Consider the following 144,179-nt stretch of genomic DNA (forward strand, 5'->3'; position numbering starts at 1 on the left):
TCTCATTTATGTAGAGATTAAACTTCAGTGTCATTCATTGATGTTAAAGTGCAGTTTTTCAAATGTTTGTTGCACATGCTCCCGACCAAACCAGTCCAGGTGGAAGACGATGTGAAGAGAAAGCTCCAGAGGATGAATATCACACAATTGTATCTTGTTTAATTATCTAATTCAATATTTTCTGTTTAATATCATTTAATTGTATTTAATGTTTAACTATATTAAACAGACAAAATATTGAATTAGATAATTAACCAAGATACATGTAAGTATGAAATTAAACAAAATTTTTAAAATACAAATATTAAAAATTACAGAAAAAATATTTTCGATAAATATACATTTAAAAAATACAATTAAACAAGAAGAATATTAAACATTTAAAAAATAAACCTTTAAAAAGACAAAACATTTAATTAAAAAATTAAATGTTTAATTAGAAAATTACATCTTAAAGCCAATAAAACTTAGAAATAGGAATTAAACAGAAAATACAATGAAGCATTTAAAAAGGAAATTAAACATTAAAAGGTGGTAAAACATTTAAAAAGAAAAACCTTAAAGAATCGAAAAATTAAATATTGGGAAAGAAAAAAAAATTCAAACAAGCCGATAAAACATTTGAAAAAACAAACATTAAAAAGACAAATCATTTCGAAATCAAATCAGACATTAGAAAAGAATAAAAGGTGAGAAAAGAGCAAAACTAAACATTTAAGAAGAATCAAACTAAAGACAAAACATTTGAAAAGACACCAGTTAGACTTTAGAAGATCAAATTAAACAGAAGAGACAATAAAACGATCAAAAAGAGCAAAAACTGATAAAGTTCTTAAAGCGTTTTCTAGTCTGAAATGAAAACATCAAGTTGTTTCTTCAAACATTTCCTCTTTCTATGTTCTTGGTTTGATTGTAGACACATTTACTAAGAACTCATTTCAGAAAACTGCTTTCCAGATAAAATCTACTAGTAGTTGAAGGCATCAATCAAACTAATGTTACCTTCTGATCTCCACAAACTTTACTGTTCAGTGAAGAGAATCAAAGTTTGTTCAGGATTTCTAAATAACCCACAGATGAAGGTCTGAGAAGAACTCAGATGGATGGTCTAAATGTGAAATCAAGACTCATGGTCACAAGTTTTAAGGCTTCTGTTAACCAGAAAGTTCAAACTAACAGAGAAGTACTGAGAAACTTTTAAAATTTCAGTCCTCAGACTGTCTAAAGGTTCAAACTAACAGAGAAGTACTGAGAATCTTTTAAGATTTCAGTCCTCTGACTGTCTGAAGGTTCAAACGAACAGAGAACTACTCAGGAACTTAGAAGATATCAGTCCTTGGACTGTCTGAAAGTTAAATCTAACAGAGAACTACTGTGGGACTTAGAAAATTTCAGCCCTCAGACTGTCTGAAAACTCAGGTCCAGAGGACTCGGGAGGTGTGGAGGCTTTGGAAAGTCTTGGAACTGAGGGTTCAACCCTCCAGCACAAAGGCCGAAGTCCAGCCTCCTGAGAAAAACGGTCGAGTCGAGACTCGAGTTAAAAAAAAAACTCGAAAACGACAAAAAATAGATGATAAATGCGCAAAAAAAGGAAGAATTAGTATCTGAGCAAGTAGCTCAGGAGGATAAGAAGAAGACTACCAACTGGAAGGTCGCAGGTTCAAGACCCACCACCGGCATTTTTCTTTCTTTGTCTTTGTCAGAATTTTGAGAAAATTTAAGAAGGGTCTGGTCTTGAACCAGCGACCTGCAGCTCCATAGGCAAATCCTTAACTCACTGAGCTACAGATCAGATGAAAAGAAATAAATTCGTCGTCCCTTTGACATCGTAGTTCGTGAAGTGACCACATGGGCAGAGCTAAGGCGGAGTCTGGGTGGAGTCAGGGCGGAGAGTAGGTGGGGAGGTGGGTGGCGGCCTCTCCCCTCTACTCCCCCACCTACCCCCACCGCCCACCACACCTTCCCCCACCCGACGAGTTCTTCGAGTCTCCACGAGTTCTTCGAGTCTCGACAGGTTTTCCCGAGTTTCTGGAGTTTCCACGAGGTCGGAGACAGAACAAGTTGTCATGAAGAGGTGTTGAAGTTGGTCAGGATGGAGTGACTTTTTACAGCGACTAGAAGGAAGACCACTAGAAGACCAGGTCTTTAACCACCATCCATAAAATCCATGGAGTCGCTCCAGAGAAATGAAGGGAGGTCAACTTTTATCAACCTCCATCCACATGTTCAACTTGATATCTTGGTACCTTGGGACCACAAACCTTTAGTATCACACTTTATTATCATTTATTAGGACTTTAATGGAATCCACCAGCAGATTTAGTTTTTGTTGAGAAACTTTATTCTTGTCGTCGTGGGACTGCAGTATTTAAAACTGTTCCTTCTATTTGACCTCATGTTTATTAGTTTTAGTGGAGAAAGTTTTAATTGTCAATTAGTCTCTTAAAAACTAAATAATAAATTGGATTAGTCAAGAGGTTTAAATTTCTTACTTTGCCATATTTTAAATATGACAAAAAAAATATAAAAATAAAGTCTTGAGACAATTTGACCTGTAACTGGCGCTATATAAATAAAATTGAATTAAAATTGTATGTATCTTGTGATGTTGGAGTAATTGAGCCATATATGTTAGAAAACACATTTTCTTTGTCCATTAATCTGTCGTTTTCTCCAGTAATTCATTTCTTGTTTTGGTTTATAAAATGTCAAGCTCAAATATATTCAGTTTACTGTCATAAAAACCAAAAAGACTTACATTCATGATGCAGGAATCAGACAGTTTTTCACTTTTTATCTTAGTTTAGTCAGAAAGATAGTTGACAATGTGTGAATTGTTGCAGCTTGTGAGCCGTAGAAGGTTTTATTCTTTGGGGCCAAGTGTCAGAAAACATTTAGAAACCAACATCAACAAAACACTCAACAAAGATTTGAACATCATTAAAGGGAAATCCAACTTTTGCATGACAATGTCTAATTAAAGGACATTCATTTCCAACGTAAATGTGTGATATTCATCCTCTGGAGCTTTCTCTTCACATCGTCTTCCACCTGGACTGGTTTGGTCGGGAGCATGTGCAACAAACAGTTGAAAAACTGCACTTTAACATCAATGAATGACACTGAAGTTTAATCTCTACATAAATGAGACTGAGTCTGGATGTGCTGCTCTGTCATTAACTCCTAAGTTTAGGGAAAGTTCAAACAAAAGAGGACAGTTCAGATAAGACTTGAGAATGAGCTTATTTTGAACAAACATCTCAGACTTTCTGAGCTTCAGCACCTATAGCAAGATATTTTAACAAGTAATTCAAGAGATCCAGAAGTTGGAGAGAGTTAGCTTCAGCTGAGCCAAAGAACATGTGGGACGCTAACCTAGCAAACATTTCAGACTTTTCTCTGTGAATTCTGAGAAATAATTTCCTATTTAACGACAGAGCTACACATCTTAACTCAGTCTCATTAAAACAGACTCTAATTCAGTGTCATCCCTCCATATGAAAGTGCAGTTACCCAAAATCTTTGTTGCATGAGCTCCAACAAAACCTGTCCAGGTAGAAGGCCACTTTGACAAACAGGAAGTGGACGATTCCAAGCAGATTGATAGAAGGGGGAACCGGACTGTACTAAGTGTGGTCGAGTATAGAGGGGTGTTTTGTGGGCTTTTAAGGCTGATAATGATTATTAGTGAGACATTTGGAGTAGATATTCATTTGCAGTAAATCAAAGTATTTAAAATCTTGGGAGTAAACTTAGAAGAACACAAACTCTAACAGGAAACTTTGTTGATACGTTTTTGTTTTGTTTACAGATGTTAAGTTAAAGGAATTTTATTCGTTACGTATAACCAATCAAATCACTCCAGAAGACAGAGCGACCACAGGTAGATAAAGGTTCAGAGCCAAAGTAGCACCATTTTTAAATGTATTTATTACTGTAAATCAGTAAAAAATAAAACACTGATAATCAGTAAATCAGTCAGCCCACAATTACTACAATTCTACAGTTGATGTCTCTTTCCTTTGACTTGTTATTTGTACAATATATGATGTATATTATGCCGTTTTTTCATCCCAAAGGCTATACTATGATGTTTTCTAAGAGACATACGATGCTACTCTGTTTGTTCTGGTCCTGGGCTGCTGCACTCCTCCTCTGTTGTTTTCTGGATTGTACTCAGCTGCATGCCTTCGTCCACCCGGCCTCCGTTGACTCGTCCCGCCTGCCGTCTCTGGAGCTGAAGCTGGATTGGAACAGACCAAAGTACAGTCCAATCACGATGCCAGCTGCCTCTCAAAAGGCTCCTTCATCTGGCAGGTGGCGGCACTTCTTCTGAGGGGAAGCTGAGCTGGCCCGGCAGAACTTTGGAGATGTGTTCCAGTGGTTGGTGGATGTCTGGGGAGATAGAGAGGGACCTTTGAATTGCTCAGAAAGGAAAACAGGAAACCCATTGGTAGTTTTAGTTTAGGGTGCTACTGCGGTGTGTTTTGGGGTTTTAAGAGGTGAACAGGAGGAGTTTTTTTTTGTATTGATTATCTTTTGCTTTATTCCTGGTTGGAATGCCCATCAATGTCAACATGAAGTTCACTTTTAGTTCTGTTTATTTATTTTTATTTTACTAACACCAATTTGCTTTTAACCCCCTCACATGTTGTGTTGTTGTAAACTTCCTCTTTCAAATAAATACTCGTCTAACCCTCTGAAAACCAGCGTTTGGACTGTTTTTGTGTTGCTCCTCACCTACTTCAGACAGCCGGGACAAAACAACGTTTTGTAGACCAAAGGCTATACTATGACGTTTTTAGAGCGACATGCTATACTATGACGTTTTTAGAGTGATCTTTCAGGATAAAAAGCTGCTTTTCCTTCACAGACTTTTCAGGAAATTATTCTCTCAGGTTTTCTCTGCTATTTATATTTTTGTTATCTGTGATTATTTCATTATTTCTTTATTGTAAAAATAAAGTTTGAGGCATAAAGGCTCATTTAGTTATTTTAATCCTGAAATCTTTGATGTAGCAGAACTAAACTTCCATTTTCCTTCTTGTACTTCTGATACTAGAACTATACGTATCTTCAACACGGATCATCTGCTTTTAATGAATCAGCAGCAACATCACAACAACAAATGAGACAATTTTCAACAAATTAATGAAACTGATGTCATTTAAAACTATCAGAGTCTGTTTTAGTGTCAAATTAAAGCTGATTACTGACAACTAGAACATTAACGTTACTGTTTTAATCACATTTAAGTTTCCTGAACATTACATTAATGTCAACCAGCCACAGTTTTATGAACTTCATGAACCACATTACAGGAACACAACACACTTCAGCTGTTTACATGAAACTCAAAACATTAGCTTGATGCTACGTTAGCTTTAACCAGGCTACGACTGAGCAGCTAGTTCGGTTAGCATCGCTAACATTAAAGCTAATATTTACTATGCTGACTTTCTCTGGTCAACACACACTGAAACAAACTCCACCAACATCTGGAGTGCATGGCACACATCTGACACTAAAGCTGCATATAAAGTGCATTACAAGCGGCACCGATACGAAAATAAACATTTACTTACCGAACTATTAGTCCTTTCAGTGTCTGCTGGTAGAATCAGCCGAAGGTAGAAAACTGGTTAAAACAAGCCAACGGGCAGGAAAACTGTCTGTGGAAAATGTTGTGCTGCCCCACCGATAAATAAACCAACAGTTATTATATCAGAATTAATCCAAAAGAGGAGAGCAGAGTCTCTGCTGTCTCCTCCATAGGACCTGTCAATCATTCCAGTCCGGACTGTCGATCAAGTAGTCCCGCCCCCTGGCTTCGCAAAACTTCAACGCACTATAAAAAAATAAATATTGATTTATTTTAAGATCCGCCACCTGATCTCTCATTTTGACCATGAAAACTCACGAAAAAAAATGTATGTACAGTCTATGCACCATACTGTTTGGCTCCACACTTGCTGATGACCACTTCCGGTCTCAGAAAATGAAAAAACGGACCTTTTTTCGTTTCTGTCTCTTACTGATTTTACTTTCTTGTTATTCTAAATATAAAATGAAAATCAAAGCATTTAAAAAAAAATCGTATATCCCTTTTTGATCATGAAAAGGAAAAACGCCTTGTATTTCAATTTTAATTTTTGTATTTTAAAAAGAAAATCAAATAACCACTCGTTTTTTGTTTTTCAATACCCGTTTCAGAACGGAAAATCCAATTACCAGATCCGTACACGGACCGTAAAGACTCAAATTTAAGAATTGTATTTAAAAATTACATTTCGACTACAAAGCATGAAAATGAATTCATTAGACAAACTGAATTTGAATCACATACCGTGTATTACTCAACTTTAGTAATTGTTCTTAAAAAATGAGCACGGAGTTGCAGTTAATTTCTCTTCCTAAATTCCATGAATGTGTCAAAAGTAGTGAATTTGAATTACAAGAACAGAATTTTAGTTCTGAAAAATTAACTGAAAACTGAATTCAATTTCAAATTATGGAATTTTCAATTTATTTAAAATTGTTCAAATTGAGCATTTCAATGTTAGTTTCTAGTGGCCATAGCCAAATCAAATATTCATACATGTACCTAATTGTCCCACCCCCCCAAAAACAATACAGAACTAGTGTAGCAGTGACAAAACAAACAAAAAACACTTTGATAAACAGAGACCTTTAAAATCTGAGCGTACCTGTATTTTCACCACTATATCGTTACCCTCTTTCAGTGCCGTTGGGAAATGCAATCACCTCATGTTCCACTGGTTTACAACCTAAATGGTTATTATAGAGCTTACTGCCAACATAATTCTTTGAAGCAGATGTATTCTCCATCCAATTTGTCCCTGAAACTTACCCCCCATGATCAGATAGTTCAGTTAAATAGTCTGTCTGCATTACAGATGGAAGTCTTCCTACAGTCTAGTGCAGGCAAGAGCTCACCTCAGAAGTCAGATCCATAATGTGCTTAATTAATTTTAAAGTCATACAAGACTGATGACATTTATGTGATAGTGTTCATACATTTTATTTAATAACAGAGTGATCAAAACAATAAAACCGAAGAAACAGACTTGAAACAGACAAGACTTTCAATAAATGGTTTGCTCTTCTGGGTGGGTTTTTGGGCCGGTTTCAGTGGTTCAGTCTCGCCATTCGCTCCTGATCCACAGCAGACTGCAAAGCCAGAACTGTGTCTGCGGACACACAGATTTTGGTTCTTAATGTCTAGTTGGACACTAATTTAAAATTCTGACAGAAAGATGTTTTTGGTTAACAATCAGGTCTTTCAAAAATGCAAACGCTCCATTATCTTGAAGGATGTCTTTAAACAGAAGCTGTGCATTACTCAACAACAATCTAAAAAGGTTAAATTAGATGAAGTATACTACTAAACCCTCAATTACAGTAGCGGTTTGTACAAACCCAGTAACTTCCGGGAATGATCCATCAGGTCAGGAAGCCCTGCCTCAATGTTGTACGAGATTTGGTCCATTGCATTTACAAGTTCACCGGCCCTCTTGAGAACAAATGTTTTGAAAAAGGTGTGAGAATTTATGAAACAACTTTTTAAAAATGGAATCAAGACTTTTATACAATACAAGAAAAGTTAAGAAAATTCTACCTTGAGCTCTGAATAAACTTTCTCCTCCAGTTCTGCCACCTGAGATATGGCATCATACACACTGGTATCCACAACAGATTCCTACACCACAAAAAAAGTGATAAACCAATACTTCAATAATTTCATACAGGATCTAATGTTCAGTAATTTTGATTGATGCTGTGCTTACCTCCTCTGACGAGCTATTTATTGGCTCTTGTGCCTTTGGGGCTCTGCTCCCTTTGGAATGGCCATTCAGCTCCTTCACTCTGCCAAACAGTGGAAAATATTTCAAGTTTTATTGTCACAGACAAAATATAAAAATAAAACGTCAGCATTTTACAGAAAGAGAAATCTAAATATTTGCCATCAAGTAAAAGCTTCATGTGTACCTGTCAGCATAACGTAGTGTGTTCATTGTATATTCACATGATGCCATGCCTGGAGACACCATGGCAATCTGTGGAAGGAGGAGGGAAAATTTGCACTCTTGCTTGCTTAGCGTGCATCAGCATCATCCACTATAATTCAATCAGATCACACTACACCATATGCCACACCGAGAAGCGTAAAATTTGGCGTTTTAACGTACCATGCAGGTCCTAGACTTCTCTCCAATGAAGGAATCCCTGAGGACTTTGGTCAAAGTGCTCATCCGGAAAGGAATGTGATCACTGTTCATTCCCAGTGAACGGATACACTCCTACAGGACATAAGAGTGGACACATGGGCATGTTTGGGGTGATTTCAACATCTTCACAGCTTAAAAAAAAAAAAAGACAATCTTTTCCGAGTTTCTAAATGTAATCCTAGGCTGCGAAACCAGATACATAAAGTCTGTGGCATGTATGGCAACCCATTTCATAGAGACAAGAACACCAAATCAAAAGGTCCAAATGGCATAAAAATGCATCACATATTCGTTTTTTTCAGTTGGAACACTGAGAAAAGTTTGATCACTGCATCCAAGTGCAAGCACAACTTTCAAAGCCACAAAAGATATTCAGTCGTATCTTTCAAAGTTTTCAACATTCATTGTCTCTAAACAGCGTATGACATGTAGTAGGCCCACTGCTGTTGAATGATTACCAAATTAGTACAAAAAGACCATGACCAAGATATGAAAACAAAACAGTCTCTTAATTGCTTTTTTTTTTTTTTTTTTTTTATAAAGTAGTACAGTCATATGCAATACTGAGCCAACACTTGTGAACTAAGGGTTTTTCAATAAAAAATGTTGATTTGTAATCATCCATTTTGGAATCTCAAATTCCGGACCAAAATTCTTCAAGTTTTAGACAACTTTATACCATTCAATCCCTGCAGATGCTGCATGTGCACATGGTTTGTTAAGTTTGATCATTCTCCTTTACAGATTCAATTTAGAGAGCCGAGACTACTTTGTCAGCGCGCTAGCCTTGATGCATGACAGATAGTGGACTATTTGCATCTTTGCAGCCACTGACAGTTATTTATCGATTGTCTGCATGCCTCCACATCAGCCATAGTCTACCTTCAGAGCAAGAAGGCTGCGGTTGATTTCGGCGGTCTCAACCAAAGTGCTGCGGTCATTGCTGCTGACATCCGTGCCGCGCTCATTGCCAGCCAAATCGACCAGCGAAAATTTGCCGTGTAGCGTGGATGCGCGGTCATTGCACCGTAGAACAATCTGGAGGATTGCATGGGAGCGAGAGGAGTTGGCATTTGCCGAGGTCTGACCTGATGTCCTGGAGAGACAGTAAAATAGTAAACAACAGAAAATATGACTCAGAAACAGTAAAAAGAAACTGAAGTAAGAAAATCTATCCGATTCCTAAATGTTCTAGTACACTGTATATCTTTATAACTGCTAACAGTTTTAAACATTAACATTATTTTGTTAAACAAGTAACACATGGTGTGTTGGAATAAAACCAAGAAAGTACTTAAGGATTTTAGTTTTGGGTTGCCTTGTTAAAATAATTGATGATCAATACATTTTAGTGCCCTTTGAGTCAGCACATTGTTCAGAGAGAGCAAATAAAACTCAAATGTTAAAGAGACATGTACAGTAAGATTGCAGCTCATAAGTACCTGCATGCGCTGCCCATCTCTATCATCTTGATGACATCTTCTGCCGTCGACACGTAGATCTCCTCCAGGCCTACCACCTGGACCTGCTGCCGGTCATCCTCCAAAACACGGAGCTTGGCTTTCTTATTCAGCAGGTCATATACCTTAATTTTAAAAAGTCTATTTTATTATTAAGATAACTTAAATTATCGGAGTATTCAGTCAAGTGTTTCCAAATGTATTCACAGAGAAAAATTCTTTCTTACCTTGCCATTGTAAATCTCAAAGAAGCTGACGTATGCAGACAGTTCCAGATGAGCATATCTCCGATGATTTAGGTAGGTGAAAACATCCTGGGCTAGAATGGAAAGACTCAGAAATTAATCTAAAAAGAAGCTGTCATGTAAAAGGCCAGTTTCAAAAAACAAATAAATTTTCTGTGGTTTAAAAGGCACAACAAGAGGTCTCAAATTTAAGCAAATATAAATTATGCACATAAACAAAAATTGCTTTTGATTGATTCCCACTTAGACATCTGGGGATGATTGTGGTTGTACCTGCTAAGGCATAGATGCCTTTAGCGCTGTTCTGCTGCCTCCCTGTGAAATCACCTCCCATTGTCTAGAAAGAAAGTACAAAAATAAATTCTACAATTTCAAAGATTGAGCTTCAAGACAATTCGGTCCTTACAGTGAGCAGATACTTACATGAGTCTTACCACTTCCAGTCTGGCCATAGGCAAAGCATGTGGCCATCCCACCTTCAAAAATGGACTGCACCAAAGGTTTGGCTGTGAACCTGAAGAAAAAAAACAATAAAAGAAGAATAGTAACATGTATGTAAAGTACACCTTCAGTTTCCAACTCTGAACTGAACAATATTCCAGAAATAATAATGAAAACTTTGCTATACAGATTATTAATGGCTTCAGGGAAATAAAACATTACAAGATGACTAATTGGGAGCTTTTAAGTTATATTCATGGGGTACTATGAGAGGAAAATCAGAGTAAGAAATCTAATCAAGCTTGTACACACTCTATGTTATGGAGAAAACCTACAACCAGACCCAATTTTATGCCTAATAAAACATGAAATGTGGAAATTACTTGTAAACCAGTTCATTGGTGGCAGTCTCATCAAAGGAGTAGTCAAAGTGGAAGACTTGGTTGTCCAAGTACTTGGTGAGGTCCACCTTGTGTTTGGGTTCATGGACCAGTAATGCACCTTTTCCAGGTATAGTCACCACATCGATCTCCTTCTTATTAACCTCTGGAATACACAAAAATGTCAAAGTCAGAGCAACGGTGAGTTGTATTTTCATGAATTACTCAGGTGATACTGTATAGTGCATGTATACAGCATTTTGAACGCACCTTGCTTGTTGAGTGGCCGCTTACGAACACACACACAAATCCTGTGAGGCTCAATCTGTAAAATTAGAAGATGTGCAAAAGAGGGAGTGAGCAACAAACTACACAACACAGCTTCAGACCTGGCACATGGTTCCCGAGTCTGAACTTACCAGGTCACTAGCTGACACAGGGGTTATTTCCAAGGTCTCTCTGAACTCCTGGATCATTTCATAGAACTTCTGGTTTGGTCGAGAAGCCTCTCCAAACTAAGGAAACAAAAACAATATAAATAAAATATGACAATTAACTTTTTTCTTGATTAAAAGAAGGGAAAGATAAAAACAGCACAATAGAAAAATAACCTTTCCCCTCTTGGTCTGCACATCGGGGGGCTTTACAAGACAAGACAGCCTTTTGTTGCCTTTGTTGTTTTCTTGGGGAGCCACAGATTTTCTTCGACCTGAAGTACAAATAAATAATGCACATCTCTTTATTCAATGGTTCAAAACATTAGATATTAATACACGCACCAATATGTAGAGCGCCTACAGTGTCTATAAGATACATCTTTAGATTGAAAAACCCAGTGGATTCATGTAATATATTGATGCAACTTTGGTTACTGACCTTTGTTTGCAGATGAAGGTACTCTCTCAGGTTCATCATTTTCTTTTATGCTGTCACGGACTATCGGCAACAATGGTGCCAGTTTAGAATCATTCTTTCTGCGCTGCTGATTAGGAATGGCTGAATATAAAAGGAGAATGCAGCGAGTTTGTAAAAATGACACATATTTCAAAAATACTAAACAAAGTAAGTAGTAGAAGGACTACATTACACAGGTAAAATGCCTAATAGTTGATATTATATTTCAAACATGTTATTGCAAGATTATTCCCAACCAGAGTTTGTGAGGACTAATGATGGGGGGAGATCAGGCTGGGCTGCCTCTGAGTTTGCCATCGTAGACTCTGTGCTTCGGACTGGCACTGAAACAGGGGCTGGGACCTGGAACAAGCACGTCTGCCGGGCCTGAGACCGAGTGGCAACTGAAAGTAAGACAAATTAAAATCAAACAGTTATAAACACGAGTGTCTGTGTTCTAAAGTGACTACTGTATGTATTGGTAACATTAATCTTTCTGATATTAAATGTGATTTAAACCTGGGTACAGCCACCGTACCAGGCTGTAGTCTGCCAGATCAGTGCCAAAAGACAAAACACACCTTTCAAGAGATCCCAAGTGGCAGAGCAGTGAATTGCAGTGATTAACACCAGCGTAGTAAAATTAAAACTCAAGCGCGGCAGGAAGTTAAATATTTGATTACGTTTGACTATAAAAATGAACCTGACAGAACGCTTCAGTCAGTTCCAAGAAAAAATAAAAGGAGCGCATTATCTGAGCAGGGTTCATTTTCTCTTAAATGAATAAACCATTCCAGTAAAAATGTGGTATCTAATTTACCAGTGATGACACTCAGCACTCCTTTTGTCTTTCCTTTCTCACAGTGGGAAATACCAACACCAAAATGCTGATTTGCAGCCCTGTGTCACGTCTATGCAGATAATGTCGTGAGTATAATTAGGTCCAAGCCTCGCAGGATTGTGGTGATTCGCACTTTCCCCCTGATCCCTTATAACAACCGGAGTGATCAGAAAATATGGCTTATTTGCTTCAGAGAGAAAAGAGAACATGCATGCCTTGCCGACCTGACTCTTCAGCCTTTGCGGCAGCTGTAGACGGAGTAGTGGCTTTTGGAGGGAAACAATATATTAGGAGACTATAATGAACATAGCAAACTCAAAGACCAGTAGTCCACTTTATGCACTTACACGAGATAGGGCCAGGAATTCTGGATGAACGCAGTCGCCCTTCATACTTCTACAGAAGAGGTAAACAGAAAGAATATGAGAAATAGCTTAATTGATCAGTCATGTAGGTGCTTTATGTGAAGCCAGGTGTGGTTGTGCGTAATGTTATGGCAGCGTCACTCTGCATACATCTACATTACTCAAAGGAAACTGGCCTAAAGCTTTAGGTTTCCTAATCCAAAGGATCAGCAAAAATACATGTTTTCATAATGTCTGATATATTACAGCTCAAAGTCTGTGCTGAATTCACAGGGTGGCAGGGTAATAATCTCTAACATTCACTTTAAATAAACATTCCTCTGCCTAATATTGAGAACATGAGTGAACCTGATTGTAAGGTGACTACACAAGGAAACAGGTCAGGTTAGTCTACTTATGACTGTGAGATTAAGTGAAAATGCTCCACCTGTTGACTAACAGCAAGGTGCCCCGTTTCCTTGTCAAGTGAAAATATCTTCTCTCACCTTGTCTGCAGCAGGTGTGGGCAGGCCAATAGCTGTGTTGGTGACAGCGTTTATATGGTCCAAGAGCTCTGGATTGAGTGTACATAACTCACTCACTTCAACCTAAAAACACAAACACACCCAAGGAAGAGGAGAAACGCAGCACTCTTAACTTAGATCAAATGGCTACTTCCTTGAAGCCTGTTTAATTGTACCGGATATTTCAAACGGTTGTCATAATGGACGTTAGTAGATGACTGGATTTTATTGTCACATATGTTACAAACGTCTTTTCTGTGTTTATGAACTTACTCACCTCCTTCCCTCGGCACATTTTCCTCTCATACCACTCCGCCATAACGGTGGACTTGACGGTATCAACGGATTTCACCGTGGCCAAATGCACACGACCTGGTTCACACACAAACAAATAGCAAAACAGAGTCAAGCTGACGACGAATCGTTAATATTTTCACAGTTGAGAAATAGAATAAAAAACAAAACGAACTCACCATCACTGCGACTTATCTGTACAGAAAGTCCAACAAGAAGTCTGGACAGGTTACTCTCCATTTTGTCACAACTGTACGGAAGAAATCCAAAAGCAACTCTAGCGGATTAAAAAGCTAACTCGCTAATTAGCAAATATGTTGATGTCGCTGTAAAGCTTTAGCCGCCGTTCGTCGATAAATTAACAAATATATAATCAAATTGCCATTGTACAGGTCTTTTTGTTTGTTTACTCCTCTATTCTGTCACTGACTGAAGGGAAAAATCAAACTTACCAACGTGCCAAACTCAACAGCGCCCAAGATTTGAACTGGCGTTATTTCCGAGTGTCTATGAATCTGATTCGTCCTCGTCTTATGATGCGGAGCGTTCTTCTTCTACGGCTATATTAGGAAAATCCAAATTGGGCTCATTCCGCCACCGCCTGAATTAGTTTGGAACAACAGTCAACTAACTGTCCAGCCCCTGAAAGCTCTGTAATGACCCATCAGAAATGATTTTCAAATGCCATTTTGTGACATTACGTTCTAGCATTACAATGCTGCATTTCAAATTAAGAAAACTCTCACTTCAACACACCACTCTGATCTTATCCTGACTAATATGCAGAATGCAAAAACACAACTGAGGTCATAGTAAAAAAAAAAAAAATAATGCAGGAATAAGAAATCACACCGGTCTCAGTATAGTTATTACACTTCCTACAATATATTTGATCATCTATGACAATGCAATTTCTCATGCTTATGATTCAGAAGAAATAGTAGTGACGAAAAGATTAGCTTACATGTAAATAATGTCCTTTTTTTGGTGGGAAAATTTACCTGTATGAAATATGTTGAGGTACACAGTTTTTAGATCAGAGGAGCTATACAAAAACATTATTAAAAATCCAAAAATAGACTGGAAATTTGCATGACAAATGTAAGATAACATTAAAAAGCATGTAACTTTCAATAGCAGTCCAGTTTTCATTTTTTAATGTTTTTTTTTTTCACTTGAAACAATACATTTTGTACACATAAATACAAATATTTCCTTTATTATTTAATAGATGCCTTTAATTTGATTCACTTAGTGAAGAGAAAAAGAAGTTTTGGCTCAGTCATGTTACATAGATTTGCTTCTTAAATAAGAGAAAATATGTCTAATTATTAATCTATCTAAAATTAAGACCAGATTTTCTCTTTCTGTTTTTGTTTTTTTTTTCATAATTTTTTCCAAACCCTGTGATAGACTGGTGACCTGTCCAGGGTGTCCCCTGCCTTCACCCTAAGTCAGCTGGGATAGACTCCAGCCAGCGGTGTATAAATAATGGATGGATAATGGATTTTTTTACAAAGTATGTTGAGTTTTTTTCTTTTCTTTTCTTTTTTTTGGTATATTTATTCAAAATTACACTGTTTGTGACACCCCTCTCGCTGCTGTTATCATGTCTCATGCCTCAAGTAGGCATCCAAACCATGGATGTGAAACGCCTGACTGTGATTTTAGTCAGCCAAAGGTTTCTGTCTGATTTATCAATGTCATGACACCACAGGCCACTTCCAGTATTGCATATTCGGATATGTCAATCTGTGGCTTCAGACTTCTGATCATACCAGATATTTATTCCCATTTTCCACTAAATGCTGATCTATTTAGCCTACTGCATGTCATCCATGTGACCACAGGATTCCTGTGTTTGTCCACATGCTCCGTCTCTTCCCACACCCACTGCAAACCCCCATGACATCAACAATCAGGGACAGCTGGAGAATGACCCATAATGCAGTTCAGGCTTGCCTTCAGCGTGGGAGGCTTCCCATTTTTCCTCTTTTCTTTATGCCCCCCAGCCTCCTCTCGACGTGCCCACACCCTCTCAGCCTCCAAACCTCCTAACTATACACAAGCTCAACTAATGTACACACATTCCCCGCAAGCAAACGCTGACACATGACAAATCAAAGGTCTAATAAACAGCTTGTGCTGAACAATTTTCCCCCCACCGCCAAAGGATGAAAAATAAACAAATCCCTGTCGGTTGGCCGTCCAGGCCATTTGGTAGGTCTGTCTGTCGATGACTGGGTGGCCCAGGGCTGCTTGGTGTGAGGCCTGGGATGGAGCCACAACTGTTTCCTGTGGGCAGCCCAACCCCCAGAACCTCTCCACAACTGGCTTAGTGGGTGGTATTCCCCTCCTCCTTCTTTTCCTCTCATCCCCCAAACTCCAACACCCTCCTCCCCTCTCTCCCTCAAACCCTCCTCCCCATTCAGTGTTCTCCATTCCAAGCACTCCTTGTCCCCCCTTTTCCTCCCCTGAGTCAGTCAGTCAGTCAGTCAGTCAGTCAGTCAGTCAGTCAGTCAGTCAGTCCATCTATTCTCACAGCATTAGTCCTGAGCTCAACACTTCCCCAGTTGACTTGAGCAGATTGAGTAAGCTACAAAAAATGTTAAACTTCTGTCTACTGCATTCAAAAAAGAAAAAAAAAAATCTTGCCTGTGTGTTTACTTGGTCCTGTCTGCGGGTTTTTTTTTTTTTTTTGTCTTGTATGACACATAATGACATTATTTAAAGTAACAGCACATAGGCACTCAGTATACTCCCATCATTTGCTTCAAGTTGTAAAATACTATCATGAGGAGTGACTTTTGCATTCAAAGCACTGGATTGTTGCAAATAACATATAAACACCAAGCTTTTCTCTGGTGTTATCAAATTTCTACCCTCACCCAGGTTTTTAGCATAGTTTATTCCACCTTTGTATATATTTTTGAAATCATATCCAATTGAATCTGGGAGTAAAAAATCAAACCTTCTGTTTTAAATTACAGACAACAAAGCGAAACATGAAATACAACGATAGCTTTATTGGTTTCAAGTCAATCGTTTAAGCGTTTCCATGTGTATATCTGTCTCAAATCTGAGCAGAGTTCTGGTGGTCTTTATCTCATCACAGACTCTTACATAAAGGCGAGGTCTATAAAAGAAAATATTGTTCGTGTTTTGAATATCAGTTAACATGCAAATTTATTAATTTGTGCTACATTCTTGTGTTTCATTCGATGGTGGGAGATAAGTAAATACTTTTACTCAGGCACTCTACTTAAGATCAGTTTTGACATACTAGTACTTGTTATATTGTTTCTCCATCACTGCATTTATCTGACAGCATTAGGTACTTTTAAGACAAACATTTTTTCACAGTGGATACAGTATCCAGCTTAAACCAGTGGTGGTTTCCAACTTTTAAATTGTGGCATGTTACAAAATGCAATATGTAGTCAGCGGTCCTATTTCAGATGTCTATAAGCTGTTAACAGCTCCGCCAAACGCTCATTTTACCCTCTATACTCACATGGTTTCATTTCAATAAATGTTCAAGTGAGCCAATATGTCACCAAAAATCAAAGATTAGAGAAAAAGTTCAAAAACTGAAAACAGACATCGTTCCTCTTTCATTACTCATTTCACAAGACTTTAAACTTATCTGCTGACCTTTTGTATAAAACTATTTTAAAAAGTGGTTCAGTGGCTGCTGACACTCCGATGCCTCAGTATGAATAATCTAATGATGTCTTATATCAGTCACAGGCAGCAAACTAGCACTTTTATTTTAATAGTCTACCTACATATTAATTCTGACATTTTTGTGCTTTTACTGATGTAGGATTTTTAATGCAAGACTTTTACTTGTATTGCAGTTTTTGTTTTTTGCTGTGTTGGAGCTTTTACTGAAGTAAAAGATCTGAATATTTCTTTCACCACTGGTTCCATTACTATATCATTCATACAGTAGTAGCAGCTGCTTTATACTTTGATAATTTATGTTGTTCAGAGTCTGCAGTCAAGACATGGAGATTTTGTATTTGACTTTGTAAACATATTGCATAGCCTTCCCACAATAACTCTCTCAGAACACTGATACCTTTGTCACATATGTTTGATCATATTGATTGAAGGACTCAAATATGGCTGAAAAATGCTTCACCAGATTGAAAAATGGCTTTTGTTTTAGTTCAAACCTTCTCATTTAAACATCCAGTAAGTCTCGATGGTCACCATACTGTGTGAAGACTGCAGTCAGTGAAAAGCAGCAGCATCGTGAGGTGCTGGTTTCTCATTCTGGATGGTTGGTAGCGGCGTTAGTTGATTTGAGGAAGGAGGGCGTCTTGTATCTGCTGGCCTTGAGTCTGTTTAACTGTTCCCCTTTTCCCATCTGTCCAAAAGCATATTTTCTCAGTGTAAAGAAAATTGGCAGAGGCCATAGCTCTGTTCCCCCTATACAGACTAAATAAACACACATGCATACAGTACGTGAGCTGAGCACACTTACAAACCACCCAGGAAGGCTGACAGACGAGGAGAGGAGCAGCGAGAGGAACAAAGAAGAGGAAAAGGAGAAAGTGAAGAGGAGTGTAGAACTGCTGGATCCTGGTTCTTTCTTTCTATGGTTTAAATGGGAGGAAATGTTTTGTAATCATTTGCCGAAACTGGAATTACTGAGCCAATTTTAGATCTTAAGAGTAGCATTTAGGGTCCCTTTTGACAAGGTGAAGCTAAAGTATGTCATTTTGGCTCAACTCCTAAATACACAGTAGACCTTTGGATTACAGCCTCATAATAATGCCGGAATGAAAAAAAATACAGTCTTCATTCAAGTTCTGTGAAGTTTTACCCAATGGTTTACATTTTTTATGAAAAAATTGATATCTCACCTCTGTAATATTATTCTATCTTCTCAGTCTGACCCAAATGTATGGAATCTGTGCTGCAATACATTATATGTCCAGCAGAGTGCAGTACAGCTGCAAACACATATTACAACATGCAGTCTGTTAAATCTGACTGTGGTCCTGCATGTAAGAGCAGTAACAAGACTCATGAGCCAATATTAGACCACGGCGTTTTCCCTTTCAAGTGCACTTTTCTATAGTGTAAGTCTGATTTATTGTTTCATAGCTGAACTTAGTGTGCCTCCGGTGCAGCTACAGCAGGGATTTCAAACTTCTCCAGCCAAGGAGCTAAAACTGAGCAAATACTGAGTGAGGCTGGAACATTCTCTCATTAAAGCATATTAGTATTCTTGGCATGTGGGGATCCACTGAAACATGCCAGTGACCCATTTTGGTTGCCGGCCCATCATTTTAGAAAGGCTGCCATATAGACTAAGCTCACTCTTCAACCACATCATTTCAAGCTTCAGAATATTTGAGTAAACAATTTACTCACCTTTGAGCTCTGCCCCACTGACGTGGCTCCGTGCCATCGACCACCTTAAGTTTTCCCAGCTGGCAAATTTATTTGTTTCTTCAACTATAATTTTGTTGATTAGTTTGGTCTCTGTAGTAAAGAGTTGGTCAAACTGGAACACACAGTTGCACTTCAGGAACAGCTTGTTTGTGCACAGGTTGGTCTTATCTATAGTGTCAAAACATCCCTCTACAGATCAGTTTAACTGGTTTCATATGATGAGACTGTTGAGACTGAGATGAACAGAATCATTATAGTGAGAATAGAGAACTGAGTTTTTGTTAGTAGTTTGTTTGTGCATACCAGGCTGGCTAATGTTACAGTCTCAAGTGGAAACGGCTCATTCAGTGAATCAAAATGTGTCATTTTAAGGGTGCTACGTGTAAGTTTTTTATTTTGAAAGTCCAGGTACAGGTAACTAGCTACCTTGTCCCATCCTGTCTTGTGTCTGTCTACCTGCCAGATCACTGTTGTGATGGTCCTTGATGTCATTTAGGTGACTCCTAATGCAGATGGATTCCAGCTCCACCATCTTGGACTGCAGCAGTGGTCCTGCTCTCCAGAAGATGCGCTGCAAGCTGGAGGGCCGCTCTAACCCTAACCTACAGCAGGAGAAGAACTGGTTCATGTGCTGCTACGGCAAGTTCACTGAGCCTGCAGAGCACAAGAAGGATGCCTTAAACTACTCCTGTGTTGAGACAGCTGACCGCTGTCCAAGATGGTGGAGGTGGAGTTGGAGCGTTTCCAGGGGATGGGAGAGGAAGTAGAATGACATCAGGGACCGCCATGGCAGCAACCTAGCCCACCATCATCCATAAGATGTGATGGGCTGGAGCTGGCTAGTGAGCAGCACCTGAATGTTCAAAATTAGTCAGACTCACCAGATGTCGACTGCTAGTGGCTACTACTGTCCTCCTCTGCTTCCACTTTCTGTGTCTTACCATTTTCAAAATCCCCTTTACTACCGGAAACAACGACCTCCAAGCAGCAACACACCCAACTGAAAATTTCGACTGCTTTGGAAATTTTATTCCCAGTTCTCACTACCCTGCGTGATAATGTTTCACCACAACAATTCAATCCATCACTATTTTTAGGGAACATCAAAGCCACATACTTCATTTAGCCCTACCCGTGAATACTGTGATTGTTTTAAAGAAATACAAAAAAGCCTGAGCATTTTCCACTACAGCAGAATGATAGGATGTTTCAGCAGAGCGTTCCATACGAAGAAATGGTCTGGCAAAACAAGACTAGTCCAAAATGGAAAAAAGAAATCAATGACCTCCAACCCTATGTTTCACATGTCTATGAATAATTACAGGTTGTGTCAAAACAAAATTTACTCTTTCATTTTAACAAGAACTTCTGCAAAAAAAGCGCCGAAGATGAGATAAAAGTCTGAAAAACGAATTGACATGTATGTAGTAGAACAGTGTTTTTCTTTGTTCCGATCCCATTAGTCATCCAACAAGTCCTCCGATTTATCCAGTGACACTGTGGCGCAGGCTGGAAACAACTTTTAAAAAAGTGGCCAACTGTAAATGTAGCTAAAACGAGCCCCACCTTCCCCAGATGGTCTTTGCTTCTACAAACACACATACATTTGTATGAATCTCAAAAAACATGAATGTGAGTTTGGTCACATGGATCAAGTGACTGTTCCTTGACTCACTGTAAAGATCACACTCAGGGCAGTCATTCAACAGTAGTGGTGACTTAATAGTTTGGCCTCAGACTGAACAATTAGTTCCTGAAAAGGACTTTAGTTGGATGAATAATGGCTGGTAAAGCTGTTGCCAAGTTCAAAACCTGCCATATGACCAACCCTCATGTGTGGCCTCATGTAAGTTGCATAAATCACACTGTGGATTACGTCAATGCATCACTCTTTGTGAGTTTTAATAAATATATTATCAGTCATTTTGTAATTGAACATGTTATTTTTAAAAATAATAGACAATAATCAGTTGCAATAGTCTCAGGGTGTGTGTCTGTGTAGGTGTGACTGTAGGACACTTTTAAGCTCCATTTAGGACATTATGGTCCTGCCAGGTGTAGTATTGGAATACCATTAGTGCCACTGGTTTACACCCACAGCCTCACACGTGTTCAGCTGCGGAGTGCAATTCATGGTTCCTCTGTTTCTCCATTTGGTCAGTAACTAGTCCACAGGGCCACTCTGTCACTCACAATTTCCCTGTTGGTCTTCATCAGTTTCCACTGTAAAATACAGAGAGCAGAGAAAGTTCTACCACACAGCAAAAAGTAAGAAAGCAACACAAGTTTTTCAGCTTCAAACATAATGTAAACCTGTCCAGTGAAACTTTAGTGACAAAATAAAGTACATCTGAGCAAAGTTTTATCTATGACTGTGAAATAAGCCCATAAACTCTATTCTTAAAATTCAATCAGTTTCTTTATACGGACTGTAAAGATTGAAATACAGCAGGCCTGCATACAAGCTCTTTAAGGGAACACCAATCGAAACCACAAACCATGAATAGTGCAGAAATGTGTCAGTGTGCTTTTGAAATTAATCCTTAAAACCCACCAGTGTTTCTTTTTTTCCCCTCTTTTATGGGGCTCACCAGAGAAGTCATATGTTTGCTTGTATAGTGCAGGGTGCAACATGTGGACCCCAAAGTTCTCAAAGAAAAACTACACCTACAACCAGAGTTTTATGGCCTTGTGCAAAACCACAATGAAGGGATGAACTGCATACATTTCCATCATATCAGTCATTTATTTTTGTGTTTCACTGAATCCCAAAAATCTTAAAAGAAAGAACCTTGCCAGTGCAGTGAGATAGTTGTAAAAATATTTCTATTACAAAGTAGCTTGTTTCAAGAAAAACTGTTGATTCACTTTCCTTTGTTCTTGTGCAGCAATTAGCCCAAATCTGTCGTACAGATGCTGACAATATAAAGATACTGACACTAAATTCTACAAAAGTTAAGAACAAGTTGGCTTGTACTGTACTCAGGATGAAGTACTGCACTGGGAGATTATATCACTTGTTTTAAGAAAAGAAAATATGTTGTGTTCAGCAAAATGCAGAAATTATGTAATGAATGAAGATTTTTTTTCCAGTTGTTGAAATGACTCTACATGCAATAATAATATCTTAATGCTTAGAGTCAGCTCTCCCTCAAAGGATGTGAACCTCTGACTCGCTTAACTTGGATTAATTTCACCTACACTGATGATTTATCAAGCAAATGGCTCGTTTCGGTTGCATATTTTCTGGCAAACCTGCATGAGGCTCATTATAACTAATGTCTTGCTCGTTAAGAAAAGCAGCTACAGACTTTGGTTTGAAGCAAATAGAAGACTATAGTTAGCATAAACAAGAAAGCTGTACTGACTTAGAAGCTCAAATTTTATTAAAAAAAAATTACAGAAATTAAAGAAACCACATCTCTGGCCACACTGTGAGTTCTGGCGTGTGGTTGAGAAACACCACAGCAAACTGTGGTTTGTCATCAAAGACATCCCCAACATTAAAAACAAAAACTAACTTTTCTCTTTTTTCAAGGTTATAATTTATACTTGCATTAACATCGTCAGAATTCGTCCTTGTGATCATTTAAGGATGTTTGATTTTCTTCAAAGGCCCTGAGCTGATGTATTTAACTCCTTCAGTACAATAATAAGCTGCCTACACTGTAGTGCTAGTTTTATTGCTGGTGCACCCCAAATGTGTTAATGTCATTGTTTGCTTTTTCCATTGCACAGACAATGATTTGGCAGACCCCGAGAGCAGCGATATTGAAAAACCATGCTCATGCATGGTGTCAATTATAGTTTATCCTCTGGTTTGCCTAACTTTGTGTAGAGTAAGGCTCTGGCTTATTGCTCCCCAGCCTGCCCCAGTCCTCCTCCTCCTCCTCTCCTCTTCACCACATGAAATGGCTGTCTGTGCCAGCCTAGCGCTGAGCCTTCATTAGCTTTTACTACCCCACTTGGATGTGTTTAGCTTTGCTCTCATTCGCTCCCTCTCTGTGTGTCTGACTGTGTGTGTGTGTCTCACCCTCTGTATGTGTCTGTGTCTGCATATGTTTAATTACCAAGCCCCGCCCTCCCTTTGGAGTACCCCTCAATGCCATGCCACCATATCATTACACTGTGGCTGCAATTTAAACTTCAGTCACACATACGCACACACCAGCATACCCTGGCTGGCCTGCAAATTGTAAAGAGGAGACAGTGGGGCACTGTAGAGAGCTGCTGTAGCTCCTTTATTCTGGAGTTCTCAAATGGAAACACACGTACGAAGAAAGCGATGCAGAGAAAGAAGGAATCCATGAAAAACACAACAAAAATTGCAACGCCGCAGAGTACTACAGCACAGCGCATCATGACTGATCCACAGCTACGTCTGGTGTTCAAACTGTTATTGTTTGAACCAAACAAACCACTTATAAACACAAGGCCTCTGCCTTACGAGGCTCATATTTAGGCCCTTCTGTAAACAGCAAAGCACAGAATGAATCAATTAAAAGGGCATTACGCTGGTTCCTGTTTATTTAAAACATGTTTACACTATATGGGCCCTCCCGCCTGTCTGCATGATTGCCTGGAACTTCGTATTCCTCCTCCTCCTCCTGCCACCCCTCGACAGGCCCGGTCACGGCCAAGGTATACCAAATATACACACACACACACACACACACACACACAATCACATAGGGCATAGATTACAAACACATTTGTTATGCTGAAGACCGTTTTCAGTAAATATTGATGTCGTTCTTCCTCTGTTTCTGTGAGAGATGATTAGAAGAACTCAGTCGGAGCAACAATCTGCTGCAGTGTGCAATCACAGTGCAGGGACACACACACACACACACACACACAAATATATATATATATATACATGCAACAGCAACTCTGAAAGGAGCATTCTGTTACAGAGAGCAGGCTCAGAATGGTGAGTAACTAAGTAATTGAGAGCATGAATAGGTTTGAGGATTTGTCAAAAGATATGATGGAAAAATTTTGATGAGCAATTTTTTTCTTGGCACAACAATTAAAACCACAAATGGCTTGATCACAGTAAAATAAGTTGAGGTAAAGTGAATGATTGAATGAGTTACTGCATTTATTAACATCTGTGGCACTGCAAACATGCATATTTTTGAATTACTGCTGCAATGTGAAATCATAGTATCCTTACTTTATTGCTACAGAAAAAGGTCCATCCACCATCTATTATCTATACACTGCTTAATTATCATTAGGGTCATGGGGGAACTGGAGTCTATCCCAGCTGACTTAGGGTGAAGGCAGAAGACACCCTGGACAGGTCACCAGTCTGTCACAGGACTACACATAGAGACAAACAATCACACTCACATTCACACCTACAGACAATTAAGAATCACCAATTAACCTCAGCATGTTTTTGGACTGTGGGAGGAAGCCAGAGTACCTGGAGAAAACCACACATGCTCAGGGAGAACATGCAAACTTCATGCAGAAAGATCCTGGGAAGGCCGGGACATGAACCGGGGATCTTCTAGCTGCAAGGTGAAAGCGCAAATGTTACAAAATAAAATGTTGCAAATGTTGAGAGTGAGCTCACTTAAAGGGTTTAATTCAAATTTATAAAAATGGGAAAAAAAAATAGAAATAACATAATTAAGGGATAGAAATTATTGGTTAGTCATCATTTATTAACTTTTTTTCTCTAAGTAATATGCAAGGTCAGTACCACTTGCAAATTTGTGCATTAGCTGTGGTGCTAAAGCTGGGAAGTTAGCTTAGCTTATCAGAAAGACTTGAAATGGGGAATCATCCAACAAAAACTCTTTAGCAGACACATCTCAGTTCATGTGCAGCGATGCTTCTCAAACGAAACATGCATACACCTTAAAAAAAAGTATATGGGAAGTATTTGCACTGTATTGTGGCAGCAAGAGACTTATTCTTTTAAGACAAAGCATCGCTGTGGAGGTGAAGAGAAACAATCCCAATTCCCCAGATTTGTGTGGTATGTCACCCTGAAGTCTGCTTTCTCACTGGCTTTACAGCTAATTCCCCCATTCTTCTCTGCTGCGCTTAGTGCAAAAGTAGAAACACATACACCACCCCCTGCTACACACAGACACACATGCCAGTGCATGTTTTGCGCGCGCACACACACACGTACACACACACACACACGTACACACACACACACACACACACACACACACACACACACACACACACACACACATGCTTTTCTTTACTAATCAGCCCTATTGAATTCCAGCAACAATAGGCGCTCATCCTCGGGCCACCCAAGCAGTGCATACACACACACACACACACACACACACACACACACACACACACACACACACACACACACACACACACACACACACACACACACACACACTCACGTACATGCACACCAACGCCAGCATCACCAGATCATGAGTTCAGTCTTTTGCTCCTTCATTGTGTTTTCTCTTCCTTCACTGAGCTCACCTTCACACACAGGTCAGGAGTTGGCACTGCAAGATCGTGTTATCTGGACTGTCATCTTCTATCTGGGCCCACACACTGCACTCACACACCGACGGGAGGGAAAAAGCTGCTTGACTCACCCTTAGATCTGCTGTCCTTGTTTCACTGAGACACACATGTAGGAGAGTTCTGGGTTCTTGCTGTCTGTGACTTTATGATGCTACGATGAGAAGGAACTGTGTAAATGTGTCTGTGAGTGATGATCTGTCGGGGGAAGATTCAAAATAATACAAAGTGTTTTGCAAAATAAGAAACTAATCAACTGATCTCATCCTGCAGCCAACAAAACTGCTTACAATTATAGTCAAACGGTGTAATTAATTCTATTTCTTGGCTGAAGCACTTTAGAAATCATTGATGGAGGAGAATGTGCAACACTAATAGAAACACATTTCTATGTTGGACATCAGGGTATCATGTCTGTGTGTAGTAATCATGTTTTGGGGGGTGGGGGGTGTCCCACCCCCCACCTCTCTATCTCTACCCCTCTATCTCTACCTCTCTACCTCTACCCCTCTACTTCTATCCCTCTATCTCTACCTCTCTACTTCTTCTGTCCCTCTCAACCCGCTCGGCCAGCAGGCAGATGGGTCCCCCCACATTAGAGCCGGGTTCTGCTCGAGGTTTTTTTCCCTGTTAAAAGGGTGTTTTCCTTGCCACTGTTGCCTTTTGGCTTGCTCTGGGGGTCAGGCATATGGGTTCTGTAAAGCGTCTCGAGACAATTTGACTGTAATTGGCGCTATATAAATAAAATTGAATTGAATTGAATTGAATTTATTGTCACTTAGTGTCAAAAGAAAGAGAGACAAAAGTCACACATAGAAACTGATTAAACAGTCCTTTTTACATGATTGTCAGAAGTCAGAATCTAAAGCAAAGCAGCTCTTTCCACATCTATTTCATGAGGCAGGTGTGTAAGAGAGGGACTCCCACACTCTATATTAGTTGCAAAAATATACATTTTAGAAATTCAAAAGTCTTACACATAAACTGATACTGAAACTAAAACTACTTTAATATGATGGCCAGGTGTCAGAATCTAAAATATAACCACACCTGAGGAGCTCCTTGTATTTCTCAGTACAAGGTGGATGCTTAATGAGAAGTTCTTTGAGCAAAGGTTGGTCTTCTTGCTCACTACAAACATCCTTTTAACTCATAACCATTAAAACCTGAATATCCCCTTCACAAAACAATCATAAAAGAACATACAGTTCAACGGGTCGACCCCATATAGATGTAGTCTATAATTTTGTTCTTATCTGATACACCTCTTTATACACTTCTGGTGAAAATAAATACCACCAGTTATGCTGTTGCGCCTCTTCCTCATCCAACTTTTGTATGAATACTTCTTTTAAAAGGTCAGAGATCAGTTGAGGTTAATGTTAAGGTCACAGTTAGGATTAGCTATGCAGTACTCGTGGTTACAGTTAGGGTCCAGGAAGTTAATCAGAGTCAACGTAAAGATGTGGTACAGGGACTTAATGTTCACAGCGACACATGTAAGTACGGGATTTTGAGCACATCTTGTATTTGTCTCACTGTGTCAACCTGCGATTCTTGATTGGCAAAGACATGCTCATTAGGTACATGTCCAGTTTGATCACAGCTGTGAGTATTAATACTACCAAATGCATGCTGGGATATCCTTCTGCCCTGCCATGACCCAGTACTAGGCATGGTTTTTGTCTTCTTATTCTCATTAAATACATACACGCACGCTCACTGAGCAAATCTGTTCTCATTAATGTAAAACTACGACCCTTTCTTACAGCTTTGGGTTGTATGCAAGATTAAATAGGTGAATTATATGTTTAGTTTGTACTACACATCCAGTTATGAACATTATGTTGTACGTTTTCTTGTTTGTGTGTGTGAGAGAGTGTGTATGCGGTTTGGTTTGGATGTGGATGTGCATGACAGCAACTTCAAAAGACTGAGGTATCAGATTCAGACATGGGCTGCTTTGCCTGGGCTGACAAACGAGGAGCTGTTGTGTGGGAAGCGAAGGAATTTACAGCATCTACCTTTCATCTACACAGGTGGGCCTGTGTGTGTCTGTGTACGCAAGGAGGTGCGTGTGTGTGTCTGTGTGTGTGTGTGTTGTGTTTGAGATTTTAAGAATGTGTGGTGCACATAAGCAGAGGAATGATATTTGTGTGTGCGTGTGCGTGCATGTGTGTGCGTGTGCGTGCATGTGTGTGTGTGTGTGTGTGTGTGTGTGTGTGTGTGTGTGTGCAGTGGCAGAGATTTAGACAGACGAGTCACAACAATGATTCAGGCAGCCAGTGATCCCAGACACTTTCCAGGTGGTTCAACGCTCCAGTTCAGTGATTTTTAATGTGAAGTCACTGGTGGTGAAGTGGAGACATTTTCCACAGAACTGTACAGTCAGGGAACATGGATGCGGATTAAAAAATATGCACTTTAATTAACTAACAGGTATGTGAAGTCATTAAAGTCTGTAGGGCAAAACATTTGAAGGGATTATATCTGAAACCAGACTTCTGTGTCTTTCAGTAAGGTGTCGGGTGACTGACAGGAAGCAGGGTGTAATGTAACACTTGCTCAATATGAAAACACTCACCTCAGGCACAATGAAATAACAATAACACAGAAGTGATTCTTTTCTGCATTGAGTTTTCTGTCTTAATTATGTTCTATCTGAAACATTAATGCGAATAAGCATCTCTCAGGTCTATAAACCAGACTCAGTCATAGGAGCAGCGGTGTGGATGGAAATATTAGGTTTATCCTGATAGTGAAGGTAAAGGAAATGCCACAGGGTCATTAAAGTGTTAGGAAGCATGAACTCACTTTTACAATCTGGCTTTTGTTTGCATCTACCTTGTATAGAAAGCTTACATTTTGGCCTGAGAGTAACAAAAAGTAAGGAAGCTTTCAACTTCTGGCAAACATGAGTGTGTAAAGCAAGATGTCATGGAAAATTTAAAATATTTTCACTTCAAGAGTTCAGTTCCAGGTATGGCTGGAAACTAATGAGCTATGCACCTTAAGTAATGAGTTACATGTGAGTTAAAGTTCCTTGTTCAATTTTTTATTTATTAGTGGATTCATTTAGAGAGTGCTGATTTCAGAAATAGCATTTGTTAATGTAAATATATCTTTAATTAAATGGAATTAGAGCAATCTCATGTACTGTATCTGATAGAAGTCTGATGACCATTAAAATACATATTTTTTTGCACAAATAATAAGTTTGAGAGACCCTAGGCCCCAAAGTTATTATTTGAATGATCTAATTTCACTGTTTCTGTCAGATTGAAGTCAAAAATGTGCTAAAATGATGGGCATACTGTCCTCAAGCTTTTTGTTTGCCGCCTCAACAATGTATCCTGATACTGAAGTAGGTTCATTTAAGGAGCACCTTCAGTCAGCAAACACTGTCAGTTTGTAAGTTAGCTCATCTGCACTTCTGATAACACAACCGACCCCTTTATCTCTTCACAGGGTCACAAAGCAAACACACACTTGAAAAGGCCGGCAGAGACCAGAGAGCCACTTTTTCATTCAATTTATTTTGTTAGTTAAATTTCTATAGCAGGTGAGGGAACATAACGGTCACACAAGGGTTTTTTCTTGAGCATAGTTTTCAGAAGTCACAGTGTTTTAGACATGGACAAGAACATTTTTTTCAAAAAAAATGACAATGAAGAATGAAGGGCCAAGAGGAAACTTAAACACAAGGTGTAACAGTGACACATTCCTACACACCTTCTCCTTCATGGTCCTCCAACTGCCCCCTTTGCTCCACACACACGCACGCACGCACGCACGCACGCACACGCACACACACACACACACACACACACACACACACACACACACACACACACACACACACACACACACACACACACACACACACACACACACAAAAAAGGCCTCTGGTCTAAAGTGTTGTCAACCCCTCCCTCCCACGATACCTCCCGAAATCCCAAAATGCAAACAAAACAAAACAATAAAACCAAAGCAAACTCAGCAACAAATAGATATATTTATATATAATATATATTTACTCTTTAAAAATAGAACTTCAGTCTAGATACTAACATCTGTACAAACTACAAAAATAAAATTTTAATATAAATAATTTATATGGCATGACATTAACATTTTTTTGAAATAAACTACAAACCAATGCAGGAGCTCCCCCCTCAAACCCCCTCCCCTATAAACTCCTCACCTAATATCTGACAACACCTCCTGTCTGTCTACGATCTGATCAAACTGTAAATGGTGCTTTGCTCGTTTCGCTTAATTATTCACAACTGCAGTAGCTACTCGACTCTTCTTTCGTATTTACAAAAAAAAACAAAAAACAAAGCTGCCACTTAAAAAATGACATGAAAAAAAAAACATCTGCAAGTTTTTCCCTGCAATTTAACCTGGCAGTGACGAGACCAATACTGAACAACAACAACTGAAATTTTGTAAAGCAATAGAATTTTTTTTAAAAATCCTAGGAAAGAAAGGAAAGTGTAATGTGACATTTATGAGGTTTGTAGTGACGAGAAGAGTGAGAAACTAGAAGGTGAGTCAGAGGAGGATGAAGCATTAAAAGGACTAAAACCATCATGTAATATTTGCACAGGGTAACAACAACATGAGCATGTTACAACCCGAAAGCAGCCAGCAAAGAAAAACAAAGGTGAAAATAATAAAATAAGATAAAATAAAATTAAAATCATTCCCTTTGCATTGGATTTTTAGAATTCCCTTTCAAAAAATAATACAGGAAGGTGAATAACACTTTTTGTCAAGCACAAAATGACAAAAGTAAACATCACCTACTGTAGAGCTTACAAAAACTGCAGTAAATAAGGATATCACAGCTCCTTCAAGTAGTTTAAAACTGGAGAGGACGCTGGGACACCCCAGCACAGATTTAACATGAAATATGAATAAGATGTGACCAAGCCAGCTTGATGATTGACTGATCAACCGATTTCAGATGACAAACATAGGCCTACTGCTGCCTCTCGACAAACATTCTGTGTCTGAAACAGATAAAAACATACACCAAAGCGACTAATACTGAGCTCTGAATGCTGTGATAACAAGGAAAGGGGACATATTGAAGGCACGGCGGTTACTACTGTTAACAAAACAGCATGTACTGTGTAATTCTCTGTTTTTCTTTACAATGCACACTGGCAGAGGATGCATATGCAACAGAGAGTGTGTCAGATACAGAGCATCTCACAGTGTAATACTGTGAAAGTTATTCATAAAAGAGGGGGACGAGGGGGGTACTGCATTTTTAAGGCAAATTGCTTAAAATTATTTTGAAGTGTAGCAGCAAAAAAAAAGGACATAATACAAATAGAACACTGACCATGTATGTTCAATAGCCTAATATCTTAATAACATCTCACTTTTTCGTGAAAACATATAGCACATTTCTTATTCTATACAATGTGGGGGAAAACAAAATCAACCATCCCACATGAAAATAATCTTTTACATCTGAACTTTTACACAAGAGTATACCCAAGTTATACAGTACTCTTTTAAATAGCTTCCCTCTTTTTTAGTATTAAAATATATACTCATAGATTTATATAATTCTTAAAACAAGTCTTTTTTTTTTTTTACTTAATATGTCCTTGAAGCAAATCCTCTCTTTTTGTGTGTGAAGTCTATGTACAGGTGAGAGTTCAAATCGTGATGCGGACATCACATCAAGGTCTTCTGGGAGGTAACCAGAGACTCGAAGTGAGAGGGCACAGCATGTGGAAGAGTCTAGCAATCTTTGGATGCCTGGATCCTCAGCCCACCTGCAGCAGACAGAAGAAACACAAGAATTAGAGGTTGGTAAAATGGAATTTAAATGGTGATCAAAAGTAGAAACTGTGCCAACATTCACTGTTATATCAGTGGTGTGAAGCGTTGCTCACCTTGTGTCTTGCTGAGCTGATACTCTGTCTGGCCCTGTGCTGCTTCCAAGTCCTGGAGCTCTAGAGAGTCTCTCTTACATGAAGAAAAGTTTGTTTTGTCACCACAAGTCCTCTTAGCAGCCTCGAAACAGTCCGACTCGCTGTCCGTGTCAAAACCTTCATGCATGTAACCTTGGTATGCCGCCCCTGGCAAGGTTGGATGTACAGCCACTGTCACGGAGGCTGTGGCTGTAACCATGGTAACGGGTCCCCCAGCAGAGCCTTGTTGTGTCGGCAGAGCACTGTTGCTATGGATATAGCTCGACCCTTTAGTCCTGTTGGGCTGCGGCCCTCTGCCGTTCTGCAGCCTGGGGCCGCTTTGACAAGTCCTCCCAGGAAAGTTAGCTCTGTCGCTGGGTAAGTGTTGTCCGGCCGGAGCCTGGAGTCTCTGGAGGCCCTTCTGTTGCTCCCGCTTGTTTCCATCCCAGCATGTAACCTGGGAGCTGAGATGTGACTGTGCATTGTGGGAAGATTCGTTTAATGGTTCAATCCTCCCACCGGGGGCTGTTGCGTTTTCTCTGAATGGCTTCACCACCTGCAACAAACAAATGTTGATCATTAACTTTGAGAAGAACACATGAATTTAAAGAACGCATGCAAGGTTACGGTGAGGTTATCTTATCTGTGTTGTCATGCAGCGTACCGTGAGTTTGGGGAAGCTCGGGTTCTTGCTTGCCTCTAGCAGTATGTGAGATGTTGCAGGTGGAACGCCGGTGTGTGATGCTAGATACGCATTCCGGTCACAGTACTTGTAATCCTCCTCCCCAGTCGCTGATGTGGTGGTCAGCTCAGAGTAATACTCCGAGTCCGACGATTCTGAAAAGGCTTGTTGGCGAGACGAGCGTGGGTTGTGGTGGCCTGTGTAGTAGCCGTGGTGGGTCATTGGTGGAGGCAGCGGGGGCTCTGGGGAAGGTGTCGGCAGGCAGCTAGCATTATCAACTGGGGTGACCTCAGCCGGAGGACCCATCATGGAGAGGAGGACGGGGAGGAGAACCAACCCATTCAGCACCCCCAAGACAGTCAGGATGGCGAGCACAGCGAAAAAATACCTGAGGAAGGGAGAGAAACAGGGTGTTAGTTTGGACATGAAGGGGAAAAAAAGACACATTTAGTCCTAGAAAGTACCATTTTCAGGTTAAAACTAGCTTGAAGCATCTAGTAGTGGCTGGTAATTGTTACCACAGTTTAAAAGCGTGAGATCAAGCAATCTCTGTTCTTACACTGAACAGGTCTGTCTCTTCCAGCCTCTTGCTTACATCAGCTGGATTACACACTCATAAATTGGAAGGTGCACATGCATGTGCTCACAGTCACAGTCACACAGAGCCACAATCCATTTCATCTTCTTTTCTTTTTCATATTAAGATTTATGGCGATTTGGCTAAAGTATGGATGGATTTCGAGTGTCAGAGTCGAAAACATTTAACATACATCTTCATTTTTGCATTTTGTCTGTTTTGTTCTTCTTTTAATCAGACAAAAAAAAAAACACATTAAAAAAATGGCTAAGCTCACACGGCCTGATGTTTTCTATGGACAAGAAGACAAATGCGCGTGCATGACTCCAAGCACACGCATAGTTGGCACATGAGGAAGGGAAGTAGCTCAGGGGAAGAAGTCAGGGAAAGCCCAGTGTTTGTGTATCAAAGACAGAGGAGGGGGGCAAAATCTGATTCCCCGCTCAGTCCAACTAAAACATGCTTTGATGCCTCTACTGCTGGTGCTATAAGACCTTCTCTCGCTCTGTTTTTCACTCACACAGTGTGCATATGTGTGCATATGTGTGTGTGTGTGTGTGTGTGTGTGTGTGTGTGTGTGTGTGTGTGTGTGTGTGTGCATCTCAGTGGAGCTCTGAGGAGGCCAGGGGTGGAGGCAGGCCACAAGAAAGAGCTCCCTAAGAAAATTAGAGAGGACTCCACTTAAACACTAACAGAAAGCAGAAAGAGAGACAGTGAGATGTTTAACCACCAGCCAGACTTAAAGAGGTAAAGGAAAAGGGGGAGGAAAAAAAATGATTGTTGGTATGAGGGAAAAAAGCCAACAAGGACGGGGATAATAGCTGCGGAGTGTTATGGAAACATGCTTCTTTCTAAATGGACTGCTACAATGATTATTACTGCTACTTCTCTTGACAAAGGTCACTTTTCAGGAAAAAGTTGGTGGTTTGCATGCTGGAGGTAGAATCTCAACCCCCCCACCGTCCCCTCACCCAGTCTGTCTGACATGTTTTCCCTTTTTCTCTCTAACCGCTGTCCTTGTTTTCTTCTTTTATCAGAAGCATAATGCATGTCAGCGTAACCAGTTTTGATAAAACACTTCAGGGAGATATTTTCTGTTTTTTGTTTCTCAAATCCGGGCCTGTCTTCCAACCACATGCAGATATTTCATCGACATCGAATTAAAGCTTGTTCAGATGCTGATGCTGAAATCCCAAATGGGTTACTGTTGTTTTTTTATCCACTTTTGAGCTCCCTCGCTTGTTTTACCTCGACTCAACTTCAGTACATGGTGAAAATAGAGGAGTGAGGCTGAAAGAACAAGAGTGAGATGTTGGTGGGACCTCCAACAGCGTTTCACTGTTAGGAATTCTGTTGTTTATATAAACTGTAATCTTTTCCATTCGTTGTCAGGCCCGGGGAGGCGTTGTGTGTATGTGTCTGTGAGAAAGAGGCCATAAGTGTTTACATGCATGTACATATGTGCCTCCGTGTGTGTGTGTGTGTGTGTGTGTGTGCATGCATGCATATGTGGTCTGACTACATGCACATGCAATACTACGAAAGTGTGTGTATGTGTGTGTGTGTGTGCGAGAGAGAGAAAGAGAGAGGTCTCTGAGCAGAGTTGAATTAGGCTTGCTGTTTATTCAGTGCATTACAAGGCCAGGAGATGTTTACAGCAGTATATTTATGCTACTCCCCAGCTAGCCAGCTTTGGCTTGCCCCATTCACCCGACCACAGCTACAGCTTCAGCTAAACAAGACCTCCAACAGAGATCAGATCGCTTTGTCTTGCTTTCTCACCCTATCCTTTGAAAGTTATCTCTCAAACGGCAATGTGGGAAGAGAAAAAAAAACAACATACCGACAACAACATGCTGAAAATTGCCTCCCTTAATGCTAATCTAATTTCGTATTCCCAAACTTTTCTACATATTTACACCTCTTTATCCATATAATCCAACACCATGGAGGATCCATTCACAATCCATCGATCTACCCACCCACAAGGAATATAATATGCAAGGAAACCACCCTCAGCATATGTCTCCTCCTCCTCCTCCCACTGGCTTCTGTCTCTGTTTCTGCAGAAAAACTGCTTTTTATGTCATGGAGGCCTGCTGCAGTCTCTGAGCTCAAGGTTGTGGTTTCGGGTTTGGGCAGAGACCACATTCGGCTGAAAAACATGGAGCTATTCGCCTTTTTTCCACTCTGACCATGAAACAGTGGTAGAAAACACACACACACACACACACATACACAATTCACACTCACACATGCAGACATACACCTACATTGAGGGGAATGAAATCTGTTGGTGGGCTGCAGACCATATGACTGGTTGACCAGTTCAAATTTAGCTCCAGTTTTTTATTACGGCATCCAACATGGAGGGAGAGAATGCCAAACGGATGATAGGAATTTTTACAGATTCCCGTGTGTGTGTGTGTGTGTGTGTGTGTGTGTGTGTGCATGTGCGCGTGCGTGTGTGTGTGTGTGTGTGTGTGTGAAAGAGACAGAGTGAAAGAGTGAGAGAGAGACACCACCCAGTGGGCAGCAGAACACTTCCATGTTTACAAGCAGCTGCTACACACCCTTGATGTTTTCCCCATTTGTTGCACTCTGAGGTTGTGGAGACGGATGTGTGTGTGTGTGTCGAGTGACAGAACCAGGTGCATATTTGTCACTGTTTGTGTGTGTGTGAGAGTGTGTGTACATAAATAGGGGTGTAAGATTTCCACCTGCATGCAGCACCGTGTCCCCCCCTCCCCAAACAAGACTCCCTCCAGCACCCAAGGGAGACTAGACAACTGGCTCCACAGACGCTATCAGTGTAAAACCACACTGCTGATTATCCTGAAGGTAACATATGAGTTGTCACTGTCACAGATGACAAGCCAGCACAACTTGTCAAACAGTCACACATGCACAGATAGCGTCTCACCTCATGATGAAGTCGAACTCCGACCCTGCCAGCATGAGAACACCCAGCAGTGTGGAGATGGCTCCGTCGACCACCGGGGCAAACATGTGCTCCAGTGCCACTGCCGAGCGATGGTTTCTGTTGCCAATTGCTGTCAGGAAGCCCTGCGGCGAAGGGGAAGGTGGGGAAGAGAAATGAGTTGGAAATCTTGCCGATCACACAGAACTTGTGCTTGCGGCGAGGCTTGGCAAGCGTCAGCATCCCTGCATTTGGTTTTGTTCAGGATTACTACACTACAATACAAGACGGTGCACTGTGCTAGAAAGCCGGTTTGCCAGCACCAACAAGGAAGCCAGAAGTTTCCTAGCAAGTCTTTAATCACAATTAATCATTTTCCATTTTAGAATTTAAGCCGCAGGAGTTTCTGCTGTGCACTGATTTTGAAACAACAAAACTTTTCCTTCCAAAAAAACATAATGCAATTAGTATTTCTTCCCCGAGTGATACAAATCTACATATATCAGAAGCATCAGGTTTCAAGTAAAGTAGGTGTTTAACTGCCGCTGCTCAGTCATCCTAACAGTTAATCCATATGGATGCTCGTGCTTTATGATGAGTCTGTTAACTTACCAGTGCGATGTGAACAGTAAACTCCACTCCGATGCCCACTGAGGCAATGAGGATGACCACAGGAATGGCACTGAGTTTGATGCCAATGAGGCCCATGATGCCAAACAGCTCCACAGTCATCATTGCCAGGATAAACACCTGAAAAGTACACATAAAAATTCCAGTCATTAATTGAGTAGTGATAAAATTACAGCATGTAAACAATGATAATGTCATTCCATAGTGGCTGACTTGAGCCCTTTTGCCTCTTCACCCCACATAATCTTTGACCCTGTGCTCAAGATCTCAAATTTCCCACCCTCAGGCTACTACCACCCCCTCGTCCCCTGTCTTCCTTCTTTCTCTTTCTCTTATTCCTTCCCAGAGGTGGGTAAAATGATTGACACCATGAAGAAATCAGTGTCGGCATTATATTGTATGTGTATTTGTCCGTTCAAAACTAATTATCTTGTTTTCCACAAGACAGGAGACATTTTAATACAAAAGCTAAGTAATTTGCTGTCTAACTTTACTAACGTCTTAATAGTAAATGTGTGGTGTGACTGTACACCGCATTACAAACGGCAACAACCAGTCTTAGAAAACAAGGAGGAGGCCAGTTCCTGGCCAGCAGAAGCTTTTGATCCCAGCAGGAGCTTTGAGCTGGGGCACGGTTAAATTGGAAATGATAAAAGCTGTTTTACTGCTCGACCACATACAGGCTAGGTGAAACCTTCACAGGCTGGCTGATGCTTGGAGACCATACATGCATGTAGCTGTGCCTCCCTGTCTGAGGAGATTGTGTTGTGTTGCTGTCTCAATCAGTGCTGCTAGGGACTGCCACTTAAATTAAACACATTCCATCTGAAACTGGCTCTGTTGTTGCGCTACAAGCCCCTGATGGGGATATGCGGATGTGTGTTTGTGTTCGGGGGCCTTTTAGGACCACCGGTCCCACCAGCTTGTGTGTGAAATGTTTTCCAACTGTTGAACACTGAGATTGTCTCCTTCTCTCTCCCTCACACGCACACACACATACATGCAAATGTCCCTGATGGATGGGTTGAGCAGGCCAAGGTCGCAACTGGGCAGATCTGTCCTGTCCCCCAGTCTCTGCCTCTGCTTGTGACAAAAGCAGCGAGGGAGTTGGAGGTAGAGGCTTCAGGAGGGCAAAGCCTTTCTTGCTCCTTTGCATTTCCTTTTCTAAGGCTGGCCGAGCCTACATTAGAATGACAAAGGTCCCAGTGTGTGTGTGTGTGTGTGTGTGTGTGTGTGTGTGTGTGTGTGGGGGGGGGGGGGGGGGGGGGGGGGGGGGGGGGTACGTGTGTGAGCATACTGGCCCTCCACAGAGAAAAAGGGGCCCCCTAGACAGCATTATTGAGCTACGCTGAGAAGGGTGAGAAGAAAGAGAGAAGACGAGAGGGAGAAAGGGGACTGATGATGTTGAGGTAGGATGAGGTGGAAACAGCAGGATAAAAAGAGGGGTGATAGGAAGGATGAGGAAGAGGACGACAAGATCGAGAGCTGATTGTGAACTTACAATGATGCCGGCGGTCCAGGGGTTGAGCAGGAGGATCGCACAAACCAGGAAGGTGCAGGCCAGCACCACACTGATGGCCAGCAGAAACCAGTGTCTGAGGCCAATGTACTGCTCCCAGAACAGGAAGGGGTATCCATTAGGGTAGTTGAACACGCCCTTGCGGCTAAACTCATCACAGATGGCCCGCACGCTCTCGATGGCTTCCACAAAGTCGCTGGCTTGGCGGAGGCCGTTCAGGTAGAAGGGAAACTGAGCAAACTCCAGAGGTTCTGCTGCTGGGACTGCAAGACAAGATGAGAGGGAGGTTAGCGGTAAGGTTTAAGACTAAATGATGTTGTGTATCTACTCTGGCCAAATGATAGGGACAAAATAAGGCACTTACTGCGCAGATTTTCCCCTGTCGTGTCATATTTGTCATGGATCCACTCCCTGGGGTGAGGGTAGAAGTTGGCCTGGGAGGCAGCGTAACCCAGAGGATCATTACTGACCCAGACTGTCAGGTAAATGTAAAACACCTCCGGGGGAATCAAACCTTCTGCATCCAACAGCCGGCGAGAAGTCAGCTATTGAAAAAGGATTTGAAATGTTCATTCACTGAATTTTTGTCCACAATGCCATACCACTGATGACATCTGTGTATCTGCTTTAGAGTAATTTCTCTTCCACTCGCAGGTCTTAAACATACCTGGCTGTAGTTGAAGGGCTCTTTCTTGGAGCCGGTCTGGATGAGGAGCTTGTACGCCAGAGCTCCGTCCTCTGTGCTGTTACGATAGCTGTCAGCTGTAATCCTGCCTGCCTGCCAGTCAGCATCAAAAGCCGCCTGAAGACCTGTGTGTGTGAGGTAAAACACACAAAGGGGAGGAAGGATTATTGTGGCTGTCATTCATAAATGCTCTGATTTCTATTATCGTAAATATAATTGCTTTCACACGTGTCGGCTGAAAATGTGAAAATTCAAGTTTCCTTTTTCTGTCTGTGTTTTCTTTTTTTCTCCTTTGCCAGCTGGCTCTGATTGACCTGTTAGCTATTACTTCCTCCTGAATGGGCCTCTGACACATTGTAGCCTAAGGACACACACGCATAAGTACACACACACACACACACACACACACACACAAACAGAGATAACCTACGACCCCAACCCATCTACCACCACCACGCCTGAGCCCAGGTGGATGGGGGTAAACATCGCGACTGAACTTTCCCTCACCCCTTTGCACATTCTCACCCTTCCTGAACCCTCTCCTTAGCAAAAAGCACACCTGAAAAAACTTGTCGCACCCTCTACCACATTCTGACATCATATCAAAAACCCTCACGGGGACAGACGATAAGTTATTAGCTGGCCTTCAAAAAACATAAAAGAATTCTTACCTCTGAGCCAGTCCTGGAAGTAGTGCAGCCACATGCGGGGCAGTTTGTTGTCACCGTCTCGGACCACATATTTAACAGAGTTGAAGGCGTTGTGCAGCTGAATCAGCAGCCTTTGAGAGCGGGCGTAATCAAATCCATCCATGGTTACCAGGTACATGTTGTAAAAGGAGAAATACTTAAACTGGGCGTCAATGAAGTCATACTCCTTGGTGTCACGTGGCACAATGTCAGTCAGGTAGAGGCCGTCGTGCACCATGGTGGTCCCATACAGGCTAAGACCCAGGAGGCCCAGGAAGAGGACGACCACGAGGGCTTTGCTCTTGGGCTTGAGGAGCAGAGGGGCGTATTTCTCCCTGGCGAAACTGGAGAGGTTCCAGTGCAGGAAAGGAAGCGGGACACACTTCTTCCCTGATTTGGAGTCGTCCACCTGGGCTAAGAGGTCCCGCGTGGAGCTGGAGGTAGGGGTGAAGAGCTGGGAGCCGTAGGGGTCCGGCACGGAAGTGGTGGTGGGGGACGGTGAGATGGCTGTAGGACAGAAATTCAAGCAAGAAATTAGTGTTTTGGAAACTTTAGTGAATGCTTACATGAAATAATAAAATGTTTTTTCTTACCTTGAGCCTGGGAGGTGGGGCAGAGGATGATGGAAGGAGGGCTGGTGGAGATCTGCGAAGTGGGCGGCAGGATGGTGACGATATGCTGCCCCGCTGCATCGCACTGCGTGAACGCCTGCACTGTGGTGGTGATCTGGGTGCTGGTGGTGATTGTCGACCCTGCAGCGTACTGGTGGGTGTGCGCCGTCCCTGTCGTTGGCGTGTGCGGCTGCTCTCCGGCATCCGACAGCTCGTGCGGAGACAGGTGGATGACGCGATCAGAGCAGGGGCTGTACAGGCAGCAGAGGACATCCAAACGCTTGTCCTCGCGCCGGTGGAGGTCCAAACTGAGGATGGCCGGGAAGATGAGCAGCACCATGGCAAAGTTGAACACAACCACAATGGCTGCCTGGGGGGAGGAAAAAAGGGGGAGGAAAGACAACGTGAGAAGAGACAAAGTACAGAACAGTATGTGAAGTTACTGACACTCCACCTTAGCTGGGGAGAGTCAGGATTTTAATTTTTTTTTAGTGTCTGAGACGACAGCCTAGTAAGTGGAGAAAAGCCTTACACTAAATCATCAGCCAGGAATACTAAGCGAGCCAGGAGGGGAGAGAGTGAAATGAAAGAAAAGAGTCACAGAAAGAAAGAACTGCTACAAAGAATGAGAGAAAGGAGCAGGGGGGGATATATATGTTGCGAGTCTGAGCAAAACCATCACCCTTCGCCAGCGCTGCCACCGCCTCCCCACTCACCCTGAAGCTGACATTCTAACTGGCTGTGGTTTCCAGCGTGTGTGCATCTGTGTGTGTATATTTGTGTGTGTGCTTGTGTGTTTCAGACCACCCACAGTTAGTCACAGATCAGAGAAAACCGCCTTGACGGGGCAGTGATATACTGATCCACTCCTCCCTCCCTCTCCCTGTCGTTCTCTCTCTCTGCCTTCCTCTCTCTGTCTGTTCATCACTCTCTTTACTCTGATTATTCCGCACTATACACGTGAAAATACACACATACACATAAACATATGCACTCACGCACACGCAGAGACTTGCACACACACAAAAAATGTTGGCCCTGTAGGTGCAGTGGCAATAAAACTAGGAACAAAGGCTTTCCTCTCGCTGAATAAATGTCACCTCTTTTAAGTTATCTCTTTCATTTTCAAAGGAGCCTCAGGCCTCACGGTGTGCGATTGTGTAGTTCTTGTTAATGTCTGTGCGCATGCGTGTCAGGGTGTGTAAGTGTGCAAAAACATACCTGCAATGAGAAAGCTCGCAAGGCAGGGATGGGTACAAGAGCGGCCATGAAGAATGCAATCATGTTGTTGACGGAAGTCAGAGCCACGCTGGTGCCGGTGCGACGCAAACAGTCTCCTGTCCGCTCCTTTATAAAGAAGAAGAAAAACAAGGATATAAGTGAGAAGAGAGGAGAGGAAAGGAGAGGAGAGGAAAGAAGAGGACAGGAGGCGTTCAAAGGTACCTTAAAGGGGATGTTAATTCCAGTTTCTGTGAAGGAGTGAGCCAACAGAAACATGTCATCCACACCAATCCCTAGTGCCAGGAAGGGAAGCACCTGGGGTGGGAAACACATCAATGGAGAAGGAAGGGTCAGAAGGAACATTTGAAGTTTGTGACATGAAAATCTGAGCTTTAAATCAAAGGAAGACCTTGCTTAAGGTCAAATCTGCTTGTAAAACTACGCTGTTTCATTTATCTTGTACCTGTGTGGTTGCGGCATTGAAGGAGAGACCAAGCAGGGAGCAGAGACCCAGTCCTGCTGCCACCGACAGGGCAACCAACAGCACCCCAGCGAGCCCCACAGCACCCTGGGACTTGGCACAGTCCCACCGTAGCATTGTCACACAGGCATAGGCCAGCTATAAAGCAGACATCCACATGTATTATTAGTGCAAAGACAAATATATAAAGAATTACCTTTTCTTAAACTTAATACTCATGATCAATCGAGTGGTTAATATACTCACCATGAGCAGGTAGCCCCCAGCCACCCTGATGACGCTGACATCAGAGAAGGATTTCATGATGTCATTGAGGGTGGTGGTAGAGAAAGCATGGATGGACTGACTGGAGTTAGATGGGATACTCTGGTGAACCACCTGAAGGATAAACATCAATCAATTGTCAAAGGAGGAAACTGAACGCACCAAAATATGTGTTCCTAACCACTTTACTCTGACCTAATTTACAAGTTAAGCTAAACCACCAATGATACTGAAAGCCTCTCCAATGGCCCCATATTTTAGGACCCTAAACTGGGGAAAAGGCCCCTGTCCCTTTGAAATGTGCATGTGTGTGAAAGTGAGTATGAACGTGTGAGTGTGTTTTTACATGTGGCAGCATGTGTGTGTGCGTGTGTAAGTATGACAACTGAGGAGTAATGAGCACAGATGCCAGAGGTTGTGAGGTCAGAGGTGAAGAGGATGGGATCACATGGCTCAGGAGGCGACTCCCCGCACTCCGTTCCATGAATGAATCAAAGCTCCCGAAAGCTATTTACCTGCGCGCATTAAGTCACCGCTCACTATCTCAAACAGATCTCGTCTCTTCTTTAATGTGTCAGCAGAAGGTCTCATGTCTCTGTCAGTTTACGTTAGAGTTTGTTGCCCCTCCTTCCCCCTTTTCCACATGTCCCTCACTTTCTTCCCTCGCTGCTTACCCTCACGGTGGTGGGTGTCAGCTATCACAGCAACAGCTTGTTCCTATAACTAGGGCTCTGACAGAGAGAGATGATTGGCCTGCCACACACACACGCACACACACACACACACACACACACACACACACACACACACACACACACACACACACACACACACACAAACACACACACACACACACACACACACACACGGTGCCCTGGTCTGCCCTGTGATTCACTTTACAAGGGAGCTGAAGACTGATGGAATTCAGACACTGCAGAGGAAGGCTCAGTGTGTGTGCATGTTTGCATGTGTGTGTACCAAAGCAGAACAAAGCTGCACAGGGACAAGAAAACGCCCCCCTATTTTTCTCACCCTCCTCCTACACCTACTCAATTACTAAAATAAAACTGTAAATCTGTCCCGCTTTCCTTGAATTGTGTGCATTTAAATGTACACGAAGCTTGCACATGTGTGTTCTCACCTCCACAAACTTCCTCTGCCAGGACTCAAGAATGGCGGTAGCTTTTTCTTCATTCCAGTTGATGTCATGGATTTCGTAGTCGTCTTTAAAGTGCTCGTACAGCTGCTTAGGACTCATCAACAGGAACATGGTTTGGAGAGCCTCCGCACTGGAAAACACACAAACAAGTCTAGGACATGTCAGAAATGTCAGGCTTCCCCCCTCTGCAAACATGGTTTACCTCAACTGCATCCATCTCCTAACTAGCACATTAAAAATCCCCCAGTCTGACTGTTTAGATGTTCTTGGTATCCCTAAACCTTTTCGGCGCATGCCTCTCTGTGAATGGCTAAAGGCAGGTGCTGTCTCTTCTAGGATTTGCCTGCCTGTCTGCCTGTCTGTCTGCCAATGTACACAACTAAAAGCAGGTGTTATCTAGTCTGTCTGCTGGTCTCCAGGCTGCGATCCCAGATGTCCACAGGTTTTCTTGGCACCGGCACAGCAAGCAGCAGTGCCGCTCAAAACGCGAAAGAAATGATCATAAATCACATGGAAGAGTAAGTGTGGCTCCTGCAGATGGGACCGGAATCCTCTTTCATTCAAGGCTCTGTTGGGCCTGTTTGGGTCTTGATCTGGGCTCTGACCCAACACTGTCACTCCATTTGTATTGGCCGCGCTTTTAAATCCAGTTGAAGTCAGTAGGAAAAAGCTAAACTCTGGAGATCACTTCAGAAAGAGGCTCAGGGCAGATTTAGATAAATTTGAGTGTTTCTCTCCTCCTTGTTCTTTCTTCTTCTTCTTTGGTGTCTTAAACAACAAATATGTAGCATGGTGGGGGCCTCTATGTGGCTGTCAATCATCTTTAATTGGCCTATCCCAGACTGGGGTCATGCAGGAAACTGATCCCTCTTGGTACGAGGCATTCCTAGCATGTGTCAGTGGAGTTATTAGGGGTTACACAGATTCAGCAGCGGACTGGCTGCCTGCTCGGCTGGTGGTGGTCCAACCACAACATTACAATTACATTCTCTAATCAAACAAAAGAAGACCTGTGACATAACGTGTAAAATCACCTGAAACTGCAACAGCTAATCTTTCTTTACGTGTCTTTAATACACACACACACCTCAGCAGAGCATCCTGGCTGTTCTTGACTCGCCCTCCCAGGATGAGTTCCTCTTGCCAGTGCATAAACTTCTGGCTGAAACCATGGCAACCACCCTGCAGACGCCCAGCGATGTCAGGACTCTGAATAGACGGAGGTAGACAGAAAAGCAGAAAATATGTCAGGTGTCTCTGCAGTAGAATGCTACTTTGGTTTTTGGTCCACTCCCTACTACTTGTTGTTTTATATAATGCCTAAAGTCGCATTATTTTGCGTAAGTTTACCTCTCCTTGTTCCTTGTTGGGTGCACTGAGAGGGCAGTCAGGGTCTGAGGGGTCGAGACATGGCCTGTTCATGTAGGCATGTCCCACCTAAGGAGTCACAATGTCACAAAAATCTTAGTATACTTAAAGCGGTATTTAGATAGATGAGTAGCTAATTGTTCATACAAGAATTTAAATCAGTTTGCATTTTTATGTCTCACCTGGGCTTTGTCCAGCATCTCCTTAAACCCTTCCAGGGAAGTGAACTGACTCAGCTCCTCCATCAGCTTGACTGGATCTAAATTCATCCACTGGATATCTGGCATACCCCTGGAGAGCAAACACATACCAAGAATGATCACCAACCTATTTGACAACAACTTCAGAACTTATAAGACGAATCTACCAGGCTACATGGCTTCACTCTCTTGCTAATCTTTACTTTTGAGCAGCAAAACTTTCTGCTCGGTTTTCTTTCTCGCTTCTTTGTTGTGCTGGGCTGCACAGGAGGCTAGCCGCAGATACAGGATAAAATAGCGTTTATTATCCTGTTTCACGCTGCCACAATGCCCAGGGAAAAGGCACGGTGGCTGCCTGCTCACTTTCATTCCTCAATGCCCTGCACTGAGTCATAACAATTACCTCTGCCTCCCAAACATCTTGATAAGGAGGAGAGGGAAGGGGAGAGGCTCAGGGATGGAAGGGGGAAAAAGGTGAGGGATGAGGTGAGAAGGAAGAGGGGAGAGCTCTCACACTATTTGTTGTGAGATGTACCCAGATTAAAAAAACCTATTTGTGGGCTTCACCTGCTTTGACGCTGTCCTTGTTTTTAGAATAAATTCATGATCTGCTCAAGTTTTCTCATGCTTTTTGCTTCTATATACTTGCTGGGGGGAATAACGTAGTTCTGAATTGCATTTATCGCCATACAAATCAATCGACTTTAATATATTTGATTGCTGCCACTTAAAACTAGACTAGTAGGTGCTGCGCATAAAGCTACAGCTAAAGTCACAGGTTCAGTTATTGAGAAAGAAATGCATCACCTATCTACAGAATGTAAAATTTTCTAAAATATATAGATTTTAGACATAAAGTTGTGATGCATCACTTCGTGGTTCAGTTTTGTGATGCAGGATGACAGACAGAAAGAAAAGGAAATAAAAGAATCCCAAAGTATCTCAGCTCCAGGCTCAATCTCCCTCCAATGGCTCATGAAGAGAGCTCCTCTCCTATTCCCACATACCAGGGTCCCTTTTGCTGCTGGCTGCAAAGACACTCCTTTATCAGCTAGTTTTTGCTTGACTGAACCAGGCCTGGGCCCTTTTGTTTTTTCATAGATTGCTGCTTTTTTGTTCCCCCAAGTTTTTTTTCTCACTCTCACTCACTCTTCCTCACTCCCTTTTCCCAATCGGCCTCTCTCCCCTCTTCCCCTTTCTCCCTCAGTATCAAACTTTTTTTTTAAACATTTAAAACATCGTGGAAGCAGAAGCTAACTAAAGTGACACTGCCATCAGTGACCACCACAAATTCTCTTTAATTCCACATGAAAAATGAGTAAAGGGCACTTAATAAATAACAACAGATGCTGAACACTTTGTGTGAATTACAGGAATGCTCGGAAGATGTATGAATCATCAAAGACCCCCTTCTCCCTCTGTGGCGCTTTGCTTTCCACACAAGCCAACTGGGAGATGCTACGGATGGGAAACTTGTGTTTGTTGCTGTATGTGCTGGCTTGTCATGCAACATACTGCTGTCAGCTACGACAGATACATAAACAAATAATTTATTTGCAAAGAAACATCTGCTATGATCTAAACTATCTTTTATAAACCAAGCACTCAATTGAAATATCACTTCTGACGACAAAAAAAGAGATCCCTTTCAGTGACTCAATTTCTCAAGAGAACTTTGTCTCCAAAAAAAAAGGAGAGGGGAAAAAAAAAAACCTTGAATCTGCAAATGCCCAAATACGCCCAGACTCCACTGTTAACTGTCTTGTAGCCTCTCTCTGTCCCTCTCGGGGGACTTGAGGCTTGAATACTGCCCATTTTATTTGTTGGACAACTTGGGAGCTGGGAGCCCGGGGCATTACCATGAGAATGCCGAGTGTTAGCCGTGAGCTGACAAAGCCGGCCCCCCTCCCTCCTCCGGGGCCCCTGCACTGATGGACACTCACTCGTAAACTGAAAGAATGCTTACCATTGTCTGACCCAAAGGGCTCCCCTGCCACCACCACCACCACCGCCACCGCCACCGCCGCCTCCCCGCCCTCCGTTCTACCAACCCACCACCCAGTTGCTGCTCCAGCCATCTCCTCTCTCTCCATCCCTCCCTCCCTCACTCGCTGCATCTCTCCCTAACCTTCTCTCTTTGAATTTCTCTGTCAGGACACCCCCCTCCAGTCCCTCTCTGGGCCCTAAAAGAACTCTATTACTGACCGCCGCTGTCAGTCACAGCACCCACTGACAGATTACTGAAAGCCCAACTGTATGTCTCCATCCAGCATGTGTTAAAAGTTATGGACTCCTCCAAAAGCTCTACTCAGATCAGATGGAAGCAATGACAGCATAGGGAAAGCCCGGCATTCGATGAACCGTTTTAATGTGCAAAAAAAAAATGTATGTTGGGTCAAATATTCCAAGACTTACGGTAAATAGGCAGAGCCTCCCTGGAGTTTGGCCCCTTCCCAAAAACAGTCCAATGGGGTGATTATCATACAGGGGAATAGCTTGTCAATCATCTGAGATTGGGGAAATAGAAAGGAGGAATAGTTGAATATCACAAATCACATGTACATATAGAAATGAAAAAAACCTATTTGTTTCTTCGTCAACTTACCCTTTCAATCATGACATTTTCTATAATAGGAACTCCTGATTTGTAGCATATTTTATTAAGATCCCACGACCTATGAGAAAGGAAATCATTTTTTAATTACAACTTATACTGCTGACACAAGTGTAAATGCAGGAACTTTTTCACATAACATGTCCGTGGTCCACTTACTTTCCAAACAGCGACACCTGCACCTTGCTGGCTGACAGGGCGGCTTCCATGTGAACCAGCAAAGCTTCCTGGGTAAGAATATTCGTGCCCTCTTCTTTGGGGGTCTGGATAAGCATCTGTGAGGTAAATACTGACTCCTCTCCCTGCTTCTCCCTGGTGTAGCGAAGCTCTGTGCTCACCCGACTGCCAGCTAGAAAACATAGAAGAACAGAGGAATGAAGAGTCAATAGTTATATAGATTCTCTATAATGCACATGTAAAGACACACACACAGCTGTATGCTATAACAAAGTGATTTTTGTGCATACATATGCACACACTCTTACAAGAACACACACATATATTGACCAACGCCCTTGCCCTTCGCCAGTGTTGGTTTTGAAGGCACTTCACACAAGCCAGTGTCTGGCCAAGAGAAATGAGTAATACAGCTCCCCATTGGCTCCTTCTGTGAAACAGATGTGCCCTGTTAGTAAAACCAGCCTTCTGATGCCCCAAAAATCCTCTACTGCTGTGCTCAGGGCAGCAGATATGGACGAAGACATTCATAGGCACAAAAAGGACAAGAACGAACAATTAACCTGCTATTGTTGATCCTTATATACTGTCTGTGTCCAGCTTTTTCAGGCAGTTTAGATGAAAATTTGACTCAGTGAGCTTCTGAGAAGAGAAGAGAAGAGAAGAGAAGAGAAGAGAAGAGAAGAGAAGAGAAGAGAAGAGAAGAGAAGAGAAGAGAAGAGAAGAGAAGAGAAGAGAAGAGAAGAGAAGGTGATATGGTGCAGAAGTTGGGGAGGAAAGACATCAAAGTGCTTGAAGACACAAGGACATAAAGGAAGGTGAAAAGATTCATAAAGAAAGAAATATGGATGTCAGAGGTGGTGATGAACAGAAAAGAATTAGAAAGAGAATGAAAAAAAACTGAGAGAGAGAGAGAGAGAGAGAGCTATGTTGTGCTGTGCGGTAGACCCCAGCCCCCTAATTACAGGAGGTTGCCCTGAAAAGAGTTTGCCAGCCGGGGGGATCTGTGCCTGTGCCAAGTGGACATGAAACATGCCGCGCTGGATCACAGAGGGCCCGTCTGCCCCTCTTGCTGTCCCACTACATGACAACCCCAGAGAGAGAAAGCGAGGGTAGGGAGGGGAGAAAAGAGGGAGGTGGGGGAAGCTTGGAAACAAGGGCTACCACCTTCTTAATTCTAATTTTCGTCACTCTTCTACCCACTTTCACTGCGCTGCACTCAGACCTGGCTTTACCTCTCTGAGCGTCGATCTCTCTACTCCTTTTAATCCGCTTGTCTTTCTCTTCATCTGCCTCCCTCTTTCCGTCTTTCTCTCTCTTTCCCCTCACGCTCTGCACCTCCCCCCAGCCTGGAAGAGGCTCTTATAATTGATGGGGAGAAAAGAAAAAACAAACTATTCAGCCGACGCTGCTAAAGTGTGAGATCAGGTTAGAACTCGGGGCCTTGGAGACACAGTCCAATATTTCTGGGCTTCACTTTCAAGGCTTTAATTACCTTTGCAGGGGCTTGAGAATATCAAGTCACCTTGTTTATTTGAAGTCATTGGTATCTGGCACAGTGCATCCCCAAAAAGAAAACACCTCAAAAATAGGACGTGTTTTGGTTGAATATTCTTCGCACATCTGGCAATATAACACTTAACGCTTTTATTCTGAGGGAACAACAACAAAAAAGATGTAGAATAAGTAAATCCAACAAGACTTTTTGGGGCTCTTGAGGTCTGAGAAAATTATATTCGAGTACAGGAGCATATTTGACTTTTATTAAATCATTTTCACACTGCCATGTACATGTACAAAGAAGCAGACTCGGTGTAAAAACAGTGATTAGACGTGCAATTCCTCCACTTGGTTTCCTTCCCACACAGATTTCCAATCAAAAAAAAAGGGCTACTACAAATGAAACCCTTTCCGTTTGTGGACCTCTTTGACATCTGTTAAACCTTTTTTGACATTTCGTATGTTAACCTCTGCAGCATGGGGTTTTGATCCGAACAGGAACTGGGTGGCTCGGAGAGACTCTGGCTCTGTAATTACAGGCCTCCTGAAGTAAATTATAGCTATTTGTGTCTCGTTCCTCCCATCTGGACCACCCAGGCAGCCAGTCCTCTCTCGACTCTCTCTCTTTCTCGCCTTCTCTCCTCAGCCCCTGGTCCGGCCCCAACCACCCAACTCTGAGCTCCACAACTACTCCGCTCAGTTCGCCACTCGCTCCACAAGAAATCTCTCTTTTTTCTCCCTTTCTTTCTGTCTCCTTGCCTCTCTTCTCCTCTTTCCTCCCTCTTTCTCTCTTTCTGACGCTGTCTTCCTCTTTCTCACTCTTTCTCAGCTCCCCCTGCCCTCTCCCTCCACTCAGCCTGCGCTCCACACAGCCTTAAAGAGACAGTTCCCGGAAACTTTCCCACCCTGGGAAGAAAGCGCCTTTGAGTGTGGAAACCGGGGTTTTAACACCCCAGCGGCTGGTAATTTTATTACACGAGCAGTTCTGAAACATGAAATATTAGTGTGTGTGTTTGGCAACATGATCAAAAATGTCATGAAAAATCAGGGGGGATGAACACAAATGATCACGACTATGTCTAAATCATATCCACGGTTTTGCTGGATGTTTTTTTGAGCAACTCGACCACCATCTTGCAAATTTTTTAGCAAACAACTCGACTCTGTTGGGTGCAACATATGAATTCAGTTACTAGCTTCACCACTAAAAGCGCTTTCACAACATTTATGACATTGGGAAAGTGAAAAGCAAGGGAAAATGTCACAACAAGCCCTGACATGGTCACATGGCTCTGGGTGTACAAATATAATGTTTGTATGAATGTGTGTGTTCGTGTGCCTGTCCATGTATGAATGTGTGTGTGCACCGGTGTAAACACTGGACCTTGTCTCCATCAGCCTCAGTCATTTCCTCCTCACCTGACCCTTCCGTCCCCAAAAGCCTGAACACACAGAATCCCTTAAATCAGTGAAATATGTGCGGCTTCTCACATCTGGCTTCTAGGACAAGCCAAGACCACATTTAAAATGCTGTATTTCTATTCTATTCTATTCTATTCTATTCTATTCTATTCTATTCTATTCTATTCTATTCTATTCTATTCTATTCTATTCTACTCTGTCTCTGTGGCTTACAGGCCTAGTCCCAGTTCCAGGCCATGGTAGGTCAGACCAGGCCGCCTTCAAAGTTCAGTGTGGTAGATTAGCTGGATTAGGGGGCCTCTGAAAGGCCCCATGCTGCTATGGAGGAAGACCCAAGACGAAGAGGGCTGAAAGTGACATGTATGCTTTTGCTTGCGATGCTGTGCATTGGGAGCTTTTTTTCTGATTTACACAGCATGTCAACATGAGAGGGAATGCACTGCTGATTTCCATACTAAACCTCTTTGGCAACTCATTTGCTAAAATATAGATTTAGAAGGAAAAAAACAGAGTTCTGACCACCACAGAAGAATTCCTTGGCTGCCAACTTCTACCTATCATTTGCTTTTTCTCTCAACCATTTTATTCACAATAGAGCTCCTTTAGTTCTTTTGATTTTCATTAAAGGAGCCAAATGAGGAATTCGTTCTCTTGGCCTGGTACCCAGAATCACAAAAACCCTCTTCTTCCTTTTGTCCCATGTGGACCCACCAGAATCAGCACTGTGCCCCACTTTAGGTCCTCGGCCCAGCCCAGCCCTGCCCTATGGCATTCCCTAGCCAGGGCACCGCCTAAAGCAGGCTGCCCCCAGCAGATGGGCCGTTCCTCCATACAATCCTTCAGTAAAGCTCCAGACTGAATGCAGACCCTTTTGTCATTCAACCCTTCAATTTCTTTCAGATGTTTCCCAACAAACAGCAGAATAAAATAAAGAGGGAACTTTTTTTTTCACAACAAAAGCAAATGGACCAAAACTTTCCCAGCCTGTAAAACAATGCCAAGAGTTGGCTGTGGGAGGGTGAGGCAGGGGGCAAGAAAGAGAAGCTGGCACTTTGCTATCTTACCTATAGAAATACAGTGTATCTGTTCATCAATCGTCAAAGACAGTATTATTTTAGCAAACAATCCTGATCACTGCCTCAATGCAAGAAAACCAAATCATCAGTTTAAAGCTGTTCAAATCCTGTAGCTTCACCATCACGTAAAAAAAAAACAAAAAAAAAACAACCACCCTGAGATGGCACCTTTAAAACTGTATAAAACAGCAAAAACAACATGAAAAATCAGTTTCACTTACGTTCTATTCAGATGTGCCAGTGGTGTTAGCCACCACCCATAAATTTCCACCAGGGTTGGCATTTAGGCACTTTCTATTTCCATATGTATAGGCTTGCCTCTGCTAATTATGCTAATCATGGGCAGTGTTGGCCACTGTGAAAAATAGTCACATTAGACACTCCACTGACCGCTAATACTGCTTAATGTGTGGTTGAAACATACATTCATCCCCGCCTGAAAAGCAAAATTTTTCCACGTTGCTGGTCTCATTCAGATGAGAAATGAATTTATTGAGCCCAAGAACCATTTCTTTTTTTCCCTCCCAAGTACCAAGAAAATGTTCAGTCTCTCTCTTCCGTCTCCCTCTCTCTTTACTTTTTATACTTTCATGGTGTAAAGACAGAGGTAAATGGTGCAAACTCTAAGGTGACTGGTGTTGCTTTATTTCTCCCGGACCAGAGACAAAGGTTGCTCTTCAGCGAGGAGAGAAAGGGCGCCACACTATACTGATTGAGTTTTTATTATCCCATTTTCAGTTGCATTGCTGCCTTTCTAAGGATACTGCATTGAATGTAGCAAAGAATCTGACAGTCCAGTGCCCCCCCCTTTTTTTATAACAGCTTTGGCACCAAAATAACAGTAGGAAGGTTGCATGCTATCACTGTATGAACAATAAATATATGCTGAAATTTTATTTCACATCTGTAAATCTGATACTTTAAAGATAAGTAGAGTGCAGTCTTTGTGTTTCCCGAATAGTGGAAGCAAGAACCATGTGTCTGTCACATGCACATGTATCCATAGCTGCTCAGTGTGTGTTTATTTGTTGGGGGGTGGTCTTGGTCTGTCTGTTGAAGAGTGTGTATGTGTAGGGAAGGGAGGGGGGGATGCTGCTGAGAAAGGGGATGGAATGAGGTAGACTTGGATTGAAGGATGGAGGGAAGGGGGTGAAATAAACATTTAGAAGTGACCCAGGTTGACTCTGGTCTTGTTTGTTCTCTCTACCAGTGAGGTCCCGGGCCCTGAACGCTGGGAGTTTATTTATCTAGCTGGGGCACCACCGCGCACTATTCACCTCCAATAATGCCTCATAGAGCTCCCTTTCTCTGTCTGAACTGGGCCGCTGTGTGCACGCCAATGAATTATAGCATTTACCTGCTGCGCCGCTCTGAGGTTTGTTTAGAGAAACTGCTCCAAACGACGAAATGCCCACGTGTGCATTTGCACAAACAGTTTTTTTTTTCCAAATATCCAGGCATCCTTTTTCACTTTTCTAATCAACTTATTTCTTAGTCTTGTCATATATTGTCTGATTTCATTCTTTCAGCCACTAAGCATTCATAGTATGTAGACTATGCATGGTCTTTGCCCCCCTCTTTTCTATTCTCTTTCTACATGGCCTTTTTATGGGACATGTGGTGAGACTGCTATCCGGATAGGCCCTGTCTCACTGCACTCATATTTGGACAGCTTGAGTCTGTGTACATGTCTGTCATGCCTCACCCAAACTCTGCCAAGAAAGATGAGTTTAGTTAATGTCAGAGTAAACACCACCACTTCTGCGTGTCGGCATTTTCTCTCCTCTCTTTCCCCTACAAGATTTTCAAGCAGGGCTTCGTAAAGCGAGAATAATCCAAGCAGGAAAAGTCTCACCATTTTATATAAGGCTTTAAAAAATTATTCAAACACGGTGCAAAAGGAAATCATCAGTTACACAGATTTTAGGAGAAATTTCAAACCCAAGAAAGCAACCAGTCTCATAAAAACACACTCACTCACTCCCAGCACTTTATGGTGATATAAAGACATGCAGTCTCACACTTGGTGTTTGTTCAAGTGAGGCAGGCAAAAACACCAGCAGAAAAAAAAAACAAAAACGTGTGAGCTAGCCATAAACCTACCACCCTGTTCCTGCCCCAACCCCCCATTGTCTCCTCTCATCCCTGTCTTCTTCCTGCACCTCTTTTTATGATCCTTCTCTTCTCTGCTCGTGGACAATACTGAGTGGGTCACACAAGGCCCAGGGCAACTTTCACACTCTCAAATGTGGCCAAGATAGATGATAATAAGCATTAAAATGGGAGACTTTTGGGGATTATAGACATACAATATAATCCAGGGAGATGTGCTGTTTTTGAATGATTAGGAAACACATCTCTGAATGGAGTGTCATCCCTCAGGCTTTTATAACATTAAAAAAAAAACAAACAAACAAAACCCATGTGAGTGATTTAAGGTAATTTGATGTGGGATGTCTGTCTCAGATTCTCTAAGAGACGGAGCGCTAAGCCAGAAATAGTTCTTAATCCCCTTGTTAGACTAAACACCCTGATACTGGGGCTTTTATTCTCACCTACACAGGTGTGAGGACTGAAGGCGTGATTAATCCTTCTACTTACAAGATGCACGTCAATGTCGCAAACGCACAAGAATCCTTAAGCCAAACAAAACGATATGAATAAAGCTCACTGTCTGCTTAGGAAGGTAGGTATGAATGGCACAAAAGTCACTTTTCCAGTCCTTCTTTCTGTCTCTGTCTGTCTGCTCTCTCTCGACACAGACTGCGCTGCTGTGCTCTGCTTCACGGTGTTTTGGTCCTGCAGGAGGGAGGAAGCAATTAAAAAAGCCCTGGTGGCCCGACTTCACAGAGCAGGCAGACAGACAGGTAGAAATATAAACAGACGCACACAAAGCGCGGGCAGGCAGACGGGAACGCAGTCAGGAACTTCAGACAGACGGCCGAGCAAGCTGTGCACACGGAAGGTGACAAACATGACAAGTGTACGTGTTTGTGTGAAAAAAAGAACTGTGGGGGCAGCTTCACGTATGAATACATGATGGGAAACATATGCTCCCGGCACATTCACACACACACTCACATACAGCATGGTGGCAGAACGTTAACACATACGGTGTCAATTCACAGCTAGTTTATTCTGAACAAATTAGAAGTGGAAAAAGTTTGTTTGTGCTGCCTTCTGGATGAGCTGCTCCACAAGCTCACTTCAAACGTGGAAGGAAATGACTTGGATGTTTACATTAAACATGACATTCCTCTCAGATGCTCAGACAAAAACCGTCCAAAAGAACCTAAAAACTGATGCCAAAAAAATATTTTTGAGCCCCTCAATATGAACTCTGCTGTCTTATTAAAGAGCATATCATTTGTCCTTCTTGTGCTCTGGCTGATGTGCAATGGTGCATGTGTGTGTGTGTGTGTGTGTGTGTGTGTGTTTTTCTGTGTTTGTGTGTGTGTGAGAGAGAGAGACAGAGGGAGAACTAACCTCTCCTTGTTACCGAACCACTTTACTCTCCATTGAGGCCCTAGCAGCTTTGTCAATGGGCTATTGGTGGAAACAAGGCAGGCAGAAACTTTAGAAACATGGCCACGGCCTCTTAAAGGCACAGCATTCCTTTTCAGCCCCCCTGGTTCAACTCTCTGAATCCCACAAGCAAAACAACTGGCACACAAACATCTAAACATCTCCTTTAAGAGATGGCTTAGCCAATTAGCTCAAGAGGTAATCCCGAATCCTGCTTTACACTAACCAGAATGAAAAAGGACACAGTAGAAATACTTGTTTTTGTTTTAGAGGCTGGCTTTTTTTCCTCCCAACCTAAAGCCTGTAAATTTCACTGACTGCATTTGGGGGGATTTGTTTTTTTTTTAAATTGAGCCCGATAGAGGAACTTATTTGAATTCCTTTGCAAGTGAATCGCACAGCCTCCCATACACTTCTCCCGACACCGGCAGTGTGGGACTCCTCCAACACCTCCACACAGGTCCTGTGGGAGCCGCCTGTGTCCTCCAGTGACATGGTGGGCTTAAAAAACCCTATAGAGTCTGTTTATATTCACCAACTGCTGTGGCGCTTTTAGAGCGTGCAAAACAGGTGGGTAAACTTCAGCTGCATTCACTTATATTTTTTCTTCTTGCAGGGAGGAGAGAGGGCGGAGGAGAGGGGAGGAGGGGGTGGCTGGGTGGTGATGGTGGTGGTGAGGGGGGAGCAGGGAGGTGGTGCCTGCCTGCCTGCTTGCCTCTTGTTGAATGGAATCCAAGAATAGTTAGGGACCACACAGGGAGCCGAGGGGGGGAGGGGTCAGAGCCCTCAAAGATGGCTAACCATTCACACAGTCCATCTGCTGCGGGGATCAGCCCCGGCACTGAAAGCCTGGGGGTTTAAAAGGAATTTGGCCAGTGTGAAAAACCAAATAAAGCTGCCTCTGCCCCTGAAAATGTACAGATAACCCGAGCCTAAAAAGTACAGAAGGAAGGAATAGACATCGCTGTCAAATTCAGAGGGGGACGCAGAGTATCACAAACACAACTGTGGCTTTGTAGGATAGGTTAGAGTGTGTGTGTGTGTGTGTGTGACAGAAGAGGGAGCATTTTAAGGCTGTAGTGTCAAAAATGTGAAAGCGTTTCTCAGGTGAGAACTTAAGAAATCAACACCACATGAAGAACAAAAACACTGCAGGATACAACAGATTATCATCTATGGCGCACAGGAAAGAGACACATGATCCACTATATACAAGGAAGTGTCTGAAAGTTAGTCGGAACTTGTATTCCTCCTGAATACCGGTAATAATGTGAGGAATTTGTGATTACTCATTTTCACTCAGTCAGACAAAAACCTAAAACCACCCCTCACCAATCTTCCAGCTTTGTTGCTGCTCTCGTCACGATTTCAGCCAGACAAGCCGGTGTGTCAGTCACTGAACACCTAGTGCCCTCCCATGGCACTGAGATGACACTAACATGGCCACCCCGCATCTTCCCACCAGCCACTATTGCCATTCAAACTCCAGTTAAACCCAGTGGAAAAGAACTGGTACTGAGAGTTCACAAACTTAGAGCTGACCCTAAGGGTGACCTCACAGAACGAAGGCCCACCTGGAGAATCAGTAACAACGCCACGACTTCTGTGCAGGCTGAAGGGCTTTTGCTACGTCACACGAGCACAACTGAGCACTCTACAGAGAGGACACAAATGATGTTAAACTCACCTTCCACCCATAGCTGTTCGATGTTTGTCTCGATGGCTGCGACTCGGAGTCCCACAGAAAGAGCCCCGAATACTAAGAGTCCAATAAAGAGGACCTTCCCACAGTGCCTCTGGATGTGGCAGCCCAGAGAGAACAGGAAGGCCTGGAACCTCGCCCGGATCCACAGAGGAGCTTTCTGACCTACCGCCTTCCCCTGTGATTTGAAGCAGGAGGGAGGGCGAGAAAAGGACATTAATATTATCATTTATTGTTATATTACTTCACAAAAAAATACCACATCACTGAACAAAGTCCAAAAAGGCAGATTTTATATCTTGAATCTCCGTCTGTGTCGCAAGTGTAAAGATTTGAGCCAAATCTGAAGAGCAGAGTGACTGCTAAACATCCAAAATATTCAAAGGTACATTCATATGTGTATATTCAGAGATAAGAATTATTTGTAGGATTGGAAAACTAGGATGATTGCATAGAGACAGATTAGGGTGCTAACGAGCACAGATGGATGCATATGCTGTCCTCTATTGTGTGTTCTTTCTCTTGCTAAAAAATCAAAACAACCAATCTGACTTCAAACAGGATTTAAATGGCACTGCCATGGCAATAATTTGTATTATTAATAAGCATATTTGAGATGACAGATTCCTGTGAACCTTTGATTCTATGAAGAAGGTCAACAGGCACCATTTTCATGCAGAAAAGGTTCGTGGAGTAAGGAAAAAAAAATCTACTTTTACTGTGAAAATTAAGATTAAACACAAACTGTAAGATTTAGAAAAGTAACAGTCCAGTCTAACTTAAAAGGTGTCACTCTATATTAGATATTTTATAAACATTGTGTCTTCTCTGAACATGCAATAGGAAGTTATCTCTGTAGCCTAAAATTAAAGAAAAACTAACATTTTCGTTTTATTTTGGTGAGGGAGGCTTTTGTTCAACCAGTGACAGGCCTGTAAGTGCATGAGTGCAAACTTGGAGTAACGATTGTTTGTTTTCAGAGTAAGTTTAGGCTAAGTTACACTTTTTCCTCTAATTTTGGACACAGCTTTTCAAATCTTGACTTTTTGGTGTGAAGCAGTCGGTCCCTGTGCTACAAATGTCACTGCTGCAGAAGACATCGCTCTGGTGTTGTGGCTTCTCTCAGCAGTGCTGAAACACGTCCAAGCATCCGGGCGGTCCAAAGATGCTTTGTCAGATCAAACTCAATCAGTGAATTCCTTTACACGACCCACCACATTTCCAAACAGACCCCGGGCCAGTGCGCTCTCTCCGCTGGCTGCACAAAGCCAAAAACACGCACAACGCGGCCGGGATATGGGAACAAGCCCTCACTCACTGCCTCACGGTGGCTTTAACAACAGAAATGAATGAGAAGACTGATGTCCATTCAGATAAACAGCAAGGTTAACATGCTGCCAAATAAGAATTATCACTTTAGTCCAGAGAGATCTTTAAAATGTCATGCAAGCTTTGATTTTTAGTTGACGATTAAACACAAAACCGGCTTTACGCATTCGATATCCTATTAACTAACTAATTAATCTGGTGACAATTTCTCTATTTTTCCCCCAAATGTTAAACAGCTTAGCTACCCTGTTCCTGATCTAGTTGTGGTCTCTCTCTGGGAGCTCTGGTGGTCCCCGGACCCCAGTTTGCGAGCTGCTCCTTCAGTCTTACCCTACATTCCCACATGCGCCGTCAAATCACGATTAGATAACAAGTAAATAAAAAAGCTGCCTTCGGAGACTTCTCATTCACATTTCTGCCGACTGAATGAAAGCTTCCCTCACTGTTAAAAATCCACACTAAGACTGCAAAGCGTTGTATCACCTTTGAGATCTGTTTAAGTGCGAAAGCAGCGTGGCAGTAGCTGGGTCTCCGGAGCAGGTCTGGGTTCGCAGGCGGCTGGGAGCGCGTATAACTCGGGGGTAAATCTCCAAAGACGCCGGCCCCTGGGACCCCGCGATCCGAGGCCATAGTCCAAAAAGCGGGTGATCGGGGCGCAGAGCGAAGCGACGCGGAATCGGTGCGAGTTCAGAAAAAACGACAATAATCCAACATAGAAGCGGTGCGCATCCAGCACCGCCGGCGACAAACGACGAGAACGTTTTCTAGTCTTCCTTGGAGCCAAACAAGTCTCGAAACTCCATCCCAACATTATGCGCCGAAATCCGTATAGATCCTGCAGTCTTCATTCGTCCCGATGGTTCAAGAAACGACGTCTCAGAGAGGAGTAGTGGTAGCTGGAGTAGTAGTAGTAGTAGTAGTAGTAGTAGTAGTAGTAGTAGTAGTAGCCTATGTCTGAGCCGTCCGTGTCAAGTCTAACTCCGATCCCGTAGCGGTAACATTTGGAGAAGTTCGCCTCTCGGCAAATCCTGAAAAGGGAGGTTTGATGGAAAAGTGCTCCGGCTCCCATTGGCCAAGGAAGAGGCAAATTACTTTGCAAACATCGCCTATTATTAGCTGCTAAGCAACAGCTCACCAAAGTGGAGAGAGAGGGGGACCACCCAGGCTGCTGCTGCCTGGGCTGGAGGGAGGGGAGGAGGAGGACGGGGGAGGAGGGAGGGAGGGAGGGAGAGAGGAACTCTTTCAATAAACTCTGCACAGAGGCGCGCGCACACACACACATGCACAGGCAGGCACACGCACGCGTACGCGCACACAGCTTGCAAGCAGCCCTGCTCACTTGCTACTCTGCGCGTTATTCCCAGTGGCCTCCAGTTTGCACAACTATTGATACAGCAGCACGCAAACAAATGTTCATTTATTTTAAATTTTATCAGCAGTAGAAGACAAAAAAAAAAAAAGGAATCAGCTTTCTAAGCAGGAAACGTGTGACTCTTTTTTTATGTGTATGTCTTGGGGAATTACAGATCTTTCAACACTTTCCATATCACTCCGGGGCATCTCGTGTTTGAGGAGGTTTTGGAGCCTCACATTTGTTACAGAACACCCAAAGAAGACATTTTTTACCCTCTCAGGTCTTTGCTGTGAGTGCAGTTTGTTACAGGCAGCTGTGAGTCTGTAGGTTCTCAGCACTAACAGCTGTAACCTCACCTCTTGTTGCCAAAAGCTTCTATAAGTAGGTTGATAGGCCTAGAAAAACAGAACCGCTCACTGCTGTGGAAAAAAAAAAAGAACAGTGGAATTATTTGACATGTGCTTATTTTTCATCAACACCTTGGCACTGCCTGGTTCAGTGTGACAGGCCTTATCTCTATGGAGACTTTTGGAAAGTGTCCATGTCTTGCCATGCATGATTTCATGAGTTCAGAAAGCAGCTCACCTAAGAGGAACCCTTGAAAGAAAGAAAGTTCTCAGACCAGATTGTTTTCTAATCTCTCAAAAAAAAAGAGAGAGCGAGAGAGAGAAGTTATGAGTGTCTTGGTGATTTGTTAATGTAAGCCCCCTTTGGCCCCACTCAGGACTGTATGGGGGTGCAGAACAAACACTTTACCAGATTACACAGTCATTCTCTGCCTTAACGTCAACCTGTGCTGCCATGGTTAACATTTGTCAGGTGGCTGCTGGTAATTTGAGGCCCTTTGGGTGACTGTAAAGCAATTTGAAGCTGAACTAAAGCAATTTGAAGATACGCGACGGTGCTATAAGCTCAGTCAGTCTGTGAGGGTGAAGAAGGAGCAGGTTTGGCCGGTGTGACAGTTTGCTGCTGAGCTGTTACGTCCATCATGGTTGTTTACATGACGGGATTTGTGGCAACGTCAGGGGCCATGGATTATGTATGCCATGTAGTGTTTTGCATGGGAACAGAGAAAGAATGATGAGAAAATGCAGCTTTTTCTAGATTTTTCATTTTTGCAACCGTGACACCCCAAGACAATGAAAAATTGCTGGCGAAGACATATTTATCGGAACAATGATAATGAAAGAGACACTTTTAGTAAGGTTTAAGTGTTTCTAAATGGTATAATAAAGTCCTAAACTGAAGTCAGCTCCCCCACCACAGCTCTCTTGAAGCCAAAACTGAGCAATTTTGCACAGTCAGTGTCTAAAAAGACAATTAAGTGGACTTAGATTTGGTACAATGTACAAATTGTGCATGAACATGTTAATGGTGAGGTTGACTGGCAGGGATGTGGGTAATAATATGAGCATGAAAACTTTTAAACTAAATATTTTTAAAGATACATTTCATTTAAATAATTACAGCTACTACTAGACTTTAATATGTTTTAAATATGCAACATATGTGTTGAAGCATGTACATAAATGTCTCTGTGTCACTGAACTATTATTTAGTGTCATAGACATAATTATATTTAATAGTAGCATAAAAGACAAAGAATTTCTTAACTAAGTACAATTTCAGTTTTACTAGCATCCTTAAACAGCAATCAGTGGCCAACATGAGCTGAATGACGATTTATTACTAATTTTAGGCCTTTTCCTTGCCTCTTTAAATATTACTATAGCAACAATCCTGTAAAAGACTATGACACTGAAATTAGTGTGAAGAGAAAATATGTTACCATTTTTTGCTAGCAAGACTAGATAAATAATAGATAACTTTACAGAGGCTGTGCAAATTAATTTGGTAAAAGGTTTTCTCAGTTTGAATCATCTATAAAATGATCTTTCAACATAACAAAAGTCACTGATCATACTTTTGCTGATTAGAAAACCCTGTTAGATCTTCATCTTTGTTGGTGTGCTTATAGTAATACATAAATGTGAACAGAATTGGGGAATATTGCATTTTAAGGGGTCGTATTTGCTTTTAAAAAATGCAGATGTAGTTCTGAAGTCTTAAATGAATAATAGAGATACACTGCAGTCAAGCATTTCTGTTGCAGACCCATTTTCATTGCTATCTCTTGAGAAAACAGGATACATCAAATGGTTGTATCAGTGTATCTAAGAACTCAAAATTTAGGATCACAGGATATTGTTGTCCACTTCTCATTTACCGCTACTCTCTGCAGAAGTTCACCTTCATATTACCCATCCATCTGTTCGAATGGAGGCCACCATACGTTCTCACAAGCCGCTCACGTTTCCAGAGTGGCACTGGCCGGCCTGTTTTTCCGCTTTGCTGGGACTGGGTATGGTTTGCCTGGACTGGGCTGGGTCGGGCTGAGTGGTAGAGGGAAACAGGCAGCTGGAAATGGGAGCTAATGTGGAATGTAAGGAATTGGGTTGTGTGGTAGGGGGCCCCTTCAAGCCTAACAAACTCAGGGAGGTCCGAGGCCTGGTCTGGAGGCCTTGGATAAATAAACCATCTGAGATGACCATGCGCTGTGCAGATATCTGCCATCACACCTCCCCGGCCTCCAAACACAACCGCCCAGGCCCTCTCTCCCTCCCTCACCTCTCCACGTCCTTTGTCCCACTCAGTCTCTCTCCTCTCTTTATCATCTCCCCTGTCCCATCTCCTCTACCTTTATCTCTTCTCGTCGTCTGTTCATATCTGATTTCTTTGTCTCAACACCTTCATCTCTCCTTCTGTGTCATCTGGTGCTCCAGTACTGCTCTTCCTCCTCCCTCCCCCTCTATCTCCATTTCTCCATTTCATCTCTCCCCAGTGACTCCATCCATCCAGCCGTTCATCCATGCATGGCTGGCTGTCCGTCCAGGGTTCTGTATGTGCTATAGGCAGAGCTACGGAACCGCTCTGGCACTCAGCCGTCTCACAACAGTGGAGACGCTGGGCGTTCAGGCCCAGAAAGTGTTTATTTTTGAAGACAGAGGCTGCAGGGTTGCTCATGACTGCATTTCTTCTTTTTCGCTCTGAAGGAACGGTGGACAGGGTTTTACGAGGAGGAGACGGTTAAACTCAACATACGTTTTCCCAATAGCTGGCAAAAAAAGGTATAACAACACACTTAGATCATACAGATCATAGAAGAGTGTCTTTTGAGAGGTATGAGAAATTAAGAGAAGTGGAAACAAGATCCCAAACAAGTACCTTAACTGAATAAATACTGAATAACTGGGAATGAGATTATGTACAATACATGTCTGAGAGCCCATATAAAAATTTAATTACTATACTGAACAATCATTCTCAAAATCATTAAAAACAAGAAAAATCTGAGCTTTGCATCAAAATAAATACAATTAATCAGAATCAGTTATTTTTTAAAGCTTCTGCTATGTCATTGTGCTGCATAATATGATATCCATCTATCTTCATATGTTCAGTGTCTTGATAGAATGCATAATTATAGAAATATCAGGAGCTTATAATTTAAAGAATTTTTCCACACTTACCCAAATGCACTACGGCACCTAGTAAATGAAGGGAAAAAACACATACACACAGGGGATGAGATTTTGAACACAAAGCAAAATCGTTTCATTGTTAAATAAGAAAATTTCACAAACTATTCTGATAAAAAAAGATAAAATGGTATAAAGAAATTATTTTTGATGAAGATGAAGACTCAATTCATATAATCACTGAGCAATCTGAAGGTGATTGAAGTGATGACAATAATTTGTCATCCATTCATTACACTTTGTGTGTACTTTTCTATGCGTGAGGTCGATTTACAATAATTCCACGATACAAACTACTTCAAAGCACAAAGCAACAAAACACCACATCTAGCTCTTACATAAGACTGGCATCACAAGAATTGTTAAAAAAACACGTTAGGTCAAATTTTATCCACGTGAGCAAATTATTCATGACGATCAAACAAAATATTTCACTATTAAACAAACAAAGCTTTTCAAAAGAGCACTAAGAATCACAAACTAACCAAAACCTCTATGCTGTTTAAATGATAAAACATTTTCATGTCAAATAATTGATTTAAGGTTCACAAAGTCACCTTACATGTTGTTGGAAAACCCCGTAGGAGGATTTGTCTACTTTACAAGTCTATAATTACACATTAGGTTTCCCAGATATCAGTGAAATGGCAAAAATGTTGCTCAGTTTACAGAGAAACACTTTCTTGCATTGAGCACCTCTGTCGGTCTCGGAGCAGAGTCGAAGCTGCCACCCACAGTCTCACACAAGATTAATTATGATAATGCATTTCTTTACCCCTTTGTCATCGTAATGAATGGCTGCCTTTCTGGGGGAAAACACACAGAACACAGAGAGAGACAGAGAAACACACTTTTCTTTAAGTCTTTGTTTGTGCGGTTGTAACAGAGGTATTGTCAGATGCAGCTAGCAGGTGGTAACCCAAACTCAGACCTGTGGCTTTAAAGGACAAGCTCACGCATATGTCTATGGGAGAAAACATGGCTGAAATAGTAGAGCTTTTCAACACTGATTTTCAAGTGGTGATAAAGATTTTCAGTGAATTTCCTAGACAACACACAGTTGTCTCCTGACAAACAGATATTCTATTTAGATTTTTTTTTTTTTACATCAGTAGGAAGATAAGCCTTCATTTTAAACACAAAGGGACAAAATCTCACTTCAGAAGTCACTAAATTTTAAACATATCCTTGGAATTTTTAAGCTCATTACAAGTAGCCTTGATGTTAAATTGAACAGAATAAAGTGATTAAAATGGTGGTAAAACTAAAATGCAACAAAAGAACACAACATTTCAAGTCAGAGAAAGGAAAAAATACTTTCGAATGATTTGCCCATCTTTTTTTACAGTTCCAGCTACAGATGTTAGAAACACTAATGAGATTAGAAAGAAAAGGTCACCTGAGGGTGTAAAAGATGTCGATCTTTTGCTTCCTATTGTGAGTTCACTGCAAAAGATGTGATCCCAATCTACCACCCACTCAATGTTTAGTTAATTAGCTGGGGGGGCTCCACAGTGACAGACAGCAATCTCTCGCTTAGTGTGTGTGTGTCACTGAAGTTGTTATCCCATACATGGGATCTGTGGCTCCACACACACTCTTTGTTGGCTAAGCAACATAAGCAACGCTCCTAACGCTTGTTAAAAAGGGTGTTTGTGTGTGTGTATGTATTCAGATGTTTAAGTTAGAGATGGTGGTGTGTCTGCATGTGTGTGTTTGGTGTCGGGAGGGGGGGATATCTTGAAAGGTAGTGTGTGGAAAAAAAAAAAAAAAGAGGGAGGGAGGAAATTCATTTGTGGCCGGAGAACACAGAAGACAAATTGAGGAAGTGTTGTGCTAATGTGTAGGGGTCAGCAGCAAACACACAGGTTTCTGACTGACTGCCACTTGGGTGGCCTCTCTCTCTCCCTGTCTGTCTGTCTCTCGCTCACCCACAATCAACCCTCAAGCCATGAAGCCACCCATCCACTCAGACAACCCCCCAACTCGGAGCACAAACCCCACCCCACCTCTCCGTGCATCTGTGTATGTCGATGTATCGCACATTTGTCTCCACCATCCATCCAACCCATCTGTCTCGCACTGTGCCTCTTTATATTACATTTCTCCCTTCAGGGTTCAGCAACAGCAGAAGCAGAACTTCATGTGTCGGCAGTGGATGCCTCAGAAACCAACGTGTATGAAGGCTTTCAACAAGTTCCCCTTCTTATTTGAATTTAAGGCTGTTTAAACCATCTAATTCCACATGGATTGACAGATTCAATCTGCCTGAGCTTGTTTCAGTTCTTCCTCAAAGTTATGATGCTCAGGCTGAATAAAAGCAACTACATTCCATCAGAAGGGAATATCCTGCGTATGATGTTATACACAACCTAACATAGTTCCAGCATTACAAATTTCACATCTTTAGAGCCTTTGAGATCTCCATTAAAGGTTGAGTTGGGCTATTCTTTTAAAGGTTTATAATGTGGCTTTTTTTCAACTTCTTCCAAAATGAATGGAAACACCAGCCAAACTTATTTCATTTCTCATTTTCTACTTCTAAAATGTGCTGTTTGGTTGATTCTTAGTCACTGTCTCACCTCATAAATCGAAACTGAAGGTGGTCGGCTACTTCCTCTGCATTTTTTTTTACCTTATTTACTCTGGATAGACTTTACTTCATCTCCTGTAGCTCAAATAAAAGGAAGTGCCTGTGATGTATTGGATTATCGAGAGTATCAAAAAACTACATTCAAATATGAAGCAAAACTCTAGTTTTTCAATACTTTGTGGACCACAGACTAACTTCTATTCACTTCCATTGCAGTGAAACAACTGTGTTGGAAGTTAACCTACAAAAATAAAAATAAAACTTCATGGTTCCATATCACTGTGGGGCAATATGTTGTTTTTGATTTGCATTAACTAATCCTAAAACTACAAACTAGCCTACCAGATGTGTTTTATTAACTAAATCTGTGTTTTGGGGCACTGAATAGTGTCAATATAACATAACAAAAGAGTCACATACTGTAGTGCATTTATCTTGACAAAAAGCATCAGATGTTGACAACCATTTGAACATTCTCCAACCAGCTTGGAATCATTTCCCAGACTCTTAAAAATCTCTGATGAGAAGCAGTGTGTCAAACTCCAGACCCTCTATGTTTTGATGAGTCAGTCTGCACACAGGCTCAAAAAAATACACATTTCACACACAGCGATCAGACAAACACACACCACAGACACACACTACAGCACTTTGGGCAGGTTAATCATAATTTTTTTTTTAAAAATATCAATGCAGTTGTGTAAAGGACTCTTCATTTATTGATACAGTAGATTTCATCTTTGTTCAAACAAATCTTGTGGACAAATGTGCTGCCAGCAACATGGGCAACTGATGATAATCTGTGCATGAAAATGTTTGACTTTTCAGATCACTTCTTTTCTCAGTAGTGCTTGATGGATTTGTTTGGGATGCATAATTATAAGAAAATCTTTTGCGAAGCTGTTAGAAAATGCCACAAGGCTGCAGAGCCAAAGACCAACAGACAGCATGACATATGATCCATGTCTTGACGTCGGCTCTCCAGATCTGCAAAGCATACATGCGCATTTAAGTACGCATATGCACATGTATACACATGCATGATTGCGTTCACTCACGAGGGTGTTAAGATGACATCGACCAGTTTGTGCGACAGAGGATTATCAGTGGTCACACACAGGTAAGTCTGCAGACACGTGAACGAGCAAGTCTATGTGTGTGCTTGAAGGCGGGTTCAGCCATGGTGGCGTTGCATTGAAGGGACTCTGTGGTCTTTGTATAAATATACAAACCTCTACCCAAACACACCCAGCTGCCAGATCTCATCATGTGGTTGAAGAGAGAGGTCAGAGTGTAACATTGCTAAAAGGTTAACACCGCCAAGACAAAGAGCATGGACAACGTGAACCTTCACTGTTGCTTTTGTGTTTCTTAGCTCAAAACTCAGGTAAAAATGTAGAGTTTCACTGCCACATTTAGTCACTACTGCCATTTGCAAAATAATTTTTACTTGCAACGGGTCAAAATTGCAATACTAGATTGATAAGAACAACTGTGATAGCAAAAATATGTAAAATTTGACATCTGCACATGTAGATGTGCACCATGTATATGAAAAGGGAAAACAGCCTGGAACTAGAAGTGCAAGGATGTTATTCAAGGCCGAAGAAATTTTTTGAATAAAAATGAAGACAAAAAACCCCAGACAGACAGATAAACACAGGTAAGACAAGGCACATGGAAAAGTACTAAACTATGAAGCATTTCAGTCTGTGGGCTGCAGCCACTTCCACAGTAAACACGGTGTGAAGACAATTCTGTGGTGGTGAGTAAAAGGCCAAATAAAGAATAGTTTTCTTTCGAAGTTCATGCTTTCAGACCCACATTTATGGAATGCAGTTTTGTACGAACACTAGTGAAAGTGTCACTCTTTGATTTGCATCACATCCTGTAGCTCAAAAGTGAAATCTAACATTTTTAAAAGTTGTTTAAATACCAGTATTTTGTTGAGTTTCACGCATCTTAGTTCAAGTCAAGTTAAATAATTGGACTCAAGTTATTAGGTAAGTTGACACATCTCTCTACAAAGTTAGAGATGAAAATCTATGATGTTAAAGATCAACCATCAATAAATATTAGCATATACTATTATCAGCTTGTCACTGGGAATTACACTTAATAGAAGCAAAATGTAATACTAAAGAATTAATTTTCTAAGAATATTCCACATTTTTTTCCCAGTTGCTTCAGATCCTTCATGACCTGTTCTAAAAAAATGTGCTTTAGTGTGTGTATATATATATATATATATATATATATATATATATATATATATATATATATATATATGAAAAGTTTTATGTATGTATATATAAAGATACATAAAACTTTTCATAAAGTCAGAATATAATGCCACAATTGTTATTGTAATTTTTCAAGATTTTTTTATATATATATATATATATATATATATATATATATATATATATATATATATATATATATATATATTAAAAAAAAAGTATCACTGTAACTAACTGATAGTCTAACAAGTCCATCTAAAGGATAGAAAAGGAAGGCAATGCAACATCATAATCTACACACACACTCACAGCAACATCACATAATGGAGCCACAAGAGACAGACTAAATGATTCATGCAAGGCCACAGACACAATAGGAAACAGAGGACAGTAAATCTCACACACACACGCACGCACGCACGCACGCACGCACGCACGCACGCACGCACGCACACACACACACGTACACACACGTACAAAAAAATCATCCCTGTCCTCTTCTTCTTCCTTCGTGACTAAAGGACTTCAAACCTGTAATTTAAGAAAAAACTCTACTGACGGAATGCAATAAATCTTGTGACAGCAAAGGGAGCAGAAAGGGGAAGACGGGGAAAAAAGAAAAGAAAGAAAAGCATCAGGCGCGAGTCAGTTTCCTCCTCTGCTGTGTTCGTGAGTGTGTGTGAGGGTGGGGTGTCGGTGTTAACTGATACAGGATCAAGCTGGGTGGTCCAGGGCCTACACATACACCATTTTTGTGTACAAATAAACTTAACCCCCACACCATTGTGGTCACCCCTCCCACTGCTTTTTCTCTCCATCTCTGGTCTTCACAGCTGCACAGTGTGCATGTGTAAACACCCATGAACATTCAGACGTGTATGAGCTCGTGCTCCTCCCTCTGGTACAGGCTAAATTGAGTAATTGAGTCCTGTTATTAAGAGACAGTAATGATCTGATAATAGGGTGGTGGCATGACTTCCAAGACCTGTCTGTTACTGTCAGTCTAAGTGTCTTTGTCTGACAGAGTACAACACTCATTTCTTAAATCTGTAAAAGCTGGGGAAAAAACAAATAAGGAATAAAGACAGTGATTCAGGGGTTTAAGCCGACTTGTGTTTATCTGGACACAATGTACAAAAAAGCCTATGAGAATAGAGTGTAGAACTGTCAAGCAGCATCCAGGCTTCTGATTGGTCAGTCAGCGGGAGGAATTAGTTGTCCTCTGTGTTTTGCTGCTCTCGAATTGGTTAATCAGGTGGTGTCTCTTCTTCTAAAGTTAGATCTCCATCAGCTGGTCTGTTCCAACGATGACCTCGTTAGTCCGCTCAGCTGAAGAAGAGGGAGACATTTACAAATGAAAGCAGAGGAAGCGATTATTTCATTTGCAAACCTTGCAGCAGAAAGCTTCTGTAAGGGTAAAGAAAGCTGTAAGACCCTTAAGGTTGATGGAATCCTCCTGAAATCCATTAAACAAAGTTTAAAAAAAATTGTGATATAAGTGACAGCTACAACTTGTTCCATAAGCTTTTTATGAACAAAATGATCCTGTTTCTATCTTTACTTTCAGATCATATACTTCTGTGCCCTCCAAGTGTATTGTGACATGCAAAATTTGACCCGTTGGCCAAACAGTACTGTATGAGGAGGAAAGGTTTTTAGAAAACTATACCTGGAGGCAAACAGTAAAAAGTATGATGCAAAATGTGGTAGTTTCCTCGAACAAAAGATTGTTTAGGCAAATCTTGGAAGTGAGGGGCTCCTGGAAGATACCATTAAGAGGAGTTTGCGAAACAGTCCCTTTCTTGCAACTTTATTACCTGATGCAGATGCTATACCATCATTTCCTCCACATGTTTCAAACTAACAACATTTTTTCTGTAATGGAAAACCCATTACGTAATTTCTGGATATTCATTTTGGCGCTGTAATGAAATGAATGAAAAACAATGGCTACCCGGCAGCTAGGAAATTCCGTATTCATTCAATGTGCACTTAATGGCCTACGACATGCATATCCACTGTATGATCCTTCGATTTATTTGAGATCAGACCCAGAATCATCAGTGTGGTAAGATTTAGGTCACCCTGACCGCTCTCTGAACCTCACAAAAAGAAATAGATGATGCTTGAAACTGAATCTGCCATTTTTTGCTATCGCTCTCAACCCGAAACTAGTTTAGCATTGAGGAGAGCTGCCATGACTCCGCCTTGCATCCCTCCTTCCCTCCATCTCCCAGCACCGGTACTGATCCAAAGCAAACGGTGGCAGAGAGTTATGTTCCATCCACACAGACAGGTTTTAGTGTGAAGGAATCTGTTGCTCAGAATGAGCTTCTCCTCTGCTGGGTGGAGGGAAGGACAAATGGAACATGGGACTGCAGTAGAGGGAGAGAAGGGGAGGAAAGGTTATTCAATTTGGACCAGATGATTTGTCAGTAACTAATCTAGTTTGTAGATTTATTAAGACCATATGCATTGACATATTCCTCCTGCTGGGGCAGTGACATATACAGAGTAGTCGTCCCAACCCTTAACAATGAAAGAAGGAAAATGCTGAGGAAGACGCAGGACTGTTTCACCAAATACAGATAAAAATGACTTAAACGTAGGTAGAATTCACCATTAGACTGTCATTATCTTCAAGAGACAGTGGGAAGATATAGAAACGCACTATACCGTAGTAATGCATGTGTATGTTTGTATGCATCCAAGCGTCCAGAGATGAGTTATGTATCATCTACATATCCACACCTGATGGATCAGTATGCACTCTGAGTGTGAGGCAAACTGTCAGGGTGGTCCTTAGCTGCTAACAGCTTCAGCAGTAGAGTGGGTGTGTAATGTCTTTAGCAGCCTACGGTCAGCCAGCTAGATTGGTGGCATCATGTGCTGTTTTTTACAATACAAATATAAAGTAGAGGGGGGAGAAGGTTTATCTTTGTTGAAGTATTACATAGAATAATCTAATCTAACCCAAACTACACAGAATGATTCTAGGTGAACTGTTGTGGAAAGTTTTGAGCCCGATTATAGTGGATTACTTGGACAGTGTTTTTTAAACATGTTAAAGCTATTATTTCACGTCTAGTTAAATAAAAAGGCATTACCTGCTGTATGTGTTCTACACACACATTACATATGTATTAGTACACTACTTTTTAAAAGTTTGGAGTCACTTAGAAATGTCCTTATTTTTCAAAGAAAAGCAGCTTTTCAATGACAATAACATTAAATTAATCAGAAATACAGTCTAGACATTGTCAATGTGGTAAATGACTATTCTAGCTTGAAACAGCTGATTTTTAATGGAATATCTCCATAGGGGTACAGAGGAACATTTCCAGCAACCATCACTCCTGTGTTCTAATGCTACATTGTGTTAGCTAATGGTGTTGAAAGGCTAATTGATGATCAGAAAACCCTTGTGCAATCATGTTAGCACACGAATAAAAGTGTGAGTTTTCATGGAAAACATGAAACTGCCTGGGTGACCCCAAACTTTTGAACAGTAGTGTACATGGCTCAATATTATCAGAAGAATGAGGGAAAGAAAGATATCAGTGTTTAGATCTGTCTTGATTTCTTACCCCACTAATAGATTTTGACATCCACCACACATATCTAGAAATGTTCCACAAGGTTAATGCACCAAGTTATGATAACAAACAACTACAGGACCTCTATAACTATATGCCCTATTTAGTCACTAAAGAAGGGTCATTCCTCTAATGCTCCAGCTGATGTTTACTTTCTATCCTTCTAATTTTGTTTAATAGAAGCTTTTTGCATCCAAATTGAGACTGTGAATAACAGTGTTTCATGCTAATTATACTGTAACATTTTCTATAGTTTTAGGCTATTCAAATAAATTTGACTCCAGTTTACGATATACACCAGATGTGTTTAAGACATCTAGTAAAGTCACAATTTAAGGATTTTTATGAAACAGTTAGATAAAAAAGAAAAAGCATTTGCATGTGTGACATGTTTAAGTGACACAAACAATAAGACAGAGAGACAAAGAGAAACAGAGGTTGGAGCTTTGTTGTTGTGACTGAACTTTGGCTATACAGTGTAAGCAAAACAATTATGCAAGCATGGTTCCAAGTTTCCAGTGTTCATTAGCATAATGTTAGCGACTGGCCAATAAGAGAAAATCTGCCAAAAAAGCTGAAGCAAGATTGTTGCAGCAATCAATCAGCGAATGCTCCAAAAGGCCTCAACCGTGTCGTTTTTCGACGAGTTTAGCTCAAATTCACACTGTTGTTACTTAGAGCAGCCTGTTGTTCACTCAATTAGGCTGCTCAGTCTGGTAGGCGAGCTCGCCCCCTCTTTCTCTATATGTGTGCGAGTGTGTGCGTTTGTGTGTGTGGATGTGGCTGGAGGCCGCTGCTGTTGAATTCCGGGTGGTCCTGTGCTGGCCCTGCTCTCTAACCTCTCCATCAATGTGACACACACATACACACACACATGCACACACAGCTAGCTTTGGGGACAAGAGGATTAAGGAAATTAAAAAAAGAAAAATCTGACAAATCAGACTTCAGAATGAAGAAACTTTCCTAGTTGGCTCGAACACTTGGCACTTATGAACGGATACCACACACATACGTTAACACCTTTATCTGACTGAGCCAGAGAGAAGTGCTTGGGGTGAAAAAAGTAACTGCAACAAAAAAAAAACTTGGAAAATACAAGCTTCAGTAACATTTTTAGCAATGTTGTTGATAAAACATGAGGAGGTTCTGTTATTTAGTCCACTCTGGGTGCATATTGTCCTTTTTTTTAGCGTCATCGCTTCATGGAAACCATTTCATATGCATTAAACAGTGCCCATTTCGTTTAATTTTGGCATTCAAAACAGATCAGTTTTTAATGCTATTTAACAGCCTTAAATGTTAAAATGTGGAGACAGAAATTTTAATACTGACATTGTAAACAGTAATGACAAGCATTTGAGTACTAGCATGTGTTTTGATCATCTTTTCATCAAAAGCCTCAGAACAGCCACTAAACTCACCTTGTGGGGAGATTGTTTTGTTAGCTACTTTCAAGGGAAGAAAATGTGAAATTCAGTCTAAACATAAGCCAAAATGAATGAATAATCCTTTAGATGTTCATAAAGATGAACATTTTAACATCTATGAACCCTGACAACTAAGCAAACTATCAGCCGAGTAAGATTTGTCATATGATTAAAAGCAAAAGTAGTGTGTGTTGATCAGAAGAAATAAAATACCATCTTAAATCAACAGAATAAAGATAAGGTAGGAATAACGTATTTAAGGGACATTTCCTTATGAGTGTGTATTATGTCTGTAGGTCTCACCCTCTGGTTCGATCCGTTGTCCATTCCCCACCAGACAGTACTTGAGGTCTGCTCCTCGGCCAATAACGGCATTACTGCAGATCACACTGCCCTGGATGTTACATCTGGAAATCACACACACAAATGATATTAATTAGATTTTTATTATATTTAAAACTTGGTATGTCTACTGGAGACTCTGTCCACAGTGGCCATTCATGCACCATGGAGAGCTAACAGGTCTAACTAAAGAATACACCCACAGATCAGAACTCCTACAGATGCAAAGGTGTGATTTGAACTTTTAGCTCTCGATGGCACATGATTGTTCATCTATAAACTAGTATATGGTACAATAAATTATCCCTGAAAGTGGATGAGACGCTGCAATAAAGCAGAATCCCTTCTGTTTGATTCTATCCTTGAAACACAAAAAGTTACATGAACTTCAGTCACTCAACAATATCCCTTTTAGGCATTCCCAAGTCTTGGGTTACTAAGCACCTGCAATGGATGAATCAGTGGCTCATTAGTGTCAAAACATTATTTTTCAGCTCAGTTGTTTACTCTCTGGGCTCTTATGTACACACACACGTACACACACACACACACACACACACAGAGGAACGCACACACAGCAGAGAACATTCATACAGTACTGGGAGCTGCCCAGTACAGGCACGGACTTCCACAGCTGGCTGCTAAGCTTCTTCGTTGTGGACTGAGTGCCACACTGGAAGTTCCACTGACATTCAGACTGTTTCCCCATGAAAGATGCTCACACCTGCTCCAAAAACTCAAAAAGTATCCTATCAACTGAACTTAATGACATGACATTAGCATATATATTAAGTCACAACAGCAGACTACGCTATATGTGTCTATGTGTGTGTCTGTGTGCGTGTCTTAAGGCGTTGTTGGCGCTGTGCAGCAGTCCCACCTGAGCTGGCAGTGCCAACCCACCGTGCATGCTCGCATTAAGCCAAACCATCACCATAAAATTCTTGGAGAGAGACACAGACAGTCTTGTGTGTCCTGCGTCGGCTGACCGTGAAGGGCGTGTATGTGTGCGAGTGTGTGTGGGATAGGGGAACGTGTGTGTGTTTCACTAAGTCGGGGAGCCCAGCGGAGAACACATGTTGGTCTTGCCCAGGCAGTGACGCACACACACTTGGCCCTGCGCACCTCACACACAGACAGGTTTGTATTGGCCCATTCTATTCAGGTGGTTAGGCCTGGAGGGAGAGGGGAGAAAAGAGCGTGTGTGTGTGTGTGTGAGTGTGTGTGTGTGTGTTTAAGTGACTACCTAGGAGGTGGTGGTGGTAGTTGGTGATGGGAGATTACAAGATTCAGAGTTTTGTAACATTAGAGAGAGAGGGAGAGAGAGAGACCACCAAAGAAGCTTTCGGAGCTGAAACACCACTAATTACTAACACCAGGGCTCCTCCTTGCCATGACCCCCCCATCCTCCCTCTCTATCACACACACACATACACAAACACGGACACACACACACACACACACACACACACGTCAACCCCCACCTCCTGTGCCAACCCCCCCATAAAGTTGACCCCTACTATCCCCCTTCCCAAACACGCAGCGCTTTGTCAACAAGCTCTGGTCAGCTCCAAACAAAGAAACCAGAAATGCGAGGGGTTTCTGCGACATGGCTGGGGTCTGCTAATCCCCTCATACTGGCTCTTTCTTTCCTTCTTTCTCCTTCCTTCTTATGTCCTCAAAGCAAGAAAAGAAAGAATTGCAATTTCTTTCTTGCGTGCTAGCTTGCTTTCCCCTCGCTTCTTTCTTCCCTTCTCCCGTCTCCCTCATTCTTTCATGCCTTTGTGCGTGCACCTACATGGGCATGATGAGGGTCCCCATGCTGGCTGGCTGGGGTCCCTGAAAGGCTTAAGAAGAGATGGCAAGAGACAGAAAGAGAGGGAGATGGTGTTGAGGCCTTGATGGAAAGAAAAGAGAGGGAGGAGTAAGAAATTGAGATAAAAGAAAAGGAGCCTGTGAATGAGTGCATTAAAATCCGGACTTGAGGCCAAGATGAGTCTCTTTCCACCGAGATTTCTGGCTAAGAGACTCAACAGATCAATCTACATGCTAATTCTACAGTAGCTACTGTTGCTCTCCGTGTCAGCCCTCTTTGTTGCAACAAAGCAGTCACTTCTTTTTACTTTAGCTACTGGCTACAGTTGAGATCCATCTTTAATATGCAGTAATGCTGCTGATCATGGTGCATCACTGCTTTGAATGGCTTTATTTGGTCTCCCTGAGTAAAATCATAACATTCAAATTATTGCTACAGTGTTTTCCTTGCAGTGCATTGGCCTTTGCTGTTTCTTCAACCAAGTTAGAGTTATTCCTGTTTCACTGATGTGACATTTCAACTCAAAAAAGTTTAAATGACATTTGGTTGACTCTTTCAAACAAGAAAGGCAGCACATCTGTAGAATTTTAAGTGCATTCTTTAGTAATTTGGTGGTTTCTGTTTTGCATTTGGTAATTATATCAAGTACTCATCACAAAAACCAAATAAAAATGAACGAAAACAACACAGTGAAATTATAACAACCATACACAGAAACAGAAAAGCGCATCCATTTGTGAAGATGTAACTACAGATGTTTGCCATATTCGGGTTTCAAGCTCACTAACATGCTGGTGAACCATTCATTAGTTCATGCTGGAACCTTGCTTTAAACCAAACACGGTAACAAAAGGGTAACTGAAAATTACAGGTAAATCTATTGAATAACTAAGTACATTAAGGCAGATTGATGGCATTTGATGAGCTAATACTAATTAATGCAGTGCTACTCAAGTTTTTGAGAGAACCCTCAAATAGTCCAGAATACGCACCACTGAAACCCCCCAGGGTATTCCATAAATTCTACAACCAGTGGGAAACTATGTATGGGCGAGTAAATGAGGGGCTAAATGAAATATATGGATGTTGTGTGTTTCACTTGAGCAGCTCTGTGTTTGTTTGGAACTGGTCTCTGGCTGGCTGCACACCAATAGGTGCATTGTTAACTCAGCGATCCCTATTTGACCTCACAGAGCCCAGAAAACAAAACCTGTTACACCTCCTATCAACGGACACACACATACATGAGCATCTGCTGAACCCACATGCACTATTTGCATGAGAGCACCTAGAAAATTCAATAGAAATTTGCAGTGAATGAAAAACTACGCATACCACTGCTTTTATATGTGAAAACCAAACAGTGTCAACAGATGATGGGGAAAAAGTTTAGTAGCTTTTGGGGATAGTTTGTATCTACAAAATTTCTTGTCATGTAAGAAATATGAACATTTGAACAGAGATTAAAGGTCTTTTCCCGGCAACACTTTGACTGTATTTCGAAATGTTTGCTTACTAATCACTGCTTTGTCACACACAGCCAGCATGTACTAACTGAACGCTTCAAAAAAAGCGTGTTACAACATTTAATTCATCAACATGCCTTCGAGGTGAATTTCTTCAGGTTAAATTATTGGAGTTTATGAAAGCACTTCAAAGTACATGTTTTCAGCAAGTGTGTGCCTGTGTGTGCACAGATGTGTGTGTTCTCACCCCTCCTCGATGGTAACCCCATGCATGATGATGGAGTTGGTGACTTTGACCTTCTCTTTTACCGTGGTGGAGTTTCCGATAGTGGACCTTTTTATGGAAGTCTTATCTGCAACCTGGCACAGAGCTCCGATGATGCTGTCTGATCCCATCTGAGGACAGAATGCAAAATGGAAAAACATTACTCAGACAAAGGTACACTCATATAGGAGCTTCTCCAATGTTGGCGGGGTGCAATTTTGAATTTTGGTGGTTGTGAATATTATTGAAGGACAATTAGCAAATTAAGAGGGAAATGCAACATAACTGAAATACGAAACAATAAGAATCTAAAACTGGATTATATTTACCTGACATCTTTCAGAAATGACCGCAGATGGGTGGACTGCTGGCTCTTCGAACAGCTTCGGGGCCTAGAAGTAGGAAACAGAAGGGACTGAGGCATGATATAAAAAGAAAGCCCATCAGGCTAACATTCAAGTAAGTTTGGATGATCTTTCAAGTTCCCTGAAATACGATCAGCACTAAAGTTGTGTGCTTTGTGAAAACGTTGAAAACTACAAAAATGGGACACAAAAGACATGCTTGGATTTAAAGTAATATAGAGAGAGAAGCATGCAAACTTAGGAAATTAAACACACATCTTCCCTCTACACCTCAACCAAGTATGCACTAAATATGCACATTGCTCAGTAGAGAGGGCTAGTGTCTGACTCACCAGTCGGTTTGCCTCTATGAAAGCAGCTAGAGTATTAACACGATAGCACAGGCCCTGGTCCATAATGTGAACGTAGCAGCGCAGCTTTCCTCCATGGTAAGCCTCACTCATGTCACCATGATGGTCATTCCAACAGGAGCGCTCCTGAGCCAGCTGGAGCAGAGGCTCGTCCCGTGATGAGATGAGGAGCTCTGGACAGTAAAAAGAGACAGAAGAGAGGAAGAAAAGGCCAAGTTAGTAGAAATGGTACACAGATGTTGTTGTTGTGGATTTTTTGTGTCTTAGAACAGGCAGGGCTGTCGCTTTATGGCTTTTTATGAGTTCCAAGTCAGTGCTGATGTCATGCAAAAGCCAAATCTAGATGTTCTCTATGCTGATGGCTCATAAGTAAGATCCAGAGGTATCGGAAATGGGTCACAGCGCTTTAGCTGTTAAATATTGGATTTCCTCTGCTTTTGGTGTATGAAGTTGTGATGTTTCAGCGCATATATTAACCATGGTTCGTAGAGCTGTCATTCTTTTTCTGGGTCTGATCCTCTGCGTCGTCTTTCATTTTCGGACTATCAGTTGTTTTGGAAAACTGCTTGCGCACCAAATACGGTACCAGCTCGCCACGGATTGATGAGATAGATCTAGGATACAAGAAGAGGAGAGATAAGTTTTCAACGTGTCACAAATGTCAGGTCATAAACCCTTTCAACCCTGAAACCCACTGGAAGGTTTGAGAGGCATGTTGCTGCAAAATTACACCACTCATCAAAACAAGAAACTGGAGGAAAGAATATTTGTCAGATTTCAAACTTTTTGACAGTCCTACTGCTACAACTACTCATCTGTGCCGTTTCATAGGAAAGTTTGACCAAATCTAAGCTTAAAATCTAGATATTTCACCAAAATCACTTTATTCAACATGTCTCATTTTAAAAAAAATGCCAAAAATAAACCACTTTTTGTAACCAGATTCTGTAAAAAAAAAAAAAAAAAATGAACATGTCTGCGCTTCACAGTGTAACTAAGAAGCCATTGATGACTCAGCTCAGTGTCACATGATAAAAATCCAGACTTTCAGTTGAACTGGGCTGAAGTGCAGGCTGTTCTTACACAGAGCAAACACAAACATATTAGACATTAATGCAGTAGAAAAAGTATTGAAACAAATGAAATCTACAAGTAGTGAAATCTCTATCATGTTTAGTAATTTTACCAGTATTGGTAACACCTGTGGGGAAAATGTTTGTGCATGCTGATTTCAGGTTTGTTCTGTTTTTACAGGATAAATAATCAAATTAATTCAGCTTATTTTTTTTCTTTTTTTATGATCTATCTTTATAACTTTGTTATACTACACAAAAGACATGTTTGAGTTTTTTTTTATCTTTAGCCATGGTTGTACTGTTTCCATAGAAGCACAAACCTTAATATTACAGTGTAAAATGAGCCCAGATATTTAATTAATATAACTGATGTATTTTGCAAATGCAGATGAAATAATACACACTACTGCATGTGATATACACAGAGCATCAATGTCTTGGTAAAGTCATAATTAACAGAATGATAGCCCTACATCAGACTTAGATAATAAATATCACCACATCTAGTTAATTAGAGTTGAACACTGATCTGGCACAATGTGAAGTCAAATGATGCTTCTGTATCAATACTGTAATTGAGGAGATTGTTGGGAGTGAAAAAATGTAGTGAATGATGCATAATGCAGGTCTTCTTACTGAAAGCACATCTTAAAAAAAACATTGGTAATGACCATTTGCACCTTCAGCCAATCTGATGACTGAAAATAAAAGCTGATAAAACTCAACCATTCTTTCAAGTCTGTCTCCCTGTAAATCTGGAGGTAATATCCCAATCTTCATTTCTTTTTGCTCTTCTCTGCACAGTGCTGTGCTCACTGGTCCTCTCCACCACCCCACACCACCCCCTCCACTTGCACTCTCTTACTTTCTTTTAAAGGGAGATTAGAATTTCCATCTGAATGACAGGAGAAAAACAACAGTTACTCTGTGTATTTCTCTCCTTGAGCAAGAGACGGAGAAAGAACATAGAGGAGAAAGGAAGAGAGGAGCTGTGAAAAGAAAGTCCAAGAAAAGAGCTGAAGAAAGACATGAGTCATCTAACAAGAGAGATGATATATGGTGGTGGCAGAGGGTGCATTAGTGATGCAATGATGTAAGATTTATATCTACATTTCTATGGCAAATTACTATATTCAAGAGTCCTTTAAGCAAAAATATTCAGAGGATGAGTAATGGGGGTTTGTGTTTGTTGGCTTGGATTTATTGTGTGGAATATAACTAATTTTGGGAGGACACACTCCATTTAAAATTGTTGAAATTTACTAATGAGTGATAGCAGATTTCCACAATCTGACTTTTAACCTGGTAACCACTTTTTAATGGGATCATTTGCAGTTTTCAGAATACAAATTTCAGCAAGACCTCATTACCAACTTGTTTTACAGAAGTTGGACACCATGATGTTCTTGAGCTCGTAAACTTGTGTGGGATGCATCTGGAACTACTCGATCTACTACTGTGAAATCAAACCTGCCTAATACTTGTGTGAGTAGTTTGGGAATGTGCAACTAAGGTCTCCTCTTCAAGTGTGCAGCGTGGTGACAAAAAAGGAATGGTAAGGTGAGATGTCTGTAGACCAAATGTCCAATAGACAGTAGGCACAGTTAGATCGATATCTATGTGTGAATCATTTCTTTGGCCATTTCCTCTGATTATTAGCTTGAATTGTAGAACAAGACGGCCACAGCAGCACTGGAAACACTGGAAATTACTATGCTACAATGTGAGCACACCCAAGTTCAGGGTATTTATTTTTATCCATACATTTTACTTTTATGGAGGAAAAGTTCTGCTTTTAAAACAAGGTGAGCACATTTATTTTCCATTAAGAGGCTCAGAAACTAAAAATAGCGAAACTGACACGTTTTTACATATTCTATGTTTATGGAAGAATAACATAAAAGTTCTTATGTTATAATTTCTCATTCACACTGTGTCCGAAGTGTAATGAACCATGAGCACTATGTTGCTATTCAAATCAAATAATTAGGTGTATCATTACACTGATCACATTAATAATACTGATTACAAAAGACTGAATAAAGAGTTGACAACACATAGGTTTCTTTCATTTTCCACTTTCAACAGAGGAATATAGAGTCCAGGCGTCTACAGAAGGCTCCCTGTCACTGCTTCACTTCAGAGGCTAAAGGCCTAACAGCCTGTCTCAGTGGCACATAGTAAAACAAATTAACACCTCGCTAGAATACCCTGCTAACACAACCTTTCAAAGCCTTACTCACCATGTACCCATGTTTAACACTTGCTCCAGATTAAGCAGTGAAGGAGAGTTCATGTTGATGTGACTGATTGGGCGTATGCATGTACTTTATGTCTACGTGGAAGTCTGTTAGTGAACACCTCTCACACAGGAGAGATAAACTGGTACAATTTCAAATTTTCATAAAAAATTCAGGGCTAATGTTCAAACTGAGAGCTAATTACAGTGTACAACAGAGGTGAGTACATCCCTGCGCAAAAATCCCTTAAATGTCAAATTAATTCAAATTCTTAATGACAGCATTATTTTTAAGTTGACAGAGTATTTCCTCATGAATAATCATAAACAGATACTTTAGACTGAGTGTATTGAAAACACCCACCAGTTTGCCTCTCACAAACAGTTCTTTTAAACGTTCCCTTAAGGTACTTGTCGACTATCAGGCCCCAAATTAGAAACTCAATGCAACAAAAGTGAATGTACCTATGAGCACTGACACACAGGTTAGAAAGTCTGTGACCACTGAAAATAAATTGAGTGCACTTGTGATTTCTAAACAGCCAAACTGCATGAACATGTTAACAAAATGACCTGTGAATGCCAAAACTTTCTCACCTTGGTGATGTCTTACATTCTGCTAAAATGCACAAAAAGAGGTCCTATGAATATTGTGAGCATGTTTTTTTGTCAGATGAGACCAAGATGATTTGTTCAGCTCAGATGGAGTCCAGCATGTCTGACGTGAATCTGGCCAGGGCTATCGCAATTAATGCATAGTCCTGACAGTGAAAAACAGAAGTTGAGCATGATGATATGGGGCTGCATGAGTGCAAAAGGATGTTGTGAACATGACATTAATAGACTGCACCACAAAGGCCTATGGATATATCAAAATACTGGCTGACAAGATGAATCCCAGTTTGCAGAAGAGGAACATCCCTACATGACAATCCAAAACACACAAAATCTAAAATCACACAAGATTTTCTAGTATTTTCTAACATCTCATAAGTATGTTGCCCAATTTGAATCCTACAGAACATCTTTGGGATGTTGTATAGAGAAAGGCAGTACAACACAAAACCTCCAGCAAAGAAGAGCTGACAAAAAATGTTTTGTGAAGAATGACAGAACATCTCCTTGAAATTTGGTATCATCCCTGCCAGAAAATAAAGGTGGACACACAAAATATTGATACGATTTTAATCCCAGTAATGAAAGAGGTACTGATGTATACTAATACTACTGTGTATCCTGTATTTTTAATATAGTAAATCTATACTGCTAGTTCTTAACTTTACACAAGTGCAAACAAACTGTTCAACTTAGCATGTAATTGATGAGATCTGTTTACCAGATAATTGATTCATAGCCAAACATAAGTGAAGAACTCACTTGTTTTCTGTGAGAAAGTCCACCACTGCTTTTTTCAGACAATAGAGATGAGCGTCCACGAGGCCTGTTTTGATGTGCATTCTGGGATGCCTGCAGGTAAAAGAGAAACAGACAAATAGCCAAATGCAGAGACAGAGATCAAAATTACACCAAAACTTATTACTTTGCCAAAACACGCAAAAAAACAGGATCTGTCTAATATTTTATGAAAGTATAAACAGACAAAGGTAATCAGAGATGCACCAAAGGAATACATTAGAATATTCCATTAGGACATCCATTTGCACAGTCTCACCACAATGCATACATGCAGCACTCTGAGCAGCTTAACCCAGTCTGCGACCTGTGGAGCGATTCACTTTGATTCTTTTCATCACCTGCTGTTTTTATGTTTCATGTAAAGCTTCTCTTTTACTGAAACCATTTTTTATTTTCTTCCCCGTTTCACATAAGACAGGGGGATTTGATGGAAAACCATAAACAACCACAAGTGTACATAAAAGTCAGAGAATAGTGGCATCTGTCTATTGTCCTCTGGCAGCTAGGATAGACGTCGCCCCACAGAGCCGCTGCCATTGGACAGCTGCCAGCGAGACAGGTTTATGTTGACTGGGGGGCCATATGCACACAGACACCCACCCACTCATTCACATACAGAGACACAGTGGCCCGGGTTTGGACATGACATTTACGAAGCGAGAGCCAAAGAAAACCATGTCATCCTTCAGGTTCCAATAAACAAATCCATCCTCACCCCTTCACCCTCTCTGACTACCTATCCTCCTCTTCCTCTGCCCTTTCAATCATTACATTATAAAAACTGCGGGGTGCATTGTTTCTGAAAGTCCCCTACCAGTTCTTACATGTTTTAGTCCATTTAGTACAACTCACATATACCTTCCGTTCATTACTGCTAACCATTTTTCAAAGCGTACCATAGTGATTTAGATTTTTAAAGCTGGAAAAGCACATTGGAGTCTGTGTCTCATTATCACATAATAACAGAACTTCGGCAAAATTAGAAGCAGACACAATGTTCAACTGTTCACAGTGGTGTTTAGATCTGATTTATTATTCCACACTAAAGGAATAGAAAACTAATGGTAATTACAATAATCCGCTCTGGAAGTGGTTGTTACCAAAGCATTTATGCCAACATGGAAGTAACACCAATACTACTTGTTGCATGCTCCAGTTTCAGACAGAGATGTGTATGCATTTCAAATATGCAACAAAAAAACATGTAGAAATCAAACAGATTAGAGAGAAAACAAGTCTCTTAGTAAGGTGCTGGGCCACTGGTTTCAGTCTCTGAAATTCCACTGGGAAGATGAACACCATTATCCTAAAATATATTTCCCTATTTGCAGAAGTCAACTCTTTCCTGTATTATTTTTCCAATTAATGGTATTAATGTACAGCACCGGTTAACCAGGATTAAATACTGGGACTTGTAGTATTTGTAAATATAAAATATAAAAGCTGGTGACATAAACAACTGTTAACGACAAGTGCTGTTTTCTCACTCTCTTGTCAATTGGGTGGAGAGGATTCATTTATGGCTCTATACATGTAGCTAACACACAAGATAGGCATGTAGAATTCATAAATAAAAAAGCGGTAGGAGAAGTATGTGTAGTGACCCGGGATAGGATATTGTAAATGGCATGGGAACTGAATGGACATTTAATGAATCCCTTCCTCTACCTGTCACCCTCCTCTTCTCTTTCACCAAAAATCCTTCTCTACAATTTTCCAGCTTTCTCCTTTCCACTCCTTTAACCCTCTCTTCTCCAGGTTTGCTGCATGAGTAGAGCGACTCAGGAGGTTTGCTTGGTCACACATATTTTACAACCAGATGCTGAAAGCCATAAATCAAACTGAGTGTGTGTTCGTCTGCGTAAAGGTATTTTATTCAAAAGCATAAAAACACATGTTCATGCGCACAGACATGCTCTGTGGGTGTTTGTCAAATGTATTTATTCACACAACATTTCCCAGGTGTGTGCCTCTGTGTGTGTATCATGGGCATAAAGTGAATTTATGGGAACACCCAGCATGTGACATCACTGTTTGGCACCTGCAGGCGGGCAGGAGGCAGAGCCTTGGATAACTGGCTTATGACAAAAAGAGTGTGTGTGAGTGTGGTTTGTGTGTTTCAATGTGAGTATGCATGTGTGTGTGCGTGTATGTGTGTGTGTGTGTGTGTGTGCAGAGTAACAACAGGTGCCTCAAAAACTCAAGAACAAAAGGAATACAGGAATTGTACAGTACAGTAGACACAGCAGCAGTGAGCTCACAATCAAGTGCTACATTCAACCATGATAGCTGAACAGGCTTTTCCTAAAACATTTTTATTGGGATTTTATTTTATTTTTTCATTCCTTGCATTTTTTGCAGAATCCAACTACAACAAACATCTCGGATTTCCCAAACAAAGGTAAACATGTTGCTTTTCGTAACAGCAGCATCACGTGATTTCTGGTTGCTGCGAGTGCTGTGGAGTTCGGTGTCGAGGAGAGCAGGAATTTAGTGTCTCTGCAGGCAAAGATGACTCAACTCTTGGATTAATGGCTGACTACTAAAGTACCACTAAAGTCCTCAGTGGGAGAGAGGAGTCACATCTCTCATTCTCAAACACACACAGCATAATGTCTTATTTAGTTACAACTAAAACCTCACAGTGGACGATGAGTCAGAGGCAGCAGAATGACTGTTAATACCCTCATTAGTCAGGTTTTCACTTCAGAGCCAACGAGGCTGAAGGGCTTACGACTCTTTTAGGGCATTCAACTACTGCCACCAAAATAAAATTTGCGCAATTCCCTTAATACTACGCTAATCGAATAGTGCTTTCCTAATTGAGCTGACTCACATCCGTGAACCTGCGTTTAAGCCTAAGGTGCACGTGGCCCTGCTGGTGAAATCAGGCTACTGTTCATGATCCTGTACAGTCACCCCCGGTATGTGAGATCATAGAGTCAACCCGGACACAAGTGTATGTTTATGGTTTGAAAAATGTCAGGAAACAAAAATATCCCATCACGGTTTCCCTGAGCCCAAGGCATTGCCACTGGATTTCTGACAAACAATCCCAAACTAAAGAGAAATTGAAATCAGACTGCTACATATGCCCGTGATTTTAGCTTCCAAGTCTGCCAAATCATTGAGAAGCACTCACAGAAGAGCCAACAAGTGAACAAATGTCCATAAGTCAAATAAACTACATACATAAAAGAACTGGCATGTGAGTCAATGTCAACAAAATATACCAATTACTCATTTTTTCCTTTGTGTTAGCCATCTATGTAGACATCAGTAACTCATATTTATGGTGTTTCTTACATATAGAATACTGCATAATAACAATGTATGCAGTAAAATGGTTTGAAATGTGTTATTGCCGTTTTGTTGTACGTTGCAAAAAAAGTTATTTAATCCTGAGAGGATACATCCTGCTATCATGTTTCATCATTGCAAACAGAACTCCTGATCCAATATCTTAAAGGTCACTACCAGTGTCTTTACTATGAATCTATCTCGAAAATATACAAAAACCAAGTTAGTAAACTGGTTTGCTTGAATCTTTCCTAGGATCTCAAAAACCCAGATTTTAAATCAGCCTTTTATTACACAGTCGGCCATTTCTTCAGGCCCGCGTCTGCGAGATCCTGACAGGTGGAGCTGCAAATGTACGAGGGGAATCTCTGCTGGAGTCCTTTCACACCGTTTAAGCGATTTCCAGGTCAAACAATCTCACATGTGCAGAATGTTTTGAGCTAACACACCTCAACCATGTGGAAACCATAGAGCAGGGGAAAAAATTACACAGGGGTTGAGGTTGAACAAGGATGGAAGGATGAAAGAACAGATGGGCGTTTGTGTGGAGGGCTGTGCAGAAAAGGGGAGAGATGGCTGAAATAATGAATGAAAATGAAATGCAGACTTAAACAGACAAATTTTTAAAAAGACTGACACCAAAGAATGCATTCAGAGGAGGTGCCACATAATAAGAGTTGCTATGAATGTTGTGTGTTGCACCAAAATACTAAAGTTCTGATGTTAAATATTTATGTATCCAAATGTTTCCCAAATAAGGCTCAATGTGCACATTTAAAACGCCTCACACCGTAAGGAACCTACAGTGTGTATGTAAGCATAAGTTGCCACTTTTGACTAGATGTGTACTGATGTTCAAAACAGTCCGTTCTTGTAAAACTACCTACTGGTGACTTATAGAAAACCAGAACGCTGGGATTTCTTTTGTTACAACCTTTGGCAATAAATACTGCATGTAGAGAGGTTTTTTATATCTGTTTCGTGTGCTTGTGTGACATGTGAGCGTATAAATGATCAGAGGTGATTCGAAAGCTGTAAGTCTTTCACTGTAAGCCATAAATGTTTAGCTATGGCCTCAATGTGTTTCCATAACACTGTGACAATGTGTGACTGTTTTCTCTCCATCAATGTCTGCCTCGAGGTTTTGTTCCGTGTTCCTGTGTTTGCTCATATAAGCGTTTCAGTGTTTGTGAAAAAAGACAAAATGTGTATACACACACACATAAATATATATATGTGTGTCTGTGTGTGTGTGTGTGTGTGTGTGCATGTGTATGTGTATGTGTGTGTGGCTCAAGAGTTCCCTGTGCAGGGAAGCATGCGAGCAGCTGCTCTGGCCCCCCTCTTATTGGCCAGAATTTACAGTGGCTTTGGCTCCATGAAGTATTTACGAGCTCCCAAAACACCCGCTCTCACACATACATGCATTTTAGGACTCCGAAACGAAAAGACCTAGAGTACTCTTCCTGTAACAAAAATCTCACACACCCACCACAGAACCTTCACCCTAAAACACACTGACTGATTAGAAATCTAAACATCTGCTCTACCAAGGCTAAGAACCTACAGATGTACAGACTCTATTTATGATAAACCCCAAACACTGAAAAGAGACGGTGCAGGTACAGCAACCTAAAGAACTAACATTTATTAGCTGAGCTACGAATACTTATTTCGACTGGTGGGATTAACAACAGGAGTTTAAAAAAAAATGAGGAGCCTATGCAAAAGAGTTTGAAATGAACACAATAATAGCTTCACCTCTAAACATTTGAGCGACAGCATTATAACATATGACTGTATTTTCTTAGTAAAGGAGCACTACCATTTAACATCAATCTTACACTTACTTCCGCATGATGGACTTCCTAACTGACAGCCCGTCCTCCAGATCTGCTTCATTGGCCATGAAGAGTAGCCTCTTTCCTGACTGATCTACTCCAACAAAGTCCCTTTGCTCAGCTGGAATAAGAAAAACACACACATATGTACACATAACACAACATACAGTAACAGTATGTCACAAATTTGGCCATATTCTTCTTTGCAAATGCTGATAATGAAAAAAAAAAACCTTTATTTATGTTTGTGCAGTGTAACAGTTGCACAGAAATGTATTAAAAAATTCACTTTGAGCATTATCTTATGGGAGCACCAGTAATTCACCATACATCAGATTCATAGTAATCTCATCTCTGATATCGACTTATTTCCTGTTACCTGTCTTTTTCTTGCCCTTCTGGCCTGGGACTGTCTCCGTGAATTCATGGGCTTTGCTCATTAGCATGGCCAGAGTTGCATTGTGGGCTCTGAACAGATCAACCACCTCATGAAGAGCCACATCTGTTATCAGGTCACAACTCATCACCAGGATGTCCGTCTGAGGAGAGAGGTTGGAGAGAAAAATACAGTGAAGTATCCAGGCTAGTTTATACATTCGGCTGCTGGTAAGATGTGGCAAAATGTCTTAAAGATAGCGGATGTGATAGGATTGCTTCAGGAGTGCTTCACCTCACATAGCCATTTCAGGTTTTTAAAGGGAGATTTCAGACTTGAACTTACAAAATCCATCTTTTGCAATTATAAAGTTGGTTCCAATGTCACCCCTATGTACACACAAAGGCCCACAAAAGGCATAAATAATCGAAAGAGTAACTCACGTTAAGAAAAAGAGGTTTACTTGCTCATGAAAGTCATCCCAGCATGCATGTGGAAAATACAGACCAGCATATGACGGCAATATTTCATCATATGCAGTTAACTATTCCAAGTTCTGTTTTGCTTGTAAACCAAACTTAAAGAGATGCTTGCAGATCCTGTGTTAAAGTCACTTAAAATATGATGACGTTAAGTATTAAATCCTGTTTTTGCTAAGGAAATTTTCATTTTCTCCTCTCTTGGTCCAATTCTGTTCTATGATAGCGTGCTTTATTAAATAAAGGTTTGAATATTAGTTGCTTAAGCATCCTGTAGCTGCCAAAAAATGTGGTATAAGTACAGTAACATCGCAGCAGCCACATGCAGGTAATGTATATTACAGTGAAAATTGCTAAAAAATGATTTATGATTGAACTCACCATGAAGCAAGCTTACATAAGACTCAATAAGACAACATTATAACAAAACATTAACAGCAGATTGATGTGGTGACTGCAAGAAATGCTGCACTAGTCGAAATGCTCGCAGGGTGCTTGTGGCGGAACTTAACGGCATGAACTCCCTGTACCTGGAAATTTTTAACATTAAGTATGACGCAACAAATCTATGCCATGTTTATATGATGATTTGTTTGAAAAAAAAAATGCAATGATATCAGGGTCTGTATACTTCACAAAAAACGTTGGGAAGAAACAGTAAACCAGTTTAGTAAATATATTACATATTTTGCTGGGCTCTTTGGCAGTATAGTAATTTTCCATTTATTGTTTTAAGCACTATTTTAAGTACTTGCCAAATGGCATGTCAGCTGTGTATACTTTTCAGCTTCTGTGAGCGATCATATTTCTTACAAAATAAGTGCCTAAAATCAATGAAGATGGCCTCTATCCTGTGTTTACATCCAAACGTTTAAATTCAAGCCTGGCTCCTATTTCTATTATATTTTCATCCTACCATGCTCCTGACACAATATCATATAACTTGTTAACTTTCGCATTTACCCAGAACAATGAGCGAGGCTGGCTGGATCCGAGTACCTTCCTGTGAACTCATCCAAAAACAGCACAGCTCAAACATCACACGGACCCAAAGAAAACAAGAATCTTTGGAGCTTGAAAGAATACATCATTTGTTAAATGAGAGAGAATATTATTTTGGAATTTCCCAGACATTATTTTCTACATATATCATCTTAAACTACTGTCTGTAATTCAGCTATTAAACAAGGTGCGAGGAAATATGGGTTATAAACTGCAAATAAATACACAGCTTTTGCCTTCCAATTGACATATCCCTAGTTCTCCCACCAACAATAAGAGGAGCAAATCCTACATTAGTCTTTTTAACTGGCTTCCACTGATGTTGCGTGTCTGCATATGTGTTTACATGTGGGTGCGCCCACATTTGTGAGTCTGTGTAGTATCCATCTGTCTGTCCAGTGATGAAGGCTGTCAGCATAGAAACTAATCCCTCCATTAGCACCAGAAGCCTCAATGACAGAGACATCTTTGCTATGTTTGTGACGGAGAAGAACGACTGAGAGAGATGGAAGCAGGATTAAATAAGTCCAAAAGAACTTGAGCAAAGAATCTACAATCATAATTGAAAGGAAAGAGTGGAAAAAGATAAATTAGAGTTTTTAGGCTGGTTTGCAAGCAAAATTACCTCATTCCACATACACCACTGTAAGAAAAAAAAGCCTAGACTTTGATGTTCCCGCCTCCAGGTTGACATTCTCTCTTGGCTTTCTCCACACAAACCTTCTACCATCAAATCAACGCAGCTTAAATGTTTTCTTGTTGAAAAACAGCTCGCGGCTGTCTTTCTGTGCATGTTCTTCTTCAAATGTAATCCTATTCTTGTGGAACCTATTTTGAATGGTTCGTAAGCTAAGTTGCATCTTGTAATTATTGTTGATCTCTGAGGCAATACTTCCTGCTGTTTCTCAGTTACTCACAAAAATATCATTCAATCTGCTGCTGTACTTTCTGGGGATGCCTGTGCACCTTCTGTTCTCGATCACAAGTCTTCCATAACTTTAATAGTACAGTATAACCAACTGTGGCGAGTTTTTTTTCCCACAAGTAGCCACAAGGACGGAAAGAAATTAAAAATGCAAGTAGTAAAATTTCTGTAGTATGGAAAGAACTTGACTAAAAACATTTATTTGTCATCTGGAGAGGTATATTCATGCTTCTTCAGTGACAACCCAATAAAAGGTATATTAGCAGAAAATATGTCTGAAATGTCAATTTATCAATTCTTTTAAAAACAAATGTTAAAGATACATCACGGATGTTTGCTGCTAGGCTAGCCATCCACCACTGTAGGTGCAGTATATAGTTACATGCAGAACGTTACATCTGAACATATTCCAGAAAATGCCTCCATTGCCTTTACTGTTAAACAATGAACAATAAATTAAGAAACTGCAGAAACCCTTAATAATTCAGTGCACTTCACATCATTTTCTCTGACAGTGAAAAATATCATCAGTCTTTTGACCCATCTTTCACTTTAAAGTGTTAAAGGACGAATGTATAGGATTTAGGGCGCTCTATTAGCAGAAATGGATTCAAATCTATGTCTTCATTACTGTATAATCACCTGTATCTTGTATCTATGAATCGCTGCGCTTTTGTTACTTTTTAATATACATATGGAGCGGGTCTTGCTCCACAGAGTCCACCAAGTAGCACCACTATGCTTATAGAAGCCTGGAATGGACAAACCAAAGACTGACTCTATAGAGGTTCTGACATTGAAGAGGCAAAATGGAGGTTCTTCTACTTGCTGGGAAATGTATGCATGAGGAAGGAGCATTTATTTAGTTGTAATCTGGTACCACACCTCTAGATGCTACTAAGTCCTTCACATTGGTCCTTTAACCCTCAAAATCCCTGGAACTTGTCGCCTGCTTTGGTAGGCAAGTGATTTTTACAAGAAATCACCAAAATTACACCCTTTATCCAAGCCACAAGTTATAAAACAGAAATAATTGATATTGACTGTGTGACTTTCTGATTCGTAGGGAAAATGACACAATTTAAGCTAAAATTCACAGTATTTTGTCAAAACTATTATATTCTACATGTCTCATTGTAAACATTACAAGAAATAAACTGTTTGCAGTGATCAGATTCTGGAAACAATTACAACAAAAGAGACTGTGCTTCATGGTGCAACTGACAACTGACTCAGTTGCGACCAACAGTCGAGTGACAGGGCTTCAACTGAACTGGGCTGAACCTCAGGCTGTGTTTACACAAAGCAGAGAGGAGACAAGGACGGAAAGAAATTAAAAATGTAAGTAGTAAAATTTCTGTAGTATGGAAAGCCACCTTTATTTCCAGTATTGGAAACATCTCTGGGCGCTTGGAAAAATGTTGTACATGGTGATTCCAGGTTTCTTATAATCAAAGAAATCCAACTTTTGTTTTAGATTTATGACATTGTTTATTTTACTGCACATGAAAGATTTTTTTTTTTTTTTTTTTAAAGATATTTTTACCTCCAGCTGTAATTGTGCTGTTTCCATTGAAGTGTAGGACTTCATGTTGCAGTGAAAACTGAGCCCACAGTGAGCAAAAATTTGACAGGAATCAAAAAACGCCCAGATAGAGCATTACGTTTAGAGGGAATAATGAGTATTAACATTTGGCAAAGCTACGAAGAACTGAAAAACTTGCCGGCATTTGTTAATAATGAGTGAATAATGAGTGTTGTGGCTGAATGTTAAAGGGGTGAGTACATTTCTGTTGTGGACAGTGTGTCTGTGCAGGGGTGGTATCAGTTGGATCAAGGGTCATGCAGTTGACCTAGATTTAACTCTAATCATAACCTGGTCTGGTCCTGGCGACAGGAAGCTGCCACAGCAAACCTGGAGGTGTCTGCAGGAGATCTACTGACACTGAGACTTTGACATCTTTCAACTCTCTTCTCCCTCTATCTCACACTGACAAGCTTGCACACATGTTCAGAAACAGAGCACACAAACATGTGTGCACGTGCGCGCGCACACACACACACACAGACACACATAAATGGACAAAACCGTGCTTGTATAGTCCACACACGCAGACACACTCAGAGGCGACAGCAGAGTGGAGTCAGCTGGAGAGACAGAGACACTTTGGCCTTTCAACAGCCAGGATCACTGGACAGGTCAGGACCACACACACTGATCCATACAAAATCACACACACAGACACACAGTTGTCCCAGTGGTAGCTGACTTCAGTCCAAAACTACTGCTTACAAAGTCCTGACCAGCTTTAACCCTTTGACGCACAACATGGGTCAAAAGATACTCAAATTCCACTGAATATGTGAACACTTTATTGATATGTATCGAGGTTGTTTTTCCAGCTTTTGTTTAGAAGATTTTTAAATAATGTGAGTAGGCAGTACGTGGGACACATCCATCTTTTAAGTCGGTACATGACTGCTGTTATTAAACACTGTCATTAAGGATTTTTAAATGTGCAAAGAAAGAATTCAAGAATATCGCCTACATACAGTATATGCTATCGCTTATACAAAATGACAACAGAAGAAAGAAAACCAAGCATAATCAAATGGGGTTTTTTTTGTTTTTTATCTGTCCTACAATGTCCAAACTAAAACATAATCAGTTGACTGTCATGCAAAATGAGGAAAAGCAGCAAATCGTACTAAATGAAAATTTGGAATAAGCAGCTTTTTGCTTGGAATTTTGCTAAATGTATATTTAACTATCAAAACAACATGTGATTAATTTTCAGCTGACGGTTTTATGTAGTAACTATGACCCCACTCTTAGATGTTATATAAGAACAGAATGATGTGTGTCTAGATGATGTCTATTCATTGGATTGAAGTAGCTCATCCAATCAATAGACAATTATCATATGTTTTTCTCCTCTGGTGGATAGCTAATACCAGTTACTATGTGATCTTTGGTGATTTTCTTAATTTAAAATTTTGATGATTAATTCATGCACGACTGAGCCGTCAGACATGCGCAGAAAAGTCTTTGTAGGTTCGACAAATACAGAAGTCTTGGTTGAAGTCTTGAAGATCATCAGACCATTGAATATTTTTCAGGGTACTCCAGGCTAAAAGTGATATGAACCACTTTTATCACAGACAAAGCCCAAACCTTGTCTTATCTTAACCTACGGTTCTTTAGAGTTTGAAGTTTGAACTTTTGCAGGTCACAGAAAAGAGGGAAAAGGCAGATTTGGTGGGAATGCAGAATAAGATTGTAAAGAGGGAAAGAAATAAAGACACTAATCTGAGCATGTTTGCTGTGTATCTTTCATGCAGCCGCAGCCCCATCTCTCACTCCTCTCTTTCCTCACCTTTTGTCTCGAGTCTTACAAGCTGACTAACATATATAGACAAAAGGTGAACCTTTGAATCAGCAGCTTCATATATTTCTTTTTGCCCATATACCTCATTTTGCCAGGTGATTAAGCCCCAACGATAATAGAGATGTCAAAGAGGTTTTAAGCGTACAAAGCAAAAACTGCATGCAAAGTACTCCTTTCACTAGTTTGGCTTATTGTGAAAGACCAAAGCATTAATCGGCATATCCGTCCACTTTTGTGCAACTTCGTTGTTTGAAGAGCGAACAAAATAAAATATGCTGCTTGTAATCTCTCTTTTCAAAAATCAAGAGGAATGTCCTACTCTGCTCACCCAGAGTATACACTGATTCCGGCAAAGCATTTTGTTTGATGGGTTACACCAAATCCCCTCATGGGAGGGTGTTTGCGTAAAGACATGACTGAGTATGTGTGTGTCTATACTGTGCTCATGCATCAGTTTGACAGATTGAGTGATCTCTGTGTTGGGATTTGGCAGGCCATGGTTACGGTTTTTCACTCATCACCGTGCAGTGTGTGAGTGTGTGTAACTCAATGCCTCTAATCTAGCTGACTGCTCAAAGGATTAGGAACTCAGCGATTCTCAATGGAAGCATGCTGGAGCTAGTCGTGTTTAAGTGTGTGAATATATAACAAGTGTCTATTAAAGAAATCTTTAGCAAAGAGAAGACCAAGAATCTGTACAAACCTATTCAATTGCCAAAGGAAAAACATTACACTGACTAGTAGAAAAAAAAATTGCCATTTGATTAAACTATTTTCAAAGGCAAAGCCAACTTATTTTGCTGGGAAGAATGTAATAAATGTCAGGGCACTTCTGTTTTCAAATGCACGTTTGATGTGGTACACTCTAAGTAGAAAGAGTGTCTGACATTTTTGATCCGACACTGCTGGGATAAGGAATCCCAAGGAATGTTTTCATTCCAGGGATTTGGGCTGCATGATGTTGGTAAAAACAGGCATTTCAAAATTTTGTTTTTCTGCCATATATATATATATATATATATATATATATATATATATATATATATATATATGGCAAAATGAAAAAATACAGGGAACTTCACCAAATTAGTCGAACAACTTTAAGTGGAAAGAATGAATCATTATCGAATGATTAGGGTAATTTTGTAGGGGAGTGCATCGGTGCAGAAAATTAAAAATACTTTTTAAAAATGCTGAGAAAAGCCACATAGAACCTTGTTCTTTTTATGTAATATTGGTAAAGGCATCCAAAAGAGTTATTTTTTTCTTTTGGATGGCATTCAGACCTGGCTTTGCAGTCATCATACAGAGCTTTGTGGTGCCAATTTAAATGGTCAGGTTAGTTGGGTTGTCTCATGCAATAGCAATAATTACAAGACACTGCCGACAGAGGGCCAGATTTTGGTCAACATCATTCTCTCTGTATCCAAAATATTTCCATATTGTTGATGTTGCATTTTTTTTTGGAACCAACTCTTCCTTTTCAGACTTTGTCTTCTGTTTTTTACTCATTATACTCTGTACATGTAGAGCCTCAATGTCAACAGACTCTGTGTCTTTCAAATTAAAATTTAAAAAAAACGTTGTATCCAAGAACCGTTCCATCAGAGTAAATTATGTGATATAAGATGAGTAATTGTCAAAAACTTGAAAAGAGGAATTTTTCTTTTTGTATCAAGCAGTAAGAAAAGATGTAGCCTATGTATTTGGGTTAATTTGTCTTACTTTTATATTGCCTTATCACTATCTGAGTTTAAAAATGAAGAAGAAAAGCGATCACAATTGATTCTTGACACAATAGTGATTCTATTTGTTTCAGTATGACAAAATTTTTAATTTTCCTAAGGACTGCACTTACACCATTATGGCCAGAAACGTGTCAAACAACTGCAGGTATCTCTCTCTCTCTCTCTCTCTCTCTCTCTCTCTCTCTCACTCACTCACTCACTCACTCACTCACTCACTCACTCACTCACTCACTCACTCACTCACTCACTCACTCACTCACTCACTCACTCACTCACTCACTCACTCACTCACTCACTCACTCACTCACTCACTCACTCACTCACTCACTCACTCACACACACACACACACACACACACACACACACACACACACACACACACACACACACACACACACACACACACACACACACACACACACACACAACAACACAATGCATGTTCACACACACTTTTTTGGTGGATGTTTCAATCACATCATAATGAACATTATTCATCTTGTAATACTATTTTTCCCTATCACTGCTGAGTTGATCCAGACAGTAAAGGCTAGTTAGCAGCTATGAGCCAAGCTTTAGTCAAGACTGAGATTAAAACCTGAGGTCTCCCTGCCACGGATCTGGAAAGATATAACGGCTCCTTACAATAACTTAATTGAAGAGTTGTAAGAGTGTTAAGAAGAGTTACAGTAATATATCAGTGTTACCTTGAATGTGTCATTTTTGGACAAATTTGTACAGAACTGATCATGATGTCGCCCCTTTGTGAACTCTGGATTAAGTCCATTCTATCGGCCAACAAACAAGCAATCTTCCTGAACAAGTTTTGATCAGAGTGTGCATTTCTCTGCACATTCTGTATGAGCATGTGACAAATAAAAACTCCTGAATCTTGAGGAGGAACTGCTCACACACAGATTCACCGTCAATGTGTTTGCAAGAAAGAGAGAGAGAGAGAGGCAGAGCTCTGCAACTAAATATTTACTCCATTTTAAAGAAAGATATATATAATACACTATATGTGGCAGTCAACGTTGACATTGTGGCAGACTGTCACAAACAAGCCAATATATGGGAAACACTACTGTCAGACAACTCTGAAAATATATTGCCAATCGTTATTGGACTGATGGTGGCCGGTTGGAAAATATGAACACATTGCCCAACCCTGCTTACCATTTCCATTTCATATAACACTATGGTAAATCTGTACTGTGCTGACAGACTGAAAATGTCCCTATGAGCTGAATGAGTCAATTCAAGCTAATTCCTTCAAAGAAGATTAAATAAAGAATGCACCGAAAGGATTACCTTCCTTTAAGATTTGGAAAGTTTGAATCAATTACACTCTCTGTGTAACATCACAATTTTGTCTTTTTTTGCATCCTCAATATCTTGTACTTAATATATAGTATTTTGTTAAATTGTCAAATTAATTCAAAATTTCAGGAGATTGTAATTGTGATTCTTAAACTCAGCAACCTTTCAACTGTATAACAATAATTGATAGACGAAAAACAAACCAGAGTAATTGCTTTTGAAATACATCATCAGTTCTAAATTACACAAAGCCTCATACAAACATGTCTTCATGGTCACAGGAGGCCAGTCAGAACCATGGCATATACAGAGGGACACCGTACACCCTAACATACCCAAACACAAATGTTGCACAGATGTGCACGACTACTGCATGAGAATAAATGGTGCACCGGGTAAACTGGCAGCACAGGGAGTTTGAGTCTTAACCATGACCTCATCTGTTTAGAGTGAATCGGATGAAGGGATGGAAGGAGGGATCAGCAGGCAGGATGCAGAGGGGGTCTGGAAATTGGAGTTGAGGGTCATGGATACCAAGACAGCATGTGTAAGTTTGTGTGACTGTGAATGTTTGTCTGTATTTTAAAAAGGTGAAATGAGGCACTTCGGCAGCCTTGGCCATCCGGGGGAGGGAGGGAAAGACATGGATCAGTGGTCACCCAGCAGTACACGTACCCACCTAAACTTCCCCCGCAATCTTTGTCATTTTTCTACTCTACCTCCAACCTTTTTGCATTTTTTTTAAATATAGAAGCTAGTGGTAACTGGTCTTTGTGAGTGCATCATGCATGGTTTGGTTCTCCATTTCCATCACATATAAAAAGCAACCATTAGACTGCAACAGTTTTGTTTTCAAACAACCAGTCCATGTCACCTTATTCACATTAGGTTGTAAAAACTGAACAGCTTGAAGACTTCAAGCTTTTGAAAAGTTGTCATCTTTTCATTAATTCAGTTATATGTCTGTTGGTGCTTCTATGTATTCTGTAACTACAACATTGGTCTCAAAATGCACACACCTTGATCTTCTGCTGGATGTGCCTGAGAGCATCGGCAGTACCCATGTCTCCATCTTCCTGGATACAAACCACATCCAGCTTCATCTTCACGTCCACCTTCATTTTTGGGTCTGTGCTCATCATCTTCTGGACCTCTTTGGTGGTGATCACTATCACCTCTGAAAACACAATTCACAAATAAGTATTTATGGGATGAACCTTTTATTAGATCAAGTTGATGAGCCACATGAGATGTTTACTTGGCTGTAGCACACTGTGAACTTAAGTTAAGTTAGGACAACTGCTTTGCCTTTTTATAAAGTTTGTAGCAGCATTACTAGATGACCTTATGAATCTAAAACATTGCAGAGTCCGTCTGGTTTAATTAGCCTTGTCTGCATAAAATGTTTTTTACCGGGCATTTGTTCACTCTAGCTGTGTCAGCCTAGTAAAACCTAATTGCACAGCTTTGGCTAGCAAGCTGCACACAGTAAACTGCTGGCCACACATGATGGTTATGTATAGAAAGCAACTTTTATTTAGACTAGTGAGGAACTACAGGCTTTTATAACTAACAGTCCAGTTTATGGGCAAGAACAGCACACTGCAAAAAAAAAAAAATCTCCCTTTATAAGCCCACTGTTTCTGGACCCACTGCATGTTGCAGCACAAAAGTCAAAAATGTGGACTGTAAATCTATACAGGATATGCACACCTGACAATGACTGATAATGTATTCACAAGCTGGTAAAGTGCAATTTTAAAAAAAAATATACAGATTACATTCTATGCAGCAAAATGAGTTCCATTCTTGCAAGGGTCAATCTGCAAGTGTACAGTGTACTAAACAGCAAAACTGTCACTCAAAACTTAACCTGGCCTTGTTTTGAAAAGGTAATAAATTTAAAAGTGCACCACATAGTAATTAACTACTACCAGCCAAAATACTACAGTCTATATGACGTTCTCTAAACATGCTCTCTCATTATAGTAATGTCAAATTATCAAATATAACGATTTCTGCATTCAGTATTTACTCTCTGCTCTAATATTTTCAGGAAGGTCCCTTCTGACTTGAGCTTTTTCTTCAGTAATTTTATCTCTACGGTAATGACATTTACAAAAACGCAAAAAAAAAGTTTTCATCTTAAATGTCCTTTTTCCACATTACCACATAATTAAGTTTGCACACTTTTTCTGCACAGTTTCTCCGTGTGGGCTACATAAACTTTTTGGCTGCATTTTTGCTTCTTTACATTTTATGTGGAAACCTTGAATGTCTGTGGTTCCCTTTAACACTTTTCACCCCTACTGCTGGCACGTAGTATGGAAGGAGGGTACACAGCTCCCATGCAGCCACCGCCATCAGCTCCAATTAGTGTGAAAATGTAAGGAGGAAATGTTACAATATCAGACACGCTGGCAGAAAATTTTCTCTACAGCTTTTATATATTTAAGGCCCAGTATGGAACACAGGCGTTTTCCCTTATTGTGGCAAACTAGACCTATGATCAGGCTGAAGATGGCCAGAGCTACAAATTAAGTGTCAGTAAAGATTCTAAAAGGAGCAAGAAGACTAAGGGGAGGAAGATGTCAGTCAAGCCTAGAGTGTACATATCCTAACAGAACTGGGAGGTGGTGTGGGAGGGCCATATAAATCAAACACCTGTATAAATCTCTAAGTGTAGTGTAATTTTTAAAGGTCCCACATGGTGAATGTGTATTTTTATTGTGTTTTGCATGTCTTAAAAACTTGGAAGTGTAAAATAAAAGCTGAGAGAATGAAAGGGCGTTTACTACTGTCATTCCTCAAGGCCTCCCTTACCTAGATGGCCTCCTAGCTTAACAAGCCAGTCATAATATTATTCAGTTTTTAAGTAGAAACCGAGGAACCAATAGTTGCTAAAAATTACCCTAATCCTGCCCCCTCACTGCCTACTGCTCGTGAGGTGAGCCATAAAGAATGAGCAACCGCCTCACAGTCCACCAGGTTTATTTACTTTGTAAAAGCAGTTTTTGCTAACTCTAATTTGTATCAGTCACAAGGACAACACACCAAATGTTCTGCTGTTAGCTGCAAGACTGAACACAAGAGTCTCCATGCACTCTCTGCATCTGAAGAGTCAGTGGATTTCTTTTATTTCTCTCCCACTCTCTTTGTACACATATACTGTATTTTAATACAGCAGAATTACCAATAAAGCTGTGCTATCAACATATTTTCACCGTTTCCGTTGTCAGAGAACAAAGCCAGGATGTATCAGTGGAACATAGCCTATTAAGACTACATGTTAACTGGCAGTCACTTTAGAGACATTGAAAGACGTATTCTGGGGACGTGAGATTCATTCATTTGTTGGAAAGGTGACCAATAATTTGTAGTATTTTTAGTGGAGTGAAATTTTGAAAACAGTAGTCTTATTGTATATACCGACAACTTGAACAATCCTGCTTATACTGATTTGGTGATAGTGGTAGCAGTAAATGTGTGTGCAGGCGTATTTGAAGAGATAGACAGAGAAGAAATATTATTATGAGTATAATAAAAAAGGTCAGCTCTCACCTTCAAAGCCCACCCTCTCCAGCAGGTTAAGGGGATACCACATAAGGGGCTTGTTGCCAACAGGCAGCATTGGTTTGGGGGTGTTGTATGTCAGATCAGTCATACGAGAACCCCCACCAGCCGCCATCAACACTGCCTGAAGCTCCATGATGTCTGCTTGGGACTGCTAAGAGAAAGAGTAATACAAAGGAAAGTAGAGACAAAAGCGTAAGTTGAGATATATATATATATATACACACACACACACACACACACACACACACACACACACACACACACACACACACACACACACACACACACACACACACACACACACATATATAAACACAAATGGAACAGTTTAATAGAAATCATAAAATGTCCTGCCGATATGTATTTTGACAGTTACAAATTATTTGTTTTACAGCCTCTTTGCTTCAAGTTGTGTATCGATTGCAATGTTTCAAAAGTAACTGGACACTTAACAGCTAAATGTTCCTTGACTACTGTCTGTCAGCTCAATGCCAGCACAAAAGAGCTTTTATGTGACTCATAGATGAGCTGCAATGTAGACTGAGGTGGAGTTGTCTGTCAGTTTGATTTGCATGTACATGTAACACAGACAGACTGGCTGTTTGTTAGCATGTTGTAATCAGCTGTCAGTTCACAGTAGCTACGGCTTGTTCTTCAGTTAAATAGACCAGAAGACTGTCAAGGGATTCTGATACCCAGTTTTTCAGTAAGTAAACATGTATTTTCTTAATGGCTTAATTTACAGTTTTAACATATGCATATGTGTGCAAAGCACCTTCCCTGTTAGTTTACATACTGATGATGCTGGGTATATCGGCTATGTGCTGCAGTGTCACCCCTCCACTCCACTTCCCATTTTTGGACGGATCTGTCTCCGACCAGAAAAGATTGCATCAACTATAAAGTCCTTCTCTGGGCTTCAGTTCAACTCAAATACAAACCATTAAAATGTTACATTACAGTTGCTAAATCTATCTTTATATACAGTTTATGGGAGGAATATCCTCCATTGGCTCTGTCAATCACGTGATCTCAATGCCGTTGGCATATACTTTACTTGCTACAGATCAAACTAAAGACAGAGAGACTCTAAAATACACACGAGCTGAATGTGGCTGCAGTGAGAACCGAGAAGAACATCATCAGAGAAAAATGCAGACTGCTCTTGTGAAGTCTTCACAACAAAACAAAAATGATTTGGTCTTACTTCACGTTGATCTTTAAAAATATTTCTGAAACCCTAAACTTTGTGCACTGTGTTAAAAGGACTATCATGGAGCTCCTTTTCCATCTAGACATAGAAACTGAGTATGTAATATGTCTATATATTGTCACTTGGACTTCACATTTAAGCGTATACATACGTTATACACATATGTTTGAACAGGAATTGCATAGAGACAATGGGTTAGTTTATTCTTTGTCTGTAAACTCTGATTTAGTTGAAAACCGATAAATGATTTAAGTCAAGTCCAGGCAAAAAGTGAGAAACATTTGATTGTTCTAAATATAAAGACTTTTCTCTGTTTTACATATAGATCAACTGATTATGCTTGGATTATGGACTGTTGGTATGGCAAAATGACATTATCCCTCTTTCAGTTTTGGGTCAATATGATTTATAAGTAAAATAATTAATTAGTTGGTAATTAAACTGACAACAATAAAAACATTTGCTAGGCACACTGAGGACAACTTTTCTGCAGAGGTAAACACTTGATAAACCTGCTGGAAATGAAATGTGTTACTAATGTGTTAATGTGTTAAATTGATGATGATTCTACAATGATGCTAAGTTACTAAATATGTGTCTGGTCAGCACTGAACACAGAAACTGACTGGTTAGGATCAAGCTTTTTATAAGTGAACATTGACTGTTCTGGGTGAATAAACTCTTTTTGCACATTTCAACCCTCTTTTTTCCTGTAACACCACATGTATGAGAGTAGCACTGTGTAAAAGTGTGTCATTCTTTCTTTTTGGGTGGTTCCTCATACAGTCAATAGTCTCAGTACAACATGTGCAAGTGCTGTAACTTACAATCTACAACTACTGTACCGTATGTTGTACTTTCTAAATGAGTACAGTGAGTCGGTGAGACTTACAGATTCACATTCGACTGACAAAGCCGGGTCCTGAATTCTTTATCATTTGTTTCTTCTTCATGTAAAACTCGGACATGTGTTAAACACAGCACCTGATTGAACTAACGGCAAACTAACAAATGTTCGGGTATGGTGCTGACTGAATTCACAATATGGCTTTAAATAGGGGTTCAGATTTACATAAAACAGCTGAAATGTGCAAAAAATAAATCTGAACATACCTGTCACAGCCTCCTTGATCCCTGCTGATCGGCTGCCTGATGACAGCGCTGGACGCATGCAAGTTAGTTGCTGTCAGTGTTGTTAGCACTTAGCTAACGGTTAGCGCAGAGCAACAAACGATACGACCGATGTAAAGAAAGCTCACAGCTAGTTGGACGCGTCTTCCGAAAACCAAACAGTCAATTAGATGAGTAGTATTGCCACAATTTCAAATTAGTCGCTGAATTCTTTGACAGCGACAACGTAAATGAAGCTAACAGCTAGCATCGTATGATGACACTAGAGTGCTTTCAGTGAAATACGTCCGTGTAGGAAACTACTTCCTCTGTCATTTGGTTCCTACGAGGAGAGGAGAGGAGAGGAGAAGAGAAGAGAAGAGAAGACAAGAGAAAAGAAGACAAGAGAAGAGAAGAGAGAATTTTAAGGTACATTTATCAGAAATATCTTTTAAAAACTATGTAAGGATGGGAGTAGATGAAAGCATTAAAAACATATAAAGCAAAAATGTACATAAAAATGTTTCATTGCATTGGGAATTACTTTTTCATATATAAAAAACGACATAAGAATGTTTATAGACCTTTTTCTATTTTTTTTAGGTTTCTGATTTTAAAACTCATTGATGTGTTATAATCTAACTGCTACACACTGACCATAGAAGAAAAATACAGAACACACTTAAATCTGCTTTCTTCATGATTGTCTTCACCATGCTCACTGTATTTAGCATCCAAGATAATAGGTTAAAATTTAACATACTGAAGTAATGCTTCAAAGAAAGAAACTACTCTCCCTTTTATTATTGTTATTGTTACTATGAGATTAAAATTAAGATGTCTTTATTGTCAAGGCACACAAAAATAAAACTAAAACTAAATATAACTAATATATATATATATATATATATATATATATATATATATATATATATATATATATATATATATATATATATATATATATATATACACACACACAAGAAGAAGGACTGAGAATGAGGTTCAACTATGAAAGTATGGAAGTATGTACATAGTATGTACAAAAATAGCAGCAAGGATGTAATGAACAGCAAGGTTCTTCTTCATATTCCTCTCCTTCTTCTTCTTGTTATGATTATTTTATTATTATATTAAACAAATAATAAAAGCATTTTTCCTGTTGACTGTAATACAAGGAATTACTGAGGATCACACTCCAAAAGTGGTGAAAGCAGATTAGCAACCAGAAGCCTTCCAGCTCTTCTAAACCTAAAGCTTGAAAACTCCCAATTCACAGAGCTGAGACGTAACAGCAAATTGAGCTCGGGGAATGTGGCTCTGGTTTTGTTTGCTCTGGCCAGGAGATGAGCTTGACTGCTCGTTACTGCTTGCTCGAAACCAAGCGAGCAAGAGAAGGGAGGGAAGAAGGAGGGAGAAAGAAGACAAAAAGGCAAACAAGCTTAACTGTCCGTTGTTGCCTGAATGTCATAATACTGCTAAAAGGGAATGCAATTCCTAAAGAAAATGCACTGTGAATGTCGGCTGCTGAAAAAGCCGATGCTGAGCTGCATTGCTTGACTGATGACTGGGAACTAAATGGCATTGCAAACTTAACTTTGCATGAATTAGTGGCTGGAGGAGTATGGAGAGTTTGAATAGAAGGGAAGGGTGCAGAATATAGTGTAGCACTGAAAGATGTTTAAATGGGAGTTTTAGTTTAAGGGACCTAAATTAGCATAAATGTGCAGAGGAAAGGCTGAGGTGTCCTTTGACTTCTTAAATGTTGTATTGCCAAATGGCAGCTAAGGTCTAAACCTAATTAATGCTGCAAAATTTCAATGCAGTAGAAGGAAAAACTTATTGAGGCATAAAATGAAGAGAAATATACAGTTAAATAGTTAATTGCAATTGTTTGTGTCACAATTAATCGTGAAGTAAAATTCTGTCTGATGTGTGTTAACATCTAATAAGAGAACCAAGGCTAGTAAATGTGAAGTCTTACAAGAACAACCAGTAAATTATTGATTAGATGTATTAGGATGAACAGGATGATACTGGACACCCCAAAGATGGTGTCCCATTTATTCCAAAGCAACTTGGCACATGCTGCTTTTAAGCCAGGAGGATAACTCTCTGTTTAATTATTTAATACAACTCTTCAAGACTTTCCAAATATTAATAGCATGTCTATATTCCGTTTTCATTTTCTTTTTTTATCTTTTTGTTACTGGAACACCAGATTCTCACAGCTAATCTAACAGTCCTATATGTGTAGTCACCTGTTTTCATTGTTTCTGCTTTATTTCTGACAAATAATGTTTCGTCTTTCATTTTAGCATAACAGCTGGGTCTAAAATACCACAATGTCCATGAACCTTGGATGCTATTGCTAAGGAGAAGATGTCAGATACAGCCACACATGAGAACTGTAGAAAATTTCAAATGAGTGTTGGTCATTGTTATGTGAGCACCTGATGCTATTACTGTTTAAGAATTCAGTCATACATTGAATAGACACGTGCTCTTTTAGGAGTGAATGGGGGCATATAAAGGCAGTTCCATTTGTAGAGAGACAGTGGAACATCTACTTTTCCATCCTGCCTTCAGCTGAATTCCTAGGTCTGCTGACAATAGACTGCTGTGTACGCAACAAAAGACACAAAGTAAGAACACACCTGCACTGGTTATAAAACCTAAATCAGATAATCAGTGATGCGACTTACCTTGTCAAGACATACAGTAAAAAAGCAATTCATACATCATCAAAGTTATTACTGATGCTATATTTCAACATGTTTTTTTAACAGACACAGAAAATTATGCACTACAACTATTGATATGTTTAAAAATACATCTACTTGCAATGAATTATAGTACTTCAGTCTAACAGATCATTGCTTTCAATATGTTCAAGTTACAAAAGACTCTTTACATTTTTCTGTTTATGCTCTTCCCCCGCCCAGTTTACAAGGTGTTGTCAGTGTGCAGGTGGCATCTCTCTCGCTTCATAAAAAAGGGGGATCGGGCAAGAAAGCGAAGCTGCAATAAAAGTCAAACCTAACCACTGACACTCACGGAGATTACTGCTTGCCTGGTTAACCACAGGGAGCTGATGTGTGCGAGACATTGCACATAACTAAGCTGGAGAACCGGGCTGGTGTCACTGAAAGCTCACTTGACAAGATGCAAATGTGTCTGTGAATTCCACAAAAGGCTAACAAGGACGATGGTGTGTTTTTTTCTCTTTAAAAGAAAGAAAGAAGACTGGATGGTCAAAGGCAAATAGTCCCAGTGTAGAGTCAGATGTCTTTGTGTCAGCAGAGAGACTGCAGGTTGCACCTGAATACAAGATATTGAGTTGATTCCAAATGTTTTTCAGGGATCAGGTGGAAAGTAGCGGGGTCCAGTTTATCATTTTAAAGTAAAATAGCATGTCTTCTCCTCTTTTCAGAGAGCTTGCAACATAAGTACAGCAAATGTATTATACTTTTTGGTTATATAGTATCAGAAAATGTAGCATAATGCTGTTGCATCAATGTTCTTTAACTACCTGATGATCTGTTTAATAACCTGTCCATGAAACTAGTGTTGTAGCAAACTTTGGTTCAGGTGCATCTGTGTTTGTTAGTGCATGGTCTCTATTAAGAAAATAAAATACCAAAATAGAATAAGAGACCATGCCATCACATGCTGCCATAGGCGGAAAATGTTATTGCATTTTTTTCCCCTCACATTTATTATCAGAGGGACATAGTGAGTGCAGCATTTGTGTGAAAAACAGGCACAGACTGTCATCTCTCCTCAATTTCTGTGGGAAAATTCGAGAGCAAGAAGAAGAGCTGAGAATGAGGTTCAGAGTAATCTCACGGAATTGAAATTCTACTGAAAGCATGTATTTTGCATATCCTCTAAGTGAGCCTAATTTGTCAAATAAAGACATCTGTCTGAGCAGTGAAAGGAGGACAAATGAATAAAGACAACCCAGAGCGCTAAAATTCTGAGACACAACCAGATGGAGGCAGGCATGCGATCAGACGCAGAGACAGTTGTGCAGGTCTAATCACAGAGTGACTTGAAATGGAACCCGAAGATTTCCTCTGATTTCCTCTCCCTCCTTGGCCCTGTTCCTGCATCTTGTAAATCATTCTCAATTCACTGAAACAAGCCAGTTGGATTAGCTTGGTTTAGATCATAAACATTTGCAGCACAGACCACCCAGGGAGAGAGGAGAGCCAAGGCGAAAGCATGTGTGTGTGTGTGTGTGTGTGTGTGTGTGTGTGTGTGTGTGTGTGTGTGTGTGTGTGTGTGTGAAGCCTGAGTTTAGAGGTGGGCACTGCAGAACATACAAACTCCAATGTGGTCGCACACATGCGCACGCACACACACACACATGCACTTATCCTGTGGTTTGTGTTTGTACCACTTCCAGGGCCAGTGCACTGTGGGGCCCTCACCGCTGCCGTGGAAACCAAAACCGGCCTGTTCACCCAGTCAGTGTCAGAGATGAACACACAGTCACAGTTCACAGATAAAGATGTCTCACTGCAGTGCTTTAATTTGTTGTTTACTAGGATTCAAAACCACCCTGAGTTCCTCAACACACAGGTCACTGTCTTATTGGAGTAAAACCCCCAAATCAAATTTGTTCACCATCGCCCTCAAAGACCAGCTGCAAAACGTTGAGTGTCAAACAGCTGTGATATAAAGCATGTTTTCCCGGTACTCTCACAAATAAATGCTTTTTTTTTTTTTTTGCTCCTCAAGTTCAACAGTCTGCGTCACCAGACCTTGAAATTCATTCTTTTTCACTTAAACACAGTCAGAGTAATTCTTCTCTTTTCTCTACACATACAGGATGGATCTGAGAGCCAAGCCGGTGTCAGAACCAGGAAATATCTGGGTTGGGTTTTGAAGAGCCAGAGTGGGGAAAAGCTGGGCAACTCCCTGCTGCAGGGCGCTGGCACTTCTCTCTGTACGCTGCCTGTCTGTCTAACCAGGGGTCTGTCTAACCCGTTGAAACTGTATGTTCTGCCCATTCACATGTCTCCTTATTGACCTGCTTCATTGCCATTTATTTCTGTTACGTGAAGTATTGTAGTTGAATGGTTTGAATATAGCACTCTTTTAATAGAACCATTTTAATTTTGAGGACCACACATTTAGTTTTTCTTTTGAAAGTGAGCGCAGCAGCATCAAGGATCTTATAATCAAGCTTATAAAGGCCTCACCCGAGAGTATGTGTGATAAGGAAGTGTCTGTTAGTGTCTTACAGGAACACATATATATTAAGAGAAAGACAAATATAGACAAATGCAGGGAAAGCACATCAGGAAGAATACAAGAGGGAAGAAATCAAGGATGGACAAGAAGAAAAAAGGAATGAGCTTGACCACACAGTTTCAACAGCAGCTCGCTGTCTAAGTCTATGTGTGTCTTTCCTTTGACCACATTCTGTCTGATGGACTGTCTGGGAGGTCCTTCAACCACACAGGGCAGACATGTGCAGACACACACGCATGCACGTGCACACACAGACACAACCTTTGTGTGTATCAATAAATGATAAAATATATAGAAATATATGTATTTTATTTTAGCAGCACACCTTAAACTCTCTTGCGATGTTCTGCCTTTATGTCACATAGCATTATTCAACAATTTGATAAAGATGATAGGAATCAAATCCTTGCATCATACTGCTGAACTGTGCTTTGCTACTGTTTTCCAACATCTGAAGGAACAGTATTAGGTCTTATTCCTCGTTGGCAAGAGCTTCTACTTAGTGGATTTCTCTATCAAGAAAAATGTGTAAGATACTCAATTTTATTAATTTGATTCATTACTGAATCTCTATGAAACAGCATATTGAAAATTGCAACAAACTGAAGAAGCATTTTAACATGATCATAAATCCAACCTAAAAGTCACACAAATTGAAATATATATTTACATATATTTCTCTAGCCCCTAAATCAGGAGTCTGTAACTCCTAAAAAGCCTAAAGGTGCCAAATTGGGGCTCATTAGTGAATTAATTCTCTCTTCTGTTGGAATGTTTCATGGATAAGCAATGACTCAGCAACGGGCTTAGCTCTTTTTATATATAAACCTGTCCCATTTTATGGACAACACACCCAAAATATTTGGTCATGTTTGAACTCTCTATCTGGTGGCCTACATGTGTAGTTAAACTTTCCTTCCCTTTCAGCAAAAACAGCACGCATACACACAGAGAGGCATGCACTCATACACACAAAAATCTTCTTTTCAACCGAAATAAATGTTTATAGCATTCCAAACATTTTGTGTGTGAGACAGTATGTGTGGTCCTGTCTGCACCTAGCATGAGGTTTGAGGTTAAGGTGTTTGTCTGCTGGTGTGTGAGCATGTCGGTGATGTCTGTGTGGTTGTGTGCGTGCGTGCGTGAGAGAGAGAGAATAAAATTCATGTTTGTAAAAACAGGACCACGACATTAGAATTAAGAAAACAACACATTGTTTTTGGGGTAATTTAGGGAATCCAGTAAATTTAGTAATTTACTGACTTACCGCTAAAACTGGTCGTTGAATGCTGCACTAAATGAGAAATAGTTTTAATACTGTGTGAGAGTGAGACATTGTGAACACTACTAAAGACTGGTGTTCAGACAGCGCTGGCACATGCACTGGTGAAGTTTCAAAAGGACAAGCATAAGTGAAACACACGTCTACAGTAAAGGAACACTGGAATTTGACTGATTTATGTTGGTCACAGATCACAGTTCTCTTGCACATTTCAAGTTTTGTTTACACCCCATACTATGACAATTAAAGCTACTGCCACTTCAAATCATATGCTTTTTAACATAAAAGCTTAATCTGATAATGGGAGTTGGGAGGAGGGGTTATAAACGGAGGCCAGGGAACTTTGAAGAAGAAGGTTCATTGGGCAGGTCAAATGAAAGAAATAAGTTACATAATAATGTGAAAGAATGTTAAAGTTATACTTTGGATGATCATTAACTTAGATCTTTAGATCTTTATTAGTAGTTTTTCCCCACTCTATTCGTGTAGTAACTGTGGAGAAATTGATTAATTATATGCATTATTCTGAGGTCAGCATATATAGAAATATTTTGACATTGATTATTATGTAAGAGTGCAAAAATGGCACATCAAATTTAAAGAGAACTGGATTCAACATCTGTGACTCACTGACCATTAAAGGAACCAATGATATTAACATTTGCCATATTAGTATACAACGGTTATGAGATCTGCATGTTACATTGAAAAAGCCTTTATGCCCCCATGCTTGCTGCTGTTCCTCCTGCATTTCCACTTTAACATCAAAAAACATGTAGCTTCAGTAATGCCAAAGGCTCCACTGGAGCTACTGATATATGGAGGTTCACTGTTGACCATATGTCCACACATCCAATGCTAAGTATGCAGCAATGCTGCTAAAAATGATGTAATTACACACTTGTGCTATTTCTGCATCTTTTGACAATACTAAATGTCTTTCTCAGTGGAGAGATTTGCTTAGTAGTAATGAAACTGCTGAATATTTAAAAGTATAATGTGTAGTGTACATATCTTATCGTTATGATCATTTATGATTTTGAGAAGTAGCATAATAGCGCACTAGTCATCACAGCTGCTTCACATCAAAAAGGTTCTGAACTGGAACCTGCAAGTCTTCTTGAGTTCACCTAATCTTCCATATCTCTGTGGATGTTCCCCAGGTTTTTCCCAAAGGTGTTGTGAACCAGTGACTCAACATGGACTGTAAGTGTACATGTACATGGTGTGGCTAACTCTACATGAACTGGTCCAGGGTGCATTGTGCATCTCTCTATATGCACACGGGGGTGATGGTGCAATCCCTACCAATCATTATGCAACATGCTGAAAGAAACTGAAGCAATAAACGTGTTACATACATTTACTGCATGAATATGGCAGTGACTGTTTCTTTTTTTGCCCCCTTTCTGGTTATAAAATAGCCTCATTCTGTAAAACAGTGGTAGTGCGGCCCCCATAAGCCATTTAGTAATAAGTAGCACGCCCTGCCTCTCCAGCATTTTACAAATCTGTTAATTCCCCAAAGGACTGTTATGCCAGGCACTATAAAATACATGGAAACAGTTGTTTGCATTTAGAGACCATTATACAAGTAAATAGAGCAACAAAAACACATACATGTGGACCTTTTCACACATTCAGAGGACCACACACACAAATATCGATGCATGGATGCACAAGTGCTGGTGAGCAGTAAATGACACATCTAGCAGGCAACAACGGAAGCCTTTTTATAACAATTAAATGTAGTCAACATCTGATCAAAAGTCAAAATCAGATTTAGTTATAAAGAACATTTGAAAAGGACATGAATTGAACCAAAGTCCCGTATAGTTAAAATAGTAGTAAACCATTATAAAATACAAAGACTACAAGAAAAATCCAACAAATAAAAAGATAATAAAGTTGTAAACACAAAGATGCAGCTCAGTAAGAAATTAAGTCAGGGTGTGAAGATCTACTTGAATCAAATATCATAGGCAAGAGGTGGTTCTTAAGCAGCGAGTCAAGAGTTTCCAGCTTTATCACATGGAAAGGTAAACTGTTCCATGAGATTTGGAGCAACCACCCCAAAGGCTTGATCGCCTTTCATTTTTTAGCCTGGATCTCTCTAGAGCATCTAGTTGGTTGACTGCAGTAATTGCGCTATGAAGATGCAAGAGTTCTGCTAAATAAGGTGGACAGGAATGGTGTTATGTGATTACACTGTCCTTTTCCTATTAACAGATGAGCAGCGTTTTGTACCACCTGCAGACACCTAGACATGACTGCTTTACACCCACATAAAGAGAATCATGATTGTTAAATCTTAAGATGAAGGCCTAAATAACTTTTTCAAAGCCTTCAGGACAGAGCTAGGCTTTACACTTGTTCATGAGATAAGAGATAGAGCATGTCCTGTATAGAAATGCCTTATACTGTGTAAGTCAAATATAAATAAAGAGATAACAAAACTAGTTCAAAAGTTACATGTAAGGAAATTTTGCATTCACATAGAAAATATTTCAGCAGAATTTGATAAAATGCAGATCTGTATTCAAAAAATGTTTGTATTTAGCCTGTTCTCTGCCTGCAGTAACTAAAGCAAACTGCAAAAACAGTGTCAAAAAAATGTTCTTATAACTTTTCATAATTGCCAGTTCACTAAACCTAATTCTCTGAACCAAACTCTCAGTGGCCTGAACCTACTTACTGAATCAAGCATTCTTTTGACAATATCATAAATGATTTTCACTAAGATAAACACACTTTACAGATCTATCTTCACTCTTTTTGCCATACTCTAAACACATTCTCACTCACTAAAACACATTTTCCACTGTGATGCATTTTGGCAACCACAGGTGGGAGAAGTTAAAACAATTATAGAACAGGTGTCATGAGTTACACACAGTGACTCAAAATTGATCACACTTGTTGATGAAGAAATGAAAGCAATAAAAGCCATTTCAGAGTGCACAGGTCTTTGAAGGTTGGCAGTGGATAGAAACAATCTGAGAGGCATGTAGGAATTGGTGCAGTGTAGTGATATGATGCTATGTTTGAATGAGAATATATAAGTCTTATTTTATTGTCTCTATTTACTTATACATACATATGTGGACTGATTTACGTACCATTGTATATATAACACAATAAATTAAATTAAGAAGTGCACAAATGTCAATATTTCAAAAATGAGTTCAACCAAAAATCTGTATATTTCTGCAATTTTAAATGAATATACCGTAGTATTCAACAATCGAAAAATAGATATGAAACATGTTTTGTCTCATATCTCAAGACTGAATGGATAATTGAATAAAGCTAGATTTGACCACTGAGGTGATATGACTGTGAAATTTGAGGGAGCTATTGAAGATGACTACAAAACTGTTGTTTTTTTTAAAAAAAGTGACTAAAAGAAGTCAAAGGGACGAAGGCCCCATTAAGGTAATCTAAAAGGTCCAGTCTATCAAACATTATGAACTTAGTCTTATTACTATTATAGCTGAAAAAGTTGCAATCCAGTCATATTGTAATATCTTTTACTCATTTATTGTTTAATGTAAAATAGATTTGTATATCATCTTAAAAACAGGGAAAGTATTCTCATGTTTCGTAAATAACGACCCCCAGTGGCAGCCAATAATGAGAGGATTGAAACCAAAATGGAGCCCTGAGGAACCCCACATGTAAGAAGCACTTTAGTCAGACAGTATTCACCTGGTGAACTGAGAAGCTCTCATCTCTTAGATCTGACCTGAAATAGTTTAAGATAGTGTGTTTCATGCCCACTCATACTTAAAGATGTTATAAAAGCATCCAATGAGCCACAGTTTCAAAGTCAGCAAAATAGCAGAAGTTCCAGAACGAACAATTAAAATAGGACCTTTATAAACCTGTCAGTGAGCCGTTTCAGTGCTGTGGTAAGATTTAAAACCAGACTGAAACTTTTCTCTGCAAAGTTTGCATTTGAATGAATAAAACTTTTTTTCCCCCAAAATGCTGACTTGAAAATTGCCTGAAATTAGAGAGGATTGAAAGGCTGAGATTTTTCTTTTTCATTAGAAGCAGTAACCACAGAGAATGACTCAGGTGACCCTGAAACATCACTTAATTGTCTTACTATAGGCTCAGACTGCAGGGTGACTTCCCATGATGCACTGAGCTCCAGTTTTAGCCTCGCTCCACTGGCTTTCTGTCTGCTTCAGAATTGTTTTTAAGATTTTATTGCTTGTTTTTAAGTTGTTAAATGGGTTGACATCTTCTTATTTATCTGAGCTTTTACATGTCCATGCTCCAGTTTTAGCTCTGAGGTCGGCCAATCAGATGGTCCCAGACTCAAAAACAGAGGTGACTTTCCCTTTTCTGTGGCTTCACTCACTCTGTGGAAGAGCTTCCCTGTTGAAATTAGAACCGCTCAATCTCTTGATATCTTTAAGTTCCTACTGAAGACATGTATGTACTCACTTCTAATTGTAGTTGCGCATTGACACCTTGATATACGTCATTGTTAATCTTGCTCTGTATAATTTAGTTTTTTAAATGTCATACATATAAATGAAGTTGACTTGATTGAGCATCTCTCCTTTCCTCTTCTCTTTTTCGCTCACTGTACATTAATGTAGCATTTTTCCATGTCACTACCTCAGTGTCGTCTCTGTCCCCTACTTTTGTCCTCTCTGCAAGTATTTCTGGCTGAGGAGCTACACAATTCTGATCTGCCATCAGTGACCTCACCAACCTCCCGAGTGTTTATTGTTCTCTTATGGGATGTTTGTCTGTTTTCTGTTTGCGATTCTTTTCTCTTTCTCCCTTACCCGAACTCCAAACAGTCGAGGCAGAGGACCACCCTCTCTGAATCTGATTCTGCTAGTGGTTGATTCCTGTTTAGGTGAAGTTTGTTCTTCTAACCATTGCCAATTGCTTGTTTAAAGGGAATCAGTAGGATTTGTTCCATTTCTTTCTATAATATAATATTGTAAAGCCTACATCTTACTATGTGAGGTTCCTTGTAATGACTTGTGCTGTAAACTGATGCTATATAGATAAAATTAGCAAATGTTAGCATTCACATGCTACTAAGTTGATGACCATGGTCAAATTTACTCCTTCTAAACATCAATATATTACCACTGTCACTCTGAGCATAGTAGCATGCTGACATTAGCATTTACCTACAAGTAGTGCTGAATTAGTTATCCAATAGAAGAGCTCCACTATATCCAAGTAGCCTAAATACCATTCATCCATTAGCTCTAGCCTAGCTGCTCTATCCTGTAAAGCAACATAGGCTGCTGTCATTGGATGAGAGGAGGTATATTGTGGAAAAGTTGTCTGTCTGTTACAAGTTTAACACAAAGAGATAGAATGCTCACACTTACAACTGCAGCCAATTTAGAATCACCAATTAACCTACCAAGCATGTTGCTGAATTCTATACAGGAGGTTCAAACCCAGAACCTCCATACTGTGAGGCAACAGTGCCAACCACCACGCTGTCCTTGTCTGAATATGAGTCATTAAATCTACTACTTTGCAGTTACTAATGTCCTGTGAACAAATAAATTGTCACAGAAAAGATAGACCTCAGTATGTGTGTGGTCAGGGTGGGGACCAAGTAGCTAGTTTTCAAAGTCTGTGTCAGCCCACACACATTTCTAACTCACAGGGACATGCAATGGTATGTACGTGTGTGTGTGTGTGCGTGTGTGTGTGTGTGTGTGTGTGTGTGTGCGTGTGTGTGTGTGTGTGTTAAGACAGTGGGAGATGGAGGGAGGAAAGAACAACATCTAAATGACTTCTTGTTTCTGTAATTTTCAACAGGAGGCTGTGTATCATTTCAAGGGTTTCTGTATCAAAAAGAAAGCGAATGCATATGCCTGCACACACATGAGCACACACACACACAGAGATAGGTACATGCATCTGCTCCAGATGTTGAGAGTATTTTGTTTCAGTGAAGGTAGTGCAGCCTTGCATCGGAGAAGAGATAAATCACAGTCCTGGATGGCGGTGAAGACACTTTTAGAGGCCTTTCTAAACCCACCGCATTCACTTTGTTCCCATATGGCAATATTCACAGATGCTGTTTGGAATGACACTCACACCGAGAGCAGGACAGGAGGAGCAGCAGTAGAAGGGCCAATTATTTTCAATGCTACCCATAAAAGTTTACTTTCTGTTTTGAGGGAGAATATGAAATGGAATTGATGCACCAGAGAGAAGGTTAGATAGTCTGACTTTTTCTTCTGTCATTTATAGTCAAGAAATTAAATTGTAATCACTGTGACGTGATAAAAAGAAAATAATACTTCCCTGTGAACCCCACACTGGACCATGCAACATCACAGGAGACTCATAAAGAGCCAATATATTGCTCCCTCCATTGCATATTAGCTGGTGAGACTTATGAGTAGCCTCAGACCTTCACTCATGTGGGCGGATTCAAAATCTCTTTTGTGGTTTTGTGAATGACAGCAGCTTCCTGATCTTGACCCCTAATGTAGTTGTTCCCCCTCTAATCTTAGATATGCAGCCTTTTTGTGCAGCAAATGTGTCATCAATCATGGCTTCAAGTGAGGAGTCAGACACACACACACACGCACGCACGCACGCACGCACGCACGCACGCACGCACGCACGCACGCACGCACGCACGCACGCACGCACGCACACACACACACACACACACACACACACGTGTACACACAAACAGACCAAAATAAAAAGAGTGGCTGAAAGGAAATTAGGAACTTATATAACCATGTCAGTGTGTTTTATATAGTTTGAAGATACATGAATCATGTTATATGTTGTATTCTGACTGCAAGTCCTCCAAATGGAAAGTCTGATTAAAACTTATCAAAAAGAGGATCTAAGATTCTACTTACAGTCTGATAAACTCAACAAATTAATTAGCAATTAAAATAAAAAAAACATACATGACTTTCAAAGTTCTTCCATCATTGGATGTGAATTGATCGAGTGCTCTTTCCCTCTCAGTCCACCCACAATTTGTTGAGGAAGTCTTTTTTCATATAAATGTTTTTCAAGGAACATTTAATGAGATAAGTAATAAGGAAGTCCTTAGGTCATACTCTTAAAAATGCAGAGGCCAAACTCTACTGCAGACTTTTTGCTTCTGCTAGAACCAGGGAATGAGTACCATCTGCTGGTCTCATGCAGGTATTGCCATTAATTTGAGAATGACATATAGCCTTCACATAAGATTACATGGTTGAAATGTTATGTTTCAGTGGAACATGTTGCCATTAAGTTGACACCTTCTTCCTCTCGGGGAATTTTAACCAACGTCTGTCCAAGATATCAATATGACACTTTAAATATTTGGGAAAAGTTCATATTGTGAAGTCTCTGTGTTTTTCAAGGAGTTTATTTCTCAACTTATTCAATGATGCAGCTCTGCAGGAAAGAAAAAAAAAGCCTTGATACTAAATCAAGACTTGATGAGGGTCTTAGCATCATTCTGTGCATTTTCTGCTTTTATTGTGCAAAGTGAAGAGAAATCCTATTCAACACAAATGAAAAAACACATCTAGAGCAATAACTCCTTTTTGGAGTCAAAAAGGCAGCATTTGACTTGTAGTTAGTGCTGTCATTTACAGCCCAAAAGGATTAATAATTCAGACTTAAAAATACAAAATCCCTCAGAGTGTCCCATTTACTCTTGGCCTGATCGTTTGGGTTTTTCTGCAGCCAATGAAAAGCTAACTGTTTAATTATTAAAAGTGTGTGCTGTCTGCTCTGAGGGGGATATTCTGTGGACATGATGTGACTGACCTTGTTGCTTTCAACCCATTCACAGTCATGCCTTGCTTCACTGGTGGATGTCACAGTGTCACCCACAGGGATGAGGGAGCTCACACGCAAACACACATAAACATGCACACACACACACATGCATAGCACATCGCAGCATCCTCACATAGATCCCTGGCAAAGCCAGAACGATGCAACTGCTACTCCATTGTCAAGCCCCTTAACTCCCTCCCTCCTTCTACCCCTCTTTCTCCTCACCACCCCAGTCTCTACCCCAATCCCTGCTAACTGGCCCTGCTCTTTTCTCCTGGTTGTCATGGAGACGGCTAACAAAGCCATCACTTTTACCAATTTCCTCAGAGACAGGTGCTGGCACAATGACTGCTTCCTCGCCGACTGAAAGGGGAAGGGGCAAGAGGGGTCCATGGGAACTCCAGGCGGACACTCTGAGGGCTGTCCAAGTGTCCTCCTCCCCGGGCCCTGCCGAGAAAAGAAGGCTAATTTGTTGTCCCGGTTTTCCCAGGGAGGGGGGATGCCGGAGAAAGAGGAGCGGGGAGAGAGGCTGGGGGTGGAAGGAGGGCAAGTGGGTAAGAGAGAATGAGGCACGGAGAGAGAGGGAGCATATGCAAAGGGGTGTCCACCAGTTTTCAAAACAGACCGCCTAATATCAGTCTCCTCTCGCTTTCTCCTGCCAATGGGTGGAAAGGTCCTCCTTTCTCCCCTTGTTCCTTCATCTCTTCTCACTTCTCCCATTCTCCTGCTACAACTCTTTGGGCCTGGAAACAATGGCGAGTCATGGCATCATGACTGCAAGATGTTTCAATTTAGCTTTCAGCAAGCGTTCACTTCCCCTTTTGTGTGGCGCTCTGTGTGTGTCTGTGTGTGTGTCTGTATGCAGATTTGAAAGAGTTTTTACTTTGTCTTCCAATCACTGTAATTGTGTTGCCAAATGTCTACATGATGAAAACAAACACATTCATTTTGTTGGAGGATATTTTGTTTTTCTCTATCCTTCATGTTTGTTTATGGCTATAACATGACAATTTTTCAGCTGATACCTGTACTCATATGGTGAAACTGCCAGTATGGTGGAAATCATATTGTTCAACCTGAGTTCAGTATTAGTCAGATCTGAGAGTGTTACTGTAACCAGAGCATTGCATATGTGATATCAAACCGTTCTCATCAACTGTTACTTGTTGCCTTATTGCTATAGGTGTTGCAAGGCCGTCATGAATAAAATATGCAGATTTTGTTTGGGGTACATTTTTACATCACTAACTGATAAGCTGGCATTTTCTTTAAGTCATTGTTTACTGGTCTCTTTCAGAGGCTGGCGGACTCTCTGAAAGAGGGGCTGTCTGTTGGCACAGCTACAAAGTATTTATTGCCCCTCTAAGAAGAGAAGCCATGAGCTTTCAATTTGAGGGTGGTGTATGTGTGTGTCTGTATGTGTGTCTGTTTATGAAGTTGCGTGAGTTACTGCATGCATGTGTGGCGGCTCTTGTTTGAATAGACCATACAAATGGTTTTGTTGGTGGCACAAAACTTTTTGAGGCAGCATGTAAAGCACTTAGGTTCTGTAAAGGACAATCTATTGAGCTGCAAAAGACCCTAACGGTCATTGTATTGGCCTCTCTCTTTCTCTCTCTCTCTCTGTGTGTGTGTGTGTGTGCGTGTGTGTGCGTGCGCGCATGCAAACGGTAGACCATGATCACATTAAGGTCTAAGGCCCTGGAATACACTGGTGATATTTCCAGGGTGTTTCTCTGCCTTTCACCCAGTACATGCTGGAATACGTTCCTCCACGATCCTGACCAAATGTGCAGTAGAAGATGGTTGAATGAATGAACAGATGGAGAAACAAATTGAAATTAAATTTAAAGTAGCATCCTGGTCAGCATAAATGGTATAAAATGTGAAAGCTAATTTGAAATCTAGTACTGGAACTGGCTACATACTTTTTTTTTTGTAGAATAAAATGACGACCAAAACAAAGTCTGTCCATTTTTCTATTTAGTGAAACCACATTGACCTTGGTTAACATATAGTCTTCTTTAATACTGGTAAGGAAATGTTTGTTATGTATAATTTAGTCCAAAGATTTGAAATCCTTTTGTTTGACATTGTGCTTGTTTAATGTCTTATGGGTTTTATTTTTTAATTTGTTTAAGAAATGATAGACTTTTCAAGATGGACCAGGCCTGCATAGAATTGACAATGCATGCTGGTCCAATTTCTGTCCAGTTTTATCCAACCAAGTTGATTTAGGTGTTGAACCTTCTCGTTGTTTGCTTAACTGGGAAGAGTTTTCATTTATGTTAAAATGTGTGGTCGATTGTAACGTTTGCCAGTCAGGGAGGTTGAATACATTCCGTTTATATTACAAATAGTTCTCATACTCTGCATACAGTGTGTCATAGTTCCAATCAATGAATTAACTGAGCTGTGACTGTTTCGCATGTCTGGCAGATCAATAACAAATCTGTACACTGTCCTGTATTTCTTATATGTTCTCTGTGTGTCTTTTGTCTACTGACTTGTTTTAATGTGTATATTTTTAACATAGAGTGAATAGAGTGCAATCTGAATAGATTTGTCTGATAGCATTTTGCTGTTTTTAAGTAGTGTATTGCATTCACTTCATTGTTGTCATGTTGTCCATGAGTGGGGTGTGCACTCTACGCATTGTAGCCTCTCTTCCTACCACTGGAGGTCACCAAAGGGCTTGAGTCTTGCCACTGAAGACATTTTTCCTCCTGCCCCACTGAAGTATTCAAATATCCATCCATCCATTATCTATACACCACTTAATCCTCATTAGGGTCACATTCACACCTACGGGCAACTTAGAATTATCAATTAACGTTAGCATGTTTTTGGACTGGGTGGCTCAGTGGTGGTTAGCACTTTCGCCTTCCAACTAGAAGATCCCTGGTTTGCGTTCGCACCTTCCTGGAATCTTTCTGCATGGACTTTACATGTTCTCCCTGTGCATGCATGAGCTTCCTCCCACAGTCCAAAAACATGCCGAGGTTAGTTGGTAACTCTAAAATGTCCATAGGTGTGAATGCAAGTGTGACTGTCTCTACATGTAGTTCTGCGATAGACTGTCCAGGGTGTCCTCTGCCTTCGTCCTAAGTCGGCCAACTGTAGTCAAAGATCTTGGTGAATTCTTCACTGTTTTAATAAACTTATCAGCAGTGTTAAGGGCAGCTTTTGTCCGATCAGAACAATCATCAAAATGAAACTGTTCTATCTCACGAGAACAGTGATCCATGCATGAACAGTTCATGGATAGACTACTGAAACTTCCTGTTACTGGGGCAGAAAAAGCCACACTGATCGAACTAATAGCTCCTAACTGGTACAAATAAAAGACAGTACATCACACCTATGGCTCATTTGCACTAGTTAATGAAATACAAATTCAGTTTAAAAATTGCACTATTCGTTTAAAAAACCCTAAATGGTTTAGCATTACATTATTGATATATTAATTCTATTTTCTGCCCTTGGGCAACTTAGGCCATCTCTACAGTTATTCCTCTCCATTCCTCACTAATGCCCGAAAACCAAAGGTCACTGACCTTTTGCAGTTTCTGCACTCAGGATCCAGTCCCCAGTTCCACTTTAACTCTTGTCCCAGCATGGGCAATTTCTAAGGAAGATTAAAGGTTCCCCCTTTTTTTTTCATTCCTTTCAGTTTTTTCTGAAACTGGTGTAGTCATGAATAATCTTAGTTCTTTATATCGCTCTGCTACTTTGTGCTGATTTGGATTGTATTGGCTGATCTCATTCCATTTCGTTTTGGTTTTTTTTAGTAATATCAGTATGCTTTGCCTTAGATTTCTTGTTCATGTGGCTGCCTTCATGTGTTCCTCATCCTCCACGTATTTATATACACTATTAAAATGCATTTATATACACTGTTGCATGTTGATATCTTTGAGTCTTCTCTCTCCCATAGTTTGTGCTTTGTTCTCTCTGTTCTCTCTCCCTGTACCCTGTACTCCCACCAACCTGTCCTGCATTGATGTTTTGTTCTTTGTTTTGTATTTGTCTCTGCTTCCTTTTATATTATCACTTTTACCTCACCCTGACAGGTAGAGGCAGACGGCCACCATCCCTGAGCCTGGTTCTCGTTCTATTCCCACTCTGATGTTACACATCAGAGTATCGGGAATCTTTAGATTTCCATGTGTACTTTTATGGGGTCTTAATTTAGTTTTTAAATTATTCAAGTAAATGTCTGTAAATAATAATATGGTAGGGCCTTAACCTAACTATTTAGTTTGGTAAATTTGTATTTTACAAAATTTTAGAGGGTTTCGACAATGATATTTAAATTACTCACATAAATTTATATCACAAATAACACTGCAGGCTCTTATAATTAATATTTAAACTTATCAGTGAATTCACAATGCCAATCTTACTTCTTCACTAGAAAAAACTTTGACTTAACTGCTGTGGTTTAAATGAGCTGTGTAGGGAACCGAAATTTGACTTGACAAAAATAATTCTATAAATAATAAATATATTCTAAAGACGGCAATGCATCTTTAGTAATAAATTAGAAATGGAAAAGTTTGCCATATGTGACACTTGAAGAGGTTGCCATGAAGTTTACATATTTGGTGAGATGACATCAGCTGACCAGCAGGAAGTTCCTCAGCTGTTAGGGAAATCCTCATGTGTCATGCTTAGCATGAACCATGGCATGAAGTGTGAAATACAGGACCTTGGAGTGAAACTGGGCCAACAAGACGAGTAAAGTATGAGCCAACAGTTTCCCCAACAGGAACAACCCAGGCTTCTCTTTTGAACACAAGATCTCTTTCCTAAAATAACTTTATTTATACAGCATTTTAAAGAGGTTCTGGATTACACTACATATGGACACAAAATATACAAGTGTCAAAGAAAGATAATAATTGCAGTCATTTCAACAAACCAGGAAAGGAAATTGTGATTAAAACTCAATCAATAAGAGAAAAGTGTTCAGATAAAACTATTTAGTATTGATATTTGGTATTGATGGAACTGATTTGGTATCAATAAGAGAAAAGTGTTCAGATAAAACTATTTAATACTGATATTTGGTATTGATGGCACTGATTTGGTTTCCCTGGGATACTCAGCCAGGCATCAAGTCAAGGAATGAAACAGTGGAACATTACTTGCATGACTTCCGTGACTAATTTTGTTCGCTGTTACCAGGAGCTATGCTTGTTGGTAGGGATCTACCATTTCATAACATTTCACATAGTGTAAATAGTCATGTGTCATAAGTCTGTTGAGTGATCACTTCCCTTAATAAGTCCATCTGCTGGAGAGTTGTCACTGATACCATTACAACATGTGCCTTACTTAGACCTGAAAGTCTTCCTCCTCTCTGCAGCCCATAGTTACTGTTGCTACGATATCATGCATATAGCATGATAGGAAATGGTGATGGTGACGGTTTGTAATGGAAAATTTCTTATTTCATTTAAATGTGTCCTTAAAGAAACAAAATTTTGAAATCAAGTCTAATTCAAAGTCAGTTCAGTGATTTCTTTTCTGTTCACTCTAAAAAGAAATAAGCTGGCATAGTAATATTGGTAATTACACCAACTTAATAAAGTATGTAATTTAAACTCAAATTTCTGCGTTAGTTCATTTAAACCTAAATTCAGGTCACATTGAGATAACTTAATGAAACTGACCTGATAATGATTTTTTTCCCTTCACATTGGGGTCAAGATTTCAAATCCCTACATTAACACTGGAACAATGTCATGTTTTAAATTTGCTACTTTTAAAACCTGTGTTTATACAGTAATTGTGTAGAACTGAAAACACCCTTTGTATTTTTATTGGTTAAACATAATTTCCTTAGAGGTCATCATAATTCAAAAACAGTGATGCAGACTGTCATGTTATTTATGAATTTAATTATTTTTTTTTGTTGTTTTTGAGCCAAAACATTACTTGTAGAGTGTTGGCCACATGAAAAAAAACCAACTCATATATGTTGTTTTTACTATTAGATATAATACTATTAAATCAATACTATATATTACATACTCAATATATACATTATTTAGCATACTCTTTGTGAGATATGAAACAATATTTATATCTAAGAAAATAATTCTGGATAAAATTAAGAATAACAAGCGTTTTTTTTGGACCTTCAGTCAATTTAAATGTGAAATTCAAATCCTGTCCAGTAGATGTCAGTGTGAGACCAATCTAGAAATGGTTCAGCATTTGGGAAGTCACGTGCACCACAGCAAACATTAGACATTAATAACACACTGCCTTTTGCTTGTTAAGTTCATTTTCTACACATTCTTTCCCATTTGTGGAAACTCTGCGTATCCTAACATCATCAAAAATCAAATCACATTCTGCGTGTCATCTCAGAAAATCCAGGTCAAGCTCCTGTTCCATTTCAAATGTTCATTTAATGATGGCTGATGGGAGACGTCATTAAAATCTGAGCTGTGTGTACTATCTGGTGCTCAGGCTATGCCTTTGTATTAGCTGTTATGGGCTCTGATGGAAATCCCAAGCTGCAAAATGTTGCACAGCAGGAAAACACAGAGGAAACCCGCAGATATACACATGTATGATGTATTTTCAAAGGAACTGCTTCAGGCTTGTTCCATTCATCATGTAAATGTTGACTACCCACGGTCTCTAGAATAACATGTTTTTTAACCGTTAGGGGGAGGCATTGTGCAAGCTATTTCTCTGTTTGTCCAACCATCTTTTGTGAGTGCAGCTGTGCTGTTAACTCCCACCATCCATCTTCTCCTGTCCATCTCACTCCATCCTCTACTGAACTGTAAAAAGATCTGTTTATTAGCTTTCCAAATTAGTGCAATGATGTGACACTGAGGTGGTCTGATTTGAGGAACAATACAATATTGGATTTGTGTGCAAAACCTGCCTGTTTACATCCTCTGCTCCTCTGTCGATCTTGTCCCCCCAAAAAGTGTTTCTTTTCCCGCTCCAGTGGTCCAGAACCTAAAAGTACCAAACACTAACAGCTGAGACCATCTACTGTAAGATGATGTTGTAGGCTTGACTCAGCTGGGAGCAACCAGCCCTGAACTATGTCTGCCATCCCAACACCAGGTACTGTCTCATTATATCTTCTTCTGCCTCTTCTCTTCATGTCTTTTAATGAGCCCCTAATGAACATTGCTTGTGCAGCTGGCCTACATTCACAGTTTGCCTTGTATGCTTAATCACACTCAGAGAATTAATATTCAACAGTTCACTGTTTTCACTATCTGACCTGGCAAATAACCATGTAGATGCAGATAAAACTTCTATTTTGTACAGACACCGATTTTGGAAAAACAGCATGATTTTACTTGATATTTAAGATTCTAAATATCTATCTTGGCTTTGAAAGTCCTCAATGTTGTATGTTTAGTCTCTAATACAGCAGTTTCGAGAGGACTGGACAACATAAAACACGTGTAGAGGGATATACGGTAAAGTGACTCAGTGCAGATTTTCTGCATATGTACATAATGTTTATGGTTGTGACAAAAGAAGATTATCTCAGCAATATCAGCGTCTCTTCTTGTGCTGTCATCATGACATAAGATCAAGTAATGTCAACCACATGCTCCATCTCCACTTTACTCTGGTGTACATTTGGGTGCAGAACTGTTCGTGTCATTACTGTAATAACCCCTCTCTCTTCTTTCTCTGTCCCTGCAGAGTGATTCATAGAGGCAGACAGCGCACAGCTAGAATAGCAGCATTCAGTCAGTCACCCACTCTGGAGATTATCTGCCAGTTGCCCCCCAGGACAAGACAAGCGTAGATTGCACATGGAAATGCAAACGCCCTCTCACTCAGCTAATGTAGTGTTTGCAAAATGTACAAATCAAGTCTCTTTCACACCAACTCATGACTAGATTTTGGTTTGTTGGAAGATTGAAAGTCCCTGAAGCCAGGAATGGCTGCTGTTCTATTTCTGGTAAATTGGCAGTTTGGTAAAGTCCAGATGTGTTTACGACTGAAGTTTAATCTGCAGACTTACTGTGTCTGACCCCTTAATGTGGACTTTTGTGTCAAATTCATCTTTTTGCTTTAATCTATTCATATCCTGCGTCAATGTCCTACTTTTAGTTATGCATTGTTCTATTCTGGTATAGTACACAGCCGGCAAGAGATCCACACAGGCAAGCTACAGTGTAACCCTCACTCACAGAGAGCGTTTCAATACATACACAGACTAAGTGCTGCAGATGTTGCAAAAATAGTGAAAGAGGGAGAAAGGAAAGACTGATTTATTCATGAAGAGGTGTTTCCAGGTGTTTCAGATGACTAAGACAGAACTTAAAGTGAACTTGCATCTAAATAAAAAACTGCGGTGTTTGTGTGTAGGTGGTTAACATACATCATGTACAGGGTGCAAATAGCCTGAGAAAGATGGAATCATAATGTGAGGACAAACAGTTGCATAGAGTGACAGAAGGATGGAAGACTATGCTCGTATTAGAGAGTAAGAAAGGAGGAGGACACACAGTAAAGAACAGACATCAGTGCAGAGCAGCAGTAACAGGTGGAGCGAGTCACAGGTGAGTGCAGAGACTGGAGCTAAAAACTGGTAAAATACAGCAAGTCATTCATGTTATCCAATAAATCCAGTGTATTTTCTTCATATCTTCTTTCATCTCATACATTTTTTTCAGGGCCTAGGATAACACAATGATATTGCAGGGCTAGAATAATAAATTATCACATTCACAGTAGGTTGTGTTGGTTCTAAGCACTGTCATGACGTGAATATTCACACTTGAATGAAAATCTTTGTTGCAAGATTAGGTTTAAAGTCTTTTCATAAGACTTAGTAATGCCAAGGTTAAATTTCTGAGTCGGCTGTGTGCTGTTCACTCTTTCCATTGAAGATATTGTCTCCTTTGTATCTGGTTTTAAAGTACATCCTTATGCTGACGACACAGTTTTGTACTGTAGCGTGAATACTGTACATTCTGACATCAAAGCCCCTCAGCACTGCTTTATTAAGTTAGAACTTGCACTCAATAAACATAAACTAGTTCTTAATGCAGAGAGGTCATGGAATAAACATATCGGGGATTCTGGATTGATGAGAAGTTGACTTATATATCATATATATCAAAATTAGTTTCTTTTTTAAGAAATAAATCATATTTTGTGCTACAATGAGGAAAAACACTTATAAAGGCAATTTTTCTATCAGTACTAGACTATTATGAAATTTTACACATGCATGCAGAGGCGATTCTTAAGCCCTTGAACACTGTTTTCCCCTCTACATTAAGATTTATTACTGGTGACACTTTCAATACTCATTCCTGTTAGCTGTATGCAGACAAAGGTTGGGCAACTCTCACTGTCTGTAAGGCATGATCAATACTGGGTTTTATTTGTTTATAAAACCTTTATCAGCTTTGTACTCCCTTATATTACTTTATAACTGTCTTTTAATGTAGGACCTTACTGGACATACTTAAATGATTGGATTTTGCTGCAGATGCCGAACTGCTTTTACTGAATTCGCAAAATCCAGTTTTACTTACTGTGTGCCTGCAATGTGAAATAGCATACAAAACAATGTAAAGCTGGATTCATTTTTGTCATTGCTATTTTACAAATTTTTTCTTTGTTTTCCCTTACAACTTATTATATATATATATATATATATATATATATATATATATATATATATATATATATTTTTTTTTTTTTTTAAACTTGTCTATATTGTAAATGAGGCCTCCAAACATTGATGTATTCTAAGTTTAAACAGAGGTTGAATTAATGAATGATAAAAAAAAATTAATTAAAAAATGTGGATTTTGTTTGTAACTGCAGTATGCTAAAACTCATTTCAGTTTAATAGGCTTTATTGTTTGTTCTGACTCCATTGTGAATTCAGGTTAAACTTAGTTCTCATAAAATTAAAGACATTCATTCGTTCATTTTGATGGACAGAAAAAAAACATTATTTCAAGCATATCAAAGGGTAAACTTGTTTCATTACAGTGTAAGTGGATCATTCAGTTTACTTTGTGTACAACATACTTGAATCTTACAGGTAACAAGTAATCAGCACAAATACATAACAAAATTAAACAAACGTGTGATGAGTACTGATTGAAGTAGTAGCACTGAGCCACTATCAATCATTGTTAGTGTGTATCAACAGGATGCAGAGGTTGCTGCTGCTGCAGTAAGAGTACAGAAGCAAACAGGATATGAGTGCTCTGTTATCTGGAAATTTCGGAGAATTTAACAACTTTATGGTTTACAGTGTGTCATCTTCTGCTGCTGTCTGTTCAGTCAGTTCAGCCCTCATTTGCATTAACGCATGCTGCGTTCTCCATTACTGTAAATCTTCTCCCCTTTGGGATTTAATGTCAATAATAAGTAATTTGTATCGTATTGTTTTGCATATCTGTTACTGACTGTTATTACTGTTTGGGCATGTTAGAGAGTTTGAGTCATCTCTTCTGTGTTATACAACATTTCATCTACATAGTGATGCTTTTCTGCATTAAATGTCTTTGCACGCACACCCTAAATCTCTCTCTCTCTCTCTCTGTCGGTCCTTGTTTAACGCTCATCACAATCGAGCCACGGTTGTGTTAAATTGATCACTCTATCAGCTGGCCGTGCTCCAGCATGCTCTCTTTTCTACTAGCCCTCAACTGCAGCAGTGCAACTGTGATGGAGCCTGTGTATGCGGCATTTGTGCCAGTGTATGTGCATGTGTATGAGCATGCACAGTGTAAACAACACATCTTGAACATGCCCAACAGCGCAATGCTGTGCTCCTCCTATAATATGATGCCAAATTACCATCATACTTAGTCGCTTAAAAAAGATGCAGATCTGGTCCAACTATGTAAGAGTTTTTGCTTGTTATTCACTTCTTATGAAGGTTACAACATTCCCAATCTGGTGCTGGAATACATTACTGCCAAATCCTTTGTTGGATAACATTTGCAGATTTCGGGGAAACTGTGACCATCAGGCTTTTAGTAGAGGAAGTGAAAAGAGGCTACAGCGCTCTCGTGCTTATCTTAGCATACATCCACTTCACGTTGACTCATTTTTACTCTGAACTGTGATTATATAATACAGGACGCAGTAATTTTGTCAGATGCTTTCATACTACTGTGTTGAAGGCCTTTTTTCCATGCGCTGGGTATAATTCAGTCTGCCACTGTGCAGGAAGTGGCAAAAAGTCCAATTTTCACAATACACCATCTGTTGTCATTTTATGTTTTTGGATGACTTCCATTAATTCACTGTAGAACATGTAGTACCATATATTTTTGTATAACTAAAACAAAAATGCGTGACCCGGGTTTGTATCTCAGGGGAAGATAGGTGAGTTGTGACAAATGCTGACGTCCATAACAAGCAACAAATCTGAAGATAAAACCAAAAATGGCTAGACAAGCAGATGTCCTTGTTTGGCAGACATCGGGTGACATGTTGGATATTTCAGTCTCTCTGTGTATGTTAAATGTCTCCTTGATCTAGACTTGACTGCTCAAAAGTGGCACTGACCTTATGTTGGTCATGATGATTCACTGAACATCCTCATTGCACATTGTTTGAATCAATGAGATAAACAGACACATCAGTTTATTTTCAGTCTCTTAAATCTTCTTTCTGAACTCAGGACCAACCATATGGAGAAGCAAGAGTTTTCCCCCTGGGCCAGTGGTGAAAATAATGTATGAAAGGAAGCTGAGAGGTGTGATCTCCTTCTTTGTTAAATAACACAACTATTACATTTTTATTTTTCTTTAAAACCACCAGTCAGTAAACCATTGACTTAGTTTGAAGGAAGCTACAAAATACACATGATTTGCTCTCTATTTGCAAATATACAGACTTCTACTATGAAGCATTATGATTAGAAAATGCTGTATTATACAAACCCAGGTGGTGATAAAGACACACTCTCCTGTGAATGTTTCCTAAAAACATGAATGTCTCTGTTGTGTTCTGTTTACCAGTAATTCTGATGGAGCTACATAAGGTGAAACAATATGAACTGTAAAAGCCTCTCCATTAGTTTTGATAATGAAAGAAGAGTGTTGTCCCTGAAGTGCACGCTCTAACAAAACACACTCTGTTTATCTCTGACAGAGGCACAGAAACATGCACAAAGTTTGCTGATACAGTATCCAGCCATATGCAGATAAGCATCTGCAACATGCACACGGATCATAACAGCAGACGAGTTAAGTCATTAAAGACACTCAGTTTCAGAAGAGCCTTCTGTCAGAATATAAAATGGATAGCTATTGTTCAGAAAAACAACAGTGAGAGCAAAGACAACATGTGACAACATGGTGCTGTTCAAATGTGGATTAATCACCAGTCATGTTGAAACTCATCTGCAGAATATAATTTTCATTCTTCTGCCTATAACTTTAAAGTTTTGCATGTATTTGCATTGATTTACCTATTTGGAATATAATATGCTTTCTTTTTTGAACATTTTTTTTTGCAACACTTCACAAACTAATTTTTAATTAGCACTGCTCTTTCTTGATTACAGATTCAGCCCCCTGTGACTGTAATTCTTCAGTGCATCTGTGAGTGCAATTATAGTAATTCACTGAAATGAACATGGAGTGGATTTAAAGGGCAGGCAGGACTTTTGTTTTGGATGAAGCCTGGCTTGTGAAGAGTGAAGTTATGTAACCGCGAAAATGAAAACTTGTAACTTCAAAGCTTGTTTTAAGAAGAATTTCTTTTTCCATTATCACATAGTCTCTTTGTACATATCCAGTACCACTTGACAAGATTCCTGGGAAGTCCACTCACAGATTACCCCAACAGGGAACCTTGGATGACAAATGTTCAGATTCTCTTAATGATTTCTTACAAATTGATATGATATTAATACAAAACTGCAGATTTAGCACTGCACCAGTATAAAATTGTCATAGAGTTTGACAGGTATAAAAAGTGCAAAAATGAGTGGCAGCAGAGCAAGAGATGTCTAATTCTTTCTTGTCAAAACCTGGAGGCAACATTACTCACAATGCAGTGCTGTGTAAACCTACTGCAGCGATAAGGAGCAAGCCTCAGAGGTTTGGTAAGCTCACTTCTTTCAAACACCACAAGCCAGTTTTTTTTTTTTTACTTGCACATTTTAGCCCCAGCCATCACTGCCTTGGGTGGCATCAGAATATTATTAGACTTCACACAGCTCATTCTAAAGCTACAGAAAACTTTATACAACATATGCAGTAGTTCTCCCCAAGACCTGCAAACAGGCTTTGATGTCTAAATCCGTGGAGTTCAGACAAACTGGTAGTCGAATAACGTAACCTACACTTTACTCTGAAGTTCAATCACACAATGAAAACAAAACTACTATAAGTCAAAGTTTTATGCCACAACAATATGACCATGTGTGTACAATCATAGCAACCCATCAGCAGCATGAATTCTCTCTGCACGCAACATCTCCTAAAATCTCTTTTTACAACTAATACACAAACACACACACACCTCAAAGGACACAAGGATGTTTACAGCTCAGTTTTGGGCGGCTGCTCTCTGTTTCCCTTCTAATCTCATTGTGTCTCTGCTGGCCTCTGATCTTTGGCATTTTCGACATTCCAGCCATCTGCTGGTCTCTCATTTGCTTGGCAGCACCCCAGCACCACTAAACTAAACAGACCGAGGTGCCTCCACTTTTATTTCTCTGTCTGTCTCCCCAGTTAGACAGAAAGACAGAAAGACAGAAAGAAAGAAAGAAAGAAAGAGAGAGAGAAAGAGAGAAAGAGAGAAAGAGAGAAAGAGAGAAAATGAATTTGTGTTCCAATCTCTTACCCAAAGATAGTTTATCAACACATTCCATTACGTGCTATGAGAGCACCACACCACAGAAAGCGATGAACAATCATGATGACATATCACTCTGGGGATTTATTCTACCTGGTTTAAACCAAAAACACAATGTGTCACAGCCGCAGACAGAAATGTTTTGTCAAACACGATAATAATCTGAAAGTGAGAGCCAGTGTGGGTGAATGCTAAAGGGGGACAACAAATAGTTAAACAGCACTTTTAATGGGTTGCCTCTACGCAAATCAACAGAACAGAACAAAAGGAGTGATGAGCAATCAGGCACTGGTGTATCGTCAGACGTTTTCCATAGATAAAGGTTATGTTTGTTTCCTCTCTGGTTTGTTACAGCTGAAGTTCAATGCTGTGGTTGAGGAGGCAGGATGCTAGAAGGTCATGCAGTGGTTTTATCATTGTGATCTGTCCCCACATCTGCTTTTATGTTTTCTGTCACTTTCTTTCACATGCATTTATATCAGGGATTTTCTTCTAAGTTACAAAACTGCTACAGCAGTTTGTGAGCTACAACGAATATTCTCAAAGTGAGAAAACAGTTTTGTCTCATTCTATTCTATTCTATTCTATTCTATTCTATTCTATTCTATTCTATTCTATTCTATTCTATTCTATTCTATTCTATGACTGCTGGTATGATTTGAGATAGAGGCAAAAATTCAGACATCAGGAACAAGATTACACCTTAAAGCTGTACTAATTGATATTTTGAAGAAATCATCACATATGTGTAATGTGAAAGGCATCCCTAGTAATGACAAACGTAGAGAAATTTACTCTGCATTTTCCCAGTCTGTTCCCAACATCTTTCACCTCATTGGGTTTTTACAGTGCAGCCTTACTGTTTTGGTTTAATCCTGCTGTTCTCGTCCACTTGTTTCCAGTTCAGGTCATCCTCACGCCACTGTATTCAGCGAAAAAAGCTCAGATGAACCTGATGTACAACAAGCTGTTGGATGGGCCTCCTGCAGATGCTTGATCAATTTGGACTCTGGGGAGTTTGGAGGCGAGATCAACATCTTGGCTGCTTTTTCATGTTGTTCAAGATGTTCCTGAGCAGGTTTTGCAGGGTGCATTGTCCGCTGGTCTTGGAGAGTGCCGTTGACAACAATGTTTAGGTGGGTGGTTGATGTTCAAGCAACATCCACATGAATGCCAGGACCCAAGGTTTCCCAGCAGAACATTGCATTGTAACAAGCCAATCAATGCTATTCTCTTCAGCTTGTAGAGACTGTGATGTTGTGGTCGATCCACATTCTGTCCCATATTATCCCTTTCACTTGCAGATATTTTGCTCAGGAGTTTATGGAAACAAAAAGAGAGCCTACAGGAGAGTAAATATTGCCTTCCTTTTGTGCAGGCATGAAATCAGATTCCAAATGAATGCAAAATGACAGCTTAATGTGTTACTATTTTGCTAACATGTTAGCTGTAACAACACAATAAGCTGACAACGTAACAGTCATGTGTTTACAGCTTGTTGAACAGCTTACAGGTTATCAATAAATCAGTGAATGCAGCTCTAGGTGAAACGTCTCATCTTTATCGGTAGATGTAAATAAACAACAACAAAACCAAGACACCTCATTTGAAATATACATTTTTAAATTCTGCATTTTCTGTGAAATGTTTACCATTTAAAACAACCTATTTGATCAAAGCTGCCACTTTAGTGTTTCAGAGTGTAAAAAAACAAACAAACAAAAAAAAAAACATCATTTAGAAACCCGCCAGAGCAGTTATTTACAGTCAGTCATAAAGATCTGCTTATCTGAGGCACCTGTGTGACGAACAGTCTGCCTATTTTATCTGGTGATTATTGCTGGAAAGGCTTTCAAAGGTCAGCCTTCATTGGAATTTTTACACAGCAGTGTTTGACTGACACATGTTTAATAGTGACAAGTCCCAGACAATAGAGACCCTGACTAACACAAACACACAAACACACACACACACACACACACCCTTTGCATAGTTGCTAATTTCAACCACAGGCGCGTCACTCTAAAGGCATAGTCTGATTTCCGTTGTGCTCTTTACTGCAGCCAGCAAACACACCGCTGTAGATAAAGGCTGTCGTGTTTTTGCTTCTTTTTTTTTTTTTTTTTTAAACCTGGGGGTGTTTCTTGCACATCTGACTGAGTGCTTACACACAAGTGCTTACACGACATGAGAGTGTCCTATGAAAGAGAAAGTGAGAGGGGCAGAGGAAGAAGAATGTCAGAAAAGGAGAGTGAGCAAAACAAAGAAAATGTATTCGGGGCAAAGCAATGCATCAGGTTTACTAGAAACACTTACTATGATGTGAAATGTGTGAGTGTGGGAGAGTCAGATTGAGAGACAAACGATACACGGTGAAAGATCAAGTGGAGGAGGGAGAGGAAGAGAGGGAGGGGGAAATAAAAGGGCTGGGGTTTCCTTGCCTCTCCCTCATGCAGTCTAATCACAGTAGTGACGCAGACACAGGAGACATACCACACACATCTGCATACACAATCACTTGCGCACACGCTCGCACAAGGTGCAATGCAATTGCCCTAAACCATCAACCAGCATTTCGCAAACCGCCCACAGCTGTTAGACTACATTACTCTCTCCTCTGCTTTCTCCTTCCCCCTAGGCAAGTTCCCTCTTATCTCTCTGTCGCATTGTTTCTGTCATTCCCTCTTTCTTTTTTCCTTTCTTTCTCTTTCCATATTTTTCCGTCGCTCTTTTTCATCCTTCCACCTCTTTCCCTCCATCGCTGCATTCATTTATCTTTTATCAACCCAGCTCTATTAAGCCACTTCCGGTAAAAGGATTGGGTGTGAGTGTGTACTTAGTCAGTGCCTTTTGTTCTCAGCTGGTGAGATTTATTCATGAACAATTTCTAACATTTTTATTGCATGTGTGTGCCGCTGCCTCTGGGCACATGTGAGAGTTTACAGGATTGTACGCTTCATCTTTGAAACATGAAATGAACAAACAAATACGCTCGCTGGCAGTTCACGGTTAACCAGTTAAATCACTTTAACTCTTTCCTGAGCAGTGATTATTCAATCATAGTGTCACCATCTGTAAGTTGTCATGGCAGGCCTGTCATACTTTTCCTTTGTTCCCATTACTGACGTAGTGAGCATTAAGCGCTGTTCAGTCAAATAAGTTTGACAAGTGGCGTTTTTCTTGCCTTTCCAAAACAAACAAACAAAAAAAAACTGTGAACAGACTACATTAACCAGCGTGTTATGCTATTCTAGTGTAAGATTCAGACATTAGCATCACTGTGTGTCAACACAGCATTTCCTCCAGGTCCAATAAGAATTTCATAGCAAATCATGTCAGGGTGTAGTTCAATGCTCCCAGATGTGCTCTGCTTGGATTTTGGCCAAATTTGTTTTCCAAGATAGTGTTACATTTGCCAAACATATTGCTCCTAAAGGTGTTTTCCTCTTGTAAAAAGTGAACATATTGTTCGAATTTATGAACCATCACACTAACTGCTTGTTCAAGTATGCATACTAAGCAGCTAAACAGGGCTAAGTTACAACTAAATATGGCAAATGACAGACTCCTATCATACTTACAAATAAGGCTGCAACTAATGATTATTTTCATTGGCGATTAAAGATTATTTTTTCCATTAATCGATTGGTTGTTTGGTCTATAAAATGTCCTAAATGTTGGAACAGGTCGATTAGTGTTTCCCAAAGCTCAAGATGATGTCCTCAAATGTTTTATTTCGTCCACACTTCAGAGGAGAAAACACATGTAGGCAGCGGAATTAAACATTTTACACTTAGAAATAACCTAACAATTTACTTAAACTGATTAATAGATTGTAAAAAAAAAAAAAAGTTGGTGATCAACATCATAGTTGATCAGTCTTTGATTAATCAATTTGCAGCCGTATTTGTAATTCAAGCACTATGTAACTCTACAATTCAAGGACATGGATCATGAGCTTGTGAGGCGGTTTGACCTTTTGTCAAGGATGTACAGCTTTGGCTTCAGTCTTTAACACATCATGATGTATGTAGCTTCAAAAATCTTTACATGATTCTCTTAAGAAATGCTTGTTATAATCTGAAATATTAAAAATGCAGCAAGAGATAGCACTGTCGACTAACTCACGGAGCTCTAAATATCACTAGCTTAGTAACAGCAATCTAAAGTTGTTCAAATTTGATGTCAGTAACCATACAAAATCTGTACATGAAAGAAATAAGTGGAGAGATCTTGTTTATATCTGAACTGAATGACCCATTGGTTTAAAAATTGCTTAATTCTGATCACATTTTCAGAATGGATAGTTTAGTGATTGAGCAACAGTAACTACAAGTAACAAAGACGAGCTGAAACCTCTAAGCCACGCTTGGCTGACTGAGAAAAACTGAGAGAGTTTGGCTCCTGGATAGAGAGATGTGTAGCTCTGTAGACAAACAGCTGGAGGTGAATGACCTTAAATAAAACTGATTTCAGGTAAAGCTGTTTATTTACTGGTATGTTTCCCTCCTTCACGCAAGTGATGTCATCGGTTGGCAATGTGACTCACAAAGATCAAACACGCTATAAAAAAAACCTTCATAAGAATGACTGAATCTAAAAATTTAAGATTTGAATCTGTACATATCACACCCTATCAGCTGTCGGCACCTACTGACTGGATTTGAAGTGAGCAAATTCCGATCCTTTGATTTTTTGTAAACGTAAACGCACATCAGCTTTAATTCTCACTCATCAGATAAGGTATTTCCGTGAACATACAGGGTTTGGACTGATTTGTATGCCTATCTGTGTTGTGTGAGTTGGCAGGCACCTGAGAGATTACTTGTGTTTGACACACGGAAAAACATCAGCCTCGGTACCCCAAAGGTGGAACATTTCGAGGAGACAGAGGTGGTGACAGGCAGGTCATGTAGGCCACATCTCATGCAATGGTTCTTGTGGTGACTGTGTAATGGCAGACACAGTTATCAGAGTTTGCATCACACGCTGTGTAGCAACACATTGGGTCGTGTTTGTATTGGGTGTGTCAGTGATGAATGGTTTTTGTGGTCGGCCTTATACTCTTGTTCATAACATGCACTGGTTTCCAGCTGAGTAGGTCTGATCGTATAATGTGGAAGATAAATATGACACTTATAATAACAATAATAATAACAACAATCGTTGTTTTTAGAACACTTTTCAAAATCCAAGCTACAAAGTGCCTCCCAGAGCTGCAAAACAAAACAGTCATAAAATAATCAGAATTTAAGAGGCAATTAGGAACACTACATGGCGTATAAAAACAGCAGTGAAAAAAAAATAATTATGGCAGGAAATAAAAGACAGTTCAAAGGACAATAAAAACACTGAAATGCTCACCAACGAAAGCATGTTTTAAGAAGCAATTTCACTGACTCAGCCGACCTGATTTGCTCCATTTACACTGTAATGACCTTCAGTAATTATCCAAATGCAGTTCAGGTTTGTCAGCGTGTTAATGCTCGTGGCCTTTCTGTAAAAGTGGCTGGATTTGTATAGAGGTGTGGCATAATAAAAAAAATTAGCAACAGTGTTAAAATAATTTTGTAAACAGACATAATGTTCTTTTAAACCAACACTAGAGCAACCAAAAATAGAAATGTTGTCTGACTGCAGTTGTAGTAGATCCTAGAAAAAGCTTACAGCAAGCATATGTAGCTTAAGTTGAGCAGTATACTTAAAAAACAAAGACTGATCCTGTGATTATAGTCAAAAATGTGTTACTTTATCTTTCTGACAAAAAAAATCAAGAACTGCTTTAAGTTTTTTTTTTTGAAGCATTCCACCAAATCTTAGCAGATAACCTCAGTATGATATACTCTGTATTGCATACAGTTGTAATATTTCCTTCAGTAACCAAAAAAGTGTTGAATCCATTTAATAAAGCATTTCTTCACCCAAACAAAAGTGTCAAATGGAAAGATACAACCATCATTAAAGGATGAGATTTGCATTTAATCCCGACACCTTGTCTTACATGTTCCACTGATTACTAAATAGTAATCGTCAGTCTGTGTTGGCCTACTGTGCTGCAGCTTACCTGCTGCCTCTGTGGGTCTGATCTCTTGCCTTTATTTCCAGCAATGTATTCTAACGGGGCTAGACATGGCGGATTATGTGTTTGCGTATGATCCTCAGTAATCGCACAGAGAACGCCTTTGTTTTCTCCCTAAATCCCTTTATGTAACATTAATGCATTAGTCTAAATCTCCTATTCTTTCTCTCGCACTGCTCTTATCGCACTGTTCCTACCTGTCAAACAGTTTTATTGGCTCTCTGAGAGATGTGCTGTGCTACTAGGAAGGAATTCAAAGTGAAATCTGCCGCCTTGATAAATATAAACAATACAGATCAGCCGTGGTAATGTTATATCACCACAGATATTCTATTGTTTGGGAATTTAAGTTGTAGAAGAGTATGAACAAGCAGGGGATTTCCAGCTTAAAATCCTCTTTCAAGGACAGAATGTAAAATCAGGGAATTTGTGACTTCAAGAAAATTACAGTTACGAAACTGAACTGCCTGGAGATTCTGGGTTTGCTTTGATGGGGGGAAATATATGTGAGGTTTTCAGGTGTGTGAAGGTCAAACTGGTTTGAACCAAAAATAAAACTTTGGCAGAGCCTATTCTGCAGTAAGTGTGCTGCAAAAATCTTGTGTCCCAGGTTTACTGTCGTTATAAACCGCAAGACTATGGACAAAAACATTTAAGTCCACTATTGAAGTATTAATCCAAAGACATTGCTGACAATATCGTCCATCCAATGGGATTAACAGTTGTGTTGTGGGTGGTAAAATAAGAAACTGTGAAGCATTTTGTTATCAGGTTACCTGATATATACAACATACACTGATTTTGATGATCATTTCATTGTCGACCAACAGGGGGAGTCAATTCAAGACCCAGAGTTCAGTGTTTAGTCTTTGTTGGCTTTAGGCTGGGAGACCTGAGGCCTTTTCCTACTGTCACACTGTATCATGTAGTTTTTGATATATCTTATTTTCTGCATTTCATCCAAAGCTGCTCCTACTGTGTAATATGTTACATTATTGATATTTACACTCAATTAAAACTGGGGTAACTTGAAATTGATCTGAATGACACAATATTTCCCTGCAAGTTGTAAATAGATCCATTTTTCCACCATATATTTAGCCATATTCCTATAATACAGATTTACTCCAAAAAAAATCAAAATGCCGTGGCTTTAAAATGTGATGCAGCTAATCAGTGTGATCAAAGACAACAAAGATGCACAAGAAACCACTAGAATGACAAATGGAAAGAGTGCTGAATATGCACCATCACTGTGTTGTTCTTAGTACGTGAAAGAGCAAGAGATGAGATGCATAAGTCATACAAGTGGAGCTCTCATGTTCAAACAAGTGAGAGCATCCACATACACACTAAACACACACACACTAAACACACACACGCACTAAACACACCAGACATGGGTGCAAGTGGTGTCTGCATTTAAAACAGCCGTATCCCTCAGAAGTGTGGCAGAGAGCGCGAGAGAGAACAACGGCAGAGATTATCTGAGTGAAAAGAAGCTTCTCCTCCTCCTCCCTCCCTCCCTCCACACACACACACACACACACACACACACACACACACATACTTGTATTTCTTTCCCCGTGAGACCCCCTGACCAGGACCCTCCTCATGGGATCCACCCTTTCTGAATGGTCTAGAGACACCATTTTAACTCCTAAATTTTTTAAAAATTCCTGTGAGGTTGAAAATCACTTGAAACTTCAAACACTCTCACAAAAATTTTAGACCTGAAATTTTGTCCCCTCTGGGGTCCAGTCACCTCAGTCAGATTTGTAGCCCCCCATGGGGACTAGTAACTCCACCACCACCACTCAGTCATGTTACGTCTGTTAGCCTCACAGAAGCAGAGAGAAGCAGTTCTTCAGGTCTCCACTGATGGAACCAGAGAGAACAGCATCTCCTGTGACCATTAGAAGGATCATTCTTCTCTGTAAGGAAGTGTTACTGAACAAAAGACAGGCTTCTGAAATCAATCTGCTATGATTTTATTTTGTCCCCCATGTTACTCATAAGTAACCATGGTGATAAGTCAGCCATTTCACAACAACAGCTGAACTGAAAGGTACTTTAACAACACTAGATGGTTTAAGTACTATATATGTCCATACAGAGCTTTACAGTACTGTAACAACATCTCTTCAGTCCTCAACATGTCAACCAAACATGCACAATCAGTGCATACAGAGCTACACAGAACTGTAGAGAGGAGAGAGGACAGACAGTGGAGAGGTGAGACAGTGGAGAGGACAGACAGCAGAAACAGCAGGGAGGAGAGACAGAGAAGAGAGACAGGAGAGGAGAGACAGAGAAGAGAAACAGAGGAGAAGAGAGACAGAGAAAAGAGAGAGAGGAGAGACAGCAGAGAGGAGAGACAGCAGAGAGTAAAGACAGAGGAGAAGAGACAGCAGAGGAGAGACAGAGGAGGAGACAGCAGAGAGACAGAGGAGAAGAGGAGAGACAGCAGAGAGGAGAGACAGCGGAAAGGACAGACAGCAGAGAGGAGAGACAGCAGAGAGGAGAGAGGACAGACAGCGGAGAGGTGAGACAGCGGAGAGCACAGATAGCAGAGAGGACAGACAGTAGAGAGGACAGACAGTAGAAAGAGTAGAGAGGAGAGACAGCAGAGAGAAGAGACAGTAGAAAGGAGAGACAGCAGAAAGGAGAGACAGAGAAGAGACAGATGAGAGGAGAGACAACAGAGAGGAGAGACAGAGAAGAGGAGAGACAGCAGAGAGGTGAGACAACAGGGATATCGGAGAAGAGAGACAGCAGAGAGTAAAGACAGAGGAGAAGGAGAGAAAGAGGAGAGAGAGGAGAAGAGGAGAGACGTAGAGAGGAGAGACAGAGGAGAAGAGGAGAGACGGCAGAGAGGAGAGACAGCAGAGAGGAGAGACAGGAGGAGAGAGGGAGAGACAGGAGAAAAAAGGAGAGACAGTAGAGAGGAGAGACAGGAGGAGAGAGGGAGAGACAGGAGAAAAAAGGAGAGACAGTAGAGAGGAGAGACAGGAGAAAAAAGGAGAGACAGTAGAGAGGAGAGACAGGAGAAGAGGAAAGAGGAGAGACAGAGGAGAAGAGGAGAGACAGCAGAGAGGAGAGACAGCAGAGAGGAGAGACAGAGAAGAGAGACAGAGGAGAGGAAAGAACAGAAAGGAGAGAGAGGAGAGACAGCAGAGAGGACAGACAGCGGAGAGGAGAGACAGCAGAGAGGACAGACAGCAGAGAGAAGAGGCAGCAGAGAGGAGAGACAGCAGAGAGGAGAGACAGTGGAGAGGTGAGACAGTGGAGAGGACAGACAGCAGAAACAGCAGGGAGGAGAGACAGAAGAGAGACAGGAGAGGAGAGACAGAGAAGAGAAACAGAGGAGAGGAGAGACAGAAGAGAGAGAGAGAGGGGAGACAGCAGAGAGGAGAGACAGCAGAGACAGCAGAGAGGACAGAGAGGAGAGAGGACAGACAGCGGAGAGGTGAGACAGCGGAGAGGACAGACAGCAGAGAGGACAGACAGCAGAGAGAGTAGAGAGAAGAGACAGCAGAGACAGCAGAGAGGAGAGACAGTAGAGAGGAGAAACAGCAGAAAGTAGAGACAAAGAAGAGAGACAGATGAGAGGAGAGACAACAGAGAGGAGACAGAGAAAAGGAGAGACAGCAGAGAGGAGAGACAGAGGAGAAGAGGAGAGACAGCAAAGAGGAGAGACAGCGGAGAGGACAGACAGCAGACAGAAGAGACAGCAGAGAGAAGAGACAGCAGAGAGGAGAGAGGACAGACAGCGGAGAGGACAGATAGCAGAGAGGACAGACAGCAGAGAGGACAGACAGTAGAGAGAGTAGAGAGGAGAGACAGCAGAGAGGAGAGACAGTAGAGAGGAGAGACAGCAGAAAGTAGAGACAGAGAAGAGAGACAGATGAGAGGAGAGACAACAGAGAGGAGAGACAGAGAAAAGGAGAGACAGCAGAGAGGTGAGACAGCGGAAAGGACAGAGGAGAGACAGCAGAGAGAACAGACCGCAGAGAGGCGAGACAGTAGAGAGGAGAGACGACAGGGACAGTGGAGAGGAGAGACAGAGAAGAGGAGAGACAGCAGAGAGGAGAGACAGAGAAGAGAGACAGATGAGAGGAGAGACAGAGAAGAGGAGAGACAGCAGAGAGAAGAGACAACAGGGACAGCGGAGAGGAGAGACAGCAGAGAGGTGAGACAGCGGAAAGGACAGAGAGGAGAGACAGCAGAGAGGAGAGACAGCAGAGCGGAGTTGATGTCTGAGTGGATGCTGGTACACACTTCCTGACTTTTGCGGCACCGAGTCAGAGGTAAGGGAGAAACACACACCTATAGCGGGCCCCATGCCGACTATGGGGGATGGGCATGGTCGGCGTGGGGCCCGCTATAGGTGTGTGTTTCTCCCTTACCTCTGACTTGGTGCTGGTACACACCTTTACTGTCTAGTGGTCCCCATGGTGACTATATCATCCTCCACTCAGTAATGACATGGCAAAGCTGTGTTAAGTTGCTGTTAAGGAAAACTTAACATTTCCTGTTGGTATTCCTTCACAATAAAAGTGATCCATCAGGGAACAAGTGGGATACTTCAGTTATGAAGAAAGCAACAGGAAATGTGATGTTTATGACACTAACTTAGCAAAGCTTCATTACTGGTGCTTTACTTACGTTAAAATGGGTCTAGTTATGTAGTTTTTGGCCATTTTCTGTTGTTTAATCTGCAGATCAAGTTAAATATTGCAGGAGATCATAGTGCAGTGGGGATGAGCTGTTAGATGAAGAGATGCATTAAGCAGATTCACACAGAACGTGACCAGTATTTTCAACGCGTCAAACAGGACTTATTAAATGGCCATACATGGAGTGGAAAAACGAACAACTGGCCAAAAAGACAGTACACAAAGCACCTCATTGTTTAAAACATTGCAAGAGGAAGGATTAATGCAAACATTTTCTGAAAATATGAGTGGAGATATACTTCAGCACAGAAGCTATACTTCTCCAGTTGTGCAAGACAGTCAAAGGTAAAAACCATAGCCATAACTTCAAAGTTAATGTGGCTTTTCATGTCAGTAAATGCATGATGTATGACTTGGTGTGGATGAAATTTATTAACCAGTCAATCTTTTTACCATGTCTGAATGCCCTTCTGCCAGTGGCATGTCAGGACTCTCCTTGTTTACATGATATTCATCTTGACTTACAGTGTAAACTGTTAAAGCTGGCCTATTGAAAATATAAACCTCTTGTGGTTCTTCTTCACCACACCATCACTTTGTTCATAATCCCCCAAATTAACAACAATACACTGCCATTCCCAGAATGATTGTTCTGTTTGTCTTTTGATTGAAGACCTGCTAACTATTGTGCAAACTAATTTTCTGGTTGCTTCATTTAAATCTCGCAATCAAATGGAGTACACCAGTACACTGCTTATTGTCTCTTTGGTAAAGGACATGTTCTGCTATTTGCCTTTTTCATATTTGTGGTTGGAGAAAAGATTTCTTACTTCTATAACCTTCATCAATATGCCCAGCTTGTGTGTCCATTTGTATTTTTAATAGACTAGTTGACTGCGTACTTGTTTTTAGTAAGTGTTTGATATGAAAGTGTCATTCTCCATTAGCGTAACCATTTCAATTCACTTCAATTCAGTTTTATTCATATAGCGCAAATTACAGGTCAAATTGTATCAAGACGCTTTACAGAAACCATATGCCTGAACCCCCAGAGCAGTCCTAATGGGGCAGTGGCAAGAAAAAACTCCCTTTTAACAGGGAAAAAAACCTTGAGCAGAACCCGGCTCTTTATGTGGGGGGACCCATCTGTTGCTGGCCGGACGGGTTGAGGGGGACAGAAGAGGTAGAGGAAGCGAGGTAGAGGGGTAGAGGGAGAGAGGGAGAGGTAGAGGTAGAGAGAGAGAGGTAGAGGTAGAGGAAGAGAGGCAGAGAGGGAGAGGAAAGGGGAGAAGGGGGGGAGGGGAACAAGGAACATATAACATACAGTTGGATACATGTATGAATAGCTAGATGATACATACAAGGTACAAGCTAGTATTGAAATTGATTCATAGTTTACTGTTATGATGTATGACTTTGGCATTAAATATACAACGTATATAGCTGGTAAATAAAATTCAAGCAGTGCATATGTGTGTGAGCATATAATTTCAACTTCCATAACAAACCCACATTTGTGTTTAAGGAGCCTTTTTGAGAGGTCTGTAGTTGGTCATGTACTCTAGCTGTAATCAAGGTTAATTTTTACCAGAGCATTGTATTCAAAATCTGAAATGCTCTTCTTCCTGGTTGTCCTAATTGTCTGACATGCTCATACCCATAACATTATGACCCACACTCCTGTTTGAACAGCTAGGCCCTGTCCTTGTGGAGTTTGCTTCTGCTCAAGCTAAAGTAGCACATCTTGCCATTTCAAATAGATTTCTTCAGTTTGGCTCAGCATCCCAATCTAATGGAGTGAGTAAGATGCAGAGGTCCCACCACTATGTTCCATAATTAGACAATATTTTATAGGAACCAAAGACTTCACACCAGATTTCGGTAAACATTAGCAAAGTTACCATTGCAACCACAGCTGGCAGATGAAGGCTATGCTAGGTTGGTAGCAAAATTCAGAAACAACTCAAAAAATGTTCATGCTTCAGGGTTCCTTGCATAACGCTTACTGCACAGGAAAGGACAGGTAAATGCTACATGCAATTGAGGTTGGTAGCTGACTTGAAGTGAGCCAGAAGACCCTCATGCTAATGGTTAGAAATGTGATGCCCTCAAGTCCCTCCACTGCTGAAACAGCACACTGAAACACTGTTAGTTACTGATATCCTGGCATGGTTAATCAGATGATGATCAGCTGTGATAGAAATGAAGGATGGGACTGAGTCTGAGTCAGTCTGCAAACATATAGGAAATATGTGGGAAACAGGGCATAACTATGGCCTCCAACATCACATCAGACTAAGAAATTGGTCAAAAGGCAACAGAATCATTGCTGTTGTTCAGACAGTTACAAGTGTGACTCAAGCAGAGCCCTGTTAAAGTGGTACAGTTAATGAATCAGTGTAAAAGTTTAAAAATAAGTAAAGGAAAAGGCCAGGATATATCCAATTGCTTTTTTAAATCTCCCAGCTTAGTTTTTTGAGTGATTCACCTTTTCCTTTGACATACTTTGATATACACTGTAGGTGACTATTGTTGACAGACAAGCAGTGACATTGTACAAATACTGAATACTCAGTCAGGGAGGAGAAGGGCACAGAGGGCAGATTTTCTGTTTACTGCGAATTCAGTTTGTAGATATTGATATTATGTATTCCCAAAGGAGACACAGAGACGGATGCAGGTTTAGAGTTAATTACAAAAACCAAAAACTATAACTGAGGGAAAGCAGAGCTTAGTAGGAGATGGGGCAGTGGGCAAAATCCAGGGAGGAAAACTGGGTCTAATGAAGGTAGCTTCATTACCTATATGGAATTCACATTCAAGATACAATAAGACACAAAACAATGACTGTGTCTTATGGATTTAATGAGTGTGGGTTTGAGGCTGGCATGTGCTGCCATGTGCAGCCATGTGCTGTTTGGTGGCTTCTCCTTGCAACATTGGGTGAAAACCCTGCTGAGGCCTACAAGG

At 40.4% G+C, this 144,179-nt stretch overlaps 3 protein-coding genes across 8 annotated transcripts; all 3 read right to left on the reverse strand.

Moving 5' to 3' along the window:
* Positions 1-7,026: 7,026 nt before the first annotated feature.
* On the reverse strand, positions 7,027-14,198 carry kif2c (kinesin family member 2C). 3 transcript variants are annotated; one of them, XM_023269554.3, is made up of 23 exons: positions 14,125-14,198; positions 13,852-13,922; positions 13,656-13,750; positions 13,361-13,462; positions 12,858-12,906; positions 12,726-12,776; positions 11,927-12,073; positions 11,652-11,771; positions 11,387-11,484; positions 11,195-11,290; positions 11,046-11,100; positions 10,779-10,941; positions 10,378-10,468; positions 10,228-10,291; positions 9,937-10,028; positions 9,692-9,834; positions 9,132-9,345; positions 8,211-8,321; positions 8,011-8,078; positions 7,809-7,887; positions 7,640-7,720; positions 7,441-7,534; positions 7,027-7,211 (listed from the first exon to the last, which is right to left on the reverse strand). In XM_023269554.3, exons 2-23 carry the CDS (start codon positions 13,910-13,912, stop codon positions 7,150-7,152), a joined length of 2,136 nt encoding a protein of 711 aa, XP_023125322.1. In that variant the 5' UTR covers positions 13,913-13,922; positions 14,125-14,198; the 3' UTR covers positions 7,027-7,149. The 3 variants fall into 3 exon arrangements, with proteins under 3 accessions (XP_023125322.1, XP_023125323.1, XP_054870018.1); XM_023269555.3 differs by lacking the exon at positions 14,125-14,198 and having other exon boundaries at positions 12,735-12,776; positions 13,852-14,118; XM_055014043.1 differs by lacking the exons at positions 12,726-12,776; positions 14,125-14,198 and having other exon boundaries at positions 13,852-14,118.
* A 14,925-nt stretch (positions 14,199-29,123) lies between these two features.
* Positions 29,124-59,015, reverse strand: ptch2 (patched 2). The gene is made up of 23 exons (XM_023269551.3): positions 58,377-59,015; positions 56,550-56,742; positions 47,322-47,511; positions 47,154-47,223; positions 46,964-47,055; positions 44,531-44,639; positions 44,331-44,417; positions 44,068-44,189; positions 42,963-43,110; positions 41,804-41,935; positions 41,540-41,695; positions 41,299-41,391; positions 41,077-41,202; positions 39,838-40,225; positions 39,227-39,751; positions 38,538-38,680; positions 38,235-38,415; positions 37,853-38,133; positions 36,334-36,471; positions 35,725-35,867; positions 32,207-32,612; positions 31,525-32,098; positions 29,124-31,404 (listed from the first exon to the last, which is right to left on the reverse strand). Exons 1-23 carry the CDS (start codon positions 58,521-58,523, stop codon positions 31,370-31,372), a joined length of 4,479 nt encoding a protein of 1,492 aa, XP_023125319.2. The 5' UTR covers positions 58,524-59,015; the 3' UTR covers positions 29,124-31,369.
* A 9,706-nt stretch (positions 59,016-68,721) lies between these two features.
* eif2b3 (eukaryotic translation initiation factor 2B, subunit 3 gamma) lies at positions 68,722-102,568 on the reverse strand. Of its 4 annotated transcripts, XM_035947817.2 has the most exons (13): positions 102,266-102,567; positions 100,736-100,807; positions 99,925-100,090; positions 97,383-97,540; positions 87,504-87,663; positions 87,134-87,245; positions 81,945-82,034; positions 77,730-77,866; positions 77,235-77,425; positions 76,867-76,929; positions 76,520-76,668; positions 72,952-73,055; positions 68,722-68,951 (listed from the first exon to the last, which is right to left on the reverse strand). In XM_035947817.2, the coding sequence occupies exons 3-13, from the start codon at positions 100,070-100,072 to the stop codon at positions 68,899-68,901; spliced, it is 1,365 nt and encodes a 454-aa protein (XP_035803710.2). In that variant the 5' UTR covers positions 100,073-100,090; positions 100,736-100,807; positions 102,266-102,567; the 3' UTR covers positions 68,722-68,898. The 4 variants fall into 4 exon arrangements, with proteins under 4 accessions (XP_035803710.2, XP_023125327.2, XP_023125326.2 ...); XM_023269559.3 differs by lacking the exon at positions 100,736-100,807 and having other exon boundaries at positions 99,925-100,087; XM_023269558.3 differs by lacking the exon at positions 100,736-100,807.
* Positions 102,569-144,179: the final 41,611 nt, after the last annotated feature.

This window comes from Amphiprion ocellaris, chromosome 10 (genome assembly GCF_022539595.1).
Source record: "Amphiprion ocellaris isolate individual 3 ecotype Okinawa chromosome 10, ASM2253959v1, whole genome shotgun sequence".
In the NCBI taxonomy this organism is placed as follows: domain Eukaryota; kingdom Metazoa; phylum Chordata; class Actinopteri; family Pomacentridae; genus Amphiprion; species Amphiprion ocellaris.

Coding starts and splice junctions, on each gene's coding strand:
- eif2b3 (XM_023269559.3), bottom strand. CDS start 100,072: ATGGAGCTTCAGGCAGTGTTGATGGCGGCTGGTGGGGGTTCTCGTATG. Junction 82,035..87,133: donor AGGAAGTCCATCATGCGGAA/GTAAGTGTAAGA, acceptor TTTTACCTGCAG/GCATCCCAGAATGCACATCA. Junction 77,867..81,944: donor GACTTTCTCACAGAAAACAA/GTGAGTTCTTCA, acceptor CTTGTATCCTAG/ATCTATCTCATCAATCCGTG.
- kif2c (XM_023269554.3), bottom strand. CDS start 13,912: ATGGAGAGTAACCTGTCCAGACTTCTTGTTGGACTTTCTGTACAGATA. Junction 9,835..9,936: donor TTGAGATTTACAATGGCAAG/GTAAGAAAGAAT, acceptor TTTAAAATTAAG/GTATATGACCTGCTGAATAA. Junction 7,535..7,639: donor AAGTTTATTCAGAGCTCAAG/GTAGAATTTTCT, acceptor TTTGTTCTCAAG/AGGGCCGGTGAACTTGTAAA.
- ptch2 (XM_023269551.3), bottom strand. CDS start 58,523: ATGGCCTCGGATCGCGGGGTCCCAGGGGCCGGCGTCTTTGGAGATTTA. Junction 41,696..41,803: donor CTGGGGGCTACCTGCTCATG/GTGAGTATATTA, acceptor TCTGCTTTATAG/CTGGCCTATGCCTGTGTGAC. Junction 40,226..41,076: donor TGCGAGCTTTCTCATTGCAG/GTATGTTTTTGC, acceptor TCCTCCCCCCAG/GCAGCCATTGTGGTTGTGTT.